At 44.3% G+C, this 140789-nt stretch overlaps 1 protein-coding gene across 1 annotated transcript; it reads right to left on the minus strand.

Moving 5' to 3' along the window:
- Positions 1 to 11290: 11290 nt before the first annotated feature.
- Positions 11291 to 85433, minus strand: crip2 (cysteine-rich protein 2). The gene is made up of 8 exons (XM_041214831.1): positions 85280 to 85433; positions 63157 to 63251; positions 39430 to 39487; positions 38295 to 38438; positions 34834 to 34902; positions 34388 to 34482; positions 13705 to 13762; positions 11291 to 12037 (listed from the first exon to the last, which is right to left on the minus strand). Exons 1-8 carry the CDS (start codon positions 85320 to 85322, stop codon positions 11973 to 11975), a joined length of 627 nt encoding a protein of 208 aa, XP_041070765.1. The 5' UTR covers positions 85323 to 85433; the 3' UTR covers positions 11291 to 11972.
- Between the last annotated feature and the right edge of the window lie 55356 nt (positions 85434 to 140789).

Below are 140789 nucleotides of genomic sequence, written 5' to 3' on the forward strand. Positions count from 1 at the left end.
TGTCAATTATCTTTAATCTGGGACCTCTGCTGACCATCCAGCCATTGGAAACAGTTTCTCCTTTAGCAAAATCCTGTAAAATTTTGAATACCTCTATCAAAATTATGGCTTCTTTAACCTCTCCACATAGCAGAGATTCCACATCACTGATGCCATTTTAGTAAGGTCATTGGATAATGTCTTTTCATTGCAATCAACTCAGTTTGTACCTGTACATACTTGCATGCAACAGATAAGTGTCGTGACCAACAGTCTCTGCTGGTTAATGTGGGAGTGTGGCTTGACCCACACTGCCGAAGACCTCTGTGGGATCAGACCCATAAAATTATAATCAGTCCTCAATGAGTTAAACAGCTTTCCGTTTATAAGCCATGAATTGCCTAAGGGATAACAGGAACAGGTATCAACGCAGATGAAGAGAATAATGTAATATCTGAAAATAAGTGCTCAGAAATGTCTAATGATCTGGAATATGCCTATCATATCACTGGTGCTTATGAGAAATTTTGCTGAGCTAATTAAGGAAACGTAACCATGGTAATGGGATAATTGGAAGGTATTGAGAAGGATAAAATGTACTAGCTGTGAGCATGGATCTTTGTTTCACTTCAATTACTTTGTTGAATTGTCATCTTTGCTTCACCGTGATTTATTGCTAATAAGTGTGAAATGCGATGATCTCAAGGAAAAGTATTTACATGTCAGGGAATCACCATAGGGGCATTCATACCAGAATCGTGAAGGCTGATGTCTCAATAAATGGGACCAGCTGATTTGCTCTTGCAGTCAGCTGGCATAGATACAGTGGGCTGAATGGCCTCTTTCTGTGCAGTAATCATTCTATGATTATATGAAGATCTGATTCTGCTTTTTTATAGCTACATGTATGTGTAATCTTGTGTTTACAGTTACAAGAAGGAATAGAAAATTAAGGCAGTCCGACAGTAAACAGTGTGTCTTTAGCAGTAACTGCACACATTTTGTGGTTCTCAAACCCTTGTCACCACCAACTTGTACATAGTTTCTCGAGTTGGGTATGTGTGCTATGTCTGTGTTGTGGCTGAGTCAGAGTCTATGTTGGACAAATAAATTTCTACGTATAGATGTGGATTTTTCAGGAGCTTAACTTGGTGATGCTTAAGCAGAAAGAAGGACTTGCATTTATATAGGGCCTTTCACAACCTCAGGATGTCCCAAAGCATTTCACAGCCAATGAAGTTTAGTCTCTCTTATAATGCAGGAAACAGAGCAGCCAATTTTCACACAGTAAAGTCCGACAAACAGCAATGCAATAATGGTGTCTGAGTAATGTTGTCACTTATTGGGAACGTCAGTTATTTTGGAATATTGAACTATCAGGAATTTGATTATTTAGCAGTACTTACCAATTGGAACTCTTGTCTACCTGTGTTCTGGAATTCATAGTGATTGGGAGTATTAACTATCCAGGAATACTCACTATTATTTCATGGGGTTAGGAATTCCCCAGCTCACAGGATTAAATCTCAAGAGATAGTAAGAGCATAAATCCAAGATTGGCTAAGGTTCAGAAAACAGGAAGCAGTGGCGAGTGGCCACTTTTCATAGGAACATAGGAGCAGAAATAGGCCATTTGGCCCTTTGAGCCTGCTCCACCATTCAATTAGATTTTGGTTGATCATCTACCTCAATGCCACTTTCTTGCATTATCCACATATCCCTTGATGTCATTCATATCCAGAAATCTATTGATTTCTGTCTTGAACGTGCTCAACAATTGAGCTTCCCAGGGGGCTGTGTAGTGGTGCCCCCAAAAGCCAGTGTTGGGATCATTGTTCTTTCTGACATAACCTGAATTTGGGTATACATGACATAATTTCAAAGTTCAATGGCACGAAACTCAGGAACGTAGTAAAAATGAAGCAAATAGTCACAATCTTCAGGAAGAGATACAGACAGTGAAATGGGTTGACACCTAAGAAGTGAAATGTAACACAAAGAAGTATGAATTGATACAATTTAGTTGGAAGAATGAAAAGAGGAAAAATGAACCAAATGGTACAATTTTAACAGAAGCACAGGAATAGAGGAACCTGCAGGTGTATGTACATAAATCATTGAACAAGTTGAAAAAGCTCGTGAGGGGACAAAGACCTCACCTGGATAGATTTTTTAGAAAATAGATATAGATATCATTATGGCTATTTCTAAAATTTTTAAAACTGGACAAAGACCTTTAACATGGCTGAAGCTATGTCTGTCTGTGACCCTCGAACAAAAGGAGTTTTCATGGCAGTATCAAAGGAACTTGCACCTCCTTATCTTTGAATAGACACTAACAACCCTCTTGTGAGCTGCAAAGACCAAATTCAAAGAGAGCTGTACAAAGGCCAACTGCGTTTCTTAGCCTAGCTTAGTCAGAGTCTACTCTTCTAGAACAAAGGACCCCACCACCTCCCTTCAAATTCTTAATGGTTGGGGCATTTAACAATCTCAGGGATCCAGACAAGGAATACACATCCCTTGTCAAAGACATTGTGGAGAGGTGGGAGTCATGTGACATGGACATCTAACTTGTATAACCAGTAGTATTGCCTTGCTGTGCTGCAATATCTCAGTCTGCTGTTTACCATCCTTCAAGCAACCTCATAGAAAAGAGATTGGGGTGCTACCAGCTGGAGAGAGATTTTCCCTTGCAGTTTCCAGTTGTCTGGTCTCTCTCCCTTTGAGTTGCTAATTCCATTTCCAATTTTTGGAGCTGGAATTCTTTCTTTTTCTCTTCCCTTCAACTCTTGGGCACTAGGCCTCCATCTACACTACTGCTACTGGGAATTCTGTACCATTGCCTACAAGACTGATTCATCTCTGCATGCCTATCTCATCATGTGAAGTTAACATCACCAGAAAATGAATTATACGGCGTAGGTTTTCAACCAGCTGGCCTCCATGAAGGAATACCTCATTGGACTTTGATTCTGAACTCTGGAACCCACATGAAACAATATTTCTTTCCTCTGTGGTCTCTGCACTGTAAATCTTTCTTTTCTCTATGCCTCTTTTACTGTATGACTACAAAGGGGGCAATGTTGCAAACCCCTCCCACTTTTTAATTGTGTGCAAATAAACTAACCCTTTGAGTTCATCCTATCTCAAGTTTGCTGTGGGGTTATCTATAGAAATTGGATCACACCAAACCCGAGGGGTTGGGAAATATGCTACCACCTGTAAAAGGAGAAGCAAGACAAAACACCATTCTGTTTATGGACAGGTGGTGAGAGGAGAAATTAGTGCTGTTTAAATTAACCCCTTTCCTGTCTCTAACAGAAAATGGGAGCTGAAATCTGGGATCACCCATTTGAATTTGACCAGAGTCCAAGTAGACATGAGCCAAATTTGAGATAAAAGAGTCAATTGGAAGCTAATTGGCTTGCTAGAATTAATTTTAAAACACAAGTAACTTACCAGAGCAAATTTCTTTTCCCTAAAGCTAAGAAAAGGGCAACTTTTGATGCCAAGATGTGTGTCCAGCAAGGAAAGTTGAATGGTGAAACTTCAGCAACCCTTAGCACAGAGTAACTGAAAGCCATGGCTAGCAAGGTACAGTTAAAATTGCTCAGTACATTGAAGAGAAGTGAACTGATCCAGTTGTTGGTTGAACACTTAGAACAGATACATGTAAAGCTCAACCATGATTCCAAATCCCCTCCCCTGGCCAAAACCGAGCTGGAAAAGTTCGGATTGCAGCTAGAATTTCAGGAGAGAGAAAGCGAACAAGAGGAGGAGAGAGAGAGTTGAAGGGAAGAGGAAAGGGAAAGAGAATTCCAGCTCTAAGAATTGGAAATGGAATTAGCAGCTCAAAGGGAGAAAGAGACCAGACAGCTGGAAGCTGTGAGGGAAAATCTCTCTCTACCCATTTCCCTAACCCAGAACCACCCTCCGAGGCCCTCAAGTATGCCAGATTTATTCCTAAATTCTAAGAGGGTGATGTAGAGTCATTTTTTGCCACTTTTGAGAAAGTAGCCGGACAGCTAAAATGGCCATTTTAAATTCAAGGATAGCTGTCAGAGAAAGCCCAAGATGTCGACTCCATGCTGACTGTCTATGAACTATGAGCAGACCAAGGCTGCCATCCTAAGTGCATATGAATTAGTCCCAGAGGCATATTGTGAACAATTCCAGAAAGTTCGTAAGAAGCCCACACAAACTTACGTAGAGTTTGAATGGCTACAGCAAATCGTGCTCGACCGATGGGTAAGGTCCCTAAGTATCTCTCACACCTATGAGGGGTTGCATGAGTTAGTATTGCTAGAGGAATTTAAAAATTGCTTACCCACCAACCTGCAGATGCACTTAGAAGAGCAGAGAACCCTGACAGTCAGGGATGCAGCAGTCACAGCAGACAGCTACAATCTCATCCATAGGCCTGGAAACTCAGGCAGACCCTTTGCAAACCATCCCCATGACCATTAGAAAGATAAGCAGCATGATCTAGATAGTAAAGGCCCCCTACCCAGAAAAGATAACAAAGGAATGTGCAAGAAGCTCTCCTGCACCCCGACAGGAGAATCCTCAGAGACTGGTATGTTCTCATTGTAATAAGATAGGCCATTCCAGACCTGAGCACTAGAGATTGTAAGGGAAGCCTATTGGTCAAATAGGGCTCCATATGAGTAGCCTCCAAAGGATGTTCCTACAGATAGCAGAGCAAGCAGAGACTCTTGCTACCGAAAGTTACCCTGGGAAGACATGGCACTAAGTGTGTCTGAGTAGGACAAAATCTAAGAGAGCTTTGTCCTTTCTGGAATAGTGTCCCCATACCCATCCCAGGATGTGAGCAAGTCCGCTGCACTGCTCCAGGACACAGGATCCACTCAGTCCTTGATGTCGGAGGGAAACCTAAACCTACCCCAACCCCTGAGTTCTCCCTGAAGACAAAGTGCTGATCAGTGGAGTGGGAGGAGGATCTGTGTTTGCACCCCTCCATAAAGTCCACCTAGAGTGTGACCTTGTTTCAGGTCCTGACATGATAGGAACTGTGCCTGAACTGCCAGTAGCAGAAAACAACTTTCTCCTTGGGAATGATTTAGCTGGCAGCAAGGTTTTAGGCAGCAAAATAAGAGAGGCCAATGTCAACCAGCAGAAACCTGCAGGACAGCAGAAAGCTGGGTAAGGTCCAGATGCCCAAAGCGGTGAGATAGCACCCATAAACGTTGAGCGAGAGCTGCTCAAATATAGCAAGGCCGAATCTCGGCTGGTAAAGTTACGACAGGTCCAGGAAGGGCCAATAGAATTTAAAATAGACTCTCAGAATATCCCAGAATTAAACAGAAACCAGAAGTCCCAGAGCAGGGAAAGAGATAGTGTGGAAGATGCCCCACACAGTCAAAGAGCCTGAAGGAGGCAAACTTTTAAACCAGGAAAGGAAAAGGTTAAGGAATTGCCTGAAGTAGAGAATTTAGATAAAAATAGATAGAAAGGAGCTGCTAAAGAGGTTGGCATCATGCAAAGTTATCAAGCAGCCATTCCAGGTGGGATGTTGAGGGAAGCTAGAGTGAAGATAGCAGAAATTCTGACCGCAATCTTTCAATTCTACTTAGATAGTGGAGTGGTGCCAGAGGATTGGAGAGTTGCAAACCTTACATTCCTATTCAAAAAAGGGAAGAGGGATAAACCTGGTAACTATCAAATCAGTCTACTGTTAGTGGTGGGAAGACTACTAGCGACCATTGTCAAGGACAACATTAATTCTCACATAGAGAAGCACGAGTTAGTAAGGGACAGGCAGCATAAATTTAAGATAAATTGTATCTGATTAACCTGATTGAGTTCTTTGATAGAACTGAGAGGGTTGAGGAAGGCAGCTATAGATGTTCTATATAGGGACTTGCAAAAGCTATTTATCAACGCACCTAATAGATTTGGTCAGAAAATAAAAGCAATAAAATTATATAACCAGTGGTTGGTACTAGGACCTCTGCTTTACTCGATATATATTAATGACCTAGACACAGATGTTGAGGATACAATTTCAAAATTTGGAGATGACACAAACTTGGATGAATTGTAAACTGTGAGGAAGACTGTGTTATACTACAAAAGGACTGGTGGAATGGGTGGACAAGTGGCAGATGAAATTTAATGCAGGGAAATATGAAGAAGTTTACATATTTATAGGAAGAATAAGGAGAAGCAATATAGGGGTATCTGGCACAGCAAGGGTTAATATGGGACTGGGAATCAGCACTGCCCTGCCCAGAGTGTGATGTAAAGAGAGACATGATTTGAGACTAGGGTCAGTTGTGGACTGTACAGGGACCTGTGCAGAAGTAATCATGCAGTTAACTCATATCTTGGGCTATAACCCTGTATATACATACATAATTATGTATTATCAATAAACACTTAATGTTCAACCATACAAGGCTCAGAATCACTTTGTAAGACCTACTGAACATACAGCATAAAACAATGGGATTTATAATAGAGGCATAATCCACAAAATAAGGAAGTTACGGGGAACCTTTATAAAACACTGGTTTGACCAAACCTAGAGTATTGTGTCCAATCCTGGGTATCACACTTTAGGAAGAACGTGAAGGAATTAAAGAGGATGCTGAAGATATTTACAAAAGTGGTTCCAGGGACTTCGGTAACATGGATACGTTGGAGAAGCTGTGTTGTTCTCCTTAAAGAAAAGAAGGTTCATAGGGAATTTGATAGAGGTTTTGATAATCATGAAGAGAATTGGATAAACACCTGAGAAAATAATTGCAGGACTACAAGGAAAAGGCAGAGCAGTGGAACTAGTTGAATTGCTGTTGCAGAGAGCTGACATGGACTCATCAAGCTTTTTTTCTCATTCATGGGATGTGGGCGTTGCTGGCTAGGCCAGCATTAATTGACCTTGAGAAGGTGGTGGTGAACTGCCTTCTTGAACCGCTGCAGTCCATGTGGTGTAGGTACACCCACAGTGCTGTCAGGGAGGGAGTTCCAGGATTTTGACCCAGTGACAGTGAAGAAACGGTGATATATTTCCAATTCAGGATGGTGAGTGGCTTGGAGGGGAACTTCCAGGTGGTGACTCCCATCTATCTGCTGCCCTTGTCCTTCTAGGTGGTAGAGGTCATAGGTTTGGATGAAGAGCCTAGGTGAATTCCTGCAGTGCATCTTGTAGATGGTACACATTGCCGCTACTGTGGAGGGATTGAATGTTTGTAGATGGGAATGCCAATCAAGTGGGCTGCTTTGTCCTGGATGGTGTCAAGCTTCTTGAATGTTGTCAGAGCTGCACTCATCCACACAAGGAAAGAGTATTCCAGCACACTCCTGACTTGCGCTTTGTAGATGGTGGACAGGCTTTGGGAGTCAGGAAGTGAGTTACGTGCTGCAGGATTCCTAGCCTCTGACCTGCTCTTGTAGCCAACAGTATATGGCTAGTCCAGTTCAGTTTCTGGTCAGTGGTAACCCCCAGGATGTTGAAGATGGGGGATTCAGCAATGCTAATGCCATTGAATGTCAAGGGGCGATGGTTAGATTCTCTCATGTTAGAGATAGTCATTGCCTGTCACTTGTGTGGTGCAAATGTTACTTGCCACTTGTCAGCTCAAGCCTGGATATTGTCCAGGTCTTGCTGCATTTGGACTGCTTAAGTACCTGAAGAGTCGTGAATGGTGCTGAATATTGTGCAATCATCAGCGAACATCCGCACTTCTGACCTTATGATGGAAGGTCATTGATGAAGCAGCTGAAGATGGTTGGGCATAGGACCTGCTGAGGAACCTGAGATGAATGGCTTTTTCTGTGCTGTAGCCATTTTATGATTCTACATATTAAAGGGATGGTTATAACTTGGGTATGAAATTGACTAAGGGATACAAGACAGACAGTAGTGGTGAATGGAAGTTTCTGTGACCTGGAGAGAAGTATGCAGTGTGTTTGTCCAGGGATCAGTATTAGGGCCATTGCTTTTCTTATCTGGGCTTGGGTGTAGGGGCCACAAGTTTGAAGTTTACAGATGAGTCACAACTTGGCAAATAGTAAGTAGTGAGGAGGATAGTCGCAGGCTCCAGATGGATGTAGGCAGACTGATGAAATGGCAGACACATGTGAAATGATACACATGAGAAGGCAGTGTAATTCAAATTCCGCAGGGGGTGCAACAACAGAGAGCCCTGAGGATGAATATTCACAAATCTTTGAGGGTGGCAGGGCAAGTTGAGAAGGTGGTTAAGAAAACTTGCCCTTGTAAATAGAATCATGCTGACCATTGGATAAGCTCCAGCTGTTGTATTGTATACTGTACAATCAGGGCACCATTCTTTAGCAAGGATGTCAAGGCCTTGGACATGGTACAGAGAAGTTTTACTGGGATAATACTAGATTTGAAGGGCTTCAGTTATGTAGCGAGATTGCAGAAACTGGGATTGCTCCCCTTAGGCAATTGGTTCTGTTTGCAAGTGTCAGCTCTCTCCTGGATAAGTTGTAATATCTCATCTGGGAAGTCATTAGGGTGAGGAGATGTGAAACAGATTCTCATTTCAGGATCGATTCTCGAGACTTGATCTAGTAAGTCAGCAAAACACAATGTATCTGGTATTAAATCCACTGCTCAGATGCGTGGAGGGGAACTTGCAGATGGTGGTGGTTTTGCCATTTGTCTGCTGCCTTTGTCTTTCTAGATGGTAGAACTTAGAGGTTTGGAAGGTGCTGTCGAAGGAGATGTGGCAAGTTGCTGCAGTACATCATGTAGATGGCACACACTGTTGCCATGAGCAACAGGGATAGAGGAAGTGAATGTTTAAGGTGGTGGATGCAGTGCCAATTAAGTAGGCATCATTGTGCTAGATGGTGTTGAGCTTCTTGAGTGTTGTGGGAGCTGAATTCATCTAGGCAAGTGGACAGTATTCCATCACGCACCTGACTTGTGCCTTGTAGATGGTAGACAGGTTTGGGGAGTCAGGGGGTGAGCTACCCACTGCAGAATTCCCAGCCTTTGACCTTCTCTTGTATCCACAGTATTTAAATGGCTGGTCCAGTTAAATTTCTGATTAATGCTAACCCACAGGATGATGACAATGGAGGATTCAATGATGGTAATCCTGTTGAATGTCAAGGTGAGATGGTTAGATTTGTTTTTGTTGGACATGGTCATTACCATGTACTTGTGTAGTGTGAATGTTACTTGCCATTTATCAGCCCAAGTCTGAATATTGTCTAGCTCTTGTTGCATGCAGTCATGTCTGCTTCAGCATCTGAGGCGTTGCAAATGGTACTGAACACTGTGCAATCATCAGCAAACATGCACACTTCTGAAGCAGCTGAAGATGGTTGGGCCTAGGATATTACCTTGAGGAATTCCTGCAGCAATGTCCTGTTAGAGCAGACAGCATTTCGCCAGGGCCACAGGCTCCAGACCTCATTATAGCGTTGGTTCAAACAGCTATGGTCAAAACAGCTGAATTCCAGAGGTGAGGTGAGAGTGACTGCCTTTGACTTCAAGGCAGCATTTGACCTAGTATATGGCATCAAGGAGCCCTATCAAAATTGAAGCTATGGGAATCAGGAGGAAACTCTTCACTGGTTGGAGTCATACCTAGCACAAAGGCAGATGATTGTGGTTGTTCATCTCAGCTCCAGGAGCTATGTCCTGCAAATCACAATCCTCCAAGTTTAATTACATACCATCTTGACTTGAAACTATATCTCTATGTCTTCATTCTTGCTGGGTCAAAAATCCTAGAAATCCCTTCCTAACAGCACTGCTACACCACACACTGCAGTGGTTCAAGAAGGCAGTGCACAACTAGCTCCTCAAGGGCAATTCAGGATGGAGAACAAACGGTGGTTTTGCCAGGGTCATGCACATCACATGTAATTTAAAAAAATGTTTAGAGGAGACCTAATAGAGATAAAATTTTGAAATTATTATGCAGGGGCTTGACAGAGCAATTCAGCAGAAACTGTATCCTCTGGAAAGCAGTCACAAGGGAGTTTCTGACCACAAAGCTGTTCCATCACTAAGGCATCCTACATCACCTGACTCCACTCCTGCCTCAAACCATCTTCCATATTGTTAGCACCACTGGACATGATTGTTCCAATGATTTTCTGGCCAGCCTTCCATTCTCCATCCTATATAAACTTGAGCTCATCAAACACTCTTGTTCCCCATGTCCTAACTCGTATCAAGTGCCATGATCACTATATTGGCTCCCAGCCCAGCAACACCTCAATTATAAAATTCTTATCTTTGTTTTCAAATCCCCCCATGATCCTGATCTCTGTAATGTCTTCCGATCCTGTAAACCTCTCAGACATCTGAGCTCATGTAATTCTGATCCCTTGATCACTCCCAAGCCTCCACTGGTGGTTATGCCTTCAGCTGCCTGGGTCTAAGCTCTGGAATTCTCTATGTAGATCTTTCTCTCCCTCTTTCTCCTCCTTTAGGATGCTTCTCAAAGCCTACATTTTTGACCAAGCTTCTGGTCACCTGTCCCAATATTTTTTTATGTGGCTCATTACCAAATGTTTGATAATCGCTCCTGTGTTGCTATAAATGCAAATTGTTAAAATAATTGACGAAAGAACAAGAAGAAATTTCTTCATAGTGGGTTGTTTAGATCTGGAACGCACTGCCTAAAATGGTGATGGAATCAAATTCAATATGAACTTCCAAAAGGCAATTGAATATGTACTTGAACAAGACACACTTTCAGGATTATTCAGAAAGCGTAGGTGAGTGAGACTAAATTAGACAGCTCTTTCACAAGTGCCAGCAGAGGTACAACAGTCCAAAAGGTCACCTTCAGAGCTGTGTGATTCTAATTTAACAATGTTAGGAAGATGAAGATGTTCTCTTTTTACAATGTAGTTCCACATAATTTGCAGAGATAATCTTTCCCAACAGAAAAAGGATAGTCTGTGATTTAATTCCCTATCAGTGCTCATGTAGCTGATCTTTGCCATAGAGGCTGAACATTTAGCTCCATTGCATCTTTGGAGGTTAGGACAGTATTGACGAATAAAGGAATAGGAAACAGCCAGATTCTCAATCCTTATAACAATGCAGTAAACCCAAATTTAAAAAACATGTCTGAACACAAGAGTATTGGATCAGGCTTAAGCAGGATGCCCCTTGCAGTTGCAGTCTAGAGGTACCTGGATGAGAGACCAGAGGGGCTTACATCTACATAAGTGGTCTCAGCAAGAGTCAGTGCCCCCCAGAAGGAGGGCAGAAGAGAAAATATATATTGACTGTGCGCCCCAACTTAACAGCTGAAAAGTAAATGAATAAAGCTAAGAGACGTCTAGAAATGTTTGGCATAGTTTATTATCAATAAAAGATAACTGAACAGCATTTAACTTTTCTTTAATGTATGGTAACAGGAAGCTTCACTCTGCTGATGCTTTTTAGAAAAAGAACAAGATTTTTAGAACAAACTTTGCACAATATAATACTGTAGTTGCAGGACCATCTGTCCCCTTCCAACAGGTGGAAATCATGATGCACAGTGAGAGATGATGGGATAGACAGTTTATAACACAAGATTTCATAAAACAGGAGGGATATTACACAGAGATCAATACATGGTTACTCACCAATTGTTGTTACTGCAGTAGTGTTTGCAAAACATTTCAGCTGGTACTTGGCTTTTAAAAGGGTTGCTGACTTTGCCCTGACCATCACTCTCTGGTTTGAGATCTGACAATAGCTTTGGCAAATTCATGGTGGTGTTAAGAGCTGTCAACTTTGAGCTATATTAAAATTTGAGAGATAGCAACAGGAGGCCATCAGGTACTGAGAGCTGCCTCCCTGTCCTATGACAGCTCAGATTGCACACTACAGTTCAAACTACATTTAATACTTCTGAACACATCTAGTTCTAAACTATTATTACTGTGTGTTATGGTGAATACAGCGCCTTGTGCACTTTGCATTAGCGAAGAAACCACGCAATGTTGGACTTGGATTCTCCTGGAGTCTGGTAAACCCCTCACTGGCCCCCAGCAGCGTCACTCTTCTCGTAGATGTAGCTCCCAACAACTCCAGTGTTGACCCCTGTAACCACAGTAAGAAATGAAATGGGCAATAGAAATTGAAGGACCTGTACAGCAGTGCATCTTCTAACTGCAAAAAGAGCCTGCTGTCCCACTTGAAATGGATTGTGCTCAGATCTCTCCATGGCTTTGCCTTCCCCTATCTCTGTAATCTTCTCCAGCCCCACAGGCCTTCAAAATCTCTGAGCTCCTGCAATTCTGGCCTCGAGCACCCCCAGTTATCATTGCTCCACTATTGGTTGCCCTGCCTTCAAGACTCCAAGTTCTGGAATTCCCTCCCTAAACCTCTTCACCTCCTTACCTCTCTCTCCTTCTGCAAGGCAATCCGTGAAACCTGGTGGTGTAGAACATGCTGACAGCAGAAATGGAAATGCCTTGAGTTTCTGATATTTAGAACAGCAGTTTACAAACACAGACACTGATATCCCTTGTTTATTCACCAGCACATATAGAAGTGATGGAGCCCGATTTATGGAATATAATAAGTGTTGTATGTGACTCACTGGTGTAGGTACCTATTACTGTAATTAATCTGTTCAATATTCAGTCTGATATGTAATATTGTACTGTCCAAGTGTCTCTCTGTAGAGACCATCAATGAATAGGGCAAACCAATTAATGATTGAGCGATATTTTCAGGAGATTACATAGCTTCAGTCCTACAGAACAGAGTGCCAAATAGGAAAGCACACCAGCGTGCAGGGATCCCCAGTATGTTTGCCCTTGAGTCAAGTGGCTGGGTCATGTGCAAAAATATGGCTGCATTTCCAAAGACATGCTCCATGGCAAGCTTGCTATTGGCACAAGTCACCCATGTCTGTGATATATGGATGCCTACAAGTGAGATCTCAAGTTGACCGGGATCAGAGTCAATGCACGGGAAGTCCTTGCTGCTAACTGGAGTGTGTGGAAACAAGCAGTTAGGAAGAGCATGGAAAAAGCAGAAGACAAAAGAAAAGATGGCAGAAAAGTGAGCCAGTTGGATGGAAATTACAAATCATCAGTTGACCTCAAGCCAACACTATTCATCTGTGCCAGCTGGGAAGGGATTGCCAATGACAAATTGGCCTCTAGAGCAACAACAGACGATGTTCAATCCAGAAGTGGTGTGTATACACCCTGGGCATAATCCATCATCTCCTGAGATGGCTGGATGCCTACCACATAGGTTCTGATAGATGGCAGCATTGGACAGAATGATGCTTAATTACAACTGGTCTGTATAGATCAACATGATGGATCACTCAGTGTGGTGGATCAGCGCGATGGATAAACTGGTCTTTACCTGGTCACCATTTTCTGTTCTTTGGGGAAAACAGACTAATTTTTTTCCCTGCTCTGGATTCTTGCATCTGAACTCTGCATTAGGACAACAAATATCCAGAGATATCTACACACAGAGCACCAGATCCCACCCAGTGGATAGAGTGTTCTACACACAAAGCACTGGGTCCAGTGAGAGAGGGATCAGTACTACACACAGACCATTAGATCCCAGTGAGAGGAGGATCAGTTCTACACACAGGCAACTGGGAGAGGATCGGTTTTAGATATCAGTGAAGTCAATGGGAAAGAGAATGGGTAGCTGATTCTCCATCATCTATTTTGTGTTAGCATCAAGAACCAATTCCATATCCATCATATATCTCTTAACTTGAACCATTTTACCTTTTGGTCCAAACAGGATTCCATAGCAGGGCTTGTGGCAGTAAGGCTGTCCATCATGCTGCATAGAGACACAATAGAAAGACCATTTTAGTATGTAGGCAAAAACTCCATTCACTCATTGTACTCAAATACCAGCTGCTCCCAACAAATATCTCTTTAAAAAAATCCCGTCATTAGCACATTGTTGTTTGTGGGATCTTGCTTTCCAAACTTCCATGTTTCCTACATTACAACAGTGACCACACATTAAAAAGTACCCCATTGGCTGTAAAGCGCTTTGAGACATCCTGAGATTGTGAAAAGCGCTATAGAAACACTAGTCTTTCTGAACCAAAAACATTACAAGATGCATTTCGGAAGGATGAGGTCACTCACGATTACCGTTCATAAAGTCCACCCTCAGTAAATTAGGTGTATATGCTGTTAAATAATCTTGTAAAGCAGAGAGCTCCATCCAGTGGCAAAAAGCCTAACACTGCTGAGACCTCCTCATGGTAAACCCCTCACTTTAATGCGCTAGTGCTTGTAACTTAGTAGATCATGATGTGAAGGCACCAGAGCATTTCAAAGTTGCCCTTTCAATATGTTGCGAGTGTTTAGTTCCCTGCAATTAGGACAGACCAGTGGCTGTAGAGATTACAGCAAGCCTGAGTTCTCATCTCCCACTGGCAAATGTGAACTTGACCTCCGGTTTGCTAGCACAGAATGAAAGATAGCAAATTGGCCTCGAGTACAACATTCCACCCAATAATCTTTTCCCTTTACCTTCCTTTTCCACTTCTGCCCAAGGCCAATTTCACTGACTGGTAGTCAGAACTAACACTTGACTATAAAGCAGCCCCAACAAAACCCTGAGAACAAGTCACTCATCTAATCCCAACACCAATTTTCTACAGCTCCCTGCAGAGCCCTGAGAACAGGCCACTCACCCGCCTTTATAAAGGAGCAGATATAAGATAGAAAGGGGAGAAGTGGGTCAGAAAATAATCTTTGTCAAAGTATGGATGACTTTTCCTTTTCTTACTTAAGAAGTACATAGTTAGTGTAAATTAGCAGGTCACAACTGTGAATCTCCTCTACACACAGCTAGTAAGCTATGAAAACATGGCCCATTGGCTGATGGGGCATTCTTGATCTCCTAGCACAGATGAGAAAAGGTCCTGACATTTTAGAAATATCAGGCAGGAAATGGGCTGTGAGCCGTTGGCTGACAGCACAGGAAATTACCAGAAAACATTTACATCTACATAATCTCTCCCGGGGCAGGATTTTTAGTTTGTGACTAAAGATGTGACATCTTTTGGTTATCTCCACCTATCACTGGCCCTCTATCCAGCTCTACCTGTCCCACCCCCACCAGCCCCTTAAAACCAGCTTATATTTCACCTCTCTTCTATTTTTACTTAGTTCTGTTGAAAAGTCATACGGACTCGAAACGTTAACTGTATTCCTCTCCGCAGATGCTGTCAGACCTGCTGAGTTTTTCCAGGTATTTTTATTTTTGTTTAGGATTTTTAGTTCAGTGGGCGCCCGCGATTGGCAGGCCATGGAGAAGCCGGGGGAATGGACACCCGACTGATTTCATACTGGCTGGCCAATTAACGGCCAGCCAGCGTGAAAGGCGGGCTGAAAGGATCAGCGCTGCCGGGGTGATGTTGGGAGGAGCACTGAAATCAGCATGGGTGCGGGGGGGTGGCGCAGAGTGAAAACTTACTGAAGGCAGAGAGCTGCCTCAGGGAGCTGAAGAATTGAAATGCAATAAAGAAAAATTTTAAATCTGGAAACAATGCCCACACTTCAGAATCAGTCACCTGAACATATACAAGATGAAAATTCTGTCCATACTAAAAAAAAAATATTGGAAACATCATCCCGCCCACGGATGAGGTTTCCTGAAAAATACAAAGGCCACTGGCCGATTCGCCAAGCACCAACCGTAACGTTAGACGGGCAAACAAAAAGCCTCCATTAATTGTGGTGTTAATAGGCTTAAGTGCCCTCTTAAGTTGTCGGCAGGCACACATCTGAGTTTAGTGCACACCCGCCAGCTGAAATATCGCGTGGGTGCACATTGACATCAGCACACTTGCCCAACATCAGCATGCGCTATTTCATGCTCAAGCAGGTCGGGCACAAGCCCGCATGCTGAGCGAAAAATTCTGCCCTTGGTGTCTGGGAAGGATCTGACATCAGACTTGGCTAATGCACTGAGATGACAGGTTCTACTCCAACTTGCACAGCTGATGAACAAATGTGCCTAAACAGGACCAGAGCTCCACCAGTAAATATTAATCTTGGAGTGACTGTCTATTTACAGTTATCCTGTCTCATCTTTTCTAATTCTTTAAAAAAATGTCAGTGGCCAACCATACTCCCCTCCACTGCTAAAGCTATTGCTTTCCGTCGGGCTGCTGACAGCAGTCCAGTATCTCTGCCATTTTTCAGCACCTGAGCCAAGACTCAACAGGCAATCCTACTGTGGGGGGGCATCATGTACAATCTGATCTGTACCAGTCTTGACTCAGTGGTAGGACTCTTGCTTCTGAATCAGAAGGTTTAAGCCCCACTCCAAAGACTTGAGCACATAATCCAGGCTGGCAGTTTCATGCAGTAGGGAGTGCTGCACTATCAAACCATCTTTTGATCGAAATGTTAAATCAAGACCCTGTCTGCACTCAGGTGGATGTAAAAAATCTCTCAGCCACTAAGTTGGAAACGTAGCAGGGGAGCAAGTTCTCCCCAACATCCTGAAAGGGAAAAAAAAGACTTGCATTTATATAGCACCTTTCATGACTACCAGGTGTCTCAATGTGCTTTGTATAAAATGAAAAATGGTAATAAGCGCAGTCTCGTGAGCCTGGCTCTAAATCCAGCTAGGTGCCTACCCAAATTTATCCCTACCTTTGTGCTATCTGTAAATGTTTCAGTCGATTTGTAATCACGCATGTCACAAATCCTATTCCTAACATTCCCCAGTGTTGACTACACTGGCCCGTAATGGGTATCCAGGATATAGGCGGTGACGGATCAGTAAAACACAGGTCTCCTGTAACAAGGCTACAGAAGCAATACACAGCTGTGTGTATCCCCAGCAGGGGCATAGTGATAGACGCAGAGAACGAAGGCCTTTCTATCTTGACATTAATTGGAGTGAACAGGCATTCGTTTCAGAATCATTCGACTGAGGAACAAATGTGCCTGGGCCCTGCCAATAATTAAAGCAATGTTAACATGATTTAGTTGAATTCTTTTCTTCTCTTAGAACCATGATGGTCAGGTGTCAAAAACCTACAGTGACCTTATTCTAGGAGCTCTTGTTCCATCTCTACAGTATTGCAATTATGAAGGAGCTTGCATTTTTATTGCACTTTTCATAACCTTAAGACATCTTGAAGTGCTATACTGCCAGTGAGGTATTTTTGAAGTGTAATCACTGTTGTAATGTAGGAAATGTAGCAGTTATTTTGTGCACAGTAATCTCCCACAAACAGCCATGTGATAATGCCCAGATAATCTGTTGGTTGAGGGATAAATATTGGCCTGGGCACAGTGAATCACTCAAATAAAAGCAAAATACTGCAGATGTTGGAAATCTGAAATAAAAAGAGGAAGTGCTGGAAAAACGCAACAGGTCTGGCAGTATCTGTGGAGAGAGAAACAGAGTTAATGTTTCAAGTCGATATGATTCTTCAGAGCTGAAGAGAGGTAGAAATTTGATGGGTTTTATACTGTTGAAGATATAGGGGTGGAGCAAAATAAGTTAGGGAGATCAGGAGAGATTTAATGACAAAGGTGCCATGGACACAAGACAAAGGGAATTGTAATGATAGTGTTAAAGACTAAAGCAGGTGTTAATAGTGGCATAGAAGTCAGATAAGAATGTGTTAATAGCGGAACAAGGGTTAGCACTTTCTGAAAGCAAAACATGAGAACAAGTTGCAGACTGGCCCTTGGTCTCTGGAGTGGCGCTTGAACCCACTGTGAGCCACGGCTGCCACCTTAATCGAGAGCCATTGCAAGGTCTCTGTCAAGCTTATACTTTTCTAGAAGCTCAAAGTCTATTTTGATATTCCCTTCCATCTTTGGACTTCAAAGCCAAGCTTGGTGCCACCCATTCCTACATCAATATAGGACCTTTAAAAGTAGTAAAATGCCCCAAGGTGCTTCAAACAAAATTTGACATGAGTGACATAAAGCAATAACCAAAAGTTTGGTCAAGGAGTTAGATTTTAAGTGTCTTGAAGGAGGAACGTGACGTAGAGGGCAGAGATGTGTAGGGAGGGTATTCCAGAGCTTAGGGCCTAGGCAACTGAAGCAAAGGCCACCAATGGTGGAATGATTAAAATTCAGGATGCTCAAGAGACCAGAATTAAGGGAGTGCAGATGTCTTAGAGGATTGTGGTGCTTGAGGAGATTCCAGCGATAGGAAGAAATTTCTGGGAGAAATTTGAAAACAAAGATGAGAATTTTAAAATCAAGATGTCGTTTGATTGGCAGCCAATGTAGGTCAGCGAACACAGGAGTGATAGTGGAATGGGACATGGTGTGAGTTAAGGCACAGGCAGCAGAATTTTGGATGGCCTCAAGTTTACAGAGGGTAGAATATGGGAGACCAGGCTAAGAGTGCGTTGGTATAGTTGAGTCTAGAGGTAACAAAAATACATCCCCACTATCTGATTCTTCCAATTCTACAGAGGCTCCGATTGCTCCAAGTCCCTTAGTGACTCAGTGAATAAAGGAGCTTTTAAAACTGGAAAATGTATTTTGGGATGAGGGACAAGAGAAGCTAGGATTGGGCTCCTAAAAGCAGAAAATGTTAAGAGGGAATTTAATAGAGTTGTTCAAAATCATTAACTGCTACGATAGGATAGATAGGGAGGGTAGGTCGGGAGGAAAAGTTTCTAGTGGCAAAAGGAGTGGTAACCAGAAGATAAATTTAAGGTGATTAAAGAACCAGAGGGGAGATGTGGAAGCAGGTTGTTGTAATCTGGAATCAGATTCAATGATAACTTTCAAAAGGGACTTTGATAAATACTTTATGTGGAAACATTTACAGGACTATGGGGAAGGAACAGAGGAGTGGGATGAATTGGATAACTCTTCCAAAGAACCAACACAGGCATGATGGACCGAAGTGCCTCCTTCTGTACTGTGAGATTCTATGGGCCGACTCGTCTCAAGTTTGAACAAAGTACGGTAGAGGGCAGGAAAAAAGTCGATTTACCGGCTGGCCGCAATTGTGTGTTTTCACGCCGTATTGTCCCCCTCCCACCTCATTAATTATTCACTCATGGGGGGCATGCATTTTTGCTGGTGAGTGGCCTCCAATTCGCCTGCCCTGCCGTCACCTCACCTCTTCCTAACGCCGGGTGCCATATTTAAAGTGCAGCCAAGTACACACCTCTTAATCCTTCCAGCCTAGGAATGCAGCACAGAAGACATGGCCCTGAAAGACAAGAAGACTGCAGCCCCCAATTCAGTGATGCATCCCTGGAATGCCTTTTGGACGCCGTGGAGGTCCGCCGTGATGTCAGCTATCCCCACTCTGGCTGCAGGAAGGGCAGCAAATCACCAATCCCGCTTGGGAGGCGGTGGTAGCAGTAGTCATTGCCAATGCTGCCCACAAGAGGTCGGCCATCCAGCACAGAAAGAGCATGAACGATCTCATCCGTGCTGTCAGGGTAAGTCAACCATACACTCTAAACCCACACACTCACAAGCCCATCACAGATTCACAGGCATCTCACTCACTGCTAACTCAAGGGACATCACCACTCACTCTCTCACACACACCCTCATATCTCCATCTGGCCTCATCTCTTCTGGAGATCACCTCCTCATTCCGTCTATGGTACCACTCAGCAGACGCACATACACACCTGGCATCCTTCTCATTTGGCCTGGCATGTGCCTTGCTCACATTCTCTCCATCTGCCTTTATACAGGACAAGATCGCGCACAATAAAAGGGAGAGGCCTCAGACCGGGCGTGGAGTCCTCGACATCAAGGTCCTCACTCCCTTTGAAGACCGCGCGTTAGAGCTGGCCAGAGAGGATGTGAACCATTCCTGCGGCGATGGCGAGGTTGGTGCCAAGCATCCAAGTGAGGGTCATGCACCAGATCATCCCTCTGGCCACTCAGCTGTGAGCCCACTGTTCTGTATACTGCGACAGCCATGCACTAATAATCTCCACTTTCTCTCATAGGCACATCTGCCACGTCGCCCTCAGGCAACCTTGGCCCTGATTCCAGCGCCGACAGCACCTCAGATGAGGACCCTGAGGACAGTACCCTCGAAGACCAGTCACAGCGCTCACCCACACCCTCCACCAGCGCTGCAACACACACCTTGGTGGGACCAACATGGACAGCAAGCACGGGTTCACTATCTGGTGAGCACAGCACAAAATCTGTTCCACAGCAGGTGGAGGCAATGACCCGAGGTCATTGGCACTTGGAGGATTGTTGGAGGCAAGGGATCTGCTGAGTCCAAGTCAGGTGATGAGCTTCTGGACTTGGTCCTCACTCAGTGTTGTTGGAGCTGCAGCAACATTCATGGGAACAGCAGGAAGGAGCGACAGCTGCACTCCTCAGATTGCAAGACACGATGGAGAAGTCCATCTGCATTCAGACCGAGGTGATCACGCCATCATGCCAATGCGCCCAGATCAACATTGGCAGGATGGCAGCTGCCATGGAAATCTTGGTCCTGGCCATCTGTCTTGCACTGCTGCGCGAGTTGAACTCCATCACCAACGCCATTGTTGGCCTCCAAGAGTGTCAGCGTGAGAAAGGTGCAGGACAGCTGGAACACTCCAGCTTCCCTTTCTCCTCAAGGACACAGCAAGGGGGCTCGGGCACCCATAGGGAGGAGGACCAGCAGCTCGACATCCCGGGGCCATCCACCCAGGTGACTCCAGGAATGTCCTACTGATCCAAATCCCCTCTTTCTGCGACCCCATCAGCTCCAGCTCCACAAGCCAAGGTGGGTGCACCTGCCTCACAGCAGGAGCCCCACAGCAGATCGCGGTCCTCCAGAGGACACCCGTCAAGGCCATCACAGACAGCAGTCAGCAGACTACCTCCACCTCCACTGTGGATATCAGGGGAGCACCAAGACATAGCAGCAGGGTTAGGAAGCTTAAGAAAATGTAGTTGCACCATGTGGACATGGGTGTCAATCATTGGACATAATGTTGACTATTGTAAACAAACTCCCAACAATGTCATCCTGTCTATGGCTCTTTGTTATGATGAGCAGTGCTCGTGTCAGTCTGAACTGAAAGCTTGGTTCCTGCACAAGATAAAGGCAGGTGTCTCAATCCAGGGCCTCCTCCTGTACTTTGTGCAACCTTCTCAGCACACTGATGGTGCGCCTTCACAGTCACTGGATGCATTAGTTATGCATGTTCCATGGTGGGGCTTATCGTTGCTGCCAGGAAGTCCTGGGCCGGTGGCACAGAGTTCTGTCATTTTCTCTGGATACCTCTCATGGTTACATGTGTGGCTCTGGCTCTGTCTCAAGGCCCCTTAACGCATGCCGGAGAGTGCTGGCCACCACTTGGATGGCCAGAGTTTAAAGCGCTGCATGGCTGCTCGAAACCCCACCGCCTCCGCCCCACTCCATTTAACCAATTAGTGGCAGCTTCGCCCATTGGACTGCATGCTGTGCTCTCAGCTCAGGAGCAGGTATTCTCCTAACCCGCACTGCAAGGCTGCACTGTAGCTTGAACCATGGGGTAGACTGGTCCAAACCTGAATGATGACATTGCAAGGGGCTGTGAGCTCCTCCACCAGTGACTGCTCCATTGCCAGCTTTTGCAAGGAGATTGCACAACTTGCCAAGCCATCCAATTATTCTGTAGCCCCCTAAAACGCTCATTAATTTGCAGTCTGTGCCCAAGGGGTGAAAAGTTCAGGAGCATTCGGTGGCACTTTCAAGCCTCTGCCTTGCTTGAGTGGGTAGATAAGGTAAAGGCTCAATTCCAAGTGTCTGTTACTGCATGTCAATGTAATTTCACCTGGACTGTCTCAGCTGTGGAAGAATGTTCACTTTATACAAGATTTCCTAATGCTTGGCCACTTCCCTCCCCCTCCAACATGTACTCGTGCACTACCATCAGACCGTGCTGCCTTGCACCCCCCCCCCCCCACCTCGCCCCAACCGCTGTGCAGCGCTTGCCCGACACCGCACTGTCAGCCAGCTGGGAAAAAGCAACTTGTCTATGCCCTCGCCTGAATGTGCAGTGTCTTCCTTGAAGTCGAATGGTTGACCCTCGCGAGCGCTACATAACGTTAGTGTGCATTCACCTCCAATTCCCCTCAAAGTTCAGCTCGCCAGATGTAGCCTTTTAAATGCTGTTGTAAATCATGTCGTGCTGAAGTCACACCAACACGGGAGGCAAATTCAATGTGGGGGGGATGATTCCGGCGGGCAGGCAAGATGATGAGATGCAAATGCATTGAAGTTAGGTTCCTGACGTTGGATGGCTATTGATGGGCAGAGTGAACGATGGCAAGCTGATTTTACAACGACATGAAACCGATTTTTGGCCTTCCCGACATATTGTTCCCCTCCCCCCGCCCGCCATGATACCCACTGCCAATGGTGCTGGACGATTCCACCCTGTAACTCTATGATTTGGGTATTTTTCACTTCCTCCTATGATCGGTATGTGGAAACATTTGTTATTAGTTAGTAAAATAACTTTAATAACTGTCATCAGCAAAGCAATCTTCGCATCTCTGACCCTGATTCTGACCTCAGACCACTTCATGTCTGCACAGGAACAGGCCTCGTGCCTGTTCTGCCATTCATTAAGAAAGTGACACAACCATATGCCTTTCCCTCCCTAGTCTGATGGTGTACAGCCAACTCCAGTGTGTCATCACAATTGGCAACCACATCCTTTAACCAATAATGGCCTGAGTTGGAAAGGGATCCCTCGCAACATCTTCCTGTCCTTGTGTGTTGGTGAGTGAACTGCTAGGCTCTGTGAGTCAGCCTCCCAAATACAATTAGTGAACTTAACCTCATCTATGCACTGGCTCAGACAGTAGGCATTGGGCAAAAAACAGCTTTTCTCCCTCCTGGCTGACTAATGATTATTTGGAAGCCATGGAAATTCTCATCTTTCACCACTCCCAGGGAGGTGCATTGTAATCAGCCTCCTGTTAAAGATATAGTACTCCATGCTATTCACCTCCAAATTGGCAAATTCAAAGTCCTTGGGTGCTAGTTTTCTCACTGGACAAAAAAAAAAGGCAAGGGAGTTGGCAGTTTGTTCTACAACTCGCCATAAATGTTGTTGAAAGTAAGAACTTGCATTTATGTAGTGCTTTTCACAATCTCAGGGCATCCCAAGTGTTTTATAGCCAGTGAAATATTTTTTGTAACACAGCACCCTGTTGTAATGTAGGAAATGCAGCAGCCAATTTAAACACAGCAAGCTTCCACAAACAGAAATGTGATAATGACCAGCTCATCTGTTTTTTATGATGTTGATTGAGGGATAAATGTCGACCAGGACACTGGGGAGAACTCCCGCATGCTTCCTCAAAATAGTGACATAGGTTTTCTTTTCTGTCTGGCATTTGGCTTTTAAAAATGTCAAGTCCTTTTGCTTTGTTTTGAGTGTTCGTTGGTTACTGCAGATGTTATGTTGTGCTTTAGTGAAATGTGGAAGGGGGATACTGAAAATATCTTTGGAAATGGATTTAAACTAAGTGAAGTTGCCTTGTTACTGGACGGATATAGCCACAGAACACAGCCAGGGAGAACTGTGATAGGGACAAATATTTGAGGCATTTGACTGTGGCAGAGGCTGGGAGCACAGAATGACCTGCGCTGTGATACAAAAGGGAAAAACCCAGGTTTCCCACGGCCTTGGGCTTACTCCACGGATTCTGCTCCGGTCACTCTTGGCTAATTCTTAACTTCCATCCCAAAATTAAAGTTTGAACCTCTGACCTTTGGAAGAATTTGCCAAGTGAGTGTGGGCTGGCTGAAATGGAGCTAGGTGGCTTGCTGAATAAGCTGGTGTCTCTGCCAAAGCTTGCGAGGTGATGCAGCTAATCAATAACAATTTACATTTATACAGTGCCTTTAGTGTTATAAAATGTCCCAAGGTGCTTTTCAGGAGACTTATCAGCCAAAATTTGACTAAATTTGAGCTAAAAAAGGGGAGGGGTGGTGGGGGACTGGGAGTGGATGCTTATGAAGCACTTCTATGTTTTGCCACAGTAAAGGCATTTTATAAATGTAAGTTGTTGTGTTTGTTGATCCAGTTCTTTAAATACCTTTTGAAAATTATGCAATGTTCTACTGGATTATAAAACTAGGTCAGCTTCAGCGAACAACATCTGCAGCTGTATTAGATGGTAGTTTAATTTCCCACAGTACATCAGCAGCCAGATTCGAATAGCTGAACAAATGAAACAGATTCACAAAAATACTTGGCCTTTGCAAGTATGCAGTGAGAGCATAAGCATACAAAATGCTTCAAAGCATTCATAAGGATTGCCTTTACCCACAATTATAACTCAGGCACTAACCTATGGAGCATGGCGGAACAAGGAGCAGCATAGAAATACGGCTATTATCCCGAGCGCTCATTTTTTTTTTTACGAAGGATCATTTCAAGGCCTGTTTTTTTGTAACGCAAATCTAATTACAAAGCTCAAATAATTGGTCAAAGAGATAGGTTTAATGAGCTTCTTAAAAAGAGAAAAGAGAAGTAGAAAGGTGAAGAAGTTTAGGGAGGAAGTTCCAAGGTTTAGGGCTTAGGCAGCTTAAGCCATGGGCATCAATGATGGAGCAAAAGGACTGGGCCAAGGGTATTGTCAGAATCGGGAGGGTGGGGTAGTGAGGGCAATGTAGGTCAGCAAGCACAGGGATAAGGTTCATCAGTGAAAATGAGAGATTTAGAGAATATACACTGCAGTCAGTGGATTGAGAATTGGTAACAGAGAACAGAGTTGGGATAAATGGGTCACTTTCAGGTTGGCAAATAGTAACTAGTGGAGTGCCACAGAAATTAGTGCTGGGGCCTCAACCATTTAAAATCTAAACCTATAACTTGAAGGGACCGCATGTATTGCAGGCAAATTTGTGGATAATACAAAGACAGGGGGGAAAGCAAGTTTTGAGGCGGATACAAAGAGCCTGCAAAGGGATTTAGACAGATTAAGTGAGTGTGCAAAAATTTGGCAGATAGTATATAATGTAGAAAAATGTGAGGTTGTTCACTTCGGTGGGAGGAATGGAAAAATAGAATATTTAAATTTAAATGGAGACTTCAGAATTCTGTCGTACAGAGGGATCTAAGTGTTCTTGTACATGTGTAAAGAACATATCTTTTTATTTCTGTTGCACTGTGGATCGAAATTACAATGGCTAAAGTTTGAAAGACATGTCCACTGCAACAGTGTGAGGGATATATGTCCTGGAACAGAGTGTGCCATGAAAGACAGAATGGTGCTGAGGAGCAATCTGGTCTAATGGGGAACTACCTGGCAACAACACTTTAATTGGCTCCTGACCAGGTGACCAGAGTTTGTGTGAGTGCAGTGCAGCAGAATAGCTCCTAGCCTGAAAAGAAAAAGACCTAAAACCTCTCTCTCCTGTGTGTGTAAGATTGCAGTAATTCCACAATAATAGCTGCTCTCTTTTTCTCCTCATATCTCTTAACCTGCTCTCTATCTGAAAACCCCTGTCAAGAGGCAAAAGGGGGAAGTCAATTTTGGAGATATTGAAAGGCAAGTGCTCAACCAGTGAACTAAAGACTGAATATGCTGGAAGACCACAGTCCAACAGAAATAAAAAGATATGTTCTTTACATATGTACAAGAATACTTAGATTCCTCTGTACCACAGAATTCTGAAGTCTCCATTGAAAGAAATTTAGAAGACCCCTATCAAAATCAACCCATTGAATCCTGTACTCTGGAATTGGTGCTATTGAACAGATTTATCCCACCCTTAAAATCCATGTTTTTGTGTGTTTTGTGTGTCTTGTATGTGTGTGTATAGGGATTTAAGAAGGAGTAGAGTTTAAGTTAGAGTTAGAAGTTAGCAGTTCATATTTCTTTCTTTTACCACTGGTTAACAACAGTTTGTTCAATAAACAGTCATTTACTTACTAAGTTTATAAACCTGGTGCTCATATTCTGTTAACCTAAATTAAACAGGTAGGTTGATCAAACTTTTCAGATGTGTCACAGCTCAGGGAGCAGCGGGACTTGATATTGCAACGCACGATCCCCAGTGAGTCATGACGAAGTTTGGGGGCTTGGGCCCAGGATATTTTGGAACAAAAGACAATGATGATTTGGTTGTAGATTTAGTAAGTACTAAAAGTTAAAAGGAAACACCAGGTTTGTATTGTCAAAAATAAAATGGCACTGGAAACTGCTAAAACTCTCCTGCAAGTGGAAGAGATGTCCCTGACGATTTTACAAGGGATCCCAAAAGCCAGGTTAATCGAATTGGCAAGTATATTAAGGCCAGAATTTTTAGCTTGTTGGGCGAGCAGCACCTGACCCAAGCAAGGCTAAAATTAATCGCGGTGACCTCAGGTGAGCATCCTGATGTCATAACGCACTCGCGCGATATTTCAGTCAGCGAGCACGCATGGGAGTTAGCAGCACACCCATCAACAATTAATGGCCTATTAAGGCCATTAATGATGTAATTGAATTAAATTTTTCACTGCCCATCCAACCCTATGGGTGGCGGGCAGGCGAAACAGCCAAGCGGCCTATGCATTTTTTGTGAAACCTCATCCGTGGATGGGATGAGGCTTCAGTCCGTCATCAAAAAAAAATTCATACTAATTTCTAACATGTCCCTGCTCATGTGACAGGTTTGACAGGTGGATACAAGCATTAGGAGTTGAAACTACCTATGACATTCTCAGAGAGACCATTCTCTTGGAGGAATTTAAAAACTCCCTCCCTTCTGTAATAAGAACCCATTCTGAAGACCAAAGGGTTGCCACTGCTAGACAGAGTCACATGAGGGGACATGTTTTTTAACACCTTAAAATGCTTTATTTTAATTTTTTTATATCTTCATCTCCCTGAGGCAGCTCTGTGTCTCGGAGCTTTTCCTGCATGTACCTGCGCGCATGCACACTTACCTTTCTCCCACTGTCTCTCCCCTCCCCCCCCACCCACCCCACCCCCCCCTCCCTCCCCCCCTCAACAGGCAGCACTGCAGCATGTGTTTCACGCTGGGCAGGCCTTAATTGGCCCCCCAGCGTGAAATTACGGTTCAGCCCCAATTGGGGGTGGCAGTTGGCCTCTCAACCACTCCCGCCCGCCCCCTCCAAGCCTGCCCGACAAGAGCAAAATTCTGCCCTAAGAGTAGGATTGCCTGCCAAAGCTAGGAAGGCAGGGATAATCGAAGAGAAGGCACAGCATTCAAAATTGGAAGAAATACCTGAGACACCAAATTCTCCAAGGGGTGGTTCATTGAAATGGGCTCCAATTCAGTTGCAAATAAAAAAAACTGGAATTTGAGGCAGAAGAAAAAGAAAAGGAACGAGAAAGGGCATTCCAAAGGGATCAGGCAGCAAGGACAGAGAAAGAAAGAATAGGAGACTGAGCATTTCAAAGGGAGTTAGAAATGGCAAAGTTAGAAAAGGAGGAAAGAGAAAAAGAGAGAGAATTCCAGCCTAGAGTGCTGGCAGTTAAAAAGGGACACCAGTAGATGAGGCAGGGCTTATCTCTAGATCAAACCCAGTGGGGAGATGTTTAAATTTGTGCAGGCTCTTCTGACGTTTGACGAAAGGGATGTTGACGCATTCTTTATTTCTTTTGAGAAGATAGCTAAACAGATGAACTGTCCAAAGGAAAACTGGACATTGCCCATGCGGAACAAATTGACAGGTAAGCACTGGAAATTTATGCTTTACTGTCAGAGGAGGTTTCTAGGGATTATGATGTGGTGAAAAAGGCCATTTTGAGTGCATATGAGTTGGTCCCTGAAGCATACAGACAAAAGTTTTGAAATTTAAGGAAATAGATGGGGAAGCTTACATTGAATTTGAAAGTATTAAGCAAAGTAGTTTTGACAGGTGGATATGAGCATTAGGAGTTGAAACTATCTATGAAGTTTTCAGAGAGACCATTCTCTTGGAAGAATTTAAAAACTCCCTACATTCTGTAATAGGAACCCATGTTGAAGACCAAAGGTTTGCAACTACTAAACAGGCAGCAGTAATGAGCTGATCCATAAAGCTAAAACTTTTTCCTTTTCCATCAAATTTGAAAAGGATAGAAAGTGGGAGAATGAAAGGAAGGCAAGTAGCCAGGGTAAAGAATAGATAGCTGGGAATACTTTGAGATCTCCCCCCCAGATCGGGAAGAAAGTACTGAGGGTGGAGGTGAAACTCGAAGGCCTAAGTATTTCCATTGAAATAAGGTGGGACACATTTGTTCAGAATGCTGGAAGTTGCGAGGGAATCCCATGGAAATTACTGGAGTTCATAAGAGTGAGTCCGAAAAAGGAACTCAAAAAGAAAATGCCACAGATCAAATTGTAGCTTTAACTACAAATAAGGGTCTGGAGGTAAACATTGCTGTCAATGCAGATGAAGTAACTAAGGTAGATGAGAGATATAAAGGATTCTTATCTAAAGGAAAGATAACTCCTTTTTCATCAAATGATGCAGATAAACCCATAACTACATTAAGGGGCACAGGAGCTACCCAAACTCTTTTGCTGGAGAAGGACCTAGTTTTCCCTCCAGTGAGTTCAATGAAAGGTAGAGTATTGGTAAATGGGATAAGTGGAGAATAGATCCCGGTTCCATTGTACAAAGTGCAATTGGAGCGTGATTTGTTATCTGGATCAGTGGTTGTAGGAGTGGTTAAGAAATTCCCTGTGGGTGGAGTTGATTTACTCCTGGGGAATGATTTGGCAGGAGTGAAGGTTATAGCTTCGCCCATGATTACAGAAAATCCAAGATAAGCTAAAGAGACAGAACAGTTAAAGAACAAGTTTCTAGTATTTTTGTGTGTGGTGACCAGAGCAATGGCTAAACAAAGTCCATCACCAGAGGTCAAAGTAATACCACGAGCAGATGTTACAGAAGCCAAAGCTTTCTTTAAGGATGAGGATAATTCAAAGGAAGTGTTTGGCATGTCTTCATTAATTGAGGCTCAAAGCAAATCCAGAGTTAAACAAGTTAGCACAGTCAGCTCACACTGAAGCTGAGGCTCAAGGAGTTCCAGAATGCTATTACATTAAAAACCAAGTTCTGAAGAGGAAGTGGAGACACCCTCATGGACCTGCTGATGAGGAATGGATGGTTGTTCATCAGATATGCCCAAATATCGTAAGGAGACATTGAGAGTAGCACATGAAATCTCTGCGGCAGGTCATGTAGGAATACGGAAAACAAGCATCAATAAATAGAAATTTTACCTGGCCATGTCAGATGGTAGGTAAACCTCAACGTGCAACCAAACCAGCATCTTTACTACCCATACCAGTTTTTGAAGAACCATTTAGTCAGGTATTAGTAGATTGTGTAAGACCATTACCCAAAACGAAAGCAGGACATCAGTATATCCTTACAATCATGGATATGACAACCCGATTTCTAGAAGCTATTCCTTCAAGGACAACTATAGCTAAGGCAGTGGAAAAATTAACTCAGTTTTTCACTCATTATGGCCTGCCAATTGAAATACAATCTGACCAAGGCTCTAACTTCATGTCAAAGATTTTCCAGGACATAATCAGCAATTTGGGTATCAAACAACTAAAATCTACTGCCTATCACCCACAGACACAGGAGAGATACCATCAGACTCTCAAAGCCATGATTAAGATCTATTACCCAAAGGATTGGGACAAAGGGTTAGGTTTCTTACTATTTGCTACCAGAGATTCTCCAAATGAATCTACTGGATTTATTCCATTTGAATTGATCTATGGTCATGAAAGAAGAGGCCCATTAAAAGTGATTAAGGAAAAGGTTCTAAAGCAGAAGGACGAATCCTCCATGTTGGATTACATGTCCATGTTTCTAGAAAGACTCACAGGAGCATGTAAAGTAGCATGAGAAATCATGGGATTTTTGGGAATGTGTGGGTTTTATCAGAAGTTTGTGCCTAACTTCAGCATAATAGCTGTACCTTCACCAATTTGTTAAGAAAACAGGTAAAAGTCAGCAGAATGCCAAGCAGCCATTGAAAAGCTGAAGGTAATCTTAATAAATGAACCAGTATTGGCCGCCCCTGACTTTACCAAATCTTTTAAAATGGCAACTGATGCTAGCGACTTGAGGGTAGGTGCAGACCTATTACGAAATGATCAATTAGGGATAGAGAAGCTGATGGGGTACTTTCCCAAGAAATTAAATCAATATCAGAGGAAGTACTCAACAGTAGAAAAAGAAAAAACAAAAATACCTGGAAAAACTCAGCAGGTCTGAAAGCATCTGCAGAGAGGAACACAGTTAACATTTCGAGTCCGTATGACTCTTCAACAGAACTAAGTAAAAATAGAAGAGAGGTGAAATATAAGCTGGTTTAAGGGGGGATGGGACAAGTAGAGCTGGATAGAGGACCAGTGATAGGTGGAGACAGTCACTGAGGAAGGAAATATGGCTGTGAAAGCGAGTTTTAGTAAACACCAGGAGAGAAATGGAAAGCAATGAAGGTGAACAAGGCAAAACTTGTCCCACCCGCCCTTTAAACCAGTTTATATTTCACCTCTCTTCTATTTTACCTTAGTTCTGTTGAAGAGTCATATGGACTCAATGTTAACTGTGTTCCTCTCCGCAGATGCTGTCAGACCTGAGTTTTTCCAGGTATTTTTATTTTTGTTTTGGATTTCCAGCATCCGCAGTTTTTTGCTTTTATCTTAGTCGAAAAAGAAACCCTGGCATTGTTGTCTCAACACTTTGAAGTTTATGTCTGACGCAATAACAAAGAAACATTAATCTACACAGGCCACAATCTGCTGGTGCTCATTGAAAAGTTTAAAACTCGAAATGCAAGACTGTTTAGATGGAGTCTATTGTTTCAACCACATTGTCGGCAAAAATAATGTAATCAAGGTTGCATTGCCCTGGCTGTAAAATACTAAAATAAGTTAAAGGGGTAAGAAATGCTGAAGATTGTATAAGATTGTATAAGGGGGAGGAAGGAAGTAGGTCTCATGTTTTGTTGTTTATGTGTCATATACCTTGTGATGAAACACATTTTTGAGATGGCTTTTCATCTCTTTTAAGGGTGGAGGCATGTAAAGAACATATCTTTTTATTTCTGTTGGACTGTGGATTATAATTACAATGGCTAAAGTTTGAAAGACATGTCCACTGGAACAATGTGAGGGATATATGCAATGTTACTGTCCTGGAACAGAGTGTGCCATGAAAGATAGGATGGTGCTGAGGAGCAATCTGGTCTAATGGGGAACTACCTGGCAACAACACTTTTAACTGGCTCCTGACCAAGTGACCAGGGTTTGTGGGAGAGCAGTGCAGTAGAATAGCTCCTAGCCTGAAAGGAAAAAGACATAAAACCTCTCTCTCCTGTGTGTGTAAGATTTCAATAGTTCCACAATAATAGCTAGCTGGCTTTTTCTCCTCATATCTCTATAACATGCTCTCTCTCTGAAAACCCCTGTCAAGAGGCAAAGGGGAAAATCACCATTCGAGACATTGAAAGGCAAGTGCTCAACCAATGAAATAAAGATTGAAACTGCTGGAAGACCACCTAGTGTCATCAACAAAGAACTGAAATAAATTTGGAAGACATCGATCAAAACCAACCCATTGAGTCCTGATGCTATTGAACTGTTTTATCCCACCCTTAAAATCCATGTTTTTGTGTGTCTTATATATGTGTGTATAGGGATTTAAGAAGGGGTGGAGTTTAGGTTATAGAGTTAGAAGTTGGCAGTTCACATTTCTTTCTTTTGCCACTGGTTAAAGATAATTTGTTCTACAAACAGTTATTTACTTAGTAAGTTTACAAACCTGGTGCTCGTATTCTGTTAACTTAAATTAAACAATTAGGTGGGTTGATCAAACTTTTCACATTTGTCGTGGCTCGGGGAGCAGTGGGGCTTGGTATGACAGTGCACTATCCCCAGTGAGTCGTGACACATGAAACAAAAGGTTAGTATGCAGGTACAGCAAGTAACTAGAAAGAGAAATGGAATGTTAGCCTTTATTGCAAGAGGGATGGAACATAAAAGTAGGAAAGTCTTGCTAGAGTTGTACAGGCTGTTGGTGAGACCACACATAGAATACTTTGGGGGGCTATCCTTGCATTGGTGGCAGTTCAGAGAAGGTTCACTGGTTTGATTCCTGGGATTAATGGGGTTCTCTTATGAGGGAACTTTAAGCAGATTAGGTCTGTACTCATTGGAGTTTGGAAGAATGAGAGGTGTTCTTGTTGAAACATATAGGATTCTGAGGGGGCTTGACAAGGTAGATGCTGAGAAGATGTTGCCTCTCATGGGGGAATCTAGAACTAGGCAACATAGTTTCAAAATAAGACAGAAATGGGAAGGAATTTCTTCTCAGAGGGTTGTGAATCTTTGAAATTCTCTACTCCAGAGAGCAGAGTAGGCTGGGGCATTGTATATATTCAGGGCTGAGTTAGGTAGAATTTTGATCGGCGAGGCAGTCAAGCGTTATGGGGGGCAGACAGGAAAGTGGAGTTCAGGCCAAGGTCAGATCATCCATGATCTTATTGAATGGCGAGCAGGTTCGGGGGACTGTGTGACCTACTGCTGCGCCTATTTCTTATGTTCTTATGCCCCTCTTTCTCCTGTACTTTGCTTGTGTTGGAGCTTGTGGGAATAAATGATTCAGTAAAATAGTGGACAAAAATGGCATCTGCCACATGAACTACAGCGGTTTAAGAAGGTGGCTCACCACTTCTCAAGGGTAATTAAGGATGGGCAGTAAATACTAATCTTGCCAGCAATGCTTACATTCCATGAATGAACCAAAAAATGTTATTATCTGAATATTCTAGGGGTAATTTACTGTCATAAAGGAAGATATTGACTGCAAGTTCCAACTAGCCATATTTCTAAAGAGGAATCTGTCAACCAAGGATTAGTATCCTGATCCCATAAGCTACCTGTGTAACACCTGACATTTCATTGTTTTGATATTGTCACACATTTCCTTCCAGTTTGGGATTTTTAACTTTTATTTGTTCTTTGCACCAAAGCCAGAATTCTGAAATGAGCAACATCTGCACTAACATCAAACACCATTAAAAACAGAATAATTGGGCAGTCACCTCATTTGCTCTTTAAATACCTTTCCATTCACAAGATGGCTGCTACATTCACCTACATAACAGCAGTGACAAAGAAAGGGGAAATTTGTATTTCTATAATACTTTTCATGACTCAGAATGCCCCAAAGCACTTCAAGCCAAACACTAGTGTAATCCTTTCTCTTATCCTGGCTAAGCCCCACATGCCTTTTGGATGGATGCAAGAGATGCCATTGCATTATTTGAAGAGCATGGGGTGTTCTTCTCGATGTCCTTGGCAATATTTATCCCTCAACAAACATCACTAAAACTGATTATCTGGTCATTTATCTCATTCCTGTTTATGAGAGTTTGCAGTGCACAAATTGGCTGCCACATTTCCTTCATTACAACAGTGACTACACTTCAAAGGCACTTGTTTTGAAGTGCTTTGGGATGACCTAAGACCATGAAAGGCACAATAGAAATGCAAGTTCTTTCTTCGTACCATCAAGAGCTATGGCAAGGACTTTGCTTTCACTTGGATTTCGTCCTGCATTATAGGACATTTTCTGGTATATGGCTTGCCTCATTCTAACAAAATTGGGCCATCACGGTGTTGTGGGAATGAGATGTGTCCATTAAAATTCAGGCTAGATTCATTCTGATCATTTCTGCTTTTATGTCAAATCATTATACCGCAGATCATTAGCAATTAAGTTCTCACACAATCTGTTGATGTGAAATGTATTCATTTTTTGCCTAGAAATTTGAACATGCCCATTTTTGAGCACAGAATGGGGTGAGCCCTGTGGCTGAATGGTGAAGCCCAGGGCGCTCCTGATATTGGGTCTCATTATCAGGAAGCACGATTGGAGATCGGAGAGCAGCCTTCAGATAAGGGTGTTGGTGGAGTGAACGAGGTGGACAAAGGGTGGGGGTGGAAAACTATGAAGCAAATCATGGGGAAAGTCCTTGTTCTTTGAATGCAAGGTTGATGGGGGCGCTCCTGATCCTCTCAATTTCACATTCAGTTAAGTATCTTAGAAAACCTTTTCTTGTTGTTTGTGGTCTGAAAGGTCCCTTTAAGGAGTAAAAACAGAAAATGCTGGAAAAACTCAGTATGTCTGGCAGCATCTGTGGAGAGAGAAACAGAGTTAACGTTTCGAGTCTGTATGACTCTTCTTCAGAGCTTAAGGAACTTTATTTGTCCTGTTAGGTAGTATATTGGCTTGGTTTTCCTGAAGGCAAACTACTGGGGGCCTCAAAATGGGGTTAGGCCCCTTATTTGCATATGAAACATGCCAACTACCTGCTTCAAGGGTATGTCAAGGATCTTCCTACCTGCCTGCCAGATTGGAGCTTTATTAAACCAGGGTCTTTCTCATTTTATTGCTGGACTTGACTTTGTCATCATCTGTTTGCTGTGACATAATCATCTGCTCACCTCTGCATGGCCTCCTGAATTCAGAGTCTTGTTGCAACGTTCACAACGCAGGCAAGGGCGATGCCAATCCTTGCCCAGTGATGTCACCTTCTCAGCTGTGAATAATAGAGAGACCGCAGTTTAGAAAATATATTCCTTCTAATTTCAACCATAATCCCAATCAGACCAAGAAAGCAAAGTTTTATAGTCAAGTGTTGAGGTAATGCAAGCTGTGGGCATCTGCCCACTTGGGGGTGAGTCGAAAGGACATCCCTCTCTGCCATTATAACTCAAAGCATGGTCCATTCTCAAGTTCTAGGGAGATCAGGCTACAACCATGCAGCCTCGATTCTCCAACTCCATGCTCCTGTCATACTCATCTCTCACTGAGGAACATGGTATCACCTCCAAAGTCTGCACTTGCTTCCTGCCAGTGAACGGTTGCTCATATGACGTATTGGACTTACCAAAGTAGACCTTCTTCCCACACCTTGGGCACATGTTGGGTTCCCCAGCAAAAGTGGTCATGCTTGATGCTGCAAGAGATTAGAAGAAGCCCATTAAAGGGTTTGCAAAGTATTGAAATTACCATATGCTATCAAACTCAAACTTACACTTATATCGTACCTAGCAAATAGAGAGCTCCCCAAAACACTCAAACATGATAGCATGAGAAATAGGAGCAGGAGTAGACCATTCAGCCCCTTGAGCCTGCCTCACCATTCAATACGATTGTGGCTGATCTCTACCTCAATTCCATTTTCTTGCGAGCTCCTATATCCCTTGATTCCCCGAGAGATCAAAAATCTGTCTATCTCAACCTTAAATATTGAATTGTTGAGATATTATTAAATATCTCAACAATGAAACATCCTCAACCCTCTAGGGTAGAGAATTCCAAAGATTCACAACTCTGAGTGAAGAAATTTCTCATCTCAGTTCTAAATGATCAGCACCTTATCCTGAGGCCGTGTCCCCATGTCCTAGATTCCCCAGCCAGGGGAAACAACCTCTCTGTGTCCCCTGTCAGGCCCCTTCAGAAGTCTGTACATTTCAATGCGATCACCTTTCATTCTTCTGAACTCCAATCACATGATTGTTACCACACAAAGTTTGACATCAAGACACAAAAGGGGGCATTAGGACAGATAACCAAAAGCTCCTTCAAAGAAATGGGTTTTAAGGAGCATCCTAAAGGAAGGAAGGAAGATTAGAGACGGAATTCCAGAGTTAGGACCAAGGCAGCTGAAGGCACAACTGGCCATGGTCGAGAGATGGAAATAGAAATGTGCAAGAGGCCAAAATTGGAGGAGTGCACTGATTTTGAAGGTTTATAGGCCGGAGAAGGTTACAGAGATAGGGAAGGGGGGAATCCATGGAGGGATTCGAAGACAAGGATGAGAATTTTAATATCGAGGGACTACCGGACCGGAAACCGATGTAGCTCAACGAGGGGAGGGCTGTTGAGTGAATGGAACTTGGTGCGACTTAGGTTACAGGCAGCAGAGATTTAGCCAAGCTGAAGTTTACGTAGGGTGGGAAATGGATGGCCAGGAGAGTCTATGGCATCGGTGAGGATTTCAGCAGCAGAGGGGCTGAGGTGGGGCGGAGCTGGGTGATGTTATAGATTCACCCCAACACGAAAGTGAGCAAGATGGGGCAAATTGTTGAATTCATTCATAGTAAACACGGAAGGCATTAACTGTACAGTCAAGAACCTGGCCTTTTAGGGTGCAAAGTACTGGTTGAGGGGACTGAATGATCCAGTTTTTGTTTGTCTACCACTGTTAGTCCCGCTGAGTATATTAATCCAAACAGATAAGTTGACTTGGTGTTTTTATTAATATCAACAGCAAGTACAGGCAAATTATATAAATATATACTTACTCATAGGCTATTCCTTTTAGCTAGTATTGAAGCAGCTATTCCCCTATCCCCAAAGATAAATCCCTATATTGATCTGTCCCCACATCTCAGCCAGTTGCTCAATTATCAAAGTGCGCTGCCAGAACTCCTGAATCAGTTACACCTTTCTTTCTTTTCCCTTTACCTAGCTCTTCTTGTCCCAACACCCCTGCCGCCCCCCCCCCCCTCCACCCCCCCCGCCAACCCCCCCGCCCTTAAACCAGCTTATATTTCACCCCTTTCCTATTTTTACTTAGTTCTGTTGAAGGGTCATGAGGACTCGAGACGTCAACTGTGCTCTTCTCCGCCGATGCTGCCAGACCTGCTGAGTTTTTCCAGGTATTTTTGTTTTTGTTTTTTGTTTTGGATTTCCAGCATCCGCAGTTCTTTGCTTTTATCGTAGGGAAAGAGATGGTTGGCATACAGGGTGTAATAAGCAGAAGAATGGGTGTGATGGCATTTCCTCAGCCTGAACACATAAGTAATTAAATCAACCATCCTCTCTCTCCCATGTGAACCAATGACAACAAATTGCCTTTTTGAAAAATGAATTCTCAGGATGTGGATATGATGGTGCTTGGCCTGCTCCTTAAAGCTGCTGCAGCAGTTTGATACAATGCAGTGACTTCAGAAGGCAGAAGGCAACCACTGTTGGCATTGGCCAAAACTAAAAGGGGGAGTGGCAAATGGGTGAAAGTCAAGAGTACGGACACATCAAGCACATTTACAAAGACAATTCATGGAGTCAACAGAAGAAAGAGCTGTATTAAAAGTTAACTTTAAAGGCCTGGAGTCACATATAAACAAGATTGAGTGAGGATGGCAGATTTCCTTCCCCAAAACACATTAGTGAATCTTTTGGGTTTTTACAACACTCAAATGATGCCAGTTTTTTAAATTTCAAATTCTCAAGCTACAGTGGGATTTGAACTCCCCTTGGTTACATAGTCAGGGCCTCTGGATTGCTAGACCAGTAACAACCTCTATACTACCCTATCTGACTGTAATTGCTGACTCCTGTCACAAGCTACTATGTTTTCCCATACAATAAAATGTTTAATGTCCATTCTGGGTTTCCATAGCAACTCAAGGATTCAAAACATAAAGCCAATCACACAAATAAATAAAGGAATCTGTCAACGCACAGTGACAATGAGATGCACTCTGTGCCTTTAGCCATGTAACTGGAGTTTTATCATTCATTATTCATCTTACCTTCCATTTCTTTGATGCTCAGAGTGGGGTGACTAGGATGGAATGAAAACAAAGCTACTGTGTGGGTTATATGAGAAGCCAGAGATAAGCAGGACAATCATGAATGCTGGAAACACTTAGCAAGTTGCTGAGAAAGAGAGAAGGATAGAGAGATTGACATTTTAGGCAAAAGCCCTTCATCAGACTGGTTACTGCTGGAGGTAGAAACCCAAACTAAATAAGGAATGGCAAAAAGTTTAAAGTCAAAACTATAAATTTCTGTAAATACAGACAATTCATGGGGGCTAATAGAAGAAAGACTTGCCTTTCAATACCTCAGGTGTCCCAAAGCTTTTTACAGCCAATGAAATACTTATGAAGTATAGTCACTATTGTGATATAGGAAACACGCCAATCAATGTGCACACAGCAAGCTCCCACAAACAGCAACGCGAAAATGACAAGATAATCTGATGTTGATTGACAGTTAAATAAATATTGGCCCAGGATACAGGCGAGAACTTGTACTCTTCCAAATAGTGCCATGAGATCTTTTATGCCCATCTAAAAGGGCAGACAGGGCCTTGCTTTCATGTCTTATCTGAAAGATGGCACCTTATATAGTGCAACATTCCCTCAGCACTGCACTGAGTGTCAAACTGGGTTATATGCTCAAGTCTCTGGAGTGGGTTTTGAACCCATCATTTTCTGGTGAGGGAGCGTGTGCTACCCACTCAGCCATGGCTGACAACGTAATTGCCTGTAAAGATGCAGCAAAGACATTGAGCCTGTAGGCCATGCACTAGAACTGAAGCCCTGGTTCTCTTACCTTTGCTAGGGCCCTTAGGAGGGGCTGCGGTTTTCGGCGCCACTGACTTGGGAGTTTGTTCCTCAGGAGCCGTGGCCGATTGTGCATTAGAGGCTGGCGGAGGCTGGTCATAGATGAAGGAGCCAAAACCTCCAATGTTCACACCTGAGAACAAGAGACATAAACAAAATGTGAAACAATGTGAGCAAAATCACAGTAGCCCCCAACCAGAGACTAATGTTAATGTCAACTATGTTATTTTTCACATGGCTGCATAACCTTGGCTTGTATTCCCCTCAGTTTAGGAGACTGGCTGATCTGATTGAGATATTTGATATATGAAACGTTTTGATAGTTTAGATAGAGAGAAATTATTTCCTCTGGTGGGGGAGTCCAGACCAAAAGAGGCACAATCTAAAAATTAGAGATAGGATGTTTAGGGGTGATGTCAGGAAGCATACCTTAGCACAAAGCATAGTGGAAATCTAGAACTCTCTCCCACAAAAAGCTCTGAATGTTGGGGGTCAACTGAAGTCATCAAAACTGAAAAAAAACAGGGAATTGTTGTTCTGATCTGGAATACACTAAAGGACAGTGGAAATGATTCAATCTTCAGCACAGGAGGGGGCTATTCAGCCCATCAAGCCTGAAAGAACTGTCTAATTTAGTATCACTCCCTTCCTCTTTCCCCACAGCTCTTCAAATTAATTGGTCTTCAAGTAGATGTCCAATTTCTTATTAAAAGTTCTGCTAAAATCTGATTCCATCACCCTGTGTGATGATTTAACATTTTTTATCAGTTCCCCTCTAATTTGTTTGCCAGTTATTTTAAGTGATTAACCCTGGTTACTGATTCAATCGTAACTTCCAAAAGGAAATTGGATAAATACTTGAAGGGGAAAAATTTGCAGGGCTATGGGGAAAGAACAAGGGGTGGGACTCATAGAGCTTTTCCATCAAAGAGCTGGCACTGGCATGATGGCTGAATGGCCTCCTTCTGTCCTGTAAGATTCTATGATTGTTTCTATGATGGATTTCAAATACCAGACAAAGGAATTTTGTAAAATTATTAAACAGGAGGCCTACAGTGGATATTTGACACCCTGGTCTCTAGTTAAGTGACAGCCTCTTGTTAGGAGGATCCATTCACTCTCACCTTTAGGTCCAAACAATGTTGCATAGCAAGGCTTGTGGCAATATGGCTTATCATCATGCTGTAGAACAGAAAGAGGGACATATTTAGTGAGAAATAATTCGAACAGCATTACATTTGTTCACAATGCAGCACAGAACGAGAAAATATGCAAAACAAGACACTTGGTGAAAGACAAAATAGAGGGAATTCCAGGAATGAAACATGTTGTCCTGATTCACCAAATGCACAGCTTAGCAGCATTGCATTAACATCAACGGCTTTGCAGCATTACATTGTTTACATCACCCCGCCTGGCAGTGACGCAGATCCTAAGGCCAGGATATTTGAGATGGTGGGGTTTCCTGTCCCACCAACTGAAGAGTTGGAGGGGTCACATCCCTGCTGGCTCTACCTGCCCCACAGCCATTTGGCGCTCAGATGAGCATCAGTTGGCTGCAGGCGGGACTTCCGCCCCTCACTCAGGAGGAAGTCCCGCTGTAGACAGTTGCGAGCCAATCTGATTGGCCAGCAGTTCTCTAGTCCCTGCAGCGACAGAAGCTGCAGTGGACAGAAGAGGAACTGCCTAAAGATATTAGAGCCCAAGTCCCAGGATTTGATGGAAAGGTAAATTTTCCGGGTCTCGAGGTGGGGAAAGCCTGGAGTGCGGGGTCGGGGGAGGTGTTGGATAGTGGGGGGTTTGGGTGTCGGTGGAGAGGCTGTTGGGGGAGGGAGGTCCAGCAGCCATAAGACCTTTAAGGAGGACTTCTGAAAGAGGCATCCGCCCCACTCCCTATCTTCCTGCCTGAGGCCTAAGCCCGAGCATTTTCGGGCTTCCCCCACGCCTGGGAAATTCTCCTGCTAGCCTAAAAATTGAGGCCGGGTGGGAAACAGACCTTAAGTGGCTAATAGTTGACCACTTCAATTGGGGCAAGGGCAGGCAGCCCTCTGAGGCATCATCCACCCCAGTGTAAAATCGCTGTGGGGCGGGGGCCCAGCAGGGAGTCCATTTGTTCTATTTCATGCTCTCCCTGCCTAAAATCCCGCCAGCGGGAGAGTGTGAAATTCAGGCCTAAATGTGTGGGAGTGAGGCTGGTGGGGTTGGGAGGGATGAAATAATCTCTTCAGTGACCTGTATCCCACAGCAAAAACAAAAATAAAAATACCTGGAAAAACTCAGCAGGTCTGGCAGCATCTGCGGAGAGGAACACAATTAACGTTTCGAGTCCAAATGACCCTTCAACAGAACTAAGGAAAAATAGCAGAGAGGTGAAATATAAGCTGGTTTAAGTTGGGGGGGGGGGAATGGGGGGGGGGGGGGGGGGGGGGGGGGAGAGAGACACAAGTAGAGCTGGGTAGAGGGCCAGTGATAGGTGGAGATAACCAAAAGATGTCATAGACAAAAGGACAAAGAGGTTTTGACAGTGGTGATATTAGCTAAGAAATGTGCTAATAGGTGACATTAAGGGTAGAAAGCAGACCAGCAAGGTACAGATAGCCCTGGTGGGGGTGGGGTGGGGGGAAGGGATCGAAATAGGCTAAAAGGTGGAGATAAAACAATGGATGGAAATACATTTAAAAATAATGACAATCTCCACCTATCACTGACCCTCTATCCAGCTCTACTTGTCCCACTCCCCGTTAAACCAACTTATATTTCACCTCTCTTCTATTTTTCCTTAGTTCTGTTGAAGAGTCATATGGACTCGAAACGTTAACTGTGTTCCTCTCCGCAGATGCTGTCAGACCTGCTGAGTTTTTCCAGGTATTTTTATTTTTGTTTTGGATTTCCAGCATCCGCAGTTTTTTGCTTTTATCTTAGTGTATCCCATAGCATTTTGCAACATAAGTTTCTGCAAAGGTTTAAAATTTCAATTTCCTTTTGAGGGAATTCCTCTGATCAGCAACCATGACATCAACTGAAAGCCCCGGGGATCTGCACCCCAAGCTTAATGTTTCTAAGCTATATCTGCACTAATATGTTTGGGGATTCTAGTACCTGATCAAAGGAGCCTTGTAGAAATCCAATGCTTCTGTTTTGTCGTGCACAGGTGGAGTTGACTGCTACATGTTGCAGAGACAGTGTGCGGAATCGTCCCAGATTTGCACAGAGTGCAGTAGCGGGTGGACAAAGATTTTTTTTACCCACCAGCTGCAATAGTGGATTTTCACCCCGTATCGCCCCATTCGCGCCTCATTACTTATGCTACAGGAACCACGCTGTCTCACGGCCAGGAGGCCTCCAATTTGTCCTCTACGCCGTTACCTTTCCACTTCCTCATGCCGGGCGCCGTATTTAAACTGCAGTCACACGCACATTTCTCAATGCTTGCAGCCAGGACTGCTCCAGTGAAAACATAGCCCCAAAAGCTAAGAATAGTGCAGCCCCCAGACTCAGTATCGCATCCCAGGGATGCCCGCCCCAAGGTCCTCTACTCTACTTGGCTGCAGAAGTCCCAAAGTTTCACCACTCGGGCTTGGGAGGTGGTGGCAGTGGTGGTCAGTGCCAATGCTGCACACAAGAGGTTGGCCACCCAGTGCAGAAAACAGATGAATGATCTCATCTGTGCTGCTAGGATAAGGCAACTATTTCATCACTCTAAATTCACACACTAACAAGGCTATCACACATTCACTGGCATCTCACTCACTGCCAGCTCAAGGGACACCACCACTCTCTCTCATACACACCCTCACATCCTCTGGAGATTTCCTCCTCAGCCCTCACCATTTTGAGGTCATTTGCACAGTCAACATATGCCCCCACACGCAATCTGGGATACCCCCCTTCCCCAGGAAAGCCCTAGCCCTGCAGCCTCTTCCCTTGCTTGAGGCCACTTCTCCTCCTTCCCCAAGCAAGCCCTAACCATGCAGCTATTGAAAAGCCACCCCACCTTACAGTTGGTCTGGTAGGTAGAGACCTGTCTGTGAATCCCTCTAATAGCAATGTGGTGCTGCCTGCCAAGACTGGCACTGATGATCATAAATACTGCCTGAAGCAGGGTAGGTAAACAAACCTCAAAGTACCAAGTGAAGTGCAGCTTGCCAGGTTCACGTCGCTTATGTACAGTTGTGAAACACGTCGCCGTGCAGTCACACCAACGTGCCCAGATGATCCAGTGTGAGGGGATGGTTCTGGCAACCAGGGCTTATAATGAGATGCTGAAGTATTGAAATTAGGTTCCCGATATGCAGCAGCGGGAAACGTGGCCCGCCGTTGATGGGCGAAGCAGACAATCGCAAACTGTTTTCACAATGGCGTGAACCTGATTTTTGGCCTTCCCACCATATTAAGGCCCCTCCCGCAGCCTGCCATGATGCCCGACACCAACAGGGCCAGAAAATTCCAGCCGGTGTGACTCCATCAGAAATTTGCTCACAGTGAAGACCAACAATAAGAATTTGTAAAATGCATCTCAAATTTCCAGATACTTCCCCCAAAATCCTTTAAAAGGGACCATAGAATCTCACAGCACAGATGGAAGCCCTTCAGCTCATCATGCCTTTGCCGGCTCTTTGTAAGAGCTACCCAATTAGTCCGGCTTCCATGTTCTTTCCCCTTGGTTCTGCAATATTTTTCTTTTTTTACATATTTTTTTCAATTCCCTTTCGGAAGTTTTATTATTAAATCAGTTTCCACCCCCCTTTCAGCCCGTGCATTCCATATCATGACTCAATGCATAAAAACATTCTTCTCAACTCTCTTCTAGTTCTTTTGCCAATTATCTCAATTCTGTGTTCTCTGGTTACCAAACTTCCTGCCAGTGGAAATAGAGCAAACTAAGAGAAACTATCACAATCCTTCACAATTTTGAACACCTCCATTCCACCCCGAATCTTCTTTTGCTCTGAGGAAAGTGATCTCAGCTTCTTCAGTCTCTCCAGATAACCGACATCCCTCATTACAGCAGTGACAACAATTCAAAGTACTTCATTGGCTGTAAAGTGCTTCAAGTCATGAATGGTACAATATAAATGCAAGTCTTTTTCTTATTCCTGGTACCATTCTAGTAAATCTCCTCTGCTTCCTCTCCAAGGCCTTCACATCCTTCCTAAAGTGTAATGCCTTGAATTGGACACCATTGTCCAGCTGGGACCTAACCGGTGATTTATAAACATCTGAAAACTTCCTTGCTTTTGTACTCTCTGCCTCTAATAATGAAGCCATGTGGTTTTTTAACAGGATATAACAGATCCATCTGCTCCTTTATACACTGTAACCTTGAAATTGCAGTTGGTGGGATTAATATATAAACTACATTCCTTCATGTGCAGTGTTAACTCACCTAAAATAAACAGTGTAAATGCCTGGGATAAAATCATTGTCCAAGGATAATCACATGACTGAGTTAAGTTTTCATCCACGAGTGGACACCCACAGTAATTTCTAGACTTTCATGCTTGTAAATAGCTACAACACATTTATCCAGAACTCTGCGAACCTATGAATACTTGTGTTCAAGTATGTTTATTCTCCTTAATCTTCCCCACATTTCATTGTTTGTACCTGTCGAAAATATTCCTTTCACCCATCAGATTTGATCCCATGTGCTTCAGATGTTACCTTTGCTCTTGAAATCTTCAAGATACCATTTTGTTCTTTTGATCTTGGGTAGATCTTAGTTTCTCACTGTGTCCAGTTTTGATCTCCTCACATGGTGGATGATATTGAGGCAATAGAAAGGGTGCAGAGCAGGACTACTAGACTAATCTCTACTTTATAGCATCTTGGTTACCTGGATAGGTACCACACTGAAGTGTCATAGAGTCAAAGGGTTGGATTTTCTACTGAGGTGCGTAGCTCAAGTTGGGAAATTTCCCAACTTGCCAGACCTGCCTTGGTAAAAAGTATCACACAATTTTTGCTGAGGGGAGTAGGGGTGATGCGGGATGTAGTTGGACCTGCCAACTCCAGAAGCTTGACTTTTCGCTGATTGTCAAATTTTCCCATCCTACCCACAACGTTGCCCGCGGCTGGCAGGGCCAGAAAATCCTGGCCAGGACATTTATCAGCCTGACCAACCACCTTATTTCAAAAAGGACTTTGGGCTTGTAACATGTCATATGGGTGAGTCAGCCATGTTTGTTACCTGCTTTTAAAACAGCAAGAATCAGCTCTGCAAAGCCAGAGAGACTATCAGAAAGCCATCAAAACAGCTGCAGTCAACTAAGCAGCCAAGGTAATAAACAGCAATACCCTGCAAGTGGGAGAAGGACTCTCCCTAACCTGTTCCAACTTAACCTTCACCTGGAAATTGGTGGAAATTAAACCTCCTGGAAATTAAACTACAAGAAACCTCACAGCTTACTGAGAATCCTCTGCTTATAAGACCTTCACTTCAACTAAAAGCATCAACTCACCTAAGAAACTATAGGCCTGCCATGAAAGAGAGGCTGAGATAATTATATATAGTAATCATATTGATTTCATCTGTATCTCATCCTTGTGTGAGTGATATTGTGTATGAATTGAGTAAGTGAAATGTCACCATTTTAAACCTCTGGGGCAAGTGCTTGATAATAAATAACGTTTATTTAAAAACTCAGAAAAACTTGCTGTTGCAATTATTTAAATTGGGACAATCACACTGAAAGTAAGGAAATACACACACCTCACCTACAAAAACACATTGATCACGGCCAATAATAAAGCACAATTCAGCCTGTGAAAATTGCTAAAGTGATCAACTGTTTTGTATTAAAGGCTATCGATCCATCAACAAGATAAGAACATGGGAACAGGAGGAGGACATTTAGCGCTCAAGTCTGTTCCACCATTCAATAAGATCATAGCTGAGCTGTGACCTAACTCCATATGCTTGCCTTTACCTCATTTCCATTAATACCTTTTAACAAAAATAATGAGCCTAAGACTCTTTACTTGATTTTAAAACCTCAGAATTCTAGACCTCATTATATTTTCTAATAGCAGAACAATATTTTCACACAATGCAATGGAGTTAATGACATGAGGCACTACTCTGTTTCTAAGTGGTTAACATCTTTCTATGCTGTTTAGCTTCACTGGTAGGTTTAACATATTGTGGATTAGTCCTGTCAGAAACATTGCAAGCCAGTCCTTAAGAATGCCAAAACTAATATTATAGTTGGGATTGGAAACACATGTCTTCCATTACTAAATACTGCAACAGCCCAGTATTCAAGCGGCTTCTCTTCCTGATATCCTGGGGATTTAGTCCATTTATCATTGGCACAGTGAGATATCTAGGTAAAATGATAAGCAAGAAGCTGCAAGTAGACTGGTGAACCACTCCAAACCTCTGCTGAGAGAAGGAACTTGACAGTGCTCAGTACAGTCAATCATCTTAATTCAAAGTGACCAGCAGACCACCAAGCCCAAGTTTGGATTCACATATTCAAAGCTTTTGCACTTCTGGGAAGACTATCAGCCTCTCTGTACTGACATCAGGAGCTCCAGTTCAGGTTCTGTGTTGGTTCTTGAGGGAGCCAGCCTGCTTCATAATTAGGTAGGCCCAGTCAACAGAAACCCTAGCAGATTCAGTTGCCACCCTTTCACCTAGACCACCAATGTCCTCCTTTGTGCCAAGCCACAAGCCCCCAAAACTTCCACTCAGCAGTCATCCAACTTCCTCCAACTCAGAATAACCACCTGCCTTCCTCAAATCGACAGAATTCACTCACAGCCCTTTTACAGAGCGGGAAGGCTAAGAAATGGTGATTAAGGGATGGCAAATGAAGTCAATGAGAAAGGTTTTAAAAGGAGGCTTTTGAATGCAGCAAGTGGTTTCCTAATACTTGATCTTATTGATGACACCTTCATAAATACACAGATTTATTTAGCATTTACATCACAGGAGCTGAAATAGAGGGCAGAATCATCCCAGATTTGCACTAAGTGTGGTAACGGGCAGGTAAAATTTACACCATCGGCTGCAATGATGGTTTTTCACAGCATATCGTCCCAAACTCACTGCACTAATTATGTATTCCTGGGAAACACGGCGTTCCCATGGTGGGCAGGCTCTCTTTTGCCCGCCACGCCATCACCTCGCCACTTCATCACGCCGGGCACCACATTTAACATCCAGCCACGCACACCTCTCAGTGCTTCCAGCCCAGGGCTGCTGCACAGAAGACAGGATGGCCCTGAAAGGCAAAATGACTGCAGCCTCCTGGTTTGGTGATGCTTCCCTCGAGTACCTTTTGGGTGCTGTGGTGGCCCGTCGTGTTGTCCTCTACCTCCACTCTGGCCGCAGGATCGGCAGCTGCATCACCAATCCAACATGGGAGTTGGTGGCAGCGGTGGTCAGAGCCAATGTCCAGCAAAAGAGGACAGCCACCCAGTGTCGCTACAGGATGAATGGTCTCATCCGTTCTGCCAGGGTAACTCACATTTCTCATCACCCTCAGCTCACACGCTCACAAACCCATCACACATCCACAGGGATCTCACACCTCAAGGGACAGCAACACTAACTCTCACACACACCCTCACATCTCCATCAGGCTCAAATCTTCTGGAGTTTGCGTCCTCAACCCGTCCATGGCTCTGCTCACCACATAAACATTCCACGCAGAGTCATGCGTCCTGCTCACACTCCATCTGTTTCCATGCAGGAGAAGCCTGCTCACATCAGCAGGGAGAGGTCCCAGACCAGGGGTTGGAGTGGCCCACATTAGGCCCCTCACTCACTTTGAGGAGTGTGCCATCACGCTGACTGGTGAGGATGTGGACCATGCCTGCAGCGACAGTGAGAGTGGCGATGAACACCCACCTGAGGACCCTACACCACATCATCCCTCTCTCAATGCAACTGTAAGTGCTCTCTCTCCTGCTCTGCTTTGACTCTGACTTTGACTTTGCTGCCATGCACTAATTATCTCTATTTTGGTTCACAGGGAGCTCTGCCAAGTGACCAACACACTCAGTCAGCCAGTCCCTCAGCTCCATCCACGTCCTCACCTCCAGTCAAAAGGACACCTCCTCCATTGAAGAGCTGGAAATAAGCAGCCAGGAAGACCCATCACATCGCTTACCCACACCCTCCACCAGCACAGAGACACACACATTGATGGGATCTAGATCTAGAGCAGGCTCATGTTCTCAATCTGCTGGTCACTACATGGACATGTGTCCCCAGCAGGAGGAGGCAGGTTCAGCCAATCTCCCTGGCACTCGGAGGACTGCTGGGGAAGAGGCATCTGTGAGTTTGAGTCAGATGATGAATATCTGGGTCAGGACTTCTGACTCAATATGGAGAGCCAGCAGAAGGCGGGGAAATATCATGTAGAGCTATTGAAAGACTTCAACAGAGTGGCTCGTGAGTTGCAGGAGTGTGTCCGCCTGCTCTCTGATGAAGTGGTCCCCACATGTGTTTGTATGGAGGTCTCCATGGGGAGGATGGCAGATGCCACGGAGACCCTGGTCCAGCAGAATGCGGAGATGCACGCAGACCTGCACTTCATCGCAGGAGCCATGTGAGTTCTTGCAGTGGCAACGTGAGACGGAAACAAGTCAGGCCGGGGTCCTCAGTTACATGAAGGGAGGAGGATCGGCAGTAGGACACCCCTTGACAAGGAGCATGAGAGCAGCCGGGAGTTGAAAAGGAGCGCAAGAGGAGCTGGGAGTTGAAAAGGAGCGCGAGAGGAACCGGGAGTTGAAGAGGAGCTGGGAGAGCAAAGGTGACTGAGGGAGTTCAGTGAGGAGGGAACGAGGTGATCCTTTGAGTACAGTGAGTACGGTCGGGCAAGTATTTACTACATTTCTTGCTTATAGTTTTTAAGGTCTTATTTTGTGGTTCATCGTTTGTAAGGGCTATATTCTGTAACAATGAGGAGCAGGGAAGAAAGGCCCTAGAGTAATTGATATTATTTCATATTAAGTATCTTCCAAAGGTTTAATCTAATTTAAAGGAGTAAGTCATGGCAGGAGAGTTCAAAGCCGTGGTGTGCTTCTCCTGCTCTATGTGGGAAGCCAGGAACATTTCCAGTGCTGGGGGCCAGCATGTGTGTGGGAAGTGTCTCCAGCTGCAGTTCCTGGAAGCCTGAATTTCGGAGCTGGAGGGGCAGCTGGGGACACTGTGGAGTATCCGTGAGGCGGAGAGTACTGTGGATAGCACATATAGAGAGGTGGGAATGGGTGACCACCAGGCAGAGCAAGAGGTCCAGGCAGACAGTGCAGGAATCGCCTGTGGCTATTCCCCTGCAAAACAGATATACCGCTTTGGATACTGTTGGAGGGAATGGCCTCTCAGGAGAAAGCAGCAACAGCCAAATTCGTTGCAGCGTGGTTGGCTCTGCTGCACAGGGGAGGAGTAAAAAGTGTGGGAATGCAATAGTTATAGGGGATTCAATTGTAAGGGGAATAGATAGGCGTTTCTGTGGCCGCAAACGAGACTCCAGGATGGTATGTTGCCTCCCTGGTGCTAGGGTCAAGGATGTCTCAGAGCGGCTATAGGACATTCTGAAGGGGGGAGGGTGAACAGCCAGTGGTCGTGGTGCACATTGGTATAAAGGACACAGGTAAAAAGAAGAGATGAGGTCGTAAAAGCAGAATATAGGGAGTTAGGAATTAAGTTGAAAAGTAGGACCTCAAAAGGTAGTGATACCAGGATTACTACCAGTGCCACGTGCTAGTCAGAGTAGGAATAGCAGAATATATCGGATGAATACATGGCTGAAGAGATAGCGTGAGGGGGAGGGTTTCAGATTCCTGGGACATTGGGACCGGTTCTGGGGGAGGTGGGACCAGTACAAACTGGACGGGTTACACGTGGGCAGGACCGGGACTAATGGGGGAATATTTACTAGAGTGATTGGGGAGGGTTTAACCTAAAATGGCAGAGGGATATGAACTTATGCAAGGAGTCAGAGGAGGGGGAATCAAGGACAAGAACAAAAGACAGAAAGGGGAATAAAAAAAGTGATAGGCAGAGAAATCAAGGGCAAGAATCAAATGAAAAATAGTGGGAATGGGACAAGTAATGTTAAAAAGACAAGCCTTAAGGCTTTGTGCCTTAACGCGAGGAGCATTCGCAATAAGGTGGGTGAATTAACTGCGCAAATAGAGGTAAACAGGTATGATATAGTCAGGATTATGGAGACATGGCTGCAGGGTGACCAGGGATGGGAACTGAACATCCAGGGGTATTCAGTATTTAGGAAGGACAGACAAAAAGGAGAAGGCAGTGGAGTTGCATTGCTGGTTAAAGAGGAAATTAACGCAATAGTGAGGAAAGATATTAGCTCCGACGATGTGGAATCTGTATGGATAGAGCTGAGAAACACTAAGGGGCAAAAAACGTTAGTAGAGGTTGTATATAGACCCCAAACTGTAGTGGCGATGTTGGGAATGGCATTAAACAGGACATTAGAGATGCATGTAATAAAGGAACATCTGTAATTATGGGTCACTTTAATCTGTATATAGAGTGGTCAAATCAAATTAGTAACAATACCGTAGAGGAGGAATTCCTGGAATGTATACGGGATGCTTTTCTGGACCAATACATTGAGGAACCAACTAGAGAACAGGCCATCCTAGACTGGGTATTGTGTAATGAGAAAGGAATAATTGGCAATCTAGTTGTGCGAGGCCCCTTGGGGATGAGTGACCATAATATGATAGAATTCTTCATCAAGATGGAGAATGACGTAGTTGATTCTGAGACTAGGGTTCTGAATTTTAATAAAGGAAACTACGATGGTATGAGATGCAAGTTGGCTATGATGGATTGGGAAACGTTACTTAAAGGGATGACGATGGATAGGCAATGGCAAACATTCAAAGAGTGCATGGGTGAACTGCAACAATTGTTTATTCCTGTCTGGCGCAAAAGTAAAACAGGAAAGGTGGACAGATCATGGCTTACAAGGGAAATTAGAGATAGTATTAAATCCTAGGAAGAGGCATACAAATTGGCCAGAAAAAACAACAGACCTGAGGATTGGGAACACTTTAGAATTCAGCAAAGGAGGACCAAAGGATTGATTAAGAAGGGGAAAATAGAGTATGAGAGTAAGCTTGCGGGGAACATAAAAAGTGACTGTAAAAGTTTCTTTGGTATGTGAAGAGAAAAAGATTGGTGAAGACAAACGTAGGTCCTTTACAGTCTGAAACAGGGGAATTTATAATGGGGAGCAAAGAAGTGGCTGACTAACTAAATACTTGGATAAAAGCAAAAAACTGCGGATGCTGGAAATCCAAAACAAAAACAAAAATACCTGGAAAAACTCAGTAGGTCTGGCAGCATCTGTGGAGAGGAACACAGTTAACGTTTCGAGTCCGAATGACCCTTCAACAGAACTAAGTAAAAATAGAATAGAGGTGAAATATAAGCTAGTTTAAGCAGGGGTGGGACAAGTAGAGCTGGATAGAGGGCCAGTGCTAGGTGGAGATAACCAAAAGGTGGTGATATTATCTGAAGAGTGTGCTAATTAAGGGTAGAAAGCAAGACAAGCAAGGTACAGATAGCCCTAGTGGGAGGTGGGGTGGGGTGAAGGAATCAAAAAAGGCTAAAAGGTAGAGATAAAACAATGGATAGAAATACATTTAAAAATAATGGAAATAGGTGGGAAAAGAAAAACCTATATAAATTATTGGAACAAAAAAGGTGGGGGGGAAATCGGAAAGGGGGTGGGGATGGAGGAGAGAGTTCATGATCTAAAATTTTTGAACTCAATGTTCAGTCCGGAAGGCTGTAAAGTGCCTACTCGGAAGATGAGGTGCTGTTCCTCCAGTTTGCGTTGAGCTTCACTGGAACAATGCAACAAGCCAAGGACGGACATGTGGGCATGAGTGCTGGGTGGAGTGTTGAAATGGCAAGCGACAGGGAGGTCTGGGTCATGCTTGCGGACAGACCAAAGATGTTCTGCAAAGCGGTCACCCAGTCTGTGTTTGGTCTCTCCAATGTAGAGGAAACTGCATTGGGAGCAATGAATGCATTAGACAAAATTAAGGGAAGTGCAAGTGAAATGCTGCTTCACTTGGACAGTGAGGAGAGGGTAAGTAAAGGGGCAGGCGCTGCACCTTCTGCGGTTGCATGGGAAGGTGCCGTGGGAGGGGGTTGAGGAGTAGGGGGTGATGGAGGAGTGGACCAGGGTGTTCCGGAGGGAATAATCCCTGCGAAATGCCGCTAGGGGGGCGAAGGGAAGATGTGTTTGGTGGTGGCATCATGATGGAGTAGGCGGAAATGGCGGAGGATGATCCTTTGAATGCGGAGGCTGGTGGGGTGATAAGTGAGGACAAGGGGGACCCTATCATGTTTCTGGGAGGGAGAAGAAGGTGTGAGGGCGGATGCATGGGAGATGGGCCGGACACGGTTAAGGGCCCTGTGAACCACCGTGGGTGGCAAACCTCGGTAAAGGAAGAAGGAGGACATGTCAGAGGAACTGTTTTTGAAAGTAGCATCATCAGAACAGATGCGACGGAGGCGAAGGAACTGAGAGAATGGGATGGAGTCCTTACAGGAAGCGGGGTGTGAGGAACTGTAGTCGAGGTAGCTGTGGGAGTCGGTGGGCTTGTAATGGATATTGGTGGACAGTCTATCACCAGAAATTGAGACAGAGAGGTTAAGGAAGGGAAGGGAAGTGTCAAAGATGGACCATGTGAAAATGATGGAGGGGTGGAAATTGGAAGCAAAATTAATAAATTTTTCCAGGTCCCGAAGAGAGCATGAAGCAGCATCGAAGTAATCATCGATGTACCAGAGAAAGAGTTGTGGGAGGGGGCCGGAGTAGGACTGGAACAAGGAATGTTCCACATACCCCATAAAGAGACAGGCATAACTGGGGCCCATGCAGGTACCCACAGCCACACCTTTTATTTGAAGGAAGTGAGAGGAGTTTAAGGAGAAATTTTTCAGTGTGAGAACAAGTTCAGCCAGACGGAGGACAGTAATGGTGGATGGGGATTGTTCGGGCCTCTGTTCGAGGAAGAAGTGCAGAGCCATCAGACCATCCCGGTGGGGGATGGAGGTGTAGAAGGATTGGACGTCCATGGTGAAGAGGAAGCGGTTGGGGCCAGGGAACTGGAAATTGTTGATATGATGTAGGGTGTCAGAGGAATCACGGATGTAGGTGGGAAGGGACTGGACAAGGGGAGAGAGAATGGAGTCAAGATAGCAAGAAATGAGTTCCAGGGGGCAGGAACAGGATGACACGATCGGTCCTGTTTGTGGATTTTGGGTAGGAGGTAGAAGCGGGCTGTCCAAGGTTGGGAGGCTGTCAGGTTGGAAGCTATGGAAGGAAGATCTCCAGAGGAGATGAGGTCAGTAATAGTCCTGGAAACAATGGCTTGACGTTCAGTGGTGGGGGTCATGGTCCAGGGGGAGGTAGGAGGAAGTGTCTGCGAGTTGACGCTCAGCCTACATACATACTTTGGTTCTGTCTTCAAAGGAGAAAACAAATAACATAACAGAAATGTTGGGGAACACAGGGTTTACTGAGAGGGAGGAACTGAAAGAAATCAGTATTAGTAGGGAAATGGTATTGGAGAAATTGCTGGGACTGAAGGCTGATAAATCCCCAGGGCCTGATAATCTACATCCCAGAGTACTTAAGGAAGTGGCCCTAGAAATAGTGGATGCATTGGTGGTCAGCTTCCGAGATTCTATAGACTCTTGGACAGTTACTACAGATTGGAGGATAGCTAATGTAACCCCACTATTTAAAAAGGGAGGTAGAGAGAAAACAAGGAATTAAAGACCAATCAGCCTGACGTCGGTAGTGGGGAACATTCTAGAGTCCACTCTAAAAGATTTAATAGCTGAGCACTTGGAAAACAGTGGCAGAATTGGACAGAGTCAGCATGGATTTACAAAAGGGAAATCATGCTTGACAAATCTACTGGAATTTTTCGAGAATGTAACTAGTAGAGTTGATGAGGGGGAGCCAGTGGATCTGGTTTATTTGGAATTTCAGAAGGCTTTTGACAATGTTCCACATAAGAGATTAGCATGTAAGATTAAAGCACATGGGACTGGGGGTAGCGTATCGAAATGGATAGAAAACTGGTTGGCAGACAGGAAACAAAGAGTAGGGAATAAACAGGTCTTTTTCCGAATGGCAGGCAGTGACTAGTGGGGTACCACAGGGATCGGTGCTGGAACCCCAGCTATTCACGATATATATTAATGATTTGGATGAGGGAATTAAATGTAATATCTCCACATTTGCAGATAACACAAAGCTAGATGGGAGGGTGAGCTGTGAGGAGGATGCAGAGATGCTTCAGGGTGATTTGGACAAGCTGAGTGAGTGGACAAATGCATGGCAGATGCAATATAATGTAGATAAATGTGAGGTTACCCATTTTGGTAGCAAAAACAGGAAGGCAGATTATTATCTGAATGGCTACAAATTGAGAGAGGGGAATGTGCAACTAGTCGCTGAAGGTAAGCATGCAGGTGCAGCAGCCGGTAAAGAAGGCAAATGGGATGCTGGCCTTCATAGTGAGAGGATTCGAGTACAGGAACATGGATGTCTTGCCGCAATTATACAGGGCCTTGGTGAGACCACACTTGGAATACTGTGTGCAGTTTTGGTCTCCTTATCTGAGGAAGGATGTGCTTGCTATAGAGGGAGTGCAGCAAAGGTTTACCAGACTGATTCCTGGGATGGCGGGACTGACACATGAGGAGAGATTGAGTCGATTAGGATTATATATTCGCTGGAGTTCAGAAGAATGAGGGGGGATCTCATAGAAACCTATAAAATTCTAACAGGACTAGACAGGGTAGATGCAGCAAGGATGTTCCCAATGGTGGGGGAGTCCAGAACCAGGGGGTCACAGTCTGAGGTTACGGAGTAGACCATTTGGGTCTGAGATGAGGAGAAATTCCTTCACCCAGAGAGTGGTGAGCCTGTGGAATTTGCTACTACAGAAAGTAGTTGAGGCCCTAACATTGTATGTTTTCAAGAAGGAGTTAGATATAACTCTTGGGGCGATCAAAGGATATGGGGAAAAAGCGGGAGCAGGCTATTGAGTTGGATGATCAGCCATGATCATAATGAATGGTGGAGCAGGCTCGAAGGGCCAAATGGCCTACTCCTGCTCCTGGTTTCTATGGTCATCTGCTCAGGAATCTCAGAGGCTGTCCTCACCCTCCAAGTCCCCTTTGCCTGTGACCCTCTCAACCTTGTCCTTTGTCACCACAGAGGGAACAGTTGGCCCATGAGTGATTCTGGAGGGAGAACCATAAGACCATAAGACATAGGAGCAGAATTTAGAATTTGGCCCATCGAGTCTGCTCCGCCATTCAAACATGGCTGATAAGTTTCTCAACCCCATTCTCCCGCCTTCTCCCCGTTTGAAGTGTGAGTGTGTGACAAGGCCTTTCAAAGCCTTATTCAAGCATCCTCCCATGCATGCGCATCCTTCCTGTATCACACTCATCTCAATGTCCTGAGCATTTTCAATGCTGCCTGATGGGGTTCACTTTCAGCTGTCCATCTGAACTGATCTGCAACTCCACCCACCCACTGATCACACTCCCATGCAGCACCTGATCTTGTCCACCATGACTCTTGTTTCACTTTCAGTTTGGACAGCATGGTGCTAATTCGGTTTTACTTTCGCTCCCCCATCCTTTACCCTCCCCTGGTCATCCATTTCCTATCCCCCATCACAGTTGATCCCCCCAGCATCACCTTTCACCTCCACTCCGTGACCTGCCAGCCACAACCTTTTTCCTTCAGGGATGTCCTAGTAAACATGCACATTCCCTTCCTTCCTGAAATGCCACCCCCTTCTACATTAACCTCCTGACCTCCTCTTTCCCACCCCCAGGATCCGTGTCTGCCTCTGAGTCCCCACCAAACACCTTCGCTGTCCCTTCTACTACTAACATCGAGTCCTCACCCTTCCACCCTACCGCCTCACTCTGCCCTTGGCCATTCTCAGTATTCCCTCATACCATGCGCACCCTCATTTCACTCCACAGGAGACAGTCATGGACCCATCAGACCTCTCCCTTGCACGTTCATCTGGACTTTGCCCCCTTCGGACCCCTTCCTCCCGATCCCCCTTCCCCCCTCCAGACCCCTAACCCTCCCGGAACCCCTTTGCCCCTCCGGACCCCTTCCCCGTAACCCCTTTCCCCCTCCAGACCCCTTCCCCGGAACACCTTTCCCTCTCTGGATCCCCCTCCTCCCCCTGGACTCGTTCACCCCACTGACCTCCTTCCCTTGCCCCTTCCACCCCTCCTTACACCTACCTCCCCAGTTGCCATCTTCTCTCCATTTACCTCCTCCTCCCTCCCCCAATCCCAACCTCCCCCTCCCAACCTCAACCCCCCCAACACCTTCATTCCCTCCTCCCAACCTCACCCCCCAACACCTTTATTCCCCCCCACCTCAACCCACCCCCAACACCTTCATTCCCCCCAACCTCACCTCCCCAACACCTTCATTCCCCCCAACTTCAACCCCCCCAACACCTTCATTCCCCCCAACCTCAACCTCCCAACACCTTCATTCCCCCCAAACCTTAACCCCCCTGACAACTTCATTTCCTCCTCCCAACCTCACCCCCTCAACACCTTCATTCCCCCCAACCTCACCTCCTGACACCTTCATTCCCTCCCTCCCAACCTCATCCTCTTGACATTTTCATTCCCATCTCCCCACCTCACACCGCTCCCCCCCCCCTCCCAGTTGCCCCTAGACCTTCCTCTCCCAACCGCTTGACTATCAGCCGCTGTGAGCATCAATGGTGACTATCCAACTTCTGTGGGCTGCTTCGCAGCAGAGCCATGTCCATGAGAACCCACCCAGCATGCCATGGACATTCCTCCAATGTGCTGTTGCTGTCAGGCTCCAGCATCTTCTGCTCCTCAGATGTCCGCAACGTGAGCAAGGCCCTGGCAGTAAGTCCCGGCTTCTGCACCGGCATGTTTTCTGCCAACGTGGGCGGACAATCCAGTGGGGGGTGGGGTGGGGGGGGGAAATGAGTCCGGCGGGCTGGCCTTATAATGAAATGCTGATGTATTACAGTGAGGTTCCCAAAGTCCGATGGCCGGGGAACACAGCCTGTCATCAATGGGCTGAGCGGACAATCGCAAACTGGTTTCACAACGTCGCGAAACCAATTTTTGGCTTTCCTGCCAAATTGTCCATTCACTTCACCAAACATGCCCAATGCCAGCAGGCGCAGACGATTCTGCCCAGGAGATCAGCCATGATCATACTGAATGGCAGAGCAGGCTTAAAAACACTTTTAAGAAGCTGTTTGGCCTGTTCTGCCTTAGACCTTAGAAACAGGTCATTTGGTCCCACATTTATGCTCTACTTGAGCCTCGAACCACCCCTCTTCAACTCACCCTAACATAATCTTCTATTCCTTTCTTCCTCAAGTGTTTATCTAGCTTCTTCCTAATGCATCTATACTATTCGTCTCAAACACACATTCGAATCATTGTCAGTGTAAAGATGTTTCTCCTGAATTCACTATTGGATTTATTAGTCCATCTTATATTTATAACCTCTAGTTGTGGACACCTCTCCCACCCCAGTCTTATCAAAATTTTACAAAAGAAGCAAATGTGATGTGAGAAAGGTTTTCACACAGCGAGTGGTTCGAGTCTGGAATGCACTGCCTGGAAATGCGTTGGAGGCAAGTTCAATCGAGGCATTCAAGAGAGCAGTGTATGATTATTTGAATAGAAACAATGTGCAAGGGTATGGGGAAAAAACAGGAGAATGGTACTAAGTCATGATGCTCATTTGGAGAGTTGATGCAGAGACAATGGGCCAAATGGCCTCCTTCTGCACCATAACAATTCTGTGATTCTGTGATTTTCCATGTCCACTCTATAAAACCCTTCATAATTTTAAAGCTGTCTACAGTCCACCCTTCTCCTCTTCTAGAGTAAACAGCCTTTTCTGGTGGTTGTAAAATGACCAGATATTTGCAATGAATGATCAATAAACACATCTAAATCATCTTTGTTTACAGACATCTATTCATTGTGTCTACGTTTAATAGTTTTTAATCTCAACATGTAGCTAATTAAATTCCCTCTCACAGGCCAAAGTTCATTCAATTAATTTCTTCAGCTCCCTTTGAATAGGTCAATCTCTCCATCACTGGTCAGCTGGTTCTGAGGTTGACGTCATCCGGCATATTTTGTCATTTTTAATTCATTGTTTATCATTAAGGAATGAGAGGTCTGTGATTGGGTGGAGGCTCATCAGAACCAAATTTTCCAGGAAACTCTGTCAACAGACATGAGGCCCTAATTGGCATAGGTGAGGGGCCTGGTAACTGTTCTCGGCAGCCGCCTTGGGCCCCTGAATAAATAGATCCAACAGCTTTTGCTGTAACTCATACACACACCTTGATTGAGCACAGGCCGTCCCACTACTAAATTTGGCATTATCACCCTGAAGAAACAGGCCCTAGAAACCAATTCCTACCCTCACAATCTCAAGTTTACAATCTCAAATCAGTACCTGAACTACTAAGTCACCAAATTCTGTGCTAACATCAGTCTTCTGTAAAAATTAATCAAATTAATGGCCTTTCATAAAAATAGGAATAGGAGTAGGCTATTCAGCCCTTCAAGCCTGCTCCATCATTCAATAAAATTATGTCTGATCTTCTACCTCTGCTACACCCTCCCTCATATCCCAAATTCCCTTAGTATCCAAGGGCGGAATATTACGGACTCTCCCGCCGGCAGGATTTTCCGGTCCTGCCGAAGTCAATGGGATTTTGAACAGCTCGCCTGATTTTACGGCCCCGCCCCCACTGTGACAGGATTGTAAAATCCCGGTGCCAGAATCTAGCCACCTGTCTTGAATATACTCAATAGCTAAGCATCTGCGGCAAGAGAATTTCAAAGACTCACCTCCAACACAAACAAGTCAAATAAAAACTATTTTACTACAAGGCAATAACAACAGAAAACAAGAGCTTGTCCTTATTTCATTGAATTTTTCAGAATAATTTTGACAATAATAATGAAGAATGGCTTATTAAGGCAAAAGAACCAGTGGTGAGATAAGTTTTTGTTTTTAGACACTGCAAGTGGTTATGATCTGGAATGCCCTGCCTGACATGGTGGTTGAAGCAGACTCAGTAGTAATTTTCAAAAGGGAATTGAATAAATAATTGAAAGGGAGAACATTTGCAGGGCTATGGAGAAAGTGCAGGGGAGTGGAACTACCAGTAATTGGATAGCTCGATCATAGCGCTATCACAGGCACCATGGGTGAAATGGTATCCTTCTGTGCTGTCTCATTCTATGATAACTGTTATATATTTATAACTCTAAGCTGGCAGAAATCTACTGTCCCAGTCCTCTGGAGTATGATGGGTGTAACATTTTTGTAGTTGGGATCATGGTGCAATAACATTCATTCTCTGACTCACACACTTGCATCCCGAAAACCAGCTCCCTTACTCTGAAGCCAAAATTCTATCCTCACAGTTTAATAGTTCTGTGATTCTACAAATCAAACCATTTTTAGCAAACCCAAAGAACCAGCATGTTCCAAACTATAGATGCACCATGTTCAAAAGAGCCTCTTAACCCAAGTGGATCGATGTCAATGCATTTCTGGTAATGAACAAGATAAAATGAAGTCTTATCCACTCTACATCACTGAATCATTCGTTTTAGCAGCCTGGTCATTTTCTTCTCAGTGGAGTGTGAGAGGCAGCAGGTGCAAGACAGACTTACTGCAAACATCTGGTTTATTTGTCACACATCTGGTACAGTTCAGCCTTCTACAGGCTGTATGGTTCACAGTTTAGTGTGACTCAGAGATGCAAAAGGACCCAAGATATAAGCAGAGCCAACAGATGTTAAACCTGATGGTAAAACTTTCTGCCAGTTATCAAGATGCTAAAGACCACTTAGAGAGAAAACAAGGTACGCAAGAACTAAGAGACTCAGAATGGTTACAGCATAGAAGGGGGCCATTTTCCTCATGTCATCATTTGACATCACCTTAAATTAGTGTCCTCTGGTTCTTATTTCTTCCACCATTGGGAACAATATCACCTCCCCAATCAATTTTGTCCAGATACCTTGTGATTTTAAGAACCTCTATCAAATCCACCATGTAACTGAAGTTCCTCACCACTGGAACCATTCTTGTAAATCTTTTCTGCACCCTCTCTAATGCCTTCACATCCTTCCTAAAATGTGGTGCCCAGAATTGGGTACAATGCTCCATTTGAGGCCAAAACAATGTTTTATAAAAGGTTACCATCGCTTCCTTGTTTTTGTATTCTATACCTCGATTCTTAAAGCTCAGGATCCCTTATGCCTTTTTAACCACTTTCTCAGCCTACTCTGCCAACTTATACATATATACATCCAAGTATCTCTGTTCTAACACCTGCTTTAGAATTGTGACTTTATTTTTATCTTGCCTTTCCTTGGTTTTTAACCAAGATTTATCACCTCACACTTCTCTGCATTAAATTTCATCTGCCACATGTCAGCTCAATCCACCAGCCTGTCTATGTCTGTTTGAAATCTATCACTATCCCCCTCACAGTTCACAATACTCCCAAGTTTTATTTCACCTGCAAATTTTGAAATAGTGCCCTGTACACCCAAGTCTAGGTCAGTAATATAGATCAAGGAAAGCAGCATTCTTAATACCAACCGCTGTGGAACTGCAAAATATGCCACCTTCCAGTCTGAGAAACAACTAATCACCAATACTCTCTTTTTTAAAAAAAATTACATCCTACCTTCAAAATAAGCCAATGGCACACAAGAATCTCGTGGCACCCCAGTCCACATTTGTTTAAAATTCACCTACAGTAGTCAGCTTTGTGAAGTTGTGCATGAGCTCAGCAGTTTTCCTTGCTGAATTCTGTGGCACTGGGGAGGATAGCAGGAGAACGACAGCTTGCACGGAGGCTCGGGACCGGCAAGGGTGAATGAGTCAGTGGTTAATGGTGGCTGGGTGTAGAGTGGGGTCAGGGGAATGGAGGAGTGGAAGAGGGAAGGGCTTGGTATCCCAGGAACAGTCAGTAAAAGGTAGAAAATGAGGGGCCCAAGTGGCTGTTAGTGCTGTCTGCATGTGGGTCTATCTCAGGATGTTGGCTGGCAGAGTCCTTACAGGGATTTGAGTCTACTATCTACAATGTTTCAATTATCCCCACCGAGGGTGATCTTGTGCAATGTTCTTTACAATGCACAGAAGCGAGGGCCAGCTGAGACTTCAAGTTTAGCCATGTCCCAGAGTGGCAAGTACAACACTGAACACTAACATGAATATTCAATGACGAGTAAATAAAAGAAACCACATCACCATTTCTTCTACAATAAAGAAAATGTCTCTACCTCCTCTGTGACCAACAATGCACATCAACCATGAGGCATATTAGTACATTTAGCTCTCCAACTAAGCTAGTTTCAACAAATAATGATGATGTACACACAAATAAAGTGAACATAATCTGAAATATTTACAAGTGAAATTTAAATTTGAAAAACAACCATGGCACCTTTGTGCTGTCAATAAATCTTCTGTTAATGGCAATGGAGTTGGGTATAGTTGTGGCCGTGACGAAGAGCTTCCCTGTTTGACCAGGAGGATCTTACATAACCCAACAGTACCTGTTGCCATGTCAGCTGATGATAAGCTTCTCCCGCCGTGTGATTGCACGTGTCTCCCATGCACGCCATCGACACTTTAAATTTTAATTAGAATCGCGTGGGAACCAGGGAAGTACAAGCGAGCACCACAGGTAACATTCTGCCCATTATCAGCAAACTTGGGATGCAGGCAGCAAGATGTAGTGATTTATCACCAACTCAGTCCCAGGACATCGCTGCAGGAGTTCCTCAGGGTAGTGTCCTAGACCCAACCATCTTCAGCTGCTTTATCAATGACTTTCCTTCCATCATAAGGTCAGAAGTGGGGAAGTTTGTTGATTTTGTGCAGTATTCAGTAACATTTGCGACTTCCTAGGTACTGAAGCAGTCCATGCCCATATGCAGCAAGACCTGGACAATATTCAGGCTTGGACTGATAAGTGGCAAGTAATATTTGTGCCACACAAGTGCCAGACAATGGCCATCTCCAACAAGAGAATCTAACCATCTCCCCTTGACATTCAATGGTATTAAGAGCACTGAATCCCCCCCACTAAAATCCTGAGGGTTACCAATGACCAGAAACTGAACTGGCCATATAAATACAATGGCCACAGAGCAGGTCAGAGGCTGGGAGTTCTGCAGAGATTAACTCACCTCCATCTCCCCAAAGCCTGTCCAACATCTACAAGGCACAAGTCAGGAATGTGATGGAATACACTCCACTTGCCTGGATGAGAGCAGCTCCAACAACACTCAAGAAGCTCAACACTATTTAGGACAAAGCAGCCGGCTTGACTAGCATCCATCTGACAACTTAAATATTCACTCCCTCCACCACTAGCGCATGATAGCAGCAGTGTGTACAATCTACAAAATGCACTGCAGCAACTCACCAAGGCTCCTTCAACAGCACCTTCCAAACCCATGACCTCTACCACCTCAAAGGACAAAGGGCAGCAGATGAATGGGAACACCACCACCTGGAAGTTCTCCTCCAAACGACATACCGTCCTGACTTGGAACTATCTCCCCATTCTTTCACCGTCGCTGGGTCAAAATCCTGGAGCTACCTCCCAACAGTGTGTAGGTGTAGCTACACCACATGGATTGCAGAAATTCAAAAGGGCAGCTCACCACCGGCTTCTCATGGGCAATCCTAAATGGCGACACCCCATCCACAGAATCACAGAATTGTTACAGTGCAGAAGGAGGCCGTTCTGCCCATCGTGTCTGCACCGGCTCTCCGAATGAGCAATTCATCTAGCGCCATTCTCCCGCCTTCTCCCCATAACCCTGCACATTCTTCCTCTTCAAATAACAATCTAATTCTCTTTTTGAATGCCTCTATTGAACCTGCCTCCACCACACTCCCAGGCAGTGCATTCCAGACCTTAAGCATTCGCTGCATGAAAAGGTTTTTTCTCATATCTCTTTTGCAAATTACTTTAAATCTGTGCCCTCTTGTTCTTGATCTTCTCATGACTGGGAACAGTTTCTCCCTATCTACTCTGTCCAGACTCCACGTGATTTTGAATACCTCTATCAAATCTCCTCTCTTTTCTCCAAGGAAAACAGCCCCAACTTCTCCAATCTATCTTCATACCTGAAGTTCCTCACTCCAGGAACCATTTTTGTGAATCTTTTCTGCATCCTCCCTAATGCATTCACATCCTTCCTAAAGTGCGGCAGCCAGAACTGGTGCAACACTCCAGCTGAGGCTGAACTAGTATCTTATACAAGTTCAACATAACTTCCTTGCTTTTGTACTCTAACAAAGTCTAGTATCCTGTATGCTTTATTAACCACTCTCTCAGCCTGTCCTTCCATCTGACTTTACTTATGCACATATACACCAAGGTCCCTCTGTTCCTGCACCCTCTTTAAAACTGTCTCTCTGTGCTCTTCCTACCAAAATGAATTACTTCACATTTCTCTGCATTTAATTTATATATAAGTGGTCCGGGTAGTGTCCTGTGTACCATGTCAGGTATATGTAGTGTGTTGTGTTCTGTGTGGGGTATTTATGATGTGTGCTGTATCCTGTGTACCATATTGGGTATATGTGGTACATGGTGCCCTGTGTACTGTGACAGGATTACAACATATGAGTGCATCAACTGATAATTTGATGGAGAGGTGATGCCTTTCACAGTTGGCCTTGCTCATTCTCAGCCTAGTTCAGGAATCTCAGTGGAAAGGTACTCACCGAGGCATGACTCCCTGGTGACAGGATCTTGTTGCATCGCTCACATTTTAGACAAAACTTGTGCCAGTCCCTTCCCAGCGAAGTCACTTTCTCAGCTGAAACAATAGCAGTTAGTCAGTCAGTCAGAATATTTGCTCAGTTATTCATTAATTGAGAACAGGCACATTAGCAACACAAATATCAACCTCAGCGCCCTATTCATTTTGTGCATTTAGCTCTTAAGTTCCAAGAAAGAGCCAGGAAACTCAAAGGATGAATGTTAACACCTTAATTTGAATCCCCCTTACTTTTAATCTTCTCTTTAAGTCCTCTCATATCTCTCAAAGAAGAGGGGGCAGGAATCCTATCCTCAAGGCATCTATCAGAGATACTATATGAAAAAGACTTATGTTTATATTGTGCCTTTCACTGCCTCAGAGCACCCCAATACATTTTACAACCAATGAAGTACTTTTGAGGTGTAGTCACTATTGTAATGCAGGAAACCCAGCAGTGAATTTGTGCACAGCAAGGTCCCACAAACAGTAACGTGATAATGACCAGATCATTTATTTTGGTGATGTTGATTGAGGGATAAATATTAACCAGGACACCAGGGAATACTCTCCTGCTCTTCTTCAAATAATGCTGTGGGATCACTTCCATCCATCTAAGAGGGCAGACAGGGCTTCAGTTTAGCATCTAAACTGAAGGACAGCATCTCCAATAGTGCAGCGCTCCTTTGGAGCTACACTGTAGTGTCTGCAAACCTCTGGTGTGGGACCTGAGCCCACGACCTACTGACTCAGAGGCAAGAGTGCTAGCAACTGAGCAGACACTGAGGTAGGTGAGAATGGGTTTGATTTTGGATTTCTTGCCTTCTCTCTCCATGGGACAATACCAAGCAACCCCAAATGCCAATATTAGGAGTTCATAGCATCCAGAATCATGGGGAGGGAGAAGCTAACTCAGATTCTTTCTAATCCATGACTGTGATGCTGAGCTACAATGAATATAGTGCACTCATATATTCAAAGCCGCTGAATTCAAATAACTGGTTCATTCAAATTAGTACTAAATAATTTTCTGTGTATTTACATTGTTTAATATTGGATTACTCAATCTTCTAGTATGAAGAAGAACTTTGAATCATTAGGAATACAGTGTTAAACAGCTCTGAACTCCAAATACCTAAACAGGAATATAACTGATATATCCAACTGATATATCCACAATTATATATAGACTTCTGGCTTATTACACAGCAGAGGGCATTTCCTCCTGGCAGCCAATCTTTGGTGCTGCAGATTTCAAATAATATTCTCTCCGGACTTGTAATGTATCCAATGCCTTGGCATGGGCCAAAGTTTAGCCCTTTCATTGTTAAGCTTTGATGGTGCAGAAGTTGTCAGGATATACCTTTTCTTTTTAAAAAAAGTACACAAAATACCCCAAAGCATTATTTCAAAGAAGGGCAGGGGAGTTTTCCCTGGTTAATATTTCTCCCTCAATCAAAACGTAACCAGATTATCTGGTCATTTTCACATTGCTGTTAATGGGAGTTTGCTGTGCACTAATTGGTTGCTGTATTTCCTACATTACAACAGTGATAGCACTTCAAAAGTACTTCATTGGCTGTAAAGAGCTTTGAGACGTCCTGAAGTTGTGAAAGGTGCCACATACATGCAAGACTTTTTTTCCCTCATGCTGCATGTACTGGATTCCCACCTGGGCAAAGATCTCTTTCCAGAGCAAGGTGGGCAGAGAAGTTCTCCCAGTATCCTGAACAGCTTTCCTAGTTCATCCAAACCAGGATTAACATCACATTCCAGCTTGCAGTGTCCTTTTGTAACCAGACTCATCAATAGTCAAGAATGATTGTTATGAAGAGCTCTGAGTGTATATAAACTGATTAGGCTGGCCCCTTTAGAACGATCTAAATTAGGCTGCCTGGTAATCAGCAGATTAGCTCAAGCATTAATAACAAATATTCCTCACTCAATCATCCCTTTCAAGAAATGTTATAAGGCCGAATAATTATACAAACAAGGAAGGCCCTGGCAATCATTGTTCTCAACCATAGTTCTGAGACTCACACAGCTCTATCACAGAGGAAGCACCTTTCATTCCCCAGCTCCTGGTTAATTGATCCCAGTGGAATTGCAATCCCACCATGTCCGACAGAATCTGCTTACAATGCTGGGTCAGGCTTCCCACAGTGCTTGTGTGAACTTGCTATGCAGAAAGACAGACAAAACATTAAACCAAAGCTCCCTCAGGAAGATATAAAGGATCCCATAGCACTATTTGGATGAGCTGGGGAATCCCAGTGTCCTGGCCAATCCTTCAACCAACATTACAAAAATATATTAGTCATTATCACATTTCTGCTTGTGTGAACTTGCTATGCACTAATTGGCTGTCACATTTAAACTACATTACAACATGTAAAAGTACTTCATTGGCAGTAAAGCACTTTGGAACATCCCAAAGTTGTGAGAGGTACTATATAAGTACAGTAAGTGAGATAAAGTCCTCCAATCCCGAACAGCCCTCTTCTGTCTCCTTCCAAAGATCCACAAACAAACAAGGCTACCTTAGTAGACTAAGGTTTCCGCCTGCTCCTGCCCAACTAAACTGGTTTCTTCCGATCGACTTTATTTTTTCTCACAGAGTCCAGTCTTTTCCCAACTACATCTGTGATTCTTCTGATGTTCTCTGTAACTTTAATAGTTTCCAATTTCCTAGCCCTATCTCCCCTTCACTATGGATGCCCAATCTCGCTATACCTCCATCCCCCACTGAGACGATCTAAGAGCACTGCATTTCTTCCTTGAATAGAGACACAACCAGTCCTCATCCACCACTATCCTCCTCTGCTTCTCACATTGTTCAACGTCTCCTTCAATTTTATTCACTTCCTCCAAGGAAAAGGTATTGCTTTGGGTACCTGCATGGGTCCCTAGTTAAACCTGCCTTTTTATAGGATATGTGGAACATTCCTTGTTCCAGTCCTACTCAGATCCTCTCCCTCACCTCTTTTTCCAGTACATCAATAAGTGCATCAGAGTCGCTTCCAGCTCTCAACCTGAACTGAAAGATTTCCTCAACTTTGCTTCCAATTTCCACCTTCCTCCCACTATCACATGGTCCATCTCTGACTCTTCCCTTCCTGGGTTTCTTTGTCTCCATTTCAGGAGATAGTGAATATTTATCGATAGCCTAGAAACCCACTATCTCCAACAGCTACCTCCATTAAACTTTCATACATCCACTTCTTATAAGGACTCTATTCCATTCTCCTAGCTTCCACATCTCTGTAGCATTTGTTTGGACAATGCAACCTTCCATACTAGTGTTTCTGATATGTCTTCCTTTTCTGTCAACCAAGAATTCTTTTCCACAATAGTTGACAGTGTCATCAACTATGTTGCTTCCACTGCACCCACTTTGGCTCTCACTCTTCTCCTCCCTCCCAGACACATGATAGGGTTCCCCTTGTCCTCACCTTTCACCCACCAGCTTCCGTATTTACTCTCACTCTGACCTCAGCCGCTTGTAGTGTTCCAATGAAGCTCAAAACCAGTTTAAGGAACAGCAGCTCATTTTTTAATTAGACACATTACAGCTTCCCAGACTCAAACATTGAATTCAACAATTTTGGATCATAATTTATGCCCACATTTATTCAAGCAACAGCTATTGGTAATTAATCTGCTATTTCTGCTTATATCTCCTTGATCCATCTTTTGTTTCAGGGTGGTGCATGGCTTGGAGAGGAACTTGCAGGTGGAGGTGTTCCCATGCATTTGCTGCCCTTGTCCTTCTAGGTGTAGAGATCACAGGTTTGGAAGGTGCTATTGAAGGAGGTTTGCTGAGTTGTGTATCTTTTATAAAGTCTACACTGCTGCCATTGTGCACTGGTAGTGGAAGAATTGAATCTTTAAGGTGGCGGATACGGTGCCGATCAAGCAGGCTGCTTTGTTTTGGATGGTGTCAAGCTTCTGCAGTGTTGTTGAAGCTGTCAGTCTATTAACCTAACATGTGCTATGGTGAATTTCCTGGAATTTTATAAGGACAGAGTGACTAAACACTTCGGAACTATAAGCTGATCATAAAGAGCAGCATGGATTTGTAAATGGTAACTCAAATCTAAATGAAATTGATTGAATTTTTTGAGGAGGTAACTAATGTGGTAGATGAGAGGACATTTATGGATGCTATTATTATGGACTTACAGAATGCATTCAATTAGCTTATATAAAATGAATTTGTTAGGGGTTAAGAGACAGAGAGTGGGAATAATGGGTATATGCTCAAATTGTAGGTCGGGACTAGTGGCGTACCCCAAGGATCTGAACTGGGGATGTTTTTCCACTAATGATTTAGATGAAGTGATAGCAAGCCATATATTGAAGTTTACTCATGGCACTAAGTTAGGTGGTACAGTAAATATTGTAGCTGGGAACAGAAAAATTGCAAAGGGACATTGACAGATTAAGAGAGTGGGCAAAAAATTGTGGCAGATGGAGTTCAATATATGACAATGGGAGGTCATTCAATTCAGACCCAAGAAAAATAGATCAGAATATTTTCTAAATGGGATGAAACAAGGAAAAAAGAGAGATTTAGAGGTCCAAGTGAAAGTACAGGTACAAAAAATAATTTAAAAAGCTAATGGAATGTTGGCCTTTATCTCAGGAGGCCTGGAATCCAAAGGGATGGAAGTTATATTTACAGCTGCACCAAGCTCTGGTTAGACCCTATCTGGATTCAGTTCTAGGCACCGCAACTCAAAGAATATATTGACCTTGGAGGGGTGCAACACAAGATTCACCAAAATGAAACGGTGGCTAAAAGGGTTAAATTATGAAAGCAGGTTGCATAGAGGCTTGAATTCCCATGTGTATAGAAGATTAAGAGGCAATCTAATTGTGGTGCTTAAAGTGATTAAATGGTTTGATAGACTGGATAAAGAGTAACTACTTTTTCTGGTGGGGGAAATCCCCTTAAAATTAGAGCAAGGCTGTTCAGGGCAGATGTCACAAAGGGGAATGGAAATCTGGGATGCTTTCCTCTGTAAAAGTTGTTGAGGCTCGGGTGGTGCAGCTTGAGGAGAGTCAATTGAAAATTTCAAAACTGTGATTGATAGATTTTTGTTAGAGAAGGATATTAATGATTATGGAACCAAGGCGGGTGGATTGAGTTAAGATACAGATCAGCAATGATCTAATTGAATGGCAGACAGGCTCAAGAGTCTGAACAGTCTCCTCCTAATCCAATGTTCCTATAAATGCAAGTTCCTCCTTTCATTCTTTTAAACAGGAACGTGCAGTGACAAGGTTGGGGAAAGCTCAGTTATCAACAGACCACACCTGCTATTAACAGTTCAAGGTTCTTAAAAATCAATGTTTATTTAAAAACTAAAAAATATCGTGCCAGGATGTAGTCACTCATCTCCTAAAATAGCAGCAGATGAACAGTGTAATGATGGAAAGGCAGTAAAACTATTGGAAATAATGGAAGGAAATAACCAAGGGAAATCCGGTGCTCCAGACTATTTTTCCTCAAAGGAGCGATAAGCGTGTATGACATTTGAACCATCAGGTTACAGCATGAAAGAAAGGGACTCCCTCAGCCTAATCCAAGTACAGGCCTTGCGGAGCATCGTTGCTACGGGTGACCAGTACGATGACTGGAAGTCTGAATCCGAAGAGCTCTTTGAACTGGTTGGGTCTTTGGACCTTTCACAGGCCTCAACAATTCTGAAGCAGTGGCGAGATTTAAAAAAAAAAACTGTTCATCACCCAGCCCTTTCAACTTGAAACCCACTTTAAATAAATGAATAATGTGGCCTTTTGTTCACTAGGCTACACAGAACAACTGGCTTAAGGCAGCTGTCACCCTCCTACGCACACATGAACACAGATGCAGGCAAAACTCCCTGTTCCTGTCTTTATTCTGCATAGATATTTGGGATAGAAAAACAGACTTGCATTTTTGTAGCGCCTTTCACAACCCTCAGGATATCCCAAAGTGCTTTACAGCCAATCAGTTGTATTTTTGAAGTGTAGTCACTGTTGTGATGGGGAAAATGTTTCAGCCAATTTAAAGGCCCCAAAAGCAGCAATGTGATAATCACTTTTTCGAGATGTTGTTTGAGGGATAAATATTGGCTACAATAACAGGGAGAACTCACCTGTTCTTCTTCAAATTGTGCCATAGGATCTTTTACCTCCACTCGAGAAGACAGATGAGCTCCTGCATCTCATTTGAAAGACAGCACTTCCGACAGTGCAGCGCTCATTCAATACGGCACAGAAATGTCACCCTAAATTGTAGGCAAAAGTCTGGCAGTTTATTTGAACCCACAACCTCCTGACTCAAGAGGAGAGAGCGCCAACCACTGAGCTGCACTGTGGCAGAGTTTAGAGATTAATGTAGCAGTGATTGGCTGAGTCAGAGACTTATGATGGGTTATAAAATAAGTACTAATTCCCCCCTACCCTGCCCACACATAATCTTTGGGCTGCTGCTGGTGGTGAGGCAAGTAGCCTGAACTTTAGAAACATAGAAAATAGGAGCAGGAGTAGGCCATTCGGCCCTTCGAGCTGCTCCGCCATTCATTATGATCCTGGCTGATCATCCAACTCAATAGCCTTGCTCCCGCTTTCTCCCCGTATCCTTTGATCCCTTTCTCCCCAAGAGCTATAGCTAACTCCTTCTTGAAAACATACAATGTTTTGGCCTCAACTACTCTAGAAACATAGAAAATGAATGCAGTAGACAGGCAGATTTCCCAGTGGAGACGTGACAGAGGCCATTTGGCTGTTAAGGTGAGATCTGAGTGCATCGGGTCAACGATGGATTTCTTTCAGGAGAGGAAACAGAAGAACCAAAGGCAATGGTGCAGGCTGGCTTGTTTCAACAAAAAGCAAGAACTTGTTGACAAACTGGCAAAGCTAATGGCCCAACTGACATGTCAAGATTCTGCTGTGTAACGTTAGGAATTTGGACCTCAATTGGGCACCACTGAGTGTAACATCTTGATATCTTCCAAGATCTGTCAACATCTCTCAGAGATAAAGGAACTCCGCAACAGGGCATGAATTCCAAATTAGCAAAGTGCATGAACCTGTCACTTTAATTGTTAATGATGCTTGCAGGCAGATAGACCTCGAGGGGAAATAACATTAGCAATGTGTGTCTGTGATCTGATAGAGGTCTTTAAAATGATGAAGGGATCGATAGGAGGATAAGTTTTTACTTGTGGGGGTGTCCAAACTTAGAGGGCGATAGTTACCAATAAATTCAATAGGGAATTCAGAAGAAGCTTCTTTATCCAGAGAGAGGCAAGAATGTGGAACTCACTACCAAAAGAAGTAATTAAGGTGAATAGCATAGCTGTATTTAAGGAGCAACCAAATAATTACATGAGGAAGAAAGGAACAGAAAGATAGGATTTGAAGAAATAGGAGGCTTGAATGGGACATAAACACCAGCATGGACCAGATTCTGCAATTGCCTGTTTCTTGCTGTACATTCTGTGTAATTCCATCAGCTTTTAATTCCACTTTCCCAAGCAAGAGCCAGCACCTGGAGAATTTTTAGCCGTACACACATGCACACGTCATGTTCCAGACCACAGCTGCATGCCCCACCCATCTTCCTGGGCTGTTACAATCTCCTCCCAGACATACAGTCTGCTCTTAACTGCAGTTGTCCATGCTCCTTACATAGGCTGCATTCCCACAGTTGAGAATTTCTTCCAAACACCAGGCAGCTCACCACCCACAGCTCCTGGGCACAACTGGCGGCAACTTAATCCTCTCTGGCGCCAGGGTACCCATTCTGATCTGTGGCTTCTGCCCAGTTACGGTGCTGGGGAATGGGGGAGGTACGGGAGAACCGGAACAAATCTAGGGGTTCAAGTGAATCAGACCTTGGGCAACGCTTACAAACTATCAGCAGCAATGTTGAATGTAGTGTCCTTTTACACGGGAACAGCTCAGTTTAATGCACCAGGCATCTGGTGCGAGAGAATGCTGACTGGACGGATCAACCAGAGACAGAACACACACTGTGAAACTCCAGCAGCAGTTTGTCTTGTGTTGCTAAAAGTTTTACATTTTTGTCCATTCATTTTCCCCCCCCCAAATAAAAATGGTACAAATGTATATATAGATGGAAAAAATACCACAAAGTGTAACACTGAGCATCGTAATCATTAACAATCCCCTTATTCATATGGTGGAGTGGTTATGTTACTAAACCAATAATCCAAAGAAGGTGAGTTTAAATCCTGCCATGGCAGTCGGAGAATCTGAATTTAATTTAATAGAAAAGCTCTGAAAATAACACACGTGTCAGTAACCACAAATCTGTTGGATTGTTGTACATATCCAGGTCCTACAGTTGAGACCTCTGGTTGTTGTAATTAAGCCAGTTTCCCCTACACTGCACAAGGTGTGGTCCAGCTACCCAGTCAATGCCATTTAACAGTCTCAATCTCTCTAACTCCCTGGAATCCAGTTCCAGGTGATAACTCTTAACTGGGAACCTCAGTCAGAATTGTTCTGTTCTTCCAGTCAAATCCTTGATGCATAACCTCTTCATCCCCATTCACCTGCCAGTGGAAACAATCTATCCCTGTTTACCCACAATAAGTTCCCCAGGCTTCACCCATCCCTTTACTGGCTGCTCACTCAGTGTTGCTCCCACTTCCCCTTTACTGACTATTCCCAGCTCTGCAACACCCACTGCATTCCCCAGTCTCCCACCCACCCTTTTCCCCAGTCTCCTAATCTCAGCCCTGCTTGTATACCAATCTCCCAAATTCAATCACTCCCTCTCCCCAAGTCTGATCCTTAATCCCTAACTAGCCCCCCACCCCAGGTTTCTCCCTCTCTCCCAATCCCTGACCCCCTGGAGGTTGGGAGGAGAGGAGTGGGGGTGAGGAGCGGTGGGGGGTTGGCAGTGGTCCTGTGGAAAGGCAGAGTCATAGGGTAAACAGGCTTTCGATGCCTCCGACCACTCACGCTGCTGTCAGTCATATTTTCGATCTTATCTTTACCAACTGACAGCAGCATACATCCAAAAGTCTGAACATGGAATTGCAAAGCCAAAGTGTTATCAGCTTCATGCTGACGTCTTGAAAGTTCTGTAATTTATTATTGGCTCTGCTTTTCCTATCTGCTTGGGTGGAGCAGGTTCCTTGCACCATCTTGTTTCAATCTACTTGTAATCGTATCTGCTCTTTTCCACAAAGTATTCTTTATTCAGTGATCTGTACTGACTTACAAACAGGAATCTGGCTCTGGTGCTTTTAGTTTTTATGTTTGTTTTATTCCCTGATCCCCAAATGCTGGAGATGAATGAAGATATAGAAATTTCCATGCTTAGGAGTTTATTGTATGTTACAGGTTAACTATAATAAAGGAACAAGTTCAAAACTCAGCAGCGGCTCTGATGGGCTCATTCTGCCCTGAATGGTTAGATTGTGTAATTATGATTCAAGAAATAACCAGCCATTCCTCAGTCCTGCCCACCGAACCCACTAATCCTTTGATCACAGGGTGCAGTCTCAGGAGATCCACAAATCTCAATTGCTACAGGTTCTTTATCGAGTTAGGTCTTTGATGCTGGCAGTCCTGCCACTGTTTGAGAACTGTTTCCTATTTTGATGGTTTGCTTTTTGCACAGTGCAAACTTTGCTTCAACGTGCAGCGTGCACCCAACATTCAAAAAATATCTAATGGCTACGGAGGGTATTATTGAGGCAACTCTCGTGCCGTCAATAGGAGGACCAAGCAACGCCAGAGAAACAGAAAACCAGGTGAGAGGAAATCCATTGAAATGTGCTACAGTCCAATGATGCTCCATGATCTGGGATATAGGTGGGGATCTCCCAGGAGATCAATGTTTTTCTTGATCAACTCTATCAAATCCATTTATGATCTTGAACATCTTTCTTAAATTTCACCTTAACATTTTTGCTATAAAAAGAGAACTAGAATAGTCCAATACACTGCAGTCCCAGCACAGTCCAATACCCTGTGGCATTCTATGTCACTTGCAATTATTTGTTGACAATATCACATGTAACAACTTCAATCAACCTAGAAGCAAACAAATCCAGATATAAAATTTTTACTGTCTCCAGAGGTTTGTAGATGGTAATCTAATCCCATGGTGCAGATGACTAGCAAAGAATTACAGCAAAGCTCTCATGGTTTATGGCATCATTTAAACTCCTTCATTGGATTACAACTGTAATGAATCTATTTACTCCCAATCAGTCTGCTTTAGCTGGCTCCATACAGAGCCAGCTTTGGCAAACCATTTTGGCAAGAATCATGGACAAGTCAAAAGTGTGTAAGATAAAAGCAAAATACTACGGATGCTGGAAATCTGAAACAAAAACAAAAATAGCTGGAAAAACTCAGCAGGTCTGACAGCATCTGCGGAGAGGAATACAGTTAACATTTCGAGTCCGTATGACTCTTCAAAAGATGAAGAGTCATACGGACTCGAAATGTTAACTGTATTCCTCTCCGCAGGTGCTGACAGACGCAGTGTGTATGATAACTCTGTTACCCCATGTAATCACCCAATAACATCAGCTGGGGTAGGATTTCATGTTTTTGTTAAGTTCTTAAGAATAAATTGAGGAAATGGCAGGGGAGGAATGTACAACACTGAATGGACAAAGCATGTAATTCAGTCAGGTTCAAAAGAGAAATATCAATGTCTCTTCCCTCGAATTCTAGCGCCCTGAACATCCCCAATTTTAGCTTTCAACTGTGTCCTAAATTCTGGAATTCACTCCCTCCACCTTTCCACTCCTTTCACTCATTAAAACACATTTTTTTGACCAAGCTTTTAGTCACCTGCCCTAATATCTCCTTATGTGGCTCAATGTCAAATTTTGTTTGATGAAACGCTCCTGTGAAGCGCCTTGGAATGCTTTACCACATTAAATAAAGTGTTGTTGGTGTGTGGATCCATAAGGCCCTAATCATTTTAGCAGCAGTGAAGGGCAGGGGCAACCTAGAAATCCCAGGGGCACAGAGGTCCTCCTGGCATTAACGCTAAGATCTCCATCATTTTTTAAAATTTCATTTCTCACTGGGCTACTGGCCAGATTAACCGACTGGCTGCTGGGAAAACCAGTAGCAGGAGGCAGCAGCCTGGTAGCCTTGGGACCAGCTGATCACAGAAATATTAATATCAACCCACTGAGTCTGTCAAAGGCTGATGCCTAGATTGTTAACCCAACTCCTTTCCCTGCCCACTCCTCAGTCCCAAGAAGCTGACTTCCTGCTGTGTATTTCCAGCACTGTCTGTGGGCTATATTAAAATGCCAACCAGAAGCCCAGAAGGAAAAAAAAGTGAAAACTGGGAAATAAGAGTAATGGTGCAAAATGTTTTTTTTCCTTCTGGGAAATGAAACATACCTCAGGAAAAGAGGAAGAAAATTTCATCTTCAGAAACTACAATGCCAAAACCATCAGGACAGACGGGAGAAGCAGTGAAGTCTCTGTTTTATTAACATTATAAACGTCCAACACCCTAGCCACGGGACGTTAGAAGGTCATCCGTGTTCTGGCACAATGCTGTCTTGTTTATAGTTTCCCTGTTGGAAATTGATATGGAAGCAGAGATTCCCACTGGAAAAATTAAAAGCATGCCAGCTCTAGTCACAAGAAGACCATATGACAGGTGTGTGATAAAAAACCCCTTGTATTCCTCCCTGTCACTCTGTCTAGCTTGTTCCTCACAGGACCCTCGGTATTCTTCAATCAACTTCCATTCTCTTTAGCTAACAACATTTAATCAAAAACTTTTAATATTTTATTGCATGGAGAACATTGGCAGAATTACTCCTAAAATAAACCATTCCTCACAATGAATAATAGACTGCCAAACCCAAACATTTCCACTCACCTTCCACTGTTACATGACTCTGCTTTGAACCAGTGATTTTGTTTAACTATAGGGCAGTCATTTAAAAATATTTGGACAGGAGTCAATTTGGTCATAGCTCAGCTGTTGCATTATGAAAATCCTTGCAGTGCACTAACTGCTAATAGCAATATCATAAATGTAACATTCCCAAGAGCCCCGCAGTTTTCACTCTCAGTCCTAAAATAACCCTTCATTGTGTCTCCTGCAAATTGAACTATTATTATTAATTTGATATTCTGTTGTCATGACAACTCAGTACAACCCATCAGCTCCATCCCAACTCTGTTTAGCATTTTTCTGAGGTTGGAATCATCTATCTAGTTATAAGTATACCAGATGACAGGATGAACTAAAAATCCTGAGGTTCCAATGGTATTCACAAATCACTCAGTCTTTCATAACCTGTTTCCTACATTACAATACACTTCAAAAACACTTCATTGTTGGTAAAGCATTTGGGATGTACTGATAAGGGCATGAAAGATTCAGTATAAATGCAAGTTCTCTTTCTTTGGTCAGTAGCCATCGGAGTCTACAGCCTCTACCCCATCATGTTCTGAAAGGGGGTGAAACTGGGCTTGATGCTTGGGACAGCAGTTTGGTTTACTATTCAGCTATAGACCAGTAACTTCCGGGTTCCAGGGCATCATAACTAGGAGATACCCCAAACATGCACTGAGGAACCGCCCCCAGAAGTCCCCAGATAAGGATTGCAAGACAATTGCCCAGAACTTCAAATTTCTGTTGGGCAATTGCCCTGCAATTGGAACCATCCAAAAGTGCGATATAAATCACAAACTTCAGATGGTTCTGACTGTCTTATAGTAATTGTTATCCAGGAAAAGTTAGAACAATGAAAACCACTAACTCCTGGGTGACTATAGTACTGATTCACCTCCCCACCTCACTACCCCCACCCCCAACCAGACACCCCTCAAACTCCACGTTAAGTTGAGATCTATAACTTTTTATTCATTTACTGCAATCTACTGTTCATACTTCCCATATATTCACATCTGTCTCTTTCCATCCAGCAAGCCAAAGAAAATCAAAGTCATTACTGCACAGAAGGAGGCCATTTGGTCCATTGTATCCAAGCTCTATAGAGAAATCCAGTCAGTCCCATTCCCCTGCTTGATTGCCTCAGCCCTGCGAGTTGCCTAAAGACCTGCTTTTATATCGCGACTTCCTTGATCTTAGGACATCCCAAAGCACTTTACAATCAATGAAGTACTGTTGAAGTGTAGTCACTGCTATAATGTAGGAAACTCAGCAGCTAATTTCCACACAGCAAGATCCCACAAACAGCAATGGAATAATAACCAGGGAATCTCTTTTAGTGATATTAGTTGAGGGATAAACATTGGCCAAGATACTAGGGATAACCCATTGCTCTTCTACCAATAGTGCGCATAATCTTTTGCATCTGCCCAAGAGAGCAGATGGTGCCTTAGTTGAACATCTCGTCTAAAAGACAGCAGCCATGACAGTGCAGCACTCCCTCAGTACTGTACTGGAGCGTCAGTCTGGATTTTGTGCTCCAGTCTCTGGAGTGGGACTTGAACCCGTGACTTTCTGATTCCGAGGCGGAGTGCAACTACTGAGATAAAAGGATCAATAAGATTTTTTTTTAAAACTAACTCACCCATGAGCAAATAAAGGGTTTACATTGATATATCTGTAGTAGAGTAATTGTAGGCAGCAGTTTAACGGACATTCGCAGCCTCCTTCATTCAGGTGCCTCTCCCCTAAGGCAGCATCCAAAGTCCTGTTTTATCCATTATTACTTCCTGTGATTTACTACTGGAACAAATTACTCAGATTTGATTTTATAGACTAGTCACAAGGCTGGCTTACTTTATAGAAAGTGCTGAGATTCTGCAACAGTGAAGCTTCAAGCAATCGTTGGAGTTTTTAAAAAGTTACTCTTACTATGATTATGCCCTAAGCTGTAAAAACTTTTGACAATCAGTATTATAGATTTTTAAAAAGTTGAAAGAATGTGTTTCCTCTCACAGTCCGATGTTAAGTGATGCAGCATTTCATTGCTTTGGACAAAATGACTCCAGCTGTGTTTCAATGGTAAGGCTGCACCTTCCTACTGACTGCAGTGGCAAGTGTAAACAATGTTCAGGAAGATCAAAATCTCTGGTTACACTGTTAAATTAATGGGCTTCCATCTATTCCTTTTAGGGGGACTCCCAGTAAATATTCAAAACTCCTTAAACCTCCCAAAAACAATCCCACACTCCTGGAGCATCCTTGTAAATTTACACACAGTCCTCAGGATCCCCTATATATGTTCAAACACACCAGGGAGCTTCTGGAGATCCTGACACACTCCTGGGGAAATCCTGCAAATGCTGGCATATCCCAAAAAAGCTCTCCAAATTGGCTTACTCCTCATGATACCTGCCTCCAGCAAAAAGCCTTTGTGTCTCCTCATACCCTTTGAACTCAAAAGGAAAACAGTGAACATTATTGCTCTTGAAAGGATGCACAAATAGAGGTCAAAGAGGATTGAATACTCAGCAAATCCCCATCTCTGTGACTTTGCTCTCCAGTCAGTGGAGTAGGACTTGAACCCCCAACCTTCTGCTTCAGGTGGTGAGAGTGCTACTAACTGAACTGGAGCTGATACCTTGGAAAAAAGAAAGCAAACAAATCTGCCATCTGTCTTGGTCTTATTAGCCAAATGTCCAAATTCCAAAACTGGGCGGAGACTGGCCATAATGTCCACATGTTGGTGAGTGCCTGCCCACTTCCTAGCAACATAGGAATTACTGAATAAAGGAAAGCCCCTCTAGTTACACTGAAGTTGTTGGTTTATCATTGTAATAAAACTCTATCAATGAGTCCACAACAGATCCAAACATGAGGTGAGAAAAACTCCAGTGGTGGAACCATAGGTCCAAAGTCACTTTTTCCTCCCAAAAGACTACACTCACCACATCATGTTTCAAATTACTCAGATACTGGATCTCAAAATAACAAAAAACAACAAACTGAGCCACCCAAATTTATTGCAGATTTGAACATTCAAATAATGCTGTGTGGACTAGCAAGAGGCAGAGTTTTGCTGACAATTTGAAATGTCTACATTCTCAAGTTGCCCCATTGCTTCCTCCACAGTCTGCAGGAGTCAATTTTTCTTTCTTTGCTATTTCTGCACTTATGATTTGCTGCAGCTCTTTAAATACTGCTGGATTTTGAACTCACTCCATGGTTCCCCAAGAGCATCATTATTCAGAGGCAAATTGCATTTTGTAAAAATCAAGAATGCTCAGCATATTGGACACTGTGGCACTGCAAAATTTGCTATCTTGCTGATTTATCCCATCCCAGCAGGGATCGGTATTAGTAAGTGCATGTTTATTGAGCAATGTTTTCATCCTTCAGGTGGTTTGCATTTTGTAAACTAGGCAACAACAAAAAAAAAGTGAAGAGCAGGCAATAGGAGCAGCCAATCAAGCCTGTTTTGACAATTAACTAAGAATTGTTTTTAACAGGCCAGCTCGCCTATGGAGCTACCCAATTTGGGAACAATAGTGTAACAAAGGAAAATGTCACAAGCAGAGTGTAACACTTACAGAAAATGCATGTTATACACATATTTTGTATACTGCATTGGCAGCCTTTCGTATCATGAGACAATGGTTTGTGCTTTGATGGTCAACTCAGTGTTAAATCTTGCCTGCTGTTACTCAGGAGCTCCACTCTGGTATGGCAATCTCTCTACATTTGCTGCAGAGAAGGCAGTGGACAGAGAAGTTGGAGGATTTCCTGGCCTTTGTTTTCTCTGGACCCTTTTCTTAGCCAGAAGAGCTTTGTTTTACCTAGCCTCTAATTTCCCTTCAGCCTGTCAGTCTCCAGAGGTCACAGCTGTTGGCAACTGCCCCCAGTTGTCAGTGTCAATGTCTGCCATTTTCATGGCCAGAATTTTACATCTTGTGGGTGGGCATGCACCTGACCCGAATGGACGTGAAATAGTAAAAGATGATCTCGGGCGAGCGTCCCGGCACCATCGCACATGCATGCAATCTTCAGGTTGGCGCGTGGGTGTCGGAGCTGTGCCCACCAATTAAAAGGCCACTTAAGGCCATTAAAAAGGCAACTGATCCCCTGTGCAATTTTGCACTCATCGCACAGGCAAAACGGGCAGTGGGCAGCCCACTTTTAATGAAACCTTATCCAAGGGCAGGATAAAAAGGGTCTGCAGCATTGCCATTGAGAGTAGTGAGGAGTTTAGGAGATAGTTTGCTGCTGGTTGCTTATTTGAACTTGACAGCTTGATCTCTGTTCTGAGCTTCAGTCTTAGCACTTCTAAGCTTCGTTTCAAGTCTCACCGGGGTCCTTGGCGACACCAGAGGATTTTGATTGTGTGGACCCTTCTAGGCATCAGACAGCCTTCTGTTACCCTGGTAATAGGGATTGTGCTCTCCACTGGTGGTACCTCCTCTGAGGAGGAAGAAAGGGGCAGAAGGGAGACGAAGCCAGGTGTCCTTATGAAGCTTCCAGTGATGCAACCTGTGAGAGGAGAGACACAAGCACAAGGCCAACAGGAAGTCCAAGGAGGAAGGGGCCACAGAAGAAGCCACTATCCTGCTGCCAGGGTTCACAGGCAGCGATGCAACTACACATGTCCGAGGTGCAATGCTGAAGGAGGTTCTGTCTCTCCAGGGAGACCGTCATCTCCATTTGTCAGATGTTTGGACCTCCAACTGTGTGGGTGGACACCCCATGCCAGTGGCTCTGAAGCTCACAGTGGTTCTCAACTTCTATATCTCCGATACTTTCCATGGGTGAGTGGGGGATCTTTGTGGAGTGTCCCAATCAGCTGTCCACAGTTGCACCAAGCTGGTGATTGATGCTCTGTTCAGTCGGGTAATGACTGTTATTCATTTCCATACAGATGAGGCCAGCCAGGCTGAGCAAGCCAGAGGGTTTGCAGCAATTTCTGGGTTTCCCCCGCGTCCAGGGTGCGATTGACTGCACACATGTGGCCATCAAGGCGCCAGCAGGTCATGCGGGTCCCTTCGTCAACAGGAAGAACTTCCACTTGATGAACGTCTCGATAGTGTGTGACCACAAGATGCAGATTCTGCAATTCTGTGCAAGGTACCCTGGCAGCTCCCATGACCCTTACATCCTCAGACAGTCCCAGGTGCTGAGGCTCTTCAGTTCTCCGGCTTGACTGGATAGATGGCTACTGGGTGACAAGGGCGATCTGTTGAAAAGGTGGCTTATGATGCCTCTCCACCACCCAAGAACAGAGGCAGAGCAGCGTTATAATAGGAGTCATGCCTCCACAAGGGTGGTGAGAGACAGGACCATAGATCTTCTGAATATGGTCCAGGCATCAGAAGCATTCAGGGGGTGCAGTACAATACCTCCCAGAGCAGCTGTGACTGATAGTGGTTGCATACTGTGCTCTCCACAATCTGGCTCTGACAAGGGGGGACCCACTGGAGGAGAAGGATCTTGAGGTAGCTCCACAGGCCACAGGTGATGAATCCGGTGGTGATTCAGAAGAGGAGCCGGGTGAGGAGCATGGCGAGGATGTAAAGGCAGACCTCTGGATCCTTCAGGGAGGCAGGGACACCAGGTGCATCTTGATTCAATGCTCTTTCAGCAAGGCTGCCAAAGATCTGCTTCCATCTCATGCCACAGCTGCTGCTTCCATCCCAGATGTTTGAAATGACCCTTTCATTTGAACCCAAGTCCTTTCATTGCCTGTGCAATAAAGTTGATTCACTCACATCCTAAAACAAGTCAAGCGCACTCAGGTCATTAAGACAAAAGTAAAAACTATATATCATGTTGACACATCAAATGAACATAACAATACATGGTCTCAGTAGTCAAATCAGTGAACATTATAAATAAAACATGGCAGGACCGAAGATCACCTGTGAACAGTCTCTCTTGTGCTCATGATGCCTTAAACTTACATTTGCAAGTGCTGCATCTTATTGCCCCACCCCCTCGCTGGCACCGGTGTTGAGGCAGCCTGCTGACTCTGCTGTCCTGTTGGCCTTGATGACCTTGGCAGTCCTCTGGTCAGTGGAGCCGGTGCTGGCCCCGCCTGGGAGGGTGTGGCCAGTGCCATGGCTGGCCTCTCCCTAGTCATCAGAGCCTCATCAGATGCCACAGTCACTGGCAGAGGGGCAGAGGAGCTTCTGCCATCATCCAGGACACCCTGGGAGGAGCCCGCAGAGATGACAAGCAGCTCGTGTGCCAACGTGAGGTCGCTTTGGACCTTTCTGCTCACCACTGATGGACAGGTACCTAGCTAGGATACTGGGTGCCTCATCCATCTCCCACACTGACACTAACCGCCTGAGGTTATTGTGTATGTGAGGGCTTACAGGTCCGAGCACAACCCCAGGAACCCCTCATTCTGTCCCTGGAGTTGCCTCTCCATGAGAGTCACTGCTCTCTCAATGGAGGAGGCAGTGCGCTCGGCGATGAGGGTCATCGCAGGCTCATGCTCCGCATGGAATCCTCCACAACAGAGACCAAGGCACGCAGACCCTCATGAATCTCCACCAGATCCTCCTGCACATCCTGCTGGACATCCAGCATCTGCCACCTAATGGACTAATTTAAGGTCTGTCTAAGTTCTTTCATTGGTGTTTGGCTTCTCTTCTCCTGGAATGACAGAGGGGCATTGATTTGTCCATTCTCTATCTGCAGCACGATTGCAGCCTGGCAAACTACCCTCCGGGACACCTTGCAGGACACATCCATGTAGTGGCCTTTGACTCACAAGGCACTCAGGCCAAGCAGCCAGGGCTCACCCCCTTGGCCGGCGCTGGTGTCAGTGACAGTCGGCACTCGGACTTTAACACCCGGAGCTCCATGGGAGACAGCCAGCCCTTAACACTTCTCCGCACTGATCCATGCCAACTTGGTACTCACCCTTGCTGAGTGCAGCAGATTGTTGAACCTTTTGCTGCACTGTGCCCATGTGCGCCGCACAACGTCACGGCTGCTGACCTTGGCTGCCATCTCCTCCCAGGCTTTTTTGGTCAAGTGCGGTGGCCTCCTCCTGCTACCCCTGGGTACTAGAGTGTCCTGCCTGATACTGACCCACTCCACAAGGACCATGAGGCACTCATCTGAGAAACAAGGGCCCACCCAACTTGCCCTGCTGCCTGACGTCTCCAGTTGCTGGTGAGGCCATTGTTCGAATGAAATGGTTTCCTGGACATACAGATTCTCCCCTTGCAACCTTCAGAGAGCTGCCTCTGCCAGTTTTAAAGCGCCCACTGGGTCACCATTGGACCTGGCACCTGACAGGCTCCCGCCCGGCCCTTCCCAACCATTGAGAAGATGCGTTTCAGGCTGGGTGGACCTTAGCTGACCATCCAGCGTGAAATCGCATTTGCAACACAACCGCGACCAGAAGCAGATTCCAAATCCATTTCCACTCCCAGCAATTTGGCACACATGCCAGGTGTGAAATTCAGGCCCATGATGGGCCAGTTTCTGTGCTGTATAACTCTATATCTCACTTGCAGGGGTCCAGGTAGTGAAGGTATGGACACCCAGGAGTTTGTGACCCAGTGGCCCATTATCCATATGCAAGCCCTTTGTGTATACAGCCATCATCCATCCAATGAACATGCTGCCAAGCCAATGCAGATGGTATTGGTTTAATAATGACTGTATACTGATGGAATTAGCATGCTCCAGGCCCTCCAAGTTGGTGACTTTGTCCTGTCAAGAGATGCCGAGGATATGACTGAGACAACGAAGGTGGAAACTGTTCAGCCTTTTCTCCTGGCTAGCAAATGTTGTCCAGGTCTCACAATGATACAGGAGTGTACTGAGGGCATAAGCTTGGCAGATTCACAGTTTGGTGTTCTCAGTCAGGTTGCTGTTGTTCCACACGCTCTTAAATCAGCTTGGACGTAACAGCTGAGGCTTTTGCAATGCGAGTGTTGACTTCAGCATCAAGTGACAGATTGCTGGTGATTTTGGAGGCTGGATATGTGAAACAATCAACAACCTCCAGCATCATATTGTCAATGCTGATTGATGATGGTATTTTGTATGTTCAAATAGCACAGTATGTTCACACACACAGATTCTGTATATGTACATGGTGCAAAAAGTATATTCATAAACAGAAAATCTACCTTTAGGTGAATGACAGTTGCTATTAAGGCACCGATGAAATAAGATTGCTGATGCAGCCTCAGAACAGACTCCCTAGTTAGCAGCATATATCAGTGCTGATAGGAAGTTCTGCAGAGTGTACAAAATTGCATACAAATTTATTTTAGGTGTCACCATGCAGGTAATTGCTGTCAATGCTTTGTTCCTTCCCACACTTCTCAATCCACTTAATTAATGGCAAAGTCAGAATGGCTGGAGTTTGCAATCCAGCCTGAAAGACTGTCGTGTCAGGGAAAAGTGAGGGCCAATGCTTCTGGAGAGTGTGGAAGAAGGGACAGGACGGGCAGGCTGTGTTCAGTTTTTCCTGCATTTTTTTTCTTTTTCAATTAGTTATCCCATTCCCTTTTGAAAGTTATTATTGAATCTGCTTCTGGGCAGCACATTACAGATCACAACAACTCCTCGCACCAAAAGAGATTCTTACTGAATCCTTTTTTTTTGCCAATTACATGCAAGTTACACTCATAGTAAATTCAACTCACGGTCCTGGGCTGTAGCTCAAACCAAATATTCATGTCCAATATACCCGCCCCCCCCCCATATATATTCTTAAGAAACTAAGAGGCCCTGTTAGGTGCAGCAATCACCCATCCCCAAACCTTAGCAGAAAATAAGGTTATAGACTTAAATCAGAATCTGTATTATAATTGTTCAATTTTCTGAAAAATGGTTACTTTCTGAGACAGATGAAACCCACCTGCCCAGAAATATGTTTATGTACATGGTTTGCAGGAGTGGTGGTGTGGGGGCAAATCTACCACAAATAATCTCAGATAAATTCCTCCTTTAGCTAACAGGAAGTTTGCATTTTTTTAAAAAACACATGATTGTTGTGATTTGGAATGCACTGTCTAAAAGGGCGGTGGAAACGGATTGAAAAATAAATTCAAAATAGAATTGGATAGATGGTGAAAAAGGGAAGTAACAGTTACAGGGCAATGGCGCAAGAGGAGGGGAGTGGGACTAATTGAATAGCTCCTTCAAACAGCCGACACGTGTACAATGGGCCGAATGGCCTCTTCCTGTGCCATAAGATTCTAAGCAATTATCATGGTAATTATGAAAAATCTGTGCTTAACAATCGGAAATCGTATGTTTGCACACCACAATTTCATCAGTGGATCGTTAATTACAGAGAAAAATTGGGGCACTCTCCCATTATTTCATCAAGAGGATTGAATTCCCATCAAATCTCATAATTACATTAGGAGCAAGAACGGGCTAGGGGAACACGCACTGATTTCATTGGGAGTTTCCCAGACTAGTAACACTGACTGCTGATGTCCCTCAATAAATATAGACCACCTTATTAAAGCTTGCAAACAATCACAACCTCGCCCTACTCCCAGCCACTGATAGTGCTGATCATCCTCCCCCGCTGTGACTTGAGGGTCACTCCCCAGAGGAGGTTCTATTGTCGGGATAAGACCCATCCCACCCCTACGCCGGTAATTTAATGAATGACTTTTTTTCCCCATCCAGGTGAAAAGAACTAGGTGTCTGTTTCAGCTGCTCCCTGACACCATTCAAGAAAGCAGTTACAAACCTCAATTACAAAGGCGATTGTGTAAATTTACGTGAGGATACACTTGAGGATATCAGCCATCCCCAATACACACACACACACACAGGCCAACAGCCACAAAAGACAGTAGCAAAAACACTTGCAGGTTTAGATTTTTTGAGCATCTCTTTCAATTAAATGGGAATCAAGGCGCATACTACCGCCCATCGTATTTTAATATTGAACCCAGCCTGTTTCCCAGCGCATCGCTCAGTGACTGCGTCCTTCTATCTGAATAAGTCAGTATTAAAAGGATTCTTTCTGAAATGATCGTTTGATAAACGTCTCTCTCACTAAAACTGCATTAAACGAAGCAAATGTGAACGCTACTGGGAGCTATCATCCCAAGACCCTACATCACCAGAGACCACTCTGTATTCTTCAATATAAAGAGTCCTTGCAATTGGGAAGTAAATTAATCTTTCTTACCGAAGTAGACGGTTTTGTCGCATTTCGGACATTTGGATGCCATGGTCAGTGATCCTGATGCCTTCGCTGCTTTCCCTCTTCCTGTCTCACTGAATGATCCGCGCCCTCTGCTTTCAGCGATCTCCAGATACCAAACTCCCACCTCCTTCGCCCTCAGTGGCTCCCTGTAGCTACCGTGCCCTTGATCCTCACTCTGTTTGGCTGCTTACTTCTGTCAATCACTGCAAACTCCCCACCCACAGCCTCCCAGTTGTATTCAGACTGAGGAAAAAAATGGTCCATTTTGGGAGGCGCTGGATTAAAGCGGCAGATATCACCAGAGCGGAGATGTTTACATATCCAGGGCTAAATGCCCTGGGTGGTGATGACAGGCAGTGGAGTAAGATGGACTGATCTGGCATCTCACGCCAGACTATGCAAAGAGGTAGAAATAATTTGCATAACTCTAGCGCCTGTCACATTCTCTGGACATTCCAAATGGCTTCAACAGCCAATGAAGCACGATTGGATTGAGTCACTGTTTTAATGCAGAAAATGGAGCAGCCATTTTTTGCACAGCAAGCTCCCACATCAGCAAAGTGATAATGACCAGATAATCAGATTTAGTGTCCTGATGTGGACTGAGGGATAAATATTAGGTCGAACACCCTTGCTCTTTTTTGAATAGCGGTGTGGGAACATTTACTTCTGGTTATTGGTTTTATTTAATTAAATAAATCTGGAATAAAAGATTAGTCTAAGTAATGATGACCATGAAATGACCAGGCTGTCTTAAAGCCCATCTGATTCACTAATGTCCTTTTGGAAAGGAGATTTGCTGGCCTTAGCCCGTTTGGACTATGTGTGACTCCAGACCCACAGCAATGTGATTGACTCTTAACTGCCCTCTGAAATGGCCCAGCAAGCCACTCAGTTTTATGAAACTGCTGTAAAAAAAGCCTATTAAGAATAAAACTGGATGGGCCACAAGGCATTGTTCAAGGCATCAAATACAACAAAGGCACACCTAGCCCAGTCACCCCTGTAAAGTTCTCCACAGTAATACCTTGGCATCTTGTGACAAAATTGTGAGAACTATCCCTCAGACTAGTCAAGTAACAATAGCACAAAGTCCACCTCAAAGGATTACTGCTAGACAGAATACTTACCCAACTCAGGATGTTTGGTAAGTGAGGGAATTGAGTGCAGGAAAGGAGGAGGCGCTGCTCTGGTCTTTTGCAGAACAAGGAGTGATCCGAAAGAGGAAAGAGACAGTGAGACCTAACAGTTGAAGTCCAGAGGCATTAACTAGGTGAGCAGGCAGGTGAATTTTAAGGGTTTTTTTTTCCTCTAAACTGGGGCAGTAGCTTAAGTGAGTACCAGGGAAATATTAGTACTGTATTAAATTTAGATCTTAACTAGTTAAACTACTTGTTATAACTACAAATAATCGGTGAATGACTTTTCTTAGCTTGAAACCCTAATCAATTAAAATGGAGACAGCAGGGGTAAGCAATGTGTTGTAAATGTAGCATGTGGGGGCTAATGGACTCCAGTGTGATCCACAGCAACCACATCTGCAGTAAGTATCCACAGCTTGACGAACTTCAGCTTAGAGTTGTTGAGCTGGAGGCTGAGCTTCAGATACTGTGACGCATCAGGATGAGGGAAAGTTAACTGGACACTCGGTTCTCGGAGGCAGCCTTAGGCTAGGTATTTCAAATTTAGTTCATGGTCAGGGACAGGAGGGTGTGACTATGAGTGAAATGGGTATGTGGGTCCAGAAGGTAGCACTGAAGAAGCCGCAGCCCTTGCACTTGTCCAACAGCTTTAAAGTTCTTGCAGCTTGTGAGAATGAGAGAGGGACTGCAGGGCTGATGAGCAAACTAACCATGGCACCATAATGTAGGGAGCCATTCAAGTGGGGGGAGCAAAAAGGAACATAGTAGTAGTAACAGACAGTATAGTTAGAATGTTAGAAACTGTTCTCTGCAGCCTACAGTCTGTGTCCCAAAGGCTGCGTCGTCTCCCAGTGCCAGGGTTAAGGACACCTCCTCAGGGCTAGAGAGAAACATGGAGTTGGAGGGGAAGCATCCAGTTGTTGTGGTCCAATGACATAAGTAGGACTAGGAAAAGAGGTTCTGCTGAGGGAGCATAGCAGCTAGGGGCTAAATTAAAAAGGAGAAGCACAAAGGTGGATCATTGTAACCTCTGCATTACTATCTGAGTCATGAGCAAAGTAGCATGATTTAAATAAAATTAGAGTTGAATGCATGGCTCAAAGATTGGTGTGGGAGAAATGGGTTTCGATTCATGAAGCACTGGCACCAATACTGGAGAAGAGAAAGCTGTATCCTTGGGACAGCCTTCACTTGAACTCCCCGGGACCAGTGTCCTGGAGAATTTTATAACTGGAGTTGTAGTGTGTGTGTGTGAGTGCGATCTAACATGACAGGTGATTTAGAAGGTTAACAAAAGAAAAACAACATTGCAGGGTTGCAATATGGCAAATGACAAGAAAGGACAGAGCATAGAAACATAAGAGATCACCAGCATTTTCAGGTCAGAATTGGGAAAAATGGTGAAAATACAGAATTAAAGGCTGTTTATGTGAATGCAGACAGCATTTGAAACCAGATGAATGAATTGATAGCATATCTTGAAATGAGTGGAAAAATGATAGCCATTAGAGACATAGGGCAGGATTTTCCCCCCATCGGGGCGGGGGGGGAGGGTGGGGGGAAGTTGAAGTGTGGGCGCACCTCTGATCAGCCACCATTTTATGTGGGCGGACCAGTTAAGACCCGTCCAGCGTGACGTCCACACGGAAGCACTGTGCGCTCTCTGTGCAGGTGGGGGCGAATCCCTAAACCCGGGAGTGTGCTCTTTCGTGCATGCGTGAGCTAAGTGTATGAGCATGTGAGGTTAAGTGCTGCCTCAGGGTGATCGGCTGTACAATAAAAAATATTAAAAATAGAAAAAAATATCCCTGACATGTCCCCTCATGTGACACTTTAATTAAATTTTTTAAAACTTACATGAAACCTCATCCCACCCATGGATGAGGCTTCATGCTTTTTCTGAAGCTGATTTTGCTGCACCCCCGCCTACCTGAAAATTTAATTGGGGGGGATGACATCAGGAGCTCCCCCCGACATCACCACGTGTCATTTTATGTGTCGGCGAGCGGGCTCCGCCCCCCCCACTTACCGACGGGAAAATCCTGCCCATAGGTTCAAGGTGACCAAAGCTGCCAAAGCTGGGAACAGAATATTTAAGGATACTTGACATTCTGAAGATATAAAAGAAAGGAAAAAGAGGTGGGTAACTCTATTAATTAAGGGTGAGATCAGCACAAAAGTGAGAAATGGTCTTGGCTCAGAGGACCAAGAGTTAGAATCAGAATGGGTGGAGATAAGAACTAGCAAGGGAATGAAGTCACTTGTGGGTGTAGTTTATAGGCCCCCTAACAGTAGCTATACTGTAGGAGAGAGTATAAATCAAGAAATAATGAGGGCTTATAAGAAAGGTATTGCAATAATCAAGGATAATTTTAATCTTCATATAGATTGGACAACTCAAATTGGCAAAGATAGCTGTGAGGATGAGTTCATAGAATGTGTTCAGGGCAATTTCTTAGAATAATACCTTCTGGAACCCAACAGGGAACCAGTTATTTTAGACCTGGTAATGTGAAATTAGTCAGGATTAATTAATTATCTCATAGTAAAATATCCACTGGGCAAGAGTGATCATAAGAACATAAGAGCAGAAGGAGGCTATTTGACCCCTTGAGTCTGTTCCACCAGTCAATAAGATCATGGCTGATCTGCTTGTGTTTCAAATTCCACATTCCCATCTACCCTTGATAACCTTTTATTATTCCTTTACCTAACAAAATTCTATCCACCTTCACCTTAAAAACATGCAATGACCTGCCTCTACTGCATTCTGGTTAGAGAGTTCCAAAGTTGCACAACTGTCTGAGAGAAAAAAAATTCTCCACATCTCTGTCCTAAAAGGGTAACCCTTAATTTTAAAACAGTGCTCCCTAGTTCTGGACTCACCCACAAGAAGAAACATCCTTTCCATGTCCACCTTGTCAAGACTATTCAGGATCTTATATACTTAATCAAATCACCCCTCACTCTTCTAAACTCCTGTGGAAACAAGCCCAGTCTGTTCAATCTTTCCTCATAAGACAACCTGCTCATTCCAGGTATCAATCTAGTAAACCACCTCTGAACCACCTCCAATGAATTTACATCCTTCCTTAAATAAGGAGACCAAAACTGCATAGAGCATTTGAAATGCGGTTTCACCAATGCCCTGTATACCTGAAGCATAACATCCTTACTTTTATGTTCAATTCCTTTCATAATAAAGGATAGCATTCCATTAGTCTTCTTAATTACTTGTAGTACCTGTATACTAACTTCCTGCGATTCTAGAACACCTAGAAACCTCTGCACCTCGGAATTCTGCAGTCATTCTCCATTTAAGTAATGCTCTACTTTTTTATTCTTCCTGCCAAAGTGAATAACTTCACACTTTCCCAAATTGCACTCCATTTGCCAGCTCTTTGCCCACTCACTCAACTTATCTATATCCATCTGCAAATTCCTTATGTCCTCTTCACAACATACTTTCCTACCTCCCTTTGTGTCATCTGCAAATTTAGCTATCATGCCATCGCTCCTCTCATCTAAGTCATTGATGTAAATTGTAAAAAGTTGAGGCCCCAGCACAGACACCTGCGGGACTCCACTTGTCACATCCCGCCAATAAGAAAAAGACCCATTCGTGCATACTCACTGCTTTCTGCCAGCCAGCTAGCCAGCCACCCAATCTTCTATCCAGGCTAATATGTTACCCCCTACACCATGAGCTTTTATTTTCTTCAATAACCTTTGCTATAACTCTTTATCAAATGCCTTCTGGAAATCCAAGTACAGTATGTCTACCTTTATCCACAGAGCATGTTACTCCTTCAAAAAACTTCAATAAATTGGTTAAACATGATTTTCCTTTTACAAAACCATGCTGAATCTTCCCAATTACCTTGAGTTTTTCTAAGTGCCCAGCTATAACTTCCTTAGTGATCGATTCTAATAACTTCCCCAGGACACACATCAAGCTAAATGGCCTATAGTTTCTTGTTTTCTGCCTCCCTCCCTTCTTGAATAGAGGAGTTATATTTGCTACTTTCCAGTCTGATAGAACCTTTCCAGAATTTAGCAAATTTTGGAAAATTAACACTAGCACATCTATTACCTCATTAGCTACCTCTTTTAAGACCCTAGGATGTAGTCCATCGAAACCTGGAGACTTGTTAGCCCACAGCTCCATCAGTTTCCCAGTACCGCTTTCCTAGTGATTGTGATTTCACAAAGTTCCTCTCTCCCCTTCACCTCCTGATTTACAGCTATTACTGGAATGTTTTTTGTATTCTCTATAGTGAACACAGAAAAAAAATATTTGTTTATTTCATCCGCCATTTCCTTATTATCTACTAATAACTCCCCACTATCACTCTCTAGAGGACCAACTTTCACTTTACCTACTCTTTTGCTTTTTAAATACCTGTAGAAGCTCGTGCTATCCATTTTTACATTTCTAGCTAACATGCTAGAGTTTCACATTCAGTTTGAGGGTGAGAAACTTGAGTCTGAAACTAGTGTCTTGAATTTAAATAAAAGCAATGACAAAGATATGAAGACAGAATTGTATATTGTGGACTGGGAAAATAGGTTAAAATGTAAGACGGTAGAGAAGCAGTGGCAGATATTTAAGGCGATATTTCATAACTCTCAACAAAAATACATTCCATTGGGAAAGAAAGACCATTATGAGAAGGATGTTCCAACCGTGACTAACAAAGGAAGTTGAGGATGGTATCAACTTGAAAGTAAAGGTGTACAATGCTGTGAAGATTAGTGATAGGCTAGAAGATCTGGAAAATTTTAAAAAGCAGCAAAGGATGACTAAAAAAAATAGAGGGAGAAAAAATTAAAATATGATTATAAACTAGCAAGAAATATAAAAACTGACAGTAAGAGATTCTACAAGAATATAAAGAGGAAAAAAGTAGCTCAAGTGAGCATTGTTCCCTTAAGGGATGAGACTGGGAGTTGATAATAGAAAATAAGGAAATGGCTTTGGACAAGTATTTTCTATCTGTCTTCAGGGTGGAAGACACAAAAAGCATCCTAGTTATAATAGGAGAAAAATCAAGGGATTAAGAGAGAGAGGAACTTAGAGAAGAAGAGAAAAAATACTGCTAGGAAAATAATGGGACTAAAGGCTGACAAGTCCCTGGAACTGATGGCCTGCATCCTAGAGTCTTAAAAAGAAGTGGCTACAGATATAGTGGATGCACTGGTTGCAATCTTCCAAAATTTCCTACATTCTGAAAAGGCCCCAATGGATTATAAAACCACAAATACAATACTCCTATTCAAGAAAGGAAAGAGACAGAAAACAGGAAACTATAGGCCAGTTAGCCTAACATTATGAAAATACTGGAATCCATAAATAAGGAAGGAGTAGTAAAACATTTAGGAAATCATAATACAACCCAGCAGCATCAACATGGTTTTATGAAAGGGAAATCATGTTTGACAAATTTAATACAATCCTTTAAGGATATAACCAGCAGGATAGTTGAAGAGGAATCAGTAGATGTAGGCCAGAATTTCACGTTAGTTTCAGGTGCCCGGCCGACCTGGAAGAATGATGATGTCAGGCACACGTCCCGATGTCATCATGCACCTGTGCGATCTTGTGGTTGCCAGGTACTCGTGGGAGTCGGCAACCTCATTTGAGGAGGAAGGAAGGCAGAAAGGAGAGGAGGTCAGGTGTCTGCAGGCGGTGTCGTAGGGAGAGACCTGTTGGAGGAGAATTGCAGTGGGTGCAGGGCCTGCAGGGACAGCAAGGTGGACGGGACCAGAGAAGATGTCACTATCCTGCTGCCAGGCAATGATCCAGCCATCTCAACATGCCGCAGGAGGCTCCGCCTCTCTAGGGACACCATAACATCATTATGCCAGAAGATTGGGCTGGAGGTCACCTCCAACTGTGTGGGTGGCCAACCAATGTCAGAGGCTCTGAGGGTCACAGCAGCCTTCAATTTTTATGTATCCAGGTCTTTCCAGGGGTCAGTGGGGGATCTGTGTGGAGTGTCCCAATCAGCTGTCCATAGGTGTGTCATGCTAGTAATTGACACTCTGTTCAGACATTACTGGATGGACCAAGCCAGCCAGGCTGAGCGAGCCAGAGGCTTCGCAGTCATTTCTGGGTTCCCCTGCATCCAGGGTGCCATCGACTGCACTCATGTGACCATCAAGGCGCAAGTAGGTGAGCCAGGTGCCTTTGTGAATATAAGGGGTTCCCACTCCATGAAGGTGCAGATATTGTGTGGCCACAAGACCCAGGTTCTGTAAGTCTGTGCAAGGTACCCTGGCAGCTCCCATGATACATACATCCTACGACACTCCCAGGCACCAAGGCTGTTCATCTCTCCAGCTCGGCTGGCTGGATGGCTGCTGGGTGATAAAGGGTATCCATTGAAAAGGTGGCTCGTGACGCCACTCCGGCACCCTAGGACTGGGGCAGAAGAAAGGTACAATCGGAGTCATGCCTCCACAAGGGCAGTGGTTGAAAGGACAACCGGGCTACTGAAAATGAGGTTCTGCTGCCTGGACCATTTCGGCAATTCCTCGCTATACCATCCAGAGTGACTGACACTTATTGTCATTGTCTGCTGCGCTCTGCACAATCTGGCACTGGGAAGGAGAGGGACCCACTTGAGGATAAGGATACTGAGGAAGCTCCACATGCCTCAGAGGAAGCCTCTACAGATGGATCTGATGAGGAGCCTGGGCTGGTACAGGGTGAGGACATGGAGGCAGACTTGATGAATCTTCAGGGAGGCAGGGACAGGAGGAAGGCCTTGATTCAACACTCATTCAGCTCGGCGGCCAAGGCTTGGCTTCCATCTCAGCGCAAGGGCGCCGCCTCCGTCACACACATTTCTGAGAAGCCAATGCCATGACCCCAATGTCACCTCACAGCCTGTGTGACAAAGTTTGCTGCCCGTGCCGTCCATCATATGGACCTGAACCGATGGAAAACATGAGGGACACTCAGGGCATTGAAGCAAAATCTTGTTTTATATCTTTACCGGAGTTGCAAACAAGGAACAAAACATAATTTGGTTGCCAAAGTCACACAAAAACAATACATAGTGCTGATGAAATAATATCTTAAAATTTCGCTTACAAGTGCTGTGTGCCCCCCTCCCCCACACACCCACCTTGCTGGCAGCAGCATTGGAGGCAGATTGTTGACTTTGCTGTACTGTCAGCCCTGATGACCTTGGCAGTTGGCAGTTGTCCTCTGGCCGGCAGGACCTGTGCAGGCTCTGCCTGGAAGGGTGCAACCGGCGACATGGCTGGGCACTCCTCAGAAGATGCCATGGTCACTGGCAGAGGGGCGAGGAGCTGCCGCCCTGGTCCGCAGCGCCGTGAGAGGAGCCCACAGAGACGACAGGTAGCTGATCCGTCAACATGAGGTATTCCTAAACCCCTGAGGTTACAGCCAGTGTGAAGGCTTGCAGGTCCAAGTGCAGCCCCAGAAACCCCTGATTCTGTTCCTGGAGCTGCCTCCCCATGAGACTTGCTACTCTCTCAATGTGGGTGGCTGTACACTTGGCAATGAAGGTCAATGCAGTGCTCTGGTTCTGCCTGGACTCCTCCATAACAGATACCATGGAATGCAGACGCTCAGGGATCACTGCCAGATCTTCCCGCGCATCCCACTGAACATCCAGCATTCTGCCACCTGATAGATGACTCCAGAGGCTCATCAACTGCCTCAGACTCAGCATGGTCCTGGTCTGCAGCAGTCCTCTGATTGCCAGTGCCCTGGGCACTCTCTGCCTTATCCAGCTCCTCATGTGAGTATGATGTGCCCTCACCACAGTGCACTCCAAATGGAAGCGAAATGCTCTAGCCCATCAACGTGCTCTAGCCCACCGACGTGCTCTAGCCCACCGACGTGCACTAGCCCATCGACGTGCTCTAGCCCACCGACGTGCTCTAGCCCACCGACATGCTCTAGCCCATCAACGGGCTCTAGCCCACCGACATGCTCAAGCCCATCAACGGGCTCCAGCCCACCGACCTGCTCTAGCCCACCGATGTGCTCTAGCCCACCGACGTGCTCTAGCTCATCAACATGCTGTAGCCCACCGACGTGCTCTAGCCCACCGACATGCTCTAGCTCATCGACATGCTGTAGCCCACCGACATGCTCTAGCCCACCGATGTGCTCTAGCTCATCAACATGCTCTAGCCCACCGACCTGCTCTAGCCCACCGATGTGCTCTAGCTCATCAACATGCTGTAGCCCACCGACGTGCTCTAGCCCACCGATGTGCTCTAGCTCATCAACATGCTCTAGCCCACCGACGTGCTCTAGCCCACCGACGTGCTCTAGCCCACCGATGTGCTCTAGCCCACCAACGTGCTCTAGCCCACCGACGTGCTCTAGCTCACCAATGTGCTCTAGCCCACCGAAGTGCTCTAGCCCACCGACGTGCTCTAGCCCATCAACGTGCTCTAGCCCACCAATGTGCTCTAGCCCATCGATGTGCTCTAGCCCATCGACGCGCTCTAGCTCATCACTGTGCTCTAGCCCACCGATGTGCTCTAGCCCATCAATGTGCCTGCATCTATGCTGGTGCTTTGTGCAGAGAGTGGATGTTGTCAATATGGCAGTCACCTTGTTAAAGACAATTGCTAGTTAAACAAGTGATGGGCATTGATTATCCCATCTAAATAGAATAAAAAGTTACAGCTGGAACACTTTGTGTGGAAGCTGCTTGGAAGTCAGTAGCACTGAGGAGTTGTCTTGAAAATAAACCAGCTTGAACCAAAAAGACCAGCCTGGATTAATTCTTTGACCACAATCTCTTATTGTGAGTAACATGGTAGCAGAAGATGAACTTTAAGCTTTGCTGATTGATTGCTGTATATGAAGCTTTCTGTCTCTCAGGGAAAAGAAGTGTACTGTTGCTAACAATTTAAATTACGGAATGGTGGAAGGACGGTGCAAAATCGCAAGCTTTGACTATCTACCAATTTTTTCTGACTCTGAACCTTATCAGCAATGGAAGGCTGAAGTTGAAATGTGGACCCGGGTTACTGCTATACCCCAGAAGAAGCAAGGTATGGCTTTGGTGTTATCATTACCAGCCAAAAGTAAGATAAGGAGTAAAGTATTTTCAGAGTGGAAAATAGACAATTTGGATCATGAAAAGGGATTAAACCGTCTGATACAGTTTTTGGATAAGTCCTACAAAAAGGATGAGTTATTGGAAGCATATGAAGCTTGGATGATCTTCGTTAGGTTTAGGAAATCAGATGATCAGTCCATGGATTTTGATAAATGGTACAGGAGATTACAGCGATTTGAACTCGAAATTCCAGAATCGGTGTTGGCATTTAAATTGGTGGACTGTGCTTGCATTTCCCATGTCAATAGTCTTTTAGTACTAACAAGGGTTCAGTTCCAGGGGAAAGAACCTCTCTTCGATCAAATGGCTGCTGCCCTAAAAAAATTTCTGGAGAAACCCGTTGTCCTCTGCCACTTTTTTTAGCAAATGCGAACAATGATGCTGTAAAACAAAGGATAGACGATTCAATGGTAACCGAATTTCACGGTCGACCCAAATATTAGACGAAGATTCCTGGATTCATCTGAAACTGAAAATGATGATGGTGACTGCCATGATGGAATTGTAGTGATCACTGAGAGTTTGAATCCGGTGATGAGTATCTTGATGGTTGATTCCTTCAACTGTGCAGTTCTGGACAGCGGTTGCACTTCTACGGTGTGCGGCATGGACTGGCTTGACTGCTATCTAGAGTTTCTCTACGTGGCAGACCGGCGGAAGGTCAAGGAGTATGAAAGCTGTACCTGCTTCAGGTTCGGAGATGACAATACATTAACATCCTCTAAACGGGTGGTGCTCCCTTGTAAGAAAGCAGGGATCAATCTGTTTATCAGTACTGATGTGGTTTCTAGCGAGATACTGCTATTGTTGAGTCCATTTGCAATGAAAAAAGCACAGATGACGCTAGATATGAAGAATGACAGAGCAGTCATGTTTGGAAAAAATGTGGATCTCCATTTCACTCACTCAGGCCATTACTGCTTGCCACTAAGGAAGCCAGAGATTTCTCATCAAAAAGTTAATGAAGCTTTGTTAACTGCTGAGAATAAGAATTTGGTGGACAGAAAGAAGATCATTTGGAAATTACATAGACAGTTTGCACATTCAGCACCACAGAAACTGAAGACTCTGCTTCAAGATGCGGGAGTGGTCGATAAAGGATATGATGATCTTTTTGAATGAGTTACTGCTCAGTGTGAAATTCACTTTAAATATCACAAGACTCCACCGTGACCTGTTGTGAGCTTGCCACTAGCCAGGGAGTTTAACAATGCAGTGGCAATGGGCTTGAAAGTTTGGGACAAGGGTAGGTGTATTTTTTTACTACACTTCACAGATATAGCAACCAGATTTAGCCTATCTACTGTGATACATTGTAAAGACAAAAGGACCATTGTCGATAGGGTCATGGCGAAATGGGTAGGAACACCAACAAAGTTCCTCACAGATAACAGTGGGGAATTCGCCAATGAGGAATTTCGAGATGTGTGAAAATTTAAACATCATAGTTATGCACATTGCAGCTGAGAGCACTTTTAGTAATGGTCTTTGTGAAAGAAACCATGCAGTAATAGATGACATGTTACCTAAAATATTAGCTAATCAACCAGGTTGTAAACTGCAAACGGCGCTAGCATGGGCGTTGCACACACCAAGAAATCTCTTTGCAAATGGTTGCAGGGTACAGTCCGTATCAGTTGGTGTATGGAAGAAATCCGAAGTTACCTTCGGTGTTGTCAGATGCTCCCCTTGCTCTCGAAGGGACTAGTATTAGCTCCACCTTTTCTGCTCATCTAAACGCTTTGCACGTGGGCAGAAAAACTTTAATTAAAGCTGAGGTTTCGGAGAAAATTCAGCAGGCCCTACGGCGCTGCATAAATTCATCGGGAATGCAGTTTAGACAAGGAGACATGGTATATTATAAAGGGAAGGCCGGGAAGAATGGAAAGGACCTGGCAATTTTATAGGGAGTGATGGGAAAGTAGTAATTGTGCAACACAGTAATTAAACTATTAGGGTACATTCTTCACGGTTAATTGGTACTGACTATACCTTTACAGGTTCTGAATAGGACATAGAACGTGAGGAGGCACCATGCACTTCACATACACTGGGTAGTTATGAGGAATAGACGACAGCAGATACAGGGTTAATTGACTATGAACAAAGTAACACTGAGGTACAGGATAAGGCTATTTGTCCAAAAGGGCAATTACCCAAAGTAGGAACAAAGGTAACATACATGCCAGAAGGGACCAGTGTGTGGAGGGATGCCACCATCATAGATAGAGCAGGAAAGGCCACTGGTAAACACAAACATTGGCTAAATGTGCAGGATGAAGGACAGGAGGCAAGACCTATTGATTGGCAAACCGAAGTAAAGAAGTGGAAACCCAGAAAGTGCAGTATGAGTTCTGACAGTGGACCAGAAAGTGGTCATGGCCCTAGAAAAATATCACAGACTTGCGAACAGGGTTGCCCTGTGCAAGCAGAAAGATCATATAGTAATAGTCCAGAAAGGGAGACGAATGTGAGTAGAGGCTGTAGCTTAACAAGAATGAGAACTAGAAAGAAAGCTAGGAATCTCAATAGGTGTAAAAGTCCTTATGACAGAGATTCTAGTAGCTACTAATAAATTGGAAAATAAGCTGATAAAGGAAGCCAGACGGAAAGAGTTAGAAAGTTGGAAGGAATTTGGAGTATATTCTGAAATACCTGACAGAGGACAGCCAGCTTTATCTCACAGATGGACCTGTACAAAAAAGGTACTTCCAGATGGCACATAAAAGGGCAAAGTGAGATTAGTGACCTGAGGCTTTGAAGAGAGCCAAGGAGATCAGGGTGTCAGAGTGGACTCGCCTACTGCGGAGAAAGTGATTTTGAAGTTTTCTTTTTAAAGTTACTTTGTCATCCTATTCCTGGGAGTGCAAATCGATTGATATAATGGCTATATTTTTACAGGGGGAGAAGTTTCAAAGGGAAGTTTTTATGAAACCACCCAAAGAAGCCGGGGATGTAGAAGGAAAGCTATGGAATTTGAATAAGTGTGTTTATGGGTTGAATGATGCATCAAGAGTTTGGTCTGTCCCGTTGAAAATAGGTTGCATTCAGTTAAAGGCAGACCCAGGGATGTTCCACTGGTATCATAAGGAGAAACTAACTGGAATCTTTATCATGCATGTTGATGATTTCCTGTGGGGAGGATCTGTAGAATTTGAACAATGGGTAATTGAGACGATAAAGAAGGAATTCCAGGTCGGAAGCCAGGCTTCTGGGCCTTTAAATACATAAGTTTAGACATTAAGAAGAGCAAGTTAGGAGTGACATTGAATCAACAATCTTTCTAGAAAATGTTAATCACATCCCAATAACTTGTGGTAGAACCTCACAAAAAGAGGATCCTGCTACCAAGGACAAAACGGAGCCGTTAAGAAGTTTGATTGGGCAGTTGAACTGGTTGTACACTTAGGCTAGGCCTGACGCTAGTTACATTGTGTTGGAGCTGCGTACCATAATGAAACAAGTTCTGAGAGCAAATAAAACACTTAAAAAATTAAATTCTGAGAAATGTGTGCTCAAGTTTCTAGCTTTGGGTGATCCAGAAGATATGAGTTTGGTCATTTTTAATGATGCTCCACATGCCAATCTTCCAGATGAGTACTCTAGCACAGCAGGGTTTATCATATTCTTGATGGGAATGATAAATATTGCCCGCTGGTTTGGGAGGCCAAGAAAATAAAAAGGGTAGTGAAAACCACCTTAGCTGCCGAAACACTGGCATTAGTAGAAGCGATAGATATAGGGGTTTACTTATCCAATATATTGACAGAAATATTACATAAGGGGCAATGTGGGAAAAGTTTGCCCACAGAATGTTATATTGATAACCGGTCTCTTTGGGACAACATTCATTCCACGAAAAGCGTCACTGAGAAAAGGCTAAGAATAGACCTAGGGCAGAAATTGCCCCCTGTCGAGGGTTGTGCGGGGGAGGCCACAAACCCGATCAGCACCCCCGATCGAAGCCGCGCCGCCCTTTTCCGTGGATGGGCCAATTAAGGCCCGCCCAGCGTGATGCACACCTGGGAGCGCAGCGCGCGCCCTATGTGGGCGGGAGGGAGGGGGGGTTGGATTCCCTGAGCCGGGACCTGCGCTCTTTTGTGCAGAAATGTCCCTGAGGCAGATTACTTACACTTATGAAACGTTGAAGAAAGGTTAAAAAAAAAATTTAAGGACATGTCCCCTCATGTGAAACTGTCACATGAGCTGGGACATGTCCATTAATTTTTTCAAAAGTTTTTATTTAATTAATAAACCCTTCATGAAACCTCATCACGCCCGCGGATGAGGTTCCATGAAAGTTGCAAAGGCCGCCTAGACTCTTTGCCTCCCGCCAACCTTAAGATTAGATAGACTGCATTCTTAACAACCTTAATTACTTTCTTAATGGCTTTATTAGGCCCTTGACAGTTCGGCAGGCAGGCAGCCGACTCAGGTGCGCGCCCGCCAAACTGACAATTTAAATGACGCAAGGTGATGTCGGGACGCCCGCCCAACGTCACCACGCGTCATTTTACACATTGGTGAGCGGGCCCCATCCCCGCTCACCAACCCGAAAATTCTTCCCCTAGCCAGCATAACAGAAATGATAGAGAGAAGAAAGATGTCTAAGATTAAATGGGTTGGCACAAGTCACTAACTATCAGACTGTTTTACGAAAAGAAGTGCCTGTTCTAAGAAATTATTAAATGTCTTAAGAGGGGAGTCTTATTTTATAATAATGCAATGAAAAAACAACTGTTGGGGAACCTGTCAATGTGCAATCACCTTGTTAAAGACAATTGCTAGGTAAACAGGTGATGGACATTGATTATCCCATCTAAATAGAATAAAAAGATATAGCTGGAACATTTTGTGTGGAAGCTACTTGGAAGTCAGTAGTATTGAGGAGTTGTCTTGAAAATAAACCTGCTTGAACCAAAAAGACCAGCCTGGATTAATTCTTCCACCACAACCTCTTATTGTGAAGCAGATGCGTTGCTCGGTGGTTCCTCTTCAGGTGTCAAATGGGGGCCCTCGGGGTCAACAACACATTGTGAGCATGACGCTCCTGAGGGAAAAACAGAATATGTCAGCTAAGAACATCATCACTAAGTGTTTATGCAAAGCACAACAGTTGCATGCCAAAACAGGTAGGGGGGTGTGTGTGCGTGTGTGTCCATGTGATAGGTGCTCTGGATTCTAACTTCCCTGCCCATCTTGCACATTCCTACAGTCTCTCATCATCCTCCTAAACCCACACACACACCTTAAACCAGCTTATATTTCACCCTTTCCTTGGATTCACCTATTTCTGTTGAAGGGTCATGAGGACTCAAAACGTCAACTCTTTTCTTCTCCGCCGATGCTGCCAGACCTGCTGAGTTTTTCCAGTTTTTGTTTTGGATTTCCAGCATCCGCAGTTTTTTGTTTTTATCTCCTAAACCCCTGCCTCTCTGCGACTTGTGTACCATGCTCCTTATTCGCATTCCACGTCCAGGTAGACAGGATCAGGATGTTGGGCACCCGACCACCCATTCATGTGCGCTCTAGCACATTAGGGCTTCTCGTCCCCTGAACCTAAACAAGTGCATTCATTAGTCCATCCTCTACCTGCAACATCATTCCAGCCTCGTGACCCACCACCACCACCCCCGAGTGTCAGATTGGCACTCCTCACCCTTCTATATACACAAGGTGAGCGGCAACATTTCCAACTCTTGGCAGGCATAGGGATATGTGCCATTTGGCACTATGTATCTCACACCCCTGAGTGCCATGACTTACGGCCACCCTCCAAGATATCCATACGCAGTTCTAAGCCAAGTTGGTACTCACCCTGGTTGTGGAACAGAGAAGATCACTGAACCATTTCTGGCACTGGATCCATGTGCAGCGCACCACATCATGCCCGATCACCTGGGCAGCTACCTCCTTTGTCCAGTGGGTAGGCCTCCACTTGCCATCCTGCGGCATGAGTATTTCACGTCGGGCACTCATTGCCTCCACTAGAGTGCACAGGTAATCATCTGAAAATCGTGGGGCAGAGATCCCACTAGCTTTGGCATCCTGCCTGCTGTGTCCTTTGGGTGCTGAGGCCATTACTTATGCCAAACTTTTCAGTCTCTCATCAATAGCTCTCTTAGGCTCCTCCCCAACTCCTGGCAGCCTTTAGGGAGCTGCCTGGGCTGGTTTTATACCCCCGCTCTGAGTCATCATTTAACCTGGCACCCGCTACACTCCTGTTCCTGCCAGCAGTGCCTTGCACCAATGTCTGGGCACGTTTTTTTACTGGCTGGCCCTTAATTGGCCAGCTAGCATAAAATCACATTGTTCCGATGTTCACGCCCGCTTCAAGGCTCACCAATCACATGCCTGATGAGCACGAAATTCAGGCCGTTGTGTATTTGATTTCCAAAAGATAAGGTGCCACGTAAAAGATTACTGCAGAAGATATGAGTTTATGGTGTTGCTCATAAGACATTAGCATGGATAGAGGATTGGTTAACGAAGAGGAAACCGAGTTGGGATAAATGTGTCATTTTCAGATTGACAAACTGCAACTAGTAGAACATTCGAAGGTAGAAAATAGGAGCAGAAATAGGCAATTTGGTCCCTGGAACCTGCTCCATCGTTCAATTAGATCATGGCTGATCTGTTTGTGTTTCAAGTTCCCATCTACCCCTGATAACCTTTGATTCCCTTGCCTAATAAGAATCTATCTACCTCTGCCTTAAAAATATTCAATGACACCACCTCCACCGCCTTCTGAGGCTGAGAGTTCTCCATTTAAGTGATACTCTGCTCTTTTATTCTTCCTACCAAAGTGAACAACTTCACATTTTCCCACGTTATACTTCATCTGCCAAATCTTTGCTCACTCACTCAATCTATCTATATTCATGCCACAGGGATCAGTGCAGGGAACTACAATCTGTATAAATGATGTGGATGAAGAGCCCGAGTGTATTGTAGCCAAATTTGCTGACAATATAAAGATATCTAAGAAAACAAGTTGTGAGGAGAACATAAAGAGTCTGCAAAAATATATGGATAATTTATAGAAAAGTTGTGAATGGGAAAAAATTTGTTTCCTTTGCATGTTTCACTTTTTCTCTTATTTTTGCTTTCAGACAATACACATGCTCTAGAACATTTTATGCTTCTTCGTTACTTTTCTTGCCCCTTCACCATTCCCTTTGGCCCTGGAAGACTAACACTTCTGTCATTCAATCTCTCCTGTCTTCCACCCTATCACAGACCTTCCTTTGTCCTTGTCCCACACAACCCTTGCTTAGACCCTATTACATCTCTAACTTTTCCCATTTTTGATGAAAGATCTTCGACCTTAAATGTTAACTCTGTTTCTCTCTTGGGAACTTCAATGTCCATCATGCTGTTTGGCACCATCACTAAGTGAGTTGGCCGAGTGCTGAAGACATATCTGCCAGACTGGTCTTGTGGCAGGTGGTGAGAGAGCCAATCAGAGCGGAAAAACCTACTTGACCTCGTCCTCACCAACTACCTGATATAGATGGAGCTAAGTGATCCCAAAAACCAGGGATGAGATCAAAACTCTGCAGTCCTGATACATCCAGTTGTGAATGGTGAGGTACAATTAAACAATCAACTACTGGAGGAGAAGGTTCCATGAATGGTCCCATCCTCAATGGGGAGTCCAGAATGTCAGTGCAGAAGATAAGGCTGAAGCATTTGAAAGCGTTTTCAGCCTGAAGTGCTGAGTGGATGATCCACCTTGGCCTTTTCCTGAGTTCCCCAGCATCACAGAGGCCAGGCTTCAGCCAATTCAATTCACTCCACATGATATCAAGAAATGGCTGAAGGCACTGGATACTGCAAAGGCTATGGGATCTGATAACAGACAGGCATTCTGTGGTGACCAACCCACCACCTGACTCCCCAAAGTCTGTCCACTATCTACAAGGCACAAGTTAGGAGTGTGATGCCTGGACGAGTGCAAATCCAACAGAGATCAAAAAGCTCAACCATCCAGGAAAAAGCAGCCTGCTTAATTGGTGCCCCATACACCATCTTAAGCCGTCACTCCTTCAACCACCAACACCCAGTGGCAGTAGTGTGCACCACTTACAAAATGCACTGCATCAACTCACCAAAGCTCCTTCAACAGCACCTTCCAAACACCCAACCTTTACCACCTAGAAGGACAAGGAGCCCACCACCTGCAAGTCCACCTCAGTCATAAACCATCATGACTTGCAACTATATCACTGTTCTTTCATTGTCGCTGAGTCAAGGTCCTGGAACTCCCTAACAGCACAGTGCGTGTACCTACACCAGATGGACTGTAGTAGTTCAAGATGCTCACTGCCACCCCCTGAAGGACAGTTAGGGGTGGGAAATAAATGCTGGACTAGCTAGCGATGCCCACATCCTGTGAACAAATTAAAAAAGAAACATCCACCAGACAGGGTTTTGGTTGAATGCCTCATCTGAAAGACAGCAGCCCAGAGCTTCCAAGACCCGGTTCTGGGGAGGATGGGATGGGTAGTGGGAGGAGGGAGGTCGTACCCTGGACCCGAGAAGATGCACTGAGGGACCTCCCTTAAGTCTCCAAGCATGGGATTTGCCCGAGAAGTTCAAATTTCCAATGGGCAAATACCCTGCACCTGGAACCATGCAATATTCTGATTTAAATTGGAGACTTTGGGTGGTTCTGACTCTCTTAGCAGAATAGGAAAAGTTAGAAGAATTAAAACCACTTCTAACTTCTGGGTAACTATAGTACTGACATCCCCGATCCCGACCCCACCTCTAACTACCCCTCAAGCCACCGACTACCCTCCCATCCCTCTGGCTACCCACCCCACCCATGACCCATCCTAGCCCCCAGACCCATCTTAACCCCCATCCCAGACCCATCCTAACCTCCTCCAATATACAAACTGCATCCCACCCCCCTCGACATGCTACCCACTTACATCATCCCTGGCTTTAAACTTACCAGCTTTACGACAGCTAGTGATGTAAAAAGGGGATGTAGCTTCAACCCCTCCCACCAGACCCCCCAACATTGCTACCCTAGACTGAAGGCCTCAGGCACCTGCTAAGCTGCAATTTTCTCACCAGGCCCGAATTGGAATGTCAGGCAAGGAATGTGTAGCTTCATTCTGTGCAAATAAGAAGGAGTAGAGTGGCACTCCAACTTTGATTGCTACTCCTTGGAAGTTCTGGCTGGCAGCTTGGACAGTGTAGCAATCTCTCTGTCCTGAGGGAGTTTTAGCTGGATTGTGGAACTTGAACCATAACCTTCTGACTCAGAGGCAAGAGATCTACCCATGGAGCCATGACTGACTCAGAAGAGATTACCTATAAATGGTAATTACATGAAAAGACAAAACAGTCTGAGACAAGAAAAGGCAATTTAGCCCATCCAGCTATTCCACCCAGAGTCCTTGGATGATTATTGTAACATGGATCCGCCTCACTTACCTCCTATTCTTCCCTAAAGTAGGGAATCAATAAATCCTCTCCCTAATTTATCCTTAATCTGCCCTGCTGGGAATGTTTCACTGTGCACTAAGCTGTTTCAGCTGCTCTCCATCCTGCTCTGGAGTCTGCTTCTGGTTGCAGACTGACCTCTGCTTTGCTGTTTTGCAGCTGCTTCCTGTGGCCTTTGAATCCACTAGTCCTTCAGAACTCCTGGGTCACCCTTCACTGGGCATGGTGGGGTAGGCTCCATAAGTTCCACTCCCACACCAAGGTGCTTTTCACATCCCGACTGTTAATTTAAAATTCTCTTCTTTGTGGCTCACACGGGGCCTCCATATCTGAAATGTTCCCATCGTACTTAGAAAAAGATGACAAATGTGTAGAGGCAGAAGACAGGCACTAAATGAACACTTTGCATCTGTCTTTACCAAGGAAGATGATGTTGCCAAAAGCATAGTGAAAGGAGCTGGCTGAGATACTGGATGGGCAAAAAATTGAGAAAGAGATGTTAGAAAGGCTGCCTACACTTCCAAGTTGATAAGTCACTAGGACCGGGTCAGATGTGTCTGAGGATGCAGAGGGAAGTAAGTGTAGAAATTACATAGGCTATCCAGAGGACTGGAGAATTGCAAATGTTACACCCTTTTTCAAAAAAAGTGTGTGAGGATAAACCCAGCAACTACGGGCAGCCTCGGTGATAGGAAAGCTTGTAAAAATGATAATCCACAACAACGTTAACAGTCACTTGGAGAAATGTGGATTAAAAAAAGGATGATTTGTTAAAGGCTGATGATGTTTAACTAACCTGACTGAGTTTTTTTTGAGGGTGATGTAGATGTATATGGACATCCAAAAGGTTTTTGATAAATGTGACACTATAGACTTGTCAGCAAAGTTGAGGCCCATGGAATAAAAGGGTCAAAGGCATCATGAATACTAAGTTGGCTGAGTGACAGGAAACATAGTAGCGGTAAATGGTTTTCAGAATGGACCAGAGAAAGGTTTATTGTGGAGTTCCTCAGGGGTTGATGTTCGCACCTCTTCTTTTCTTGATATGTATTAATAAATTGGTGTACAGGGCACAATTTCAAGATTTGTAAATGACTCAGATCTTGGAAGTACTGTGAACAGTAAGGAGGATAGTGATGGACTTCAAGAGGATACAGGCAGGCTGGTGGAATGGGCAGACAAGTGGAAGATGAAATTTAATGCAGTGAAGTGTGAAGTGATTCATTTTGGTAGGAAGAATGAGGAGAAATGTAAAATAAAGACTACAATTCTAAAGAGTGGCAGGGGCAGAGTGACCTGGGAGTATATGTGCACACATTTTTGAAGGCCAAGGGGAGGTTGAGAAAGTAGTTAAATAGGCATATGGGATCTTAGACTCTATAAATCAAGTACAAAAGCAAGGAAGATATGAACCTTTATAAAACACTGATTTGACCTCAACTAGTCCAATTCTGGGCACCATACTTTAAGAAGGATGTGAAGGCTTTAGAAAGGATATGGTAAAAATTGATGAGAATGGTCTCAGGGAGGAGGGTCTTTAGTTTTGTTTGTAGGTTGAAGAAGCTGGGGCTCTTCTTAGAAAAGAGAACACTGACAAGAGATTTGACAGAGGTGTTCAAAATCATGAGGGGTATAGACAGTAATATAGGGAATCTTCCTTTTGGCAGAGGGAGCAAGAACCACAGGACACCGATTTAAGGAGATTAATAAGGCGACATGAGAAAACTTTTATATGCAGAGAGTGGTTCGGATCTGGAATGCAATACTATTACAAAAGCAAAAACTGCAGATGCTGGAAATCTGAAATAAGAGCAAAAAGTACAGGAGGAACACAGTAGGTCCGGCAGCATCTGTGGAGAGAAACAGTTGACATTCTGGGTTGATGACCTCGCATCAGGACAGAAGAGAGAGATAGAAATGTCGGAGTTTTTAAGCCAGTGAAAAGAGGACAGGGGCAGGGAGAACAAAGGCGAAGGTCTGTGATAGAATGGAGGCCAGGGGATATTAAATAACAAAAGGTTTCATGATGCAACAGCCAAAGAGAGTGGTAATGGTATAGTAAAAAAACAAAGGTTGTGTCCAAATGAGGCATGAATGGCTACTTAAGATCCATCTGAATGCAACATGAAGGGATATAAAAAGAAACAAGATGAAGACAGACCCAGCAAAACAAAAAAAATATATAAAGTTGATTTGAAATTGTTGAATTCAATGTTGAGTCCAGAAGGCCATACAGAGCCAAGTTGAAAGATAAGGTGCTGTTCCTTGAGTTTGTGTTGAACTTCAGAGGAACACTGTAGCAGGCCATGGACAGAAAGGTCAGCATGGGAGCAAGGAATGCACTAGAATGCACTACCTGAGAGGCTGCCAGTTGCAGATTCAATCCTGACTTTCAAAAGGAAATTGGATATGCACCTGAAGGGAAACCAAAGTTATGGGGGAAAGATGGAGATTTGCTCTTGCAGAGAGCTGCCACAGACTAGATGGGCTGAATGACATCCTTCTGTACTTTTACTGTTTTGTGATAATGAGTTAATCACTTCTTATAATAATGGCACAATAAAAACAATGACAGATGGGCCTCTTGAGCATTCCTGATTTTATGAACTGGCAAAATCAGACTGGCATTAGTGGCCTGGATGAAGAGTTCATTGAAAGCTTTCGAGATAGTTTCTTACAGCTACACATTCTGGAACCAACCAGGGAGCAGGTTATATTAGACTTGGCATTGTGTAATGTGACAGAGTTAATTAATGACCTCAGAATGAAGGTACCCCTAGATAGCAGTAACCACATTATGATTGAATTTTACATCCAGTATGAAAGGGAGAAGAGTGGGTCTAAGACTAATATTTTAAACTTAAATAAGGACAACTATGTAAGCATCAAAGCTGAGCTAGCTGAAGTGAACTGGAATACTAAGCTAGGGGATAGATCAATACCGAAGCAGTGGCAGATATTTACAGGGATTTTTCAGAATACTCAAAATAAGTATATTCCTACTCTGAAGAACAATTCTAAAGGGAAGACCTACCATCTGTGGTTAACTAAAGAAGTTAGGGAAAACATCAAACATAAGAAAAAAAGCGTATAACTATGCAAAGTTGAGTGGCAGGTCAGATGATTGGTCAGAATATAAAGAACGGCAGAGAATGACTAAAAGGTTAATCAGGAGAAAGAAATTAGAGTTTGAGAGGAAGCTAGCTAGAAATGTAAAATGGATAGCAAAAGTCTCTGCATGTATTTAAAAAGGAAAAGAGTAGGTAAAGTGAGTGGTGGTCCTCTAGAGAGTGACAGTGGGGAGTTAATAGTAAATAATAAGGAAATGGCACATGAAATAAATATTTTGCTTCTGTCTTCACTATAGAGGATACAGAAAACATTCCAGTAATAGCTGTAAATCAGGAGGTGGAAGAGAGAGAACTTGGTGAAATTACAATCACTAGGGAAGTGGTACTGAGCAAATTGATGGAGCTGCAGGCTGGCAAGTCTCCAGGTCCTGATGGACTTCATCCTAGGGTCTTAAAAGGGGTAGCTAATGAGGTAGTAGATGTGTTGGTGTTAATTTTCCAAAATTCCCTATAATGTGGAAAGTTTCCATCAGACTGGAAGGTAACCCCTTTATTAAAGAAGAGAGTAAGGCAGAAAACAGGAAACTATAGGCCAGTTAGCTTGATGTCTGTCATGGGGAAGGTGTTAGAGTCAATCATTAAGGAGGTTATAGCTGGGCCCTTAGAAAAACACAAGGTAAGCGGGAAGAGTCAGCATGGTTTTGTGAAAGGGAAATCATGTTTAACCAATTTATTAGAGTTCTTTAAAGGAGTAACATGTGCTGTGGATAAAGGGGAGCTTGCAGACGTACTGTACTTGGATTATAGAAGACATTTGATAAGGTGCCACATCACAGGTTTTTGTGGAAAATAAAAGCTCATTGTGTAGGGAGTTACATATTGGCCTGGATAGAGGATTAGCTGGCTAGCAGAAAACAGAGGGTGTACATAAATAGATCTTTGTCTGATTGGCAGGATGTAACAAGCAGGAGTCTGTGCTGGGGCCTCAACTTTTTACAATTTACATCAATGACTTAGATGAGGGGAGTGAAGACATGGTAGCTAAATTTACAGATGACAACAAAGATAGGTAGGAAAGTATGTTGTGACGAAGACATAAGGAGTTTGCAGATGGATATAGATAGGTTGATTGAATGGGAAAAAATTCGGCAAATGTGGGGAAATGTGAAGTTGTTCACTTTGGCAGGAAAAATAAAAAAGTAGAGTATTACTTAAACGGAGAATAGCTGCAGAATTCCGAGGTGCAGAGTGTTCTAGGTGTTCTAGTACATGAGTCACAAAATGTTAGTATACGGGTACAGCATGTAATCAAGAAGGCTAATGGAATGCTATCCTTTATTATGAGAGGAATTGAATGTAAAAGTAAGGATGTTATGCTTCAGTTTTACAGGGCACCGGTGAGACGGCACCTTGAATACTATATGCGGTTTTGGTCTCCTCATTTGAGGAAGGATATAAATGCATTGGAGGCCGTTCAGAGGAGGTTTACTAGATTGACACATGGAATGTGTCTTATGAGGATAGATTGGATATTTAGAAGAGTGAGAGGTGACTTGATTAAAATATAAAAGATCCTGAACGGTCTTGACAAGGTGGACATGGAAAGGATGTTTCCTGTTATGGGTGAGTCCAGAATTAGAGGCGCTGTTTTAAAATTAGGGGTCGCCCTTAGGACAGAGAAGAGGAGAAATTTTTTTCCTCTGAGGACTGTGCAATTTTGGAACTCTCTGCCTCAGAAGGCAGTGGAAACGGGGTCACTGAATATTGTTAAGGCAGAGGTAGATTCTTGTTAGGCAAGGGAATCTGAGATTATTGGGGGTAGAGGGGAATGTAGAGCTCAAAACACAAACAGACCAGCCATGATCTTATTGAATAGCGGAGCAGACTTGAAGGGCTGAATGGTGCTCCTACTTCATATGTTCATAATCGCTCCACCATTGGTGGTCATGTCTTCAGTTATCTGGGACCCATGCTCTGGAATTCCCTTCTGAAACCTCTCTGCCTCTCTACTCCCTCTCTCTTTCCTGAAGGCACTTCTTAAAAGCTACCTCTTTGATCAAGCTTTTGGTCACCTAACCTAATATCTCTTCATGTGACTTGGTGTCAAATTTTATTTGATTAAGCTCTTTTAAAGCACCTTGGGAGGTTTTACTACATTGAATGTGCTTTATAAATACAAGTTGTTGTTGTAAAGTGATAGCTCTCCTTTCGTCCATAAACCCGTCAGATAAACTGTGCTTTGATTTTTCCATCTTTCGATATTTCTCCGCTCCCATCATCTCACTCATAGGCCAGACCATCTCTGGAAGTCTTAAGTATCTACATCCCCTCCCTACCCCCTTCAAACTTCACTTCCTTCAGACATTTCATGTATGGTCATTTCAAGAAGTGAACTAGATGGTACAACAGCCTTTTATCATTCCATGCTTAGCATTGAATTTTACTATCACCAAATCAATTCATGCAAATTTAAGAGCTTAACAAATAGAAATGAGCTGCTTGATCTTTGCCTGTGAGTCTATCTAATTTTGCACAGAGGGTAACTGAAGCAAAGTGGTTCTCCAAACATTCCTGAGGACTGTCCTTGAACATCCTAATTTAGTAGAAGAACCTAGTGGCAAAGTAGTTCAGAGAATCAGTACATAAATCCCAAGCTCAAATTGTCCTAAGATAACTTGAATATTTTGAAAAAAATTAAGAGGGTGGCAAGTCTATAGAGGGTGAGAACACTGGAGTTTGTGCATCATATGAGGCTGTGAAAAGACATAAGTTAATTCATTCTGGGGATGTGGATGTTGCTGGCAAGGCCAGTATTTTTTCTCCATTTCTAGTTGCGCTTGAGAAGGTGGTGCTGAGCCTTCTTCATCAACCCTCAGTCTGTGGGGTGAGGGTGCTCCCGCAGTGTTATTAGGTAGGGAGTTCTGGCACAAAGTGATAGCATGCTGCTATCCCTGAAAGGCATATTACAACAGTGCATAGTGCCTCCGAAGTGGGACCTGAATCCACAGCTGCCTGACTCTGAAGGGACAGGGCTACCACTGAGCCAAGACTGATACAATGGCCTTACCAGCCTGGTTCATTCCCCTACCGGACTCCATTGCTGATTAATGAAGACACACAGAAACCTCCAACTGGGTGGACTGTCAAGTATTTGTTGTTGCTGCCCCTTTAAGAATCTAAAATTGTGTATTCCTTCCAAACCACAATTAAACACATGGACGTTCAAATCCTGAAGAACAAATATACAGAAAATTTGTGAGTTACCGTTGCTCATATACCTGGAACATATTAAACCCTGCTTCAAACACTTCTTAATTGTACATATGCTTAGTGCACAAAAATGTAATGGCATATCAGTGATTGGCTTGTCTTAGTAACATCCAGTCATAATCATTGGCTTAGTTGTACGTGAGATCACTGTCCTGTGATTAACAATCCAAAATTACAACTATAATAATCGCACCAAAAGTAGGATCAATGGCAAAATCATCATCCAATATAAGTGTCCAGTGATACCAACAGTGACAGAGAGTAACAGCATTTTTTATCCTGTAATCTACAAATCCACCAAAGATATCTAGCATCAGTACAGTCAAACTATTATTTGCTACAGTTCTGTGACTGAGCATATAATCCAGGCTGGCGCACCAGTGCAGCACTGAGGAGGAATATTGACTGTTAGTGAATAGGTGAATGGATGAATGAGTGAATGGGTAGGTGGGTAGGGCGGGTGAGGTATGTGGGCAGGATTGGTGGCCTGGCAAGGTGGATGAGGTGGAAGATGGGTGACGTGGTAGTCAGCTGGTTGGGGGGGTGGGGGGGGGGAGCAGATGGGTAGTTGGGTGGTTGGGGGAGGAGTCAGAAGGTGGTCGATGGAGTAGTGGGGTGGCTGGGGGAGTAGTCGGAAGGTAGTCGGGAGGTAATCGGGTGGTTGGGGGGTAGTTGGAGTTGTCGGGTGCTTGGGGGAGTAGTCGGAAGGTAGTCGGGTGGTGGGGGGGTATTTGGGTGGCTGGGTTAGTCAGGTGGGGTCAGGGGTAGTCAGTTAGTTGGGGGGTAGTCGGGGTTCGAGGGAGGAGTTGGTGGGTCAGGGGTGATTGGGGGTTCAGTTCCATAGTTACCCTGGAGTTAGACTAGGTTTTATTCTGTCTGTAGAAGCAAGCATGGAGACAGCTCTTAGCTTGGACCTTTACTGTACCTATGTATATAGTTTACAGTAGTTAATAGTTTTTTTTTTGCTAATTCAGTCTGTGTTTAATTTCAAACCAATTTTACATACAGGCAGATAAAATAGTTAAACTTTCTCACCCAGCCCCAAATTGTCAATGACCCAGACATTGAACATGGTCAGAAGCTGCCTTTTGAAGTCTTAAAACAAGGGTCCAACTGACACCCCAAGGAGCTAAGACTATGAATACCTGAAGACCTACTGAACTCCGCCCAACACTTTACAACAGAAAGACCAGGAGTTCTCTTGACAACCCATCCATCTGTCTTTCAATAAAAGCCAAATTAACGAGTGGTTCACAGGTTTGGCACTTGTGGGATCTTACTGTGTGCAGGCTAGCCAACAGAAGCAGCTGCAGTTCAATGATTGTGATGTATGCTTTAGGCATATGGAGAAGTGCTAAACAAATGCAAGCTCTTTCTTTCTCAAAATATATATAAAAGATATTGCCAGCCATTTTAATGTTGCACAATGATGAATGATGATTGATATCAAAATAGGCGTCCATTTTACATCTTGCTCGATTTTCCTTTCTGGCTAAGGTGTACAACAGGTGGGCAACTCCTCTCCAAATTTAACCCAAATTTAGTCAATCACTGATACTTGGTGATATTTGTCTTTTCAAGGGGAACTGTATAGTGCAACACCACATTAAGTCAAGTTTGAAGATTGGTAGTCCCTTTGGTGTGTGAAATAAGGAGGACAGACAATTCATGTGGGATGAAGCCTGCTGATGGGAACAGGTGCAGGACCAGTGAGAGAGAAGGCTGCCTTATAAAAATCACAAAATTGTAACAATAGCTCGCTTTATGTTTTTTTTTCACTCGGCTTGAATGCATTCAGTGTCATAAAGAAAACATGTAAACCTGCATTTAAACGATCACCCTTATTTTGTTGTGTGTGACTGAGAAATAATTAAAAGGAATAAGATCTCCTGAGTTTTGCATTGCAGAGAGCAACGGTGCGGGAAATGTCTTTTCCTTTTGTTCTCTATGAAAAGTAGATGTCTGCGGTGTTCCAAAAGATCACACTCACAGGCAATTACTGAACTATGGCAGGGAGGAGGACGTAAACATCTTTTCAGCCAGCGTCAAGCTCTGGTGCTTCCGAGGTTGTGTACACATAGCCATAAGTGCTTGAACAGGGCAGCAGCAGAAATAGGATAAAGGATAACGTATGCACAAAACCAAAGAGATGGTTATGAAGCGTGTCGAGTGAAACTTATCCTTCTAGCTCAAGCCACTACTACCAAGTCATGTTGTCCTAGAAACACATCTGAGCTCTTCCAGCCTACCCCCACCCTGCAAACCCCTCTTTGACTATGTGTTCTGATGAAAGGTCATCAACCTGATACGTAAACGACCTGCAGAATATTTCCAGCATTTTTTGTTTTCATTTCTTTGACAATATTAACATTAACATCTTGCTGCAAATTCCTGTAGAACGAATGGATTGTTGTGCGATCAAACCATGGGGCAGCAGCTGGTCTCACTAATCTTATGAGGGAGAGCTTTCCGACAGGTTTTTGTCCTCATATTTTGCGGAACCAATTAATCTATTGAAACATCAACGTGTTTATCAGCTTCTCTCAGTGTAGCAAGGTTTCCATTGAACCCACAGTCCGCAGAGAGAAAGCTTATACTGATAAGCTGATTTACATCTAATGCTTATGTTTAGTCTCCATATGAAAGTTCTCCTGTCGGACCTTGCTGAACTGGGCTATCTTGTAGCATTCACTGTTAGTTAGACAATTTCCTTTTCCTGTTCCAAAATTTCCTGGAATGATGATGACAGCTCAACTAGAAAAATGAAGCATCTGGGAACTTAAACAATTGGGCCAACAACCAATGAGATTTAAGGCTTAAGAAAGAAACAGAGTAACATTGGAGAAGGAAACCATGGGCCCAAATCTTCCGGTCTCTGGATTGTCAAAGACTGGACATACGAAGGATGATGCATGTCAGGAACCTGTGGAAGTCCTGATGCACAGGCCTACGTGGGAATTGCCCAAGAAATTTCAACTTTCAATGGGCAATTCTCCTGCTGCCCAGGACTCTGTGCGAATGTCTCCGACTCTGAGCTAGAGAAATGTTAGACTGATTAAAACCTAGTCTAACATCTGGGTAACTACATAGCCCCGCCTGCAATCACAGCTTCTAAACACCCAACAACCCCCAGCCCAACCCAACTAACCCCACCCCACCTCACCCCCACCACACCAATCCGACCCGACTACCCCCGGTCCTAACCCAAGTTCCCTCTCGACCTGCCTATCCCCGACCTGACTAGCACCTGACAATCCTCCCCAACACAACTACCACCGACCACCTGACCACCCTCTGACCCGACCACCTCTGACCCAACCCAACCATCCTGATCCAATCCGACCAATCCCCCCCACCATTGACCACTCGACAAACTCCTGACTAGCCCCCCCAACCCAACTAGTCCCAACCAACCGACTAGCCCACTGACCAGTTGACTAACCCCCGAACCAACTTTCCCCCGACCCGACTACCCACAATTCAACCCGTTCCCTCTTGACCCAACTACCCAACAACCTGATTAGCCCCCAACTACCTGACAACACCACCCAATTTCCCCTCTAACCACCCTAATACCCTCTGATCCGACTACCCTCGACCTGACCTGATTACCCCCCAATCAGACTACCCCTGACCAGATTACCCCACTGCCCCGACTACCCCCTCAATCCAGCTACCCTTTCACTACCCCTGCCCAACCCAACTACCCTCCTGACCTGACCTGAGCCAACTACCCCCCCAACCACCTGACTACCCCTCAGACCCAACCAGCACTTCACCCACCCTACCCATCTCAGCCATCTACCCACTCACCCACCTATCACCTCACCCACCTAACCTTCTATCCACTTACCCACTTACCTACCTCACCCACCTACTCATTCACAGATTGAAGTATCCACTGTCCCTGAAACTGAACTGGACTAGCCATATAAATACTGTTTACAAGAGCAGGTCAGAGGCAAGGAATCCTGTGACGAGTAACTCACCTCCTGACTCCCCAAAGCCTGTCCACCATCTACAAGGCACAAATCAGGAATGTGATGGAATACTCCTGGATCAGAAGCTTGACACCGTCCAGGACAAAACAGCCTGTTTGTTAGCACCACGTCTACATTCACTCCCTCCACCACCAATGCACAGTGTGTACCATCTACAAGATGCACTACAGGAATTCACCAAGGCTTCTTCAACTGCACCTTCCAAACCCACGACCACTACCATCTAGAAGGACAAGGGTAGCAGACAGATGGGAACACCACCACCTGGAAGTTCCCCTCCAAGTCACACACCATCATGACTTGGAAATATATCACAGTTCCTTCACTATCACTGAGTCAAAATCCTGGAACTCCCCTCCTAACAGCACTGTGGGTGTACCTACACCACATGGACTGCAGCAGTTCAAGAAGGCAGCTCACCACCACCTTCTCAAGGGCAACAATGGATGGGTAATAAATGCTGGCCCAGCCAGCGAAACCCACATTCCATGAATGAATTTAAAAAAAACTCACCCATTTACTAATATTCATTCACTAACATTCAAACTGGACATTTAAACTTAGCATTCGCAGTAGTGCTATCCTGTCTTCCCCTGACTCTACAGCACTGCACGGCGTTCCCCAAGGGACACCATGCCACATATTTCAGGGAAAGCTGGGCTAGGAACGTCCAGGGAGAAATGTGCAGCAACATTGAGTAGAGGAAATTTTTGATTGCAGTGGCAATTTGGCGATTGTTACTGCTGCTTGGAAGATCTGTGCCCTAGAGACATTGGCTTGAATTTTAGGCATGGGGCAGGGCTCCTGCTCCATGTCATAAAAGTCAGACATGAGCAATTGATACAAAAACAAAAATTGCTGGAAAAGCTCAGCAGGTCTGACAGCATCTGTGGAGAGAAAGACAAGAGTTAACAATTGATACTTGGTCGCTTTGCCCTGCAGCCATTTTATGGCTGTTGGGCTTTTAATTTAGTTGAGGTCGGCCTTCAGGCCCCATGGGAGAGTAATTCCTGCTTCTTAGAGCTGCCAGCCAGTCAAATGGCTGGTAGCTCTTTTGCCCCAGTAAAATCACTGGGAGCAATGGCTATGTTCGAACTGCAGGCAGTCTCCAATGCTGAAGAAACCATGGAGTCTGGACAAAGGCAAATTCCAGGTCTCGACAGCCAGGCTGGCAGGCCCCAGCATGGGGGCTGGGGGCCAGGATCACCAAGGCAGGGTAAGGGCAACACAGGTGCGGAAATACCTTAGGGAGACCTCCGATGGCCACAGGGTTCCTTAACAGGAGGCACTCCCACTGTGTGGGACCACAATGCCACCAGATTTTACCTGCCAGTTTGGACACTTGGTGTCAGCCTCCCTGGCAGCAGGAAGATTCCTGCAGCAGCAGGAAGAAGCCCTTAAGTGGCCTTTTATTGGCTAATTAAAGGCCATAATTGACCCACAGGTGAGCCGACTGCCCAATGCTTCATCTGCCTTAGATAAATACCCATGTGGGCAGGCGATGGCGGGGGGCATAAAATTTAGTCCATATGATCAAATACAGCACAGCAGGAGGCCTTCGGCTCATTGAGTCCATACCAGCTTTCTGTAGTTCATTCCAGTCAGTCCCATTCCCCTAAGATAAAAACAAAAAACTGCGGATGCTGGAAAATAGAAACAAAAACAAAAATACCTGGAAAAACTCAGCAGGTCTGACAGCATCTGCGGAGAGGTACACAGTTAACGTTTTGAGTCCATATGACTCTTCACCAGAATGTTCTGGTGAAGAGTCATACGGACCCGAAACGTTAACTGTATTCCTCTCCGCAGATGCTGTCAGTCCCATTCCGCTGCTCTAGATCCCCATATTCCCCTCAAGGCCCCCATCCAATTTTCTTTTCAAATCATTCATTGTCTCTGCTTCTGTCACCCTGGTAGGCAGCCAGTTCCAGGTCATTACCACTCAGTGCATTGAGAAAGTTCTTTCTCAACTTCTCCGTCTATCGCTTGCCCACAACCTTAAACTGTGTCATAAATATCTTAACATGCAAATGAATTAGTATCAAATCAGAAACGGCAAGATGGAGAGACAGATTGAGAGAAAAAGACTGAGAGAGAAAAATGCAGCGAGGAAACGAAAAAATAGTTTTTAAAATTTAAATTGAAAATGCCCCTAACTACTATTTACAAGCTGCAGGAATGGGACTGCACAATTTCAATTGCTCCCTTCCTGGGCTGGAGAGATTTGATTGGCATAACACTAACAATTACCACATCATTAAAAGGACATTTACACTGTTAAGTATGATCCCTGCCTTTCCATGGTGAGTTTAATGAGCAATTAAGGTGCAAGTGCAGCATGAAACCCACGGGAAGGTTGAGGACGAGCTGCCATTTTTGAAACGCCAATAATGGAGCAGCACATATCATGCAATAACTTTTGTTAAAATGCTAACAATGGAGCATCCTGATCACTACAAATTGCTGGGTGATTTACACAATAATGGCAGCAAAATCTAGATCCTTAAGTTTCCTTACTCCTTTCCTTCTGGTGTGAAGTCAGTTGTTGGTGCTTCTTGTGTGTTGCAGTCTGTTCCTGCAGGCCCTCTGCAGCCGAGCCAGGGGTCCTTAATGGGGGTGTGGGGGTGTTGGTAGCTCCACATGCAATGTCAGTTCAACATTCTTCACTCACCTTAATGTGGAGACGAGAGGAGCAGGACATCTCCCAGCTCGACGTTAATAAAACTGGGCACCACCCTCCACCACCCAAACACCTTCCAGCCTCTTCTGAAGCCCTTGGCCAGTGTCTGAGCTGGCTAATCCTGCTGTTTCCCATGACCTCTGGGATCACGAATGGCATCTGCAACACACCAGCTCAATCCTAATGAGACCATGATCCAATTCTAGGCCTTAGGTTTTTTTCTCCAGTTGTCAAATGCATCCGGACCACTATCCACAACTCCCATCATTTACTGTGTTAATCAGTGTAAACACAAAGGTGTTTACAGCTGCGACTCAGTGAGCAGCATGGTTTCCTCAGGAGGTTCTGGGTACCAGCTCCATTTCAGAGATTTGAGCACAAAATTTAGGCAAGTATCCATCCCAGTGCTATACTGATGAAGTGCTTGTGCCTTGAATGTTATGACGTGCCAGGTGCTCATCTAGGTGCTTTTTAAAGGATGTGAGGCAACCCACCTCCACCACCCTCCCAGGCAGTGCATTCCTGACCTTTTGGCTGACATGTTAAACCAAGGTCCTAATTGCCTTCTCAGGTGGATCCCAAGACAGTCTCGAAGAAGAGCACGAGAGTTTTCCCTGATGTACTGTTCAATATTTATCCCTCAATCAACATCTATAAAAGCAGACTATCTGGTCATGTTCACATTTCTGTTTGTGAGAACTTGCTGTGTGCCATGTTTCCTACATTACAATAGTGACTACACCTCAAAAGTACTAGACTGGCTGTGAAGCACTTTCAGATATCCCAAGACTGTGAAAGGCGCTATAGAAATTCTTATTTTCATTATTTTCTTCCAAGTGTCAAATTAGAGATTCAAGCCTGCAGAACAACAAGTACCTCATTTCCCTCTCCTGACCAACATTCTCCCTTTAAGGTAAATACTCTGACTGGGGTACAGAGCCACTTGCATTGCCGGCCTCCTCTTATTTTTCCCACAGGCTCCTTCTTCACATGCAAGGCCTAACAGAGAGTGTCAGTGCACTTTTTGGCTCATCACAGTCTGTCCTCACCGAATACCTGTAAGAAATTGAGGTCTTTAATAAACAGGTATTTTCTGCATTTTATGGGATTAGCTAAGCAACATTGATTCTCTCTCTGGAAAGAGGATTTCTAAACATTTTGACTTCTAAACATTCTTAGTTCAGGCTGCCATGGTGACATTCCTAAACTGGCATGATGGTGTCTTCTGACCCCCCTTTTCTATGTAAGTGTTGAGAAAGGGCCAGGCCTTGACCCTCAGCAAGATATAAACTAAAAAGCTGCCCACTAGCAGGATGACACATAAGGGGGGGTGGTAACCACCTGATGTTTTAAGTACCTATCCTGTGTCCATTGGTTAGGATAGTTAGATTGACACTGGGTAAGCTACCAGCCCTTCCTCCACCACTCCCGCCCCCACCCCAACCACCACCAGAAAGGGTATATATATTGTCATACTGATGATGGGGAGCTGAGGGGCTGGTGAGGTGGCAGTGCTTCTTCAGATGGAAGATGGACCAGAGGAGGAGGAACATTGAGAGATCGAGGGAAGAGTTTCCTAACACTTCGACTTTTCTTTTTAATTAGTTAATGTATCATATCTAAACCGTTGTTTCTTTAATAAACTTAATAAATCATTTTAAAATTACTTACGACTAGCCGACTACCTATTTAGGTATCTGTGGCCCCGAACCCTGAAATCTTACAAATGGTGTCAGAAGTGGGATACACAGTGGTTGAGGTATAATTGGCTTAGAATTTGAAAAGCAAACCACATAGAATAGTTATTGGTCGAGATTTTCCAGCCCCGTCGCGGACAGAATCTGCTGAGGGCGAGGCAGTGCCCCAGCCAGAAGTCCACTGTTTTGTGGCAGGACCAGAAGATCTCGGTGGTCGGCAGGAGTGGAAAATCCCGTCCATTGAGTGAAGCCAGGAGTTACAATGGCATACACTAGGGCAGGACAGGTTGGGAGTTTGAATGTGAAAACAAGCGAGCCTGGAGTGAGAGATCACAAATGTATTTTTGATAAGCCTTCTAAAAAGGTTTAGAAAGGAAAGGTGAAGTTGAAAAAGGTTCCAAGTAAGTTGGTCTACGGTGCACATGTTTGCCTTACAGCTGAATAAAAAGTATAAGGAGTTAAGAGAACAGGACATTAAGTTACTAAAGGGATCGACCCGCTTGATCAGTTCTGCTGTGGACAGGAGACACACAACAGGGTATGTTATATAAGGTAAAATATTAGACCAAAAAGTGGAACCCATGAGGATTGAAGTGGCTCTGGAGAAGCCATGTGAATCTTCTTTTCAGAGTAAAAGGGACCAGGAAAGTTCCAAAGCAGAGTTAGAGAGCAATGATTTTAAACTGATCCTCCTAGCTGCACGCTCCCTAGAATCAAAACAAGATATGGACTGGGAACCTCACAATGTCCTAGTTAGCATCTAACAGGTCCTTATCGAAAGCCCAAGTGTATTTGCAGAGTGATCGGACTCCTGCCCAGTCATCATTCACGATCCTCACTCCAACCCTATGGAGTACTTTTGCCTAGCTGACGGTGTACTATACATTCGAGTCAAGTCATTGGTAAAACAGGGTGATGTTCGCAAACATCGAAGATTCAAAAAACTGGGTTTGAGGAAGAAGCTAAAACGCTTAAAGTTCAAATGACACATTTTACGGAATTTAAACTGCTGTGACTGTCTGTCCAGAGAAAGATTCCAAACTGTACAGTGTACAACTGGGAAGGCTGGGTTGTTCCCAAAATATAAAGATATATCTGGAGTTTGGCAGCAATCCAATTTGAATTTTTCAAAATCATATAAGTTAACTGAACTGCTAAAATTCAAACTAAAAACACGTTTTACTGACTATTTCTTTCAAATTTGATTAAGCAACAAATATCGGAAATTGAAATTAAAGCAAAATACTGCGGATGCTGGAAATCTGAAACAAAAACAGAAAATGCTGGAAAAACTCAGGTCTGACAGCATCTGTGGAGAGAGAAACAGAGGTAACGTTTCGAGTCTGTTCAGAGCTCTGAAGAAAAGTCATACGGACTCGAAACGTTACCTCTGTTTCTCTCTCCACAGATGCTGTCAGACCTAAGTTTTTCCAGCATTTTCTGTTTTTGTATCAGGGAATTGAAAATTGTTTAAAGGGAAAGGATAAACCAAATAGATGGGAAGGATTCAGATCCTTTTCTAGAGTCTGTGAGGCTGTAGTGTTCACCTTCTTTAACAAACTGTTGTCTCTTACAAAACAAATTGGAGTTTAACCTAAAATTTGGGGGAAGTTGGAGACAATAAAAGCATTTAACAAAACAAGTTTAAAATGGAAAACAAAAACAGAATTACCTGGAAAAACTCAGCAGGTCTGGCAGCATCGGCGGAGAAGAAAAGAGTTGACGTTTCGAGTCCTCATGACCCTTCGACAGTTCTGTCGAAGGGTCATGAGGACTCGAAACGTCAACTCTTTTCTTCTCCGCCGATGCTGCCAGACCTGCTGAGTTTTTCCAGGTAATTCTGTTTTTGTTTTGGATTTCCAGCATCCGCAGTTTTTTTGTTTTTATCTCTAAGTTTAAAATGGAGTTTGGTTTCTGATCGAGGAAGTTTTTAAAAATTACGTAAAGTAACGCAATTGAGTCCCAAGTTTTCTCCACCCACCCCAGCACCCAAAACAAGCCATGGAGTTAACTCTTTCTGCTGACAGCTGCTTCTTTTTTTTAAAATTCATCACACAATCTTTGCATTACTAAATGTATATTGGGCATTATTAGATTTAAGTTTCTAAATTTACAGGTATGATTGGATATATTCACTCATTGGATTGTTGGTGTTTTTTTAAATACTTAATGATGGTTTCCAGCTCCACGTGAAGCCAGCAGTTTCAAGAATTAAAACACAGAATAAAAGACTTTGCCTTTCAGGCCTTGACCATTCAGGCTGTGTGTTACTATTTATTATTTTTCGAGACAAAGTGTTTGAGTATGGGAGGTATAGAAATTGCCTTCAAACCGATTGCAAACGCTTTTGTCTCTGATGCAAAACCACCATTTAAAACCACCAAGCCCGAGTATAATTGTTTCTGAAATTGAAGTTGATAAATAACTTGACATGAGCTGCTCTGTCAAGCATTCAAAAGGAAATGCCTGTCGCATAAGGGGATAAACAAATTCTAATTTTCCCAAAAAAAGCTAATGGAAAAACAGTCTAGGTGGTTTCTCAGTATCAAAAGAAAGAAAAGTTTCTTTTTGGAAGAAGTAAATTGAACACTAACAAAATCTGTCAGCCACCAACAGTGCTATTTGAATTAGGGATCATTTTAAAGTAAAAAAAAAGTCAGGCACAATCTAGTCCAGGCTTGTCCAACCTTTTCGCTTGGGGTGGTGGGGGTGGTAGTGGGGGCACATTTCACTCTAAACAACACACATCTGCATCTCTGTGAACAAGCTGTAGGTGAGAAGACTAATTTGTTGCCTTAATAAAAACAAAAAATCCTGGAAAAGCTCAGCAGGTCTGGCAGCATCTGTGGAGAGAGAGAAACAGAGTTAACATTTTGAGTTCTTCAGGGGTGGAGCTAAGGAGAGGTTGACAAAGATGTCATGGACACAAGACAAAGGAAGTGTTATCAGTAGTGGTAAAAACGAAAGATGTTGCTGATGGTGGCATAAAGGTGAGGATTGAATGTGTTAATAGCAGCACAAGGGTGAGCGCTATGTAAAGTACAACATCGAAACCAGTGACAGATGGCCCTGGGCGGAGCTGGGGGTTTGGGGAAAAAGGATTAAAAAAAGAATAAATAAATAAAACTTAATAAATAAAAAAAATACAAGTTTAAATTAAAATTTTTTTAAAAAAACAATTGGATTAAAAAGGGGTGAGGATGGAGGAGAGAGTTCATGGTCTGAAGTTGTTGAAATCAATGTTAAGTCCGGAAGGCTGTAAAGTGCCTAGATGGAAGATGAGGTGCTGTTTCTCCAGTTTGCTTTGGGCTTCACTGGAACATTGCTGCAGGCCAAGGATGGACAGTAGGCATGAGTGCAGGATGGTGTGTTGAAATGGCAAGTGCCAGGAAGGTCCAGGTCATGCTTGCCGGCTGAGCAAAGGTGCTCCACAAAGTGGTCATCTGTTGTGTTTAGTCTCCCTAATGCAGAGGAGATGCTCCCTAATTGGGAGCAGCGAATACAGTAGAGAAAATTGAAGGAGGTGCAATGGAAGCGCTGCTTTACCTGAAAGGAATGTTTGGGGCCTTGGATGGTGAGGAGGGAGGAGGCAAAGGGGCAGGTGTTGCACCTTCCGTGATTGCACGGGAAGGTGCCGTGGGAAGGGGGGATGAGGAGTTAGGGGTGATAGAGGAGTGGGCCAGGGTGTCATGGAGGGAATGGTCCCTAGAGGATGCTGACGGGGGGAGAGGGGAAGATGTGTTTGGTGATGGCATCATGCTGGAGTTGGCAGAAATAGCTGAGGATAATCCTTTGAATGCGGAGGCTGGTGGGGTGAAAAGTGAGAACAAGGGGGATCTTATCATGGTTCTGGGAGGGAGGGAAAGCAGTGAGGGCAGAGGTGCGGGAAATGGGTTGGACACAGTTGAGGGACCTGTCAACCACATTGAGGGAGGAATGCTCAATTAAGAAGAAAGGAAGACATGTCAGAAGAACTGTTTTGGAAGATGGCATCATCTGAACAGATGCGACAAAGGTGAAGGAACTGAGAGAATGGGATGGACTCCTTCCAGGAAACAGGGTGTGAGGAGCTGTAGTTGAGGTAGTTGTGGGAATCGGTAGGCTTGTAATGAATATCGGTGGACAGTCTATCAACAGAAATGGAGACAGAGGTCAAGGTAGGGAAGTGTCGGAGATGAGCCATGTGAAGATGAGAGAGGGGTGGAAATTGGAAGCAAAATGGATAAATTTTTTCAAATCCAAGCGAGAGCATGAAGCGGCACCAAAACAGTCATCAATGTACCGAAAATAAGAATTGTGGGAGGGAGCCAGAGTAGGACTGGAAAAAAGAATGTTCCACATACCCCATAAAGAGACAGACATAACTGGGGACCATGTGGGTACCCATAGCCACAACTTTTACTTGGAGGAAATGAGATGAGTTAAAGAAGAAACAAAAATAGAAAATGCTGGAAAAACTCAGCAGGCCTAACAGCATCCTGGAGAGTAAAAACAGAGTTTTTGTTTCAGATTTCCAGCATCCGCAGTATTTTGCTTTTATTCTTAGGGTTAAAGGAGAAATTGTTCAGTGAGAGAACAAGTTCAGCCAGACGGAGGAGAGTAGTGGTGGATGGGGATTGTTCAGGCCTTTGTTCAAGGAGGAAGCAGAGAGCCCTCAGACCATCCTGGTGGGGGGGTTGGAGGTGTAGAGTTGTTGAAGCTTGCGTTCCTTAATACATGAAAGGAAGAGAAAAAGTTTCTTGTTAAGGCATCAGATGAGACAAAGAATAAAATGAACCTGGGCACAAGGTCAATTTTGAGATAGGGTGAGTCGGTGCTGCTGGAGAGAGAGGTCGAGTGCGTACATATGGCGGTGCATGGTATTGAGTGTGGAGATCTTAAGATGTGGTGACAACACAGTCCCAGAAATGTTGTATGTTCCGGAGCTAACTGTAATCCAGGGTGGATTCAAAACATGATGGATGGAACTTCAGTTGAAGTCCATGGTAAGTCAGAGATGGAGACAGTTGCTGAGGTAGGAAATATGGCTGTGAAAGTGAGTTTTGGTAAACACCTAATCAAACACCAGGAGGGAAAAGGAAAGCAATTAAGGTGAACAGGGTTAAAGAGAAAAACAGAAATCCTGTCGGAGAGAAGAGCAGTACTTCTTCAAGGTAGGCATTCCTGGAAGAGAAGTGGCAGATGAATTAAACTAAAATAAACTAAATTAAAATAAAAACAAAATACTGTGGATGCTGGAAATCTAAAAAAAACTGGAAAATGCTGGAAAAACTCAGCAGGTCTGGCAGCAACTGTGGAGAGAGAAACAGAGTTAATGTTTTGAGTCCCTATGACTCTTCTTCAGAGCTAAAGACGAGTAGAAATGTGATGGATTTTATACTGTTTGAGAGGGGGTGGAGCAAGTGGAGCAAGAGAGAAGGTCAGGGATAGGTGAGAGCTGAGGAGAAATTGACAAAGGTGTCATGGACACAAGGCAAAGGGAGTGGTAACGGTAGTGGTAAATTAATCACCTTACATTCACAGCCTGGTTGAGCACTGGTTCAGTGAGACATCTGCCTTTGTTTTAGCAGGGCATAAAAAGTCAATGCCTGCCTAGGTACTTGATGTAGCACCTAGGCACATCCCAGACCTGATGCCCATCTGTCAGCCTATGAAGAGCCCTTCCCTCCCCCAGCATGCTGTATCACTCGTTTTGCAGGGCAGCTCCTAGGCAAGCCTGATCTGGTGGGTTTCTTTTGAGAAAATTAAAATTATGTTTAAGGGAAAGAACAAATAAGCAAAATTTAAAAATTAATGCCTGCAATTAAGTGGGAATGTTTTATTTCTGTTTCAAAAATATTATGAAAACCCCTTATTGGACTGCAAAGTTTCTCTAGAACTCCTGAAAGAGATACAATGGTAATTAATGGGATGCTCCACTTAGAAATAAAAGATAGAGTTAGGGGGAAAAGGACACAACACTAAATGGGAATTGAAATAGCTCACCTTGGTGTAGTTCAATGGAATACATAAATTTGTGTATGTTCTAATGAAAGGAAAGTGTAAATGAGATGAATAAAGTGACAGCTTTCTCTTGGAGATATTTGTGCCTTTGCCAATTAACTTTTTAAGGGAATCGAATATGATAGTCTGGCCACCACCTGAGACATTGAGACCATACAGGGGGAGATAAGCAAAGATCTTGAGGCAGAGACCTCCTTTGATCTTTTGAGAAGATTACTGGAAAGTCAGGAAGAATTATCGAATGGTCCATCCTGTTAAAGACAGTGAAATCCCGGATGATGATGGTGATTGGCAAAATGCACAGCATGACTCCTATAGACCTGATAAATCTTCCGCAAATGCAAAAAAAGGTTCTGTGGAAGAGGGCAGAGAGATTACCACCAAGCATGATGAAGTGACGTTTAACGGAAGGGACACTGCCTGAATACAAAATCTGGTGAAAAGAGAGTCACTAGAGACCACATCCAATAGATAGGGCAACATGAAGATGACTAATGAATGTGAAATTCCAACAGAGGATTAAAGAAGGAACTGGGACACTGGTATGAGTGTGCGGAAGTGACTTACAAATTGTGAACTAACTATCATGCAAGAGTACATGGTGCAGGTGTACTGAAGAACAAGTCCAAGACTTGCTCAGCTACTTGACAAACATGAAATGGTTAATATGGCCTGAAGAGTAAGAACACATTTTTTAAATGATCAATACAGACACATACCCCATAGAGAAACTGGCTTTAAGACAATTAATTTTACTCCTTCTGACCATTACCATCATAGAGTAAAATTAAAGTAAATGTAAAAGGAATTTTGGATTGGGACAAGTTAAGGCCGGGGAGAAATAATACTTAATAAGAATTAGCCACAAGATGGATACAGGTGAATGGAGAGCTGGAGAATCTTTTAAATCCTTGCATAATCTATTGCTTTAATTATGTGTGTTTATATGCTTAGAGCCCAGAAATTAGCAGCACTCCTGCAAAAGAATAAGGTAGGGATTTTCAGGTCCTGCCAATGTGGGGGATGTGACGGCCCAGCCAAAAGTCCACTGACTTTCGATGGGACCGAACGATCCCAATGGCAGGTGGGCCCAGAAAATCCCGCCCTAAGGATATTTCCCTCTCAAAGGGAAGAACCGTAGGATCTGTTGTTGAGGTTGCCAAACCAAGTAACCAGATAATGCGAGAAGCTTTAGTATGTTATCTACAACATGTAATCAAGAAGTAAGAGAAACAGCTTGTATTTTAGAAATAACTATGTTATCTAAAAATTAGCGGTGAGAAGTCAATAAGGATATTTCATTTTTAAAGTAGGGAACTGTAAGAAATTGAGGTCTTTAATAAACAGGTATTATCTGCATTTTATGGGATTAGCTAAGCAACATTGATTCTCTCTCTGGAAAGAAGATTTCTAAACACTTTGACCGCTAAACAGTCTTAGTTCAGTCTGCCATGTTGACATTCCTAAGCTAGCATGATGGCGTCTTCTGAACCTCCTTATCTATGTAAGTGTTTAGAAAGGGCCAGGATGTGACTGTCAATGAGATGTAAACTAAAAAGCTGACTTCGAACAGGGTGACACACAAGGGGGGTGACAAACACCCTGATGTTTTGTATATCTTTCCTGTGTCCATTGGTCAGAATAGTTAGATGATTGACACTGGGTAAGTTACCAGCACCCCCCACCACCCTCTAAACGAGAGTATATAGATTGGTGTCATACTGGTGATAGGGAGCTGTGGGGCTGGTGAGATGGCAGTGCTCGTTGGGCAGCTGCCTTCTTCAGATAGAAGATGGACCAGAGGAGGAGGGGGAAGATCAACACATTGAAGGAAGAGTTTCCTAACACTTCAACTAGAGAGCGGAATGCTGTTACCAAAAGCTGTTACGAGGTGTATACTTTTTTTTCCCCTGTCTACTGTATCATATTTAAACTGATGTTTCTTAATAAACTTTATAAATTATCTTAAAATTACTTTTGACTAGTTAGCTGCATATTTAGGTATCACAAGCCCTAAACCCCGAAATCTAACACACCTAAGCCAGTCTCAAACATATAAACTCACACACACTAAACACTCCAACACTCAAATACACACACACTTACTCAACTACACACAGTCACACTCACTCACTCAAATACGCACACCCAGTCACACTCCATCACTCACTCAAATACACACGCTCAGTTACACTCACTCACTGACTCAAATATACACCTTCATACTCACTTACTCAAACACACACACTCAGTAACACTTACTCACTAATTCAAATACACACACTCGTTCAACTACACACACTCAGCCACACTCATTCACACACTCAAATACACAGAATCACACTTACTCAAATACACACACTCAGTCACACTCACTCACTAATTCAAATACACACAGTCTCAGTCACTCAACTACACACTCAGCCACATTCATTCACACACTCAAATACACACACTTACTCACACTCACTCACTCAAATGCACACACTCAGTTACACGCATTCACTGACTCAAATATACACAGCATTACTCACTTACTCAAATACACACACTCAGTTACACTCACTCACTCATTCAAATACACACACTCACTCAACTACACACACTCAGCCACATTCATTCACACACTCAAATACACACACTTTCTCACACTCACTCACTCAAATGCACACACTCAGTTACACGCATTCACTGACTCAAATATACACAGCATTACTCACTTACTCAAATACACACACTCAGTTACACTCACTCACTCATTCAAATACACACACTCACTCAACTACACACACTCAGCCACATTCATTCACACACTCAAATACACACACTTTCTCACACTCACTCACTCAAATGCACACACTCAGTTACACTCATTCACTGACTCAAATATACACAGCATTACTCACTCAAATACACACACTCAGTTACACTCACTCACTAATTCAACTACACACACTCAGCCATACTCATTTACACACTCAAATACACACAATCACACTTACTCAAATATACATGCTCAGTCACACTCACTCACTAATTCAAATACACACATTCAGTCTCACTCACTCAGCTACACACTCAGCCATACTCATTCACACACTCAAATACGCACAATCACACTTACTCAAATACACTCAGTCACACTCACTCACTAATTCAAATACACACATTCAGTCTCACTCACTCAGCTACACACTCAGCCATACTCATTCACACACTCAAATACACACACTCAGTCACACTCACTCACTCAAACACATACACTTATTCACAATCATTCACTCAAATACACAGTCACACTCACACATTCAAATGTACACACTCATTCACTCACTCACTCAAATACACACAGACACACTCATTCACTCAAATACACACACTCACTCACTCAAATGCACACACTCACTCGCTGACTCAAATGTACACAGTCATACTCACTAACTCAAATACACACACTCATTCACTCAAATACACACACTCACTCACACTCACTGACTCAAATGCACACACTCAGTTACACTCACTCACTGACTCAAATACACACACCATCACACTCACTAACTCAAATACACACAGTCACACTCACTCTCTACTCAAACATACACATTCAGTCACACTCACTCACTCAAATGCACACATTCAGTCACACTCACACAAACATACATGCTCAGTCACACTCACACTCAAATATTGAGTCAAACTCTCACTTAAATATACACATTCACTCACTCACTGAAATATACGCACTCAAATATACATGCTCAGTCACACTCACTGAAACATACTCGCTCAATCAAACTCACTCACTCAAATATACACACTCAGTCACATGCATGCAAATATACACACTCAAACTAACTCACTCAAATATACAGTCAAACGCATTCACTCAAATATACACGCTCAGTCAGACTCACTCAACTACACACACTTATTCACGCACTCACTCAAATACACACACTTGGTCACTCAATCAAATACACACAGTCACAGTCATTCATTCACTCACTCAAATGCACACACGCAGTCACACTCACTGGCTCAAATATACACACTCACTCAAATACACATATTCACTCAAATGCACACACTCAGTCACACTCACCCACTCAAATATATACAATCAGTCACACTCACACAAATAGACATGCTCAGTCACACTCACTCAAAAATAGAGGCTCAGTCAATCTCACACACTCAAATATATACACTCTATCGCACTCACCTACTCAAATATACACACACACACACACACACACTTAGTCACACTCACCCACCCAAATATGCACAGCCAAACTCACTCAATGTGCACAGTCAAAATCACTCACTCAAATACACACTCACTTACACTCACTCAAACATACACACTGAGTCACACACTCACTCAGATACACACACACAGTAACAGAAATATACACACTTAGGTATGCTCAGTCACTCAAATATACACAGTCACACTCACTCACTGAAATACACACACTCATTCACTCAAATGCACAAACATTCACTTACTCAAATATATACACTCAGTCACACTCACTCAAATGTACATACCCAGTCAAACTCACTCCCTCAAATATGCACACAGTCAAACTCACTCTCTCAAATATGCACAAACTCGCTCACTCAAATATACACACTCGATCACGTTCACACACTCAAATGTGCACACACACACATACAGTCACACAAATATACACACTCAGGCACACTCACACACTCAAATATACACAGTCACACTCACTCAAATGCACACGCTCACTCAAATATACACAGTTTCACTCACTCACTGAAATATACACACTCAGTTACATGCACGCAAATATACACACTCAAATTAATTCACTCAAATTTACACACAAACTCACTCACTCAAACTCACTCAAATATACACACTCAGTCATACTCACTCACTCAAATGTACACGCTCAGTCACACTCACTCAAATATACATGCTCAGTGAAATTCACTCACTCAAATATACACTCAGTCAAACTCACACACTCAAATATGCACAACCAAACTCACTCAAATATCCACACTCAATCAAGCTCACTCTCTCAAACATACACATTCAGTCACACTCACTCAAATATACACACTCGGTCACACTCAGTCAAATACACACAGTCACACTCACGCACTCAAATGCACACACATAGTAACAGAAATATATACACTTAGGTACGCCCACTCACTCAAATATACACACTCAATCAAGCTCACTCTCTCAAACATACACATTCAGTCACACTCACTCAAATATACACACTCAGTCATACTTACTCACTCAAATGCACAGACTCAGTTGCACTCATTCACGCAATCAACTACACACGCTCAGTCACACTTACTCACTCAACTACACACGCTCAGTCACACTCACTCACTCAACTACACACGCTCAATCACACTCACTCACTCAACTACACACGCTCAGTCACACTCACTCACTCAACTACACACGCTCAGTCACACTCACTCACTTAACTACACACGCTCAGTCACACTCACTCACTCAACTACACACGCTCAGTCACACTCACTCACTCAACTACACACGCTCAGTCACACTCACTCACTCAACTACACACGCTCAGTCACACTCACTCACTCAACTACACACGCTCAGTCACACTCACTCACTCAACTACACACGCTCAGTCACACTCACTCAACTACACACGCTCAGTCACACTCACTCACTCAACTACACACGCTCAGTCACACTCACTCACTCAACTACACATACTCAGTCACACTCACTCACTCAACTACACACGCTCAGTCACACTCACTCACTCAACTACACATACTCAGTCACACTCACTCACTCAACTACACATGCTCAGTCACACTCACTCACTCAACTACACATACTCAGTCACACTCACTCACTCAACTACACACACTCAGTCACACTCACTCACTCAACTACACACGCTCAGTCACACTCACTCACTCAACTACACACGCTCAGTCACACTCACTCACTCAACTACACACGCTCAGTCACACTCACTCACTCAACTACACACGCTCAGTCACACTCACTCACTCAACTACACACGCTCAGTCACACTCACTCACTCAACTACACACGCTCAGTCACACTCACTCACTCAACTACACACGCTCAGTCACACTCACTCACTCAACTACACACGCTCAGTCACACTCACTCACTCAACTACACACGCTCAGTCACACTCACTCACTCAACTACACATACTCAGTCACACTCACTCACTCAACTACACATGCTCAGTCACACTCACTCACTCAACTACACACGCTCAGTCACACTCACTCACTCAACTACACACACTCAGTCACACTCACTCACTCAACTACACACGCTCAGTCACACTCACTCACTCAACTACACACGCTCAGTCACACTCACTCACTCAACTACACACGCTCAGTCACACTCACTCACTCAACTACACATACTCAGTCACACTCACTCACTCAAATATACAGACTCAATCACATTTATTCACACTCACTCAAATACACAGTCACACTCTTTCACTCACTCAAATACACACACAGTTGCACTCACTCACTGACTCGAATACACACAGTCACACTCACACACACAAATATTCATGCTCAGTGAAACTCACTCACTTAAATATACACACTCAGTCAAATTCACTCACTCAAATATTCACACTCAGTCACTGAAATATACACACTCAGTCACACTCACTCAAATATACATGCTCAGTCACACTCACTCCCTTAAATATACACACAGTTAAACTCACTCCCTCAAATATACACACTCAGTCACGCTAACACATTCAAATACACACACACACACACACACACACACACACACAGTCACACAAATATACACACTCAGGCACACTCACTCACTCAGTCAAATAATCGCAGTCAGTCAAATTCACTCACTCAAATATACACACTCAGTCATACTCACACACTCAAATATGCACACTCAGTCATGCTCTCACACTCAAATGCACACACAGTAACAAATATATACACTTAGATACGCTCACTCACTCAAATATACACACAATCAAGCTCACTCTCTCAAACATACACAAACTCACACAATCAAATATACATGCTCAGTCACACTCACTCACACAAATACACACACACAGTAACATGAATATACACACTCAGGCACACTCACTCACTCAAATATATACATTCAGTCAGACTCACTCAAATATACAGACTCTATCACGCTCATTCATTCAAATACACACACTCAAGCACACGAATACACAGGCACACTCACTCACTCAAATATACATCCTCAGTCATACTCAAATATTTACACAGACTCACTCACTCAAATATACAGACTCTGTCAAGCTCACTCACTCAAATACAAATACCCAGTCACAGTCACTCACTCCAATATACACACTCAAGCATACTCACTCGAATATACAAAAGCAGTCAAACTCATTCACTCAAAAAACAGTCATACTCACTCAAATGTACACCGTCACACTCACTCACTCAAATATACACACTCACTCAAATATACAGACTCTGTCAAGCTCAATCACTCACTCAAATACACACACCCAGTCACACTCAATCACTCAAATACACATACACAGTCACACAAACATGCACACTCATGCACATTCACTCACTCAAATATAAATGCTCAGTCTGACTCACCCAAACATACATGCTCAGTCAAACTCACTCACTCAAATATACGCACAGTCAAACTCATTCAAATATACACACTCACTCAAAAATACACAGTCAAACTCACTCACTCAAATATACACACTCATTCACTCACTCACTTAAATGCACACATTCAATCACAATTACTCACTCAAATACACACACACAGTAACAGAAATATACACTTAGGCACACTCACTCACTCAAATATACACACTCAGTCACAATTACTCACTCAAATATGCACACTCAGTCACACTCACTCACTCAAATATACATACTCAGTCACACTCACTCACTCAAATATACGCATTCAGTCAAACTCACTCACTCAAATATACACACTCAGTCAAACTCACTCACTCAAATATATGCATTCAGTCACACTCACTCACTCATATGCACACTTAGTCAAACACTCACTCAAATATATGCATTCAGTCATACTCACTCACTCAAATATGCACACTCTGTCACACTCACTCAAATATGCACACTCAGTCAAACTCACTCAAATATACGCATTCAGTCACACTCACTGACTCAATTATAGTGCGGAATCTTACAGCCCCTCCCGCTGGCAGGATTTTGTGAATGGAATTTTGTGCAGCTCACTGCATTTTACGGCCCCGCACCCACCATAATGAGGCCATGAAATTCCGCCCATACATATTCTGTCACCTACACTCAAACACAAACACACTCACACATTGATGTACCTGCAAAGTGAAATACACACACGCAAGGTCACAATCTCACACATCTTGCACACTCAGATACATACACAAGGCAAAATTTAATCGGAAGAGTGCAGCTCTCAGCAGGTGGACGTCACTTAGGCTCATATTTCAGGAGCCACAACGCACACAATTATGATGCAAACGGTAAGCATGTGTCCTATGCGCTATTATGTGGTAAGGGTGGGCAGGAAGTGGCTGCCCCCACCATCAGCTGACTCAACTCCAGGCTGAGGTGCTATAAAAGGCCCATCCCTGCAAACATCCAGTCTCTGCAGACAGGGAGAATGGTGCCAAGTTTTAGTTCAGATCCTCCACCTGCAGCGATAGTTCAGGTTTTTTTGCGACTCACAGCCTTCATCCCCCTTGACACCTTCCATCAATTATCCCCCATCAGTTCGCCCATTCAACTGGCAATTGATCTTCTTGGACCCCAAAATCTGCTGCCCCCCACCCCTCCCCGATTCAGCAACATGTCCGCATACAGACAAAGAGAAGCCCCATTGTTCAGTCAGGAGAGAGAGGTCAGGCTGCGAAATGCACGGTCATCATCAGTACCACTGGCAAAAGAGGCCAAACATGATAAGTTGTGCATGATAAGGTGGTTGGGTACCAGTTAGAATGTGTGGCCAGTATGTGGCATCGGGATGCATGGGGACAAGGGAGTTAAGCATCTCTTGACAATTCCACTAAGTCTCCACTTTGTCATGCAGGGTACAGAGACATTCTTCAATGCCACCAAGGCCAAGGTCAGAGGAGAGGTGGCCGATCTCAAAGTGCTAACACCTTGGAGATTGCAGGTGAGCAGGGAAACTTGTCTGTTGCAGATGGCAATGCTAGACCAGTCACTTAGCAGTGTGAGAATACCTTGAAACTGGCACTGAGACAAGAGACATGGGTGAATCTGTGATTTCCTGAGACCGAGCTTCTCCTTATTCTCTTTCTTGCTATTCTCCACTTCAGGTCATCACAGTAGGCAAAGAAGGCCAAAGCCCATAGTGCCTAATGTCTTCACCTCTGATGGAGAGCAAGGACACCAGAGGATGCATAGTCATCTGACTCTCTCACACTCCACCAGCTCAGTTACACTCTTGCGGGTTTTGGAGGGTTTGTGTATAGAATCGGGGACATGTGCTGGTGACCTTTCACTGGCACATCCCAGCAGCCGAGGGGGGCTGTGTCAGCAGAAGCCCCTGACAGTGGGAGGACATTGTTGGGGATCAGGCCCATGCTGAGCCCCAGGCTGGTGACAAGCTTCTGGTCTCAGCCACAATTAAGCCTGCTGGACCAGACGGTGTCAGATAGGAGAACATGTGGCGGAGATGCGGAACGAGCGCTGACAGTGGAGGAGTCCAGTCAAGCCTTAACTTCTCCAGGTGCTCCTTCTCCTCGGGGATACAGGAGGTGCCATTGTGCACTGAGAGGGAGAAGGAGCGCCAGTCCGCTCAAGGCACTCATAGGGTGATTGGGTGCTGCACATCCCCTCTGCTGGTGACCCTACAGCCTCCAATGGGTGAGGCTAAGGAGGTTCCCCTTGCACCTGTAGGCCGTGGCCTCAAGGTCTCAGATCACCAGGGGACATCTACCAAGGTCGTTGCACGCAACAGAGCATTGCTGTCAGCAGCCTGCCTCCTCCTCATTAGCTGCTGATGTCGGGGTTGCATCAAAACATAATGGTCACAATAGAAAAATTAAGAGATTATGAGGGCAGAATGGGAGATTGGGTATCGAAACATTGTAAATTTATGCACATGTATATAAATTTTCCGCTCCTGACAGCAGTCAGTGGGAATCCTGGGGGGCAGGAATGCAAAATTAGTAGTGAGGCCAAAAGTCGATATCCACTGGCAGGAAAAGAAGTTAGAATTTTTCCCGAAGGACTTTCATGGCAGGTCAACTTTCCCACTGATTCGGAACTCCATTTGCATGCATTAGCATTTATGAATACTCATTAAAAGCACAAGTCGAGGGAATCTTGTTCTCCCTCCTAACTGAGTGTCACATCAGTGAATAATTAGACCAGTCTGATTTACAACTGGACATAAGAGGCGTGCACCTGTCCACCTTCACTTCACTTGCAACTTCACGGCATGTACGCTAGTACCTGCAGCAGCACTGCTGCCATATCTCCCACTGCTTCAAGTCAGGCCCAAGGCTGCTCTTCAACAGGTGAGTCCAGAGGTGGGGGGTAGGGGGCTGAATGGGAACAGGCAGATGCATGACTGGGGTGGGGGGAGGGGGGAGCAGGGGTTGAGAGGACCAAGGAAGAGAAGGGCTGGCAAGCAGATTCTTAACTCTTGTGGAGGTGGAGGGAGCAAAACTGGAGACGGGGGCGGGCGTGGGAGGGGTGGATGCAGACTGCAGGCTTATGACCGGGGTGGGGTGGGGTGGGGTGGGTGGGGGGGAACTGGATCCCGGGTGGGGTTGGGGGGGAAGGGATGGACACAGACCTATGAGAGGAGTGGGGTGGGTGGAGGGGCAGAAACTATATCCAGGTTGGGGTGGGTGGAGGGGCGGGTGCAGACTTGGGTTGGGGTGTAACTGGAGGCCAGGAAGGATGGTGTGGAGACAGACTCATGACTGGGTAGGGGTAGTGGGGGAAAGGCAGAGTTGAAGGAAGAGTGAGGAGAAGTGTCAGTCAGTCCTGGGACTCAGGTCAAATGGTCAGGGTTAGAAATGGAAGCCATTACTGGGACAGTGTGGACCATGCTACAGGGCTAGCTTGGCACGCATGTCTTGGTCCCGGTCCAGAGAAGGGGAAGGCCTATGTGTGCAATAATGGTCGTGCACAGCATTGTGTGCAGGGCATGGTCAGTCCTTCACACCTGGGGGTCCTGGAGGTCGGTGTCTTGGTACTGGGCTGCAGATGGCTCTGTCATTGTCAGGGGGGGCATCTGCAGCCTGTCAGTGAGGAACTGGTAATACAGTGAGGGGTATTCTAAGCTCTCCTGGGGAGGGTCTGTGTAAGTGATGGTGCATATGGCCTCAAGATAGGGAGGGGTGAGGTCCACATGAGGCATGGGGACATGCACAACAGTCAGTTCTGGGGGAGGGCAGGAATGTTGACCACAATAACTATGGGCTCCAGGGTTAACAGGGAAGACTGGAGGGTGACTGGAGGGAAGTGCACCTGCACATCATGGGGTTCCAGGGAGAGTGGAGGGACGTGAACAGTGACAGGGGGAGGTGAGAAGCTGGTCTCATAGTAGAGATGCAGAACCATCATTTTGATAACCCAATGGAATGATGCAGGTTAAAAATAACTTTGGAAAAAAATCACCAGGTGGCCTGTGTGTGTGTGGGAGGACTCCACTCCTGGGCTGATTCAAGAGGCCCCCTAATCCTTTGAGATTGAACGGATGGAGATCAAAGCTCAGCTGAGGAATGTTCTGAAGAATGCAATGTGACTGATTTGGTCACCCTAACTCATGGTGCACTTTCATGCAAAAAGACCTGAGTGTTTGGGGAAACATCTGAGTAGCTCTGATTGAGCGTTTAACTGTCACAGAGGAATTTGAAAAGGGAAGAAGGATCAAACTATTAAGGGACCACAGCTGCAGAACATATGCAATATGGTCCAGGAAAGCCTGCACATTGCATTTGGGATCTACATAGCTAACAAGGCACAAGACTTGCAATCATTAAATTAGTGCGAGGCAGGGCTGTACTCACATCCAAAGGAGTCAGCCTGATGGTGCCTTGAATGGGGCTGATCTCACATGGCTGCACTCACCCCTCTCCAAACCCCTTTGTAAACATGCTGTCATGATGGGGGTGGGGGGGGGCGCACTCAAGCACCTGTGATTCTTCAGAAGTGCCTCAGCTGCAAGGGCACAATGGAATGATTGTATGGCATGAATGCAGCCCAAGGGCTTCACACTGGCTTCCTGGCTTGGCAATGGAGGGTGATCATTGAAGGGTATGCTGCATTCATGTGTCTGCTCTATCTATCAGCAGGAACAAAAAGGAGTGCAGAATGGAGGCTGCAGGTCCAACTTAGGAGAAGAAGAGCCTGTCACTGTCTGCAGGGCTTAGAGAAGAGCCTGGGCCTGAGGTGCATGGTCCAGGGGGCCCCTAGGAAGACCTGGAGGCTGAGGAGATCAGACCCATCCTATGGAGGCGACTGGTGTGACCCACAGTGTACAATACACCTCTCATATTTGGAGATGAGCAAGAGATTGTGCTGCACACGCCTTTGCTTGTCAAGAGCTGTGGTGGATCACATCTGTCACATTATTAGGGAGGATCTGCCGCTGCATGAATTGGGAAGCCAACCCTTGCCAGTGGCTATAATGGTAACCACAGCACTGAATTTTTTTGCAAGTGGCTCGTTCCAGGGATCCACTGGGGACCTATGGAGCCTCTCTCAGTCCTCAAAACACAAATGTATAAAGGAAGTTATGGATGCCCTTTACAGTGAGGCACATCATTACATCCAGTTCACAGTGGATGAGGCCAACCAGGCTGCTAGATTTCTGGGATTTTTGCGACTTCCAGCTTCCCACGAGTGCAGGCTGCCATAGATTGTACATGTGTTGCTTTAAGAGCCCCATGGCAGCAGCCACAGATGTTCCTCAACGGGAGAGGGTTCCACTACCTCAACGTGCAGCTGGTCTGCGATTGGAAGAAGGAGATCATGCATGTTTGTGCTAGGTTTCCTGGGAATTCTCACAAATCCTACATCCTGAGTCACTCCCAGGTACCACAGATCTTTGAGGGCCTGTGGCACTTTCAGGGTGACAAGGGGTATCCAAAGACTGGCTTATGATACTCGTGCATCTCCCTCAAAGTGCCTCGGAGGAGAGGTACAGCGCGGTGCATTCTGTGACAAGGTCCATCATAGAGCAAACCATTGGCATCCTGAAGACTCGCTTCTGATGTTGGGACTGTTCAGGTGTGGCTCTGCAGTACTCTCCACGTCATTGTGGTTTGCTGTGCACTGCACAACCTGACACTTCAAAGGCGAGAACACAAGCCACAGGCAGACATGGAGGAGGCAGCGATTTCCTCAGATGAGGCGGGCTGGAAGCTGAAGAGAGCCAAGTTGGAGGCGTTCCATGTGAGGATACCATCGCAGTGGCATGACACGGAAGATGTGCCCGTGACATGCTGATTGCCACTACGTTCCAGCAGGAATAATGTCCACACAAGGTGACAAGTACACATTTCTCCTGTCCCTTTGAGGCATGGAAGTGATCAGAAATCTTTCCCAATCATTGACATCTCAAGCAAGTTCATCATTCAGTCTGGGACCAATAACCCCCAGGGAAGATATCAGTGTTGGGTAGGTCAGCAGCCAATGCTGCACGTTGCAGCTGTGCGACGTGGAAGGCAGCGCACTAGTGTGCAACCTGGGTCACCTGCACATTGTGCAGTCTTCGCCACCAGCACGTGACACTGTCAGTGGCCATTGAGAATTGGACATAATGCATCCAGGATATGTGCTTTCACACTCACAAGGAACACAGCTCAGTGCTGATGCCACACATTAGATGTCACCCTCTAAGACACAGGAGCATGCATAATTCAATGTTGCAAGACTTAAAAGAGCATTTCTCTATCGGCATGCACTTTCAGGCTCTGACTCAACACATCTCCCTTAGCTGACACAAGGGAGGAGAGCCTAACATATCTCTGCTACATATAACACGAATCTGAGGGATAGGAAGGCAGGCCATTGAGGAGTGGGATTTTAGGCTACCCTTGAAATAAGACAACATAGAATCACATGCAAAAGGCATTCACATCCTGAGATGTTGGGTCATAAAATCAAATTGTATTCACAAAGGTGCATTATGTATACAGTGAGTGAGCACCTGTGCCCCCAGTGTGCACTCATAATTTCTTAACTTTACATACTCTACCTGGGTGCAGCCTCGACATCTGCAGCAGAGGTGGAGGTAGCCTGCTGACTGCTACGCCCTGTTGCCTGATATGGCTCTGGAGGCCTGGGGCTTGATGGGCCCTGGTCTGCTCTGGGTGTCCTGCTGTAGGCCAGGTGCACCCTCAGTCTGTGGAACTGGAGCTGATGGGGTCACAGGCAGAGGGGATTGGGAATAGTTGGACACCCTTGGAGTCTCCTGGGTGATGGCCCTGGGCTGTCCGACAGATGCTCCTCCACCCTTTGGTGCCCGAGGGCCCCTCCCTGACTCCCCGAGGAGAAAGGGCACCCGGAGGGAGTTCCAGATGTCTCACCCCCCTCTCACCTAGCCACTAGTGGATTCCACTAATGCCTATAGTGATGGGGTGCAGGTTTGAGCATAAATCCAGGGGGATCTGCTGGACCAAGATCTCCAAGGCAGACGATACCATTCCCATGGAGACCTCAGAGCAGTCTCATGCTGAAGCCACAACATCTGAGAGAATGCAGACTCCTCCATCCTTCGTTCTAATCTGGTGACTGTCTCTGACAGTTCTGCCCGATGTTCCCTTGCCTGTCTTTGCATCTCCAGCATGCGTGCAATGGCTGAACCCAGCGGCTCATCGTCTCAGTTGAGACCTGTTCTCCAGCAGCTCTAATGTGCCAGAGACCTGGGCTGTCACTGCCTCCAACTGCTGGGGAAACGTGTCAGTAAGGTGATCTCCAGAGAGTGAACTTGAGCCTAATCTGGATCTAGGGCCCAT

The sequence above is a fragment of the Carcharodon carcharias genome, chromosome 20, assembly GCF_017639515.1.
Source record: "Carcharodon carcharias isolate sCarCar2 chromosome 20, sCarCar2.pri, whole genome shotgun sequence".
In the NCBI taxonomy this organism is placed as follows: Eukaryota; Metazoa; Chordata; class Chondrichthyes; order Lamniformes; family Lamnidae; genus Carcharodon; species Carcharodon carcharias.

What these genes read in the sequence shown, in the direction of transcription:
- crip2 (XM_041214831.1), bottom strand. Translation starts at nt 85,322, where the DNA reads ATGGCATCCAAATGTCCGAAATGCGACAAAACCGTCTACTTCG. An exon ending in CGACAAAACCGTCTACTTCG is followed by an intron (nt 63,252 to 85,279) that starts GTAAGAAAGATT and finishes CTATTGTTTCAG; the next exon opens with CTGAGAAAGTGACTTCGCTG. An exon ending in AACATTGTTTGGACCTAAAG is followed by an intron (nt 38,439 to 39,429) that starts GTGAGAGTGAAT and finishes TCTTGTTCTCAG; the next exon opens with GTGTGAACATTGGAGGTTTT.